A 144,179-nucleotide genomic window follows, 5' to 3' on the forward strand; every position below is an offset into this window, starting at 1 on the left:
ACACTCATGGTGAATTCCAGAAAGATGGGCATCATAGGGCAACAACAATTCAATTAATACTTCTTGACTAAAAGCAACACCTGCTTCCTGCTTCTGTTTTGTGTAGGATGGCATTTCAACACTTCCTCTGCTGGCTTTCTTCCCCAGAGTGATTATCACACAGTTTCTACTTGCTTTGAAATCATGAGTCCAATTTCCAGTGAAGGCACATCCTTTGGCTATGACGCAGAATCATACAGATATATAAGTTCATGCTAATTGCAGAGAGGCAAGAGCCCCATAAGGCACAGGGCTGCATATGTAGCATAGTGTAGACTAGAGTTCTCATTGGCTGTTATCACTTGAAGAGGAAACCCAGGTGTAGAGGCCCTGTACCCACAACTGCACAACTCCTCAGACCCCTTTGCAGTGAAATTTTGCAGTGGGGAGGCTTCTCACACAGGTGGGAACCTTGATCCTCCAGCACTTCTACTTATGTGAGGAGCCTTATGGATCACCACTACAAAAAGTAAACATGTGAAGGGGTTGGAGGGAGTCAGGCTAAAGGTTTATCCCTGTTCTATCCATGTTCCCTGTTCATGTGATGGCACCAGAAGAATGCTTAGGGTGGCCATGTATCATACATGTATCATATCATACATCAGACCTTCAGTTGTGACTTACTTGCCAAAAAGGTTGAATGTACTGTACTGATTTGACCCCAAACACAGTAAAATTGACTTAAGAAAACAAAGAACGGGGAGGAACACTCAGGACAACTGTTCCTCCAGTTAAAGAGATGTCTACAAAGACTAGCTTTGTCCTGAATGCGCAGGCTTTCACAAAAGGTATAAACAAGACTCAGATATCATAGATAAAATTGATTCCCCTTGGCATCCATCCTAGGTTTGAGGTCTTGACTATTTCCTTCTTCTGTAGGCACAACATTTAATGTGGGTTTTGCAGGACGATCTGAAATAGGAGAGAGTGTTGTTAAACAGAAACAGGTTCTTTCTTGCACGGTAACAAGAGTTAAAGCATGCAAGAGCTGCTGCTTTGTAAGTTTGTCTAAACTGAAGACTTAAACCCCCCTAAGCATTTAATTTAACATGTAAATGCTGCTTTGGGGAAACTGGCTAGGCCTGATTTTCACATGCTTAAAACCATAAGGTATAAATATTTGTGATGCTTAGTCCCTCGGATATACCTGTGCTCATATATACCCCGTGAAAAACTTCCAGCAAAAAGCTTAGGACTGATTATTGAGACCCCTGCTCCCGTAGCAGGTTTGGAACCAAGAACCCAAGTGTGGGCTTGTCCACACTTCTGTTTGGCCTGCTGTTTCCCCCTGGGGAAAACTTGCTCTTTACTTCTGAATCAGAGCAAATGCCAATTAGGTTTTCCACGGGCTGACATTTGCTCTGATCAGGCAATAGAGAGTGGGTTTTCCTGGGGGAAACAGCAGGGCAAATGGGAAACTGCTCTGACCCACATCTAGAAAGCACAGGACAAGCGGAAACCTCTTGCAACTTTGCTTTCTAGGCACAGGACAAGCGGAAGTATGGCCGAGCACTTAGCTCCCATGCTGCTTGACTCCTATAAGGGATTTATACTGAACACCTGCTTTGCTCTATCCGTCTTGGGACTGATCCCAAGACTCACTCTGCTACCACTTAAGAGCTTATAATGGGATGCGCCAGGCAGCATGCCAAATGTCACAAAACATGTAATGGCACACGGCAGAAATAGACAGTATATGTATGCCAGAAACACAGGCAAATATGTTGTCACAAATGTAGGAGGCAAGATTCTAAGCTTTAAATCTAGCATATGTTGCTGCTTAAATAACTTACTTGCTTCCCCCTCCGAAATTCCTACTTTCTCTCACAATATATACAGCAGCTACATTGTGTGATTGTTTGCTTAAAAGATGGACTCGGCCTTTCATATATGACATTTTAACTGGATTTTCATTTTTAAATGGTGCATTATATACCATAAGGTAAAGGTAAAGGTACCCCTGCCCGCACGGGCCAGTCGTGTCCGACTCTAGGGTTGTGCGCTCATCTCACTTAAGAGGCCGGGAACCAGCGCTGTCCAAAGACACTTCTGAAGACACTTATATACCATAGAGCATAGTAAAAAGAAAAACAGCATTATCCATATGTAGTCTCAAATAGATATTCTTACACATTCAAATTTTCTCCTTTCAATTTTTTTTAAACAATAATATCAAAATAACAATGAAACCATATTTTAACCAATGTTATAAATGACAAAGCCAAAGCATATAAAACAGCCGCAGAGGCAGTAAAAAACCATGCATTTCAGACTAAGTCCTAAACGGAAGACCTAGGGAAGTTTTTAATATCTGATGTTGTTGCTTTTTTATTATTGTTATTGGTGTTCTGTTGGGAGCCACCCAGAGTGGCTGTGGAAACCCAGCCAGATGGGCGGGGTATAAATAATAATAATAATAATAATAATAATAATAATAATAATAATAAGTTGTTGTTAGAGTTTGCTTGCCCCTGCCTCTTGCTGAAGGTTGGGCTAAATTTGCATCTATATACAAAAATTAGCATACACAAATTTTACGCCAAGTTGTGCTACAGTCCTGTTGCTAGGTATTGAGCAAAGCCCTGTGTGCAGAGCTGACCATTGATACCTTCTGGGCAGGAAGAAATATGAGGACTTCCTGTTTAGGTGGTGCTTTGGTCAACAAGGACTCCCTGAGCTCTAAGGTGCCTTGTATTCCTTGTTCTCTGGTCCTGTCTTTTGGTTTGCATTCCAGTCAAAGTTGCTATCTAGTCATGACTTTTGCCTTGTTCCCCAGTCCGGCTGCCTCATCCCTCTCCCATCTCTTGGGGTGAGTGAAGGAGCAAATTTGTTTGTGTATATATAAACACTACCCTTCAACAGGTTCTCAGGGTGCTTTACATAGTTAATTACAGTAAAAGAAGTTTACTTACAGGAGATATTACTGCACTGCGGTTAGGTCCATATGTTTTATATCAGGGGCAAAGGTAAAGGTAAAGGGACCCCTGACTGTTAAGTCCAGTCACGGATGACTCTAGGGTTGCGGCACTCATCGCACTTTACTGGCCAAGGGAGCCGGCATTTGTCCGCAGACAGCTTCCGGGTCATGTGGCCAGCATGACTAAGCCACTTCTGGCGAACCAGAACAGTGCACGGAAATGCCATTTACCTTCCCGCAGGAGTGGTACCTATTTATCTACTTGCACTTTGACGTGCTTTTGAACTGCTAGGTTGGCAGGAGCAGGGACCGAGCAACGGGAGCTCACCCCATCACAGGGATTCGAACCGCCGACCTTCTGATCGGCAAGTCCTAGGCTCTGTGCTTTAGACCTTTTTCACCCCAAGGGCCACATGCCAGTGGTAGGAGGGGCCAGGGGCAAAAAGTGGGTGGGCGAATGGATATGACTCCTCCTTTTGTAAATAGGCTATGTTATAACCAGGCAAAAAACAGAGGTTTACACACACACACCAACATCCAGGTAAGGAAGAGGATTCAAGGACACATTCCAACCAGGCAAAAGGACCTAAGAAGGGCATAGAGCAGGAGAGGTCAGAGGTGTCCCCCTCCTGTTTTATATTGCCTCACCTGTAGGTAAAAAACCTGCAACTAAAAAAACCTGTTTAAGAAACTTGTTTATAATGCTTTACCTGTAGTTTCAGTGTTTCCGTGCTCTCTGGTTTCCGTCACAGTGTTCCGTTGTGCCAGAAGCGGTTTAGTCATGCTGGCCACATGACCCGGAAACCTGTCTGTGGACAGACGGCAGTTCCCTTGGCCTGAAAGCGAGATGAGCGTCGCAACCCCATAGTTGCCTTTGACTGGACTTAAACGTCCAGGGGTCCTTTACCTTTTACCTTTACCTTAGTTTCATCTAAAAACCGGTTTAAGAAAAGCTGCCATGTGCTGTGTCATTCAATGGAACTGAACATATACACAACCCTTAGCATTACTCGTCTGAAAAGTTTTTCTCAACAAGAAACAGATGTAGGGTGACTGCTAAATATTTGTGATATGGATGAACAACCCCTTGAGTATGTCCATTTTTGTTGCTTCCTTCCACTCTCCCCCCACCCAAAGGCAGTGCTTAGGAAATTGTAATAAATTCGCTGCATCTCCCAGAAAGAGAACTCCAGCACTTTCTGTTTTCTTATCAATGAGTACAGATCTGGATCTATCTACCTATCAATATATATACATGAAAATGTGCCAGATAAGTAGATTTTACAGGCAATGATACCATGAACCAAATAAATATATGGGCACAAAGCTAATAGGCTTTTACATAATTAAGCTACAAATGCTACAATATTTGTTTAATAGTCTCTGAGTTACATTTATATGTACGGTAGAATACACTGATTTCAGTAAAGACAAAATATTTGTGTAACACCAGCTGTAAGGATAGAGAACACATGAGTGCGCTGTGTGAAATTATATGCCACTTGTAACCACCCTGTGTCTGTGTCATTTTTTTGATGATCAGGCTGCCACCTAGTTTGTGGTACAATTCAAATTAAAGGAGGTGAAAGAATCATAGAACCATAGTGCTGTAGAATCATAGAGTTGGAGGGGACCACAAGGATCATCTAGTTCAGTGTTTCCAAAACTTGGGTCTCCAGCTGTTTTTGGTCTACGATTCCCATCCCTGACCACTGGTCTTGCTAGCTAAGGATGGTAGGGGTTGTAGTCCAAAAACAGCTGGAAACCCAAGTTTCGGAAACACTGATTTAATCTTTTTGCCCAGTGTAGGGTTTGAACTCGTGACCCTGAAATTAAGAGTCTCATCTGTGGAGACTAGTTTACAATGATCCAGTTTGCATTACCAAAATCTGCAATAGTGGAAATGAACCCCGATGGCGGCAGCTGAAATGTTCTTGCATTGCACTAATGGATAGGAAAAGGTTTTAGCTTACAAACTAATTCAAATATGCAGTCCCATAAAATACCATCATAAGCTACCACAAAAAAATAGATAATCATAAATCAGTTTTATAATGGATCTTTTACGTAGTGGAGTTGGGAGTTTTTATCTATATATATTCCACTCAGAATATGAGGCATGAAAATATGTACTTTCATATAATAACTTCCAAAGAACTTTATTTCTCATTATAAAACCATCACAGGCTCCCTGGCATGGGCTTAGTAGCTTGATCTTGCAACAGGAACTTAAGTAGTAACTAAGGAAAGAAGAACTTCCCCTCAGGCCACAACATTTCACCACAGAGCCTTTACTATAATTTTAGGCAGAACACTTAGTGGTGCCTGTAGCTGAGATTATATGCCTTCATTTCCAGCTCTGACAGATTTGCCAAACTGTTTGGTTTCAGTTCTGCGGATGGAGCATTGGACATAAGCAGCATTTTTGCACTTTGGCTCTCCAGATACTGTTGGACTGCAACTCACATCATTCCTGACCTCTGGCCTTGTTGGCTGGGGCTGATGGGAGTTGGAGTCTAAGAACATCTGGCAGGTCACAAGTTTCCCATCCCCATGCTCTTCCTGGTCAGGCCTGTCCTCTTCTTCCCCTCCCCTCGCTCCTCTTCCTGGACTTTTCCTTCACAGCAGGGACTGAGCAACGGGAGCTCACCCCGTCGCAGGGATTCGAACCGCCGATCTTCTGATTGGCAAATCCTAGGCTCTGTGGTTTAACCCACAGCGCCACCCGCATCCCTGCAGGTAGCTTTAGTTGGGGGTTAAATAATTTGAAGGTCAATTTCCAAAAGATGAAGAATCCTTTCTCAGGCACCTGGAGTGAAACTGTATATTCACCGGACTTACTGTAATAAATTCCCATTATATTTAGTGGAATCCATCTTTTCGTTCCTTAGTGGCTGCTTTCATTTCCCCATATGACTCTTCTGAATAAATTCAGAAGAACAATGGTTGGGAAAGCTTAAATGTCACCCAGGCGGGGGGTGGGAGCAGGGAAGAGACGTCAGGCTACTCAGTTACATGAGTAGGTATCTGAATAGCTTCTGCACAGGCATTTGTCAGACAAGTAGTCTCAGCCTACAGAAATGTGTGGGCTAAAATAAACAGAGAGTGCTTGTGATTTGTCCAATTATGCTTGCGAGTGCGTAAAATTAAATGCATCCCAAACTGTTGCAGAATGGCTGTACAGTAGACTTATTGTATTAAAACAATATAAAGCTAAGATACACTTAGAATACAGTTGTGCCTTGGTTTTCAAACAGCTTAGTTCTCAAACATTTTTGCTCCCAAACACTGCAAATCCGAAAGTGACTGTTCTGGAACCTAGCAGTTCGAAAGTACGTCAAAGTGCAAGTAGATAAATAGGTACCACTCCAGCGGGAAGGTAAATGGCATTTCCATGCGCTGCTCTGGTTTGCCAGAAGCGGCTTAGTCATGCTGGCCACATGACCTGGAAGCTGTATGCCGGCTCCCTCGGCCAATAAAGCGAGATGAACGCCGCAAGCTCTACACACCGCAGAGGAGGAACATGATGTACCTTACCTCTTTGGTTTCCTGCCCCTACACCCCAACCCTCCAACCCCTATGCATGAAGCTGTGGTCTGTGTCTAAACTGTCATCTGTGCAATGGCTGTCTCAAACATACACCTCAGCTGAAGTGCAAAGTGAGTGTGGCTTAAGTTTTGGTTTTGGAAGCTGTTCTGTGTAAAAATGCATCAAACAGCAGTACAGTGTATCTTAAGAAATTACAGGCTAGCTCTGCACTGTGGGTAATTTTTGCTTTTGACCCATTTTCTGCAGTGTAATGGTATTTCATGACCTGCAGTGCTCTTCCTCCCAAACTCCATGATTTCCCATGTTTACAGATGTCAAAGGAAAACCAAATTCAGGCACCCTCAGAAAGTAATGCTGCCAGCTTTACCTCTTTCTAGCTAGTGGAATTCACTACAACAAGGTTTGCTGATGGCCATTAGTGTAGATGGCTTTCAATAATGCTCTTCATTGGCAATGTATTAGTCATGCTAGCTAAATGGAACTTCAGCTTTCAGAAGCAACATCCTTAGAAGCACCAAGTGCTTCTAGAACAGCAGAGGAAGGTGTATATTGATTTTCACTGGAGTTTCTAGTGTTCAGGTGCTCCATTCATACTGAATGAAAGCGCACAGAGCGTTATACTCTCATTTTATCATATACCAGTATTGTAAGAACTGTATTTTTCTTTTTGATGCTTACTGCTGGAAAATTCCAAACCTTTTTGATGTTTTATAAATATTGCTTCACTTCACATTCCAAATAATTGCACCAAGGACTCTTTACTGTAAAACAGTTTTACTATAAAAGTGGTATTTTAACATTCTCAGTTTAAAATTTGAAGTATGAAATCTATTATTTTATGCAATTGGACCTCAGAAGGCAACCAGCCACTAGTATTCAGAAGCACTGCTTCCTCCAATTGTGGAGGTAGAGCAGAGGTATACACCCAGACACAGATGTCTACATCTGTCATTAACAAAATAATGTTTTCCAAGATCTTGGGCTTATAGCAGCCTTCCCCAACCTTGGATCCCCAAATGTTGCTGGGGTACAATTAACACAGCTACCACTCTGGAAACTAATCAATATAATCATTTCCAAGAAGCTGCCTCCGGAACAAATGGGAGCCAGAAGTAAAATGATGGAGAGGCAGAGTAACAATTCAGTGGGCAAATTAATATGCAGCAGCATGGATACCTGAAATGAGATTGTGACATCACCTGTTCAAACATCTGTGGTATTAATTGTTTAGTAAGTGTGTAGAGAGGGAGAACAGTCTGCCAGAGCATGCTCCAATAGACTATGATACAGGACTTGAGAGTAGATTGATACCCAGTGATTAAAATGGTATTTAATGCAGTTTTGCAGTCCTGCTCCTTAATGTGTGGGAAATACGATGTGTCCTATATGTTGCGGGCGCTTGAAAAGAAAGAAAACTGTTTGGTGCATTGTGAGGGTTCTGGGTCAACTTTGATCCAAGTTATGGTCCAGCCAATGCTGGTGTCTGGCTATTTTGTGTCCTAGGCAAGGCTAAGTACTTGCACCGCCCCCCAGTTGCTAACTTCAATTTTCAAAAACAGATGTGTTGTAGAAAAAAGTGAACAGCATAAAACTTGAAACTGCTAAATTTATTTTAAATTGCCAACATAAGTAATACAACAATCTTTTATTATCATAAGAAATTATTTTAGCACACAAAGCATTCTGAACGATCTTGTTATGTTGAAATTTAAGTCTCTTCTCTTAAAAGTTTCAGTTTTAGGCACATCAAAATCTCACTTTATGTGCTATTTCTGTTGCAATTTTCCCCACCAATTCCTTCAGGTCAAGTGCTGATGCTTGGGCATGTTCAACTGATATAGCTGCCAAGCTAATTAGTCTCTTTTGCAACATTGTTGAGCATATGTTTTATAAGTTTGAGAACCTGCATTCATCACTTGCTACTGACAATGGAAGTGTGAGAAGGATCCTTAGGGCAACAGAAACATTAGACACATTATCTAGGAGTTTTTGCTGTAGTATGAAGAGATGTGGTGGCATAGACTTTGGAAGCCTTCAAGCTATAAGTTTACAGCATAGATATTCAGCATCAACATATTTGCTTCTATTGTGCATCAATGATTTTTCCAAATTCTTGCAGGCCTTATGTACATCTTCAGCAGATATTTTGTTCATACTGCATATATCATACAGGAAGCCAAATAGGGATATATGTTGCTGTAGCTGTTGGAAGCTCTCTCCAACATATTGAATGGCCATGTCTAAGCACAGCTGCCCAGAGTGGCTGGGGCAACCCAGCCAGGTGGGCAGGGTATAAATAATACAATTATTAGATTATTATTAGCAGTAGAAATCTGCTTTGAATTTCTGCTTTGGATCTTGTGGTGCCTCTTCTTGGGCTTCATACTCAAACTGCCATTATAGAAGCATTGCAAAAACTACATGTTAAATGTAAGAAGGGGAGCTGATATATCTGTGAGAGAAGACAGAGGTGGTTTGGGGAAGATGGTGAGCAGCTGCGCATTACTGTGGTCAAGGACTTTCAGACAGGAAGTGGCAAAACCATTCATGAACCATCCCATAAATACAAAGCCCTGCAGTCATGTAACCAACATATTTACATATTTACCAGATTTCTACAACACCCTGTAACAAATGTATTCCCAAGACAGTTAATACACAATAAAGCAATCAGAGAAGCATGTGTATATATAAAAATTATAAAACATGTTAATGAAATAATTCAGAAACAAAACAGCCATAAAAACACATTCCCAAATAAATCTCAAATGTTTCTGAACATTTGAGGCAGAACACAAATAAGACTCCTGAGAATCTATTCAGGAGTATATGCCACAGGTCTGAAGCTGCAGCTGAAAGGACTCTTCTCCTAATACATACTAATCTCAACTCCTGGGAAGGCGGCACTTAAGATTGGCAGTTCCAAAAGCCCCACTGGGCTCATAAGGGAGAAGGCATCTCTTCAGAATTTTGAATTAGCTTTGGAAACTGGTAACCAATGCAGATGGTTTGGTATCTGTTTGCACTAGAGCTGAACTACAAAGTTCTCATTGTGAGAAATGGGGAGGGATGATTCCCTACCCCCAACCTCATGAAGTCTATCCAATTTTTATGGACTGCAAATTCTGGTGGACGAAGTAACCCTTCCCCCCCTTTAAAAAAGTTTAAAAACTTGGGGAAGCAGCAAATGCAATCTTCGTGCTGCCTCCTGGAAGCTGCCATTCCCATCCCCACCCACAATGCTGCAGGCAGCCCACAACCGTAGTGGTCTTATATGCAAGAGCACATTTTCTCAGGACATTTTGGGGAACCCTCCACTAGTGGCTGCCCCCCTCAAACTGGTTCCAAATGCCCTGCATGAGAGTAGGGTTGTAAACTGGGTGTCATTTTGACGCAGCTCAAGTTCTTGCACCTGATACTTCATGGTGTTATATGTTTACCAGATTTTTTTCAATGAATCCAGGGACACTTTTTTTTTTTTTTTTAAAGTTGAGTAGCAACAGGGAGTCAGTTGTGGGGATGGTGAGGCAAAAGACCCTGGGCCCAAGCACACATGCATATTGTATAAAGGTGCAAAGCCCTTCTTTTGCACCCTGTGAAACATAAATGCGCAGTTTTTAAAAAACAGCAATGGCACCCGTGACTACTGAGCCTCCCCCGATCTCCTTCCCCCTTCCCCCTTTGTTTTGACTAATCGGGGGAGGCTTGGGAGTTGCTGGCGGGCGGCCGTTGCCCAGTTTTTTAAAAACTTTGCACATTTATGTTTCACAGGGTATGAAAGAAGGGCTTTGCACCTTGCCTGGCAGAGAAACTGTGTGCCTTGCGCCCCTCCTGGGCAATGGCCACCCACTTGTGACTCCCGAGCCTCCCCTGATCTGTCAAAACAAGGGAGGAAGGGGGCAGGAGATCTGTACAGCCAGACATCCCCGGTTCCCCTTTGGCAGTGGCGGCGGCAGCAAGCAGCTCCTGAAGCTAGCCAGAGCCAACTGCGCTACCTAGCTGGCTCCGGGCTGCTGAGACTGCCGCTGCCACATTTCCTGGGGACAGATTTGCAAATCTGCGGACATTCCAGGGATGGAATTTGTCCAGGGACGGAATTTTTCTGGGGACAGATTTGCAAATCCAGGGACTGTCCCTGGGATCCAGGGATGTCTGGTAACCCTATTATAGATGTGGGTAAAATTGATAAATGCTAGGATTTTCGTTATTTGTTGTATGAAGGGAGAATGCAAGCTGCAAATGAATTCATGGCTGGCTGGGAGAAGAGCAGACCTGTTAGCATTACAGAAAGGTGTTGATTCTTTGGCCTGGGGAGTCACATGTCACAAAAGTTGCCTTTGTGTTTGTGTTAACTGTGTGTTTGAGGGGATAGGAAAAGGGAGGTCTGGGCAGAAGGAGGACAAAGAGAGGTTGGGATCCATCTTGGGGAGAAGAGGGAAGATTGCCTGCAATACTTTGGGCAATGCCTTAACATCTGGACTTCTTTCACGCAGACAGTCTTCTATTCTCCAAAGGGACACAGACCATGTGTGTTTGTGTGCCTGTGGCCGCATGCACTCTTGCCGCTGCTTGGCAGAGAGAGGAGCAGGCACCAGGCTTTTGTAACAATACGTTAAAGAGGCAGCAGTAGCATTTTACACTATTGGCCCATTTTTCAAGGCAGCCCCACTTGAAATAAAGTAGGCCAATCTGGAGATCAACCACCAAGGTATGGATTACAGTAACCAGGTCTCTGTGTTCCTGCAACTGGTGCAATTGGAGACGTTGACGAAAGGCGTCCCAGGCTAGATACCATCTAAGATTCTGTAAGTCATAGTTCCAGGAAGGCTTAAGCCTTGGAGTGTTTGGGGGGAATAAAGCCATTCGCCCTACTCACATGGCTCCTTTGTGGCAAGATGTCTTAAGAGTTATGAGATCATGGTCTGCGGAAGTGGCTCCCAGACACCACCCATCACATAAGAATTAAGAATTGTGCCTCATTTTTTCACCTCCTACTTGGTAGATACAGGGGCAAGATTTAGATCACTGATGGGGGGAATCTGTGGTGCTCCAGATGTTGTTGGACTCGTTGTAGTCCACAAACATCTGAAGAGCCACTGGTTCCCCACCTCTACTCTAGAGAGCCTATGGTGCCGCACACATACAGACACAGCCTCCTCAGGGAACACCATACAGGCACACCATCATATTGAAGGAACCAGTTCAGCAGCTGCTTCACAAGCAACTCCAGGAAGTTAAAGTAAAAATATGAATGAAAGTAGTGTATACTAATACTAGTGTGAGTTTTTTTTTGTTTTCAATATGACTGACACTGTTTAATAATAAAAAAGTATGCATGGTGAAATCCTCATCTTCATTTCTTTATTCAAGAGTCGTCTTCTTCACCTTGCTCCTCTGTATTTCAGTGTTGTCGCTGCAGCTCTCCTCTTGTGACCGGGGCGGACCTACATTTGGGGAGCCCTGAAGTTTGAACTGCTATGGGGGCTCCTTTGCAACCAAAATTGAGGTTGGGTAGCCACTGTGATCTTCAATGGAGTTGTTTCATGACAGATTGCCACATTTTCTTTCTTTTTTTAAAGTTAGCTACTACATCTCAGTTTTTGATTAAAATTGCTGTACTGGATTGTCTCACATGTCAAAGTCACTGGTGTGAATAATTATTTCCTATACTTTATAGTTTTCAAGTTATTGGGTGTGTGGGTGTGTGAAAATTAGGGAAATGTCATATACATACATGAATAAAGTCGTTTCTTGGGCCTCAGTGGGATTAGGGTCCCTAAAGCTTCATTAATTTCATAGTAGATCTGCCCCTGCTTGCGACTCTGGGCTGCTTGAGAAGCATTTCAAAAATACGAAGACGCCGAAGAGCGGCTGTTCCGCCGGGCTGAGGAATGAAAGGCTCCACTTCGCGTTCAGGATATTACAGGGCCGAGTCCGACGGACTGGCAGGTCGCTCCCCGGCTCCCGGCAGTGATAATCGCATTCGGCTGAGATCTCTCAGCGTCTGGCTATCCAGAACGCCGCTCCTACCCGATCCGGCCAAATGCGCGTTCCGCGCGCTCTCCGCCGGGCGCGGCAAGACCCGCTTTGCCTTCAAGCGCAAACGCTAAGCAAGCCGGAATGCAAAAGCAGAGCAGCGGAGACCGCCCTACCACGCATGCGTGCTACCGGCCCTTTCACCGCCGCCGCCGCCGCCTCCTACTTCTCCCCGGCTGTGAAGCTAACGTTCCGCCCGCATGGAGATTTCACAGGAGCACCTCTCCCATTGGCTGCCTCCCTCCCAGCACGCGCGTCTACGCCACACCCACTTGGCTCCCTAGTTTCCCTTTGAGGCGTCGAGGGCCAATGCCTCGCGCTCCTCCTCCCCAGTCCGCGCGCGCCCTCGTTGCTCGTAGTTCCTCAGCTCGGATTACTTCTTCCCTTCCCTCCCTCCCTCCTTGCCTGCCTTCGGTGCGCGCGTGAGGGGAGCGCGTTTGCGCGCGCCGTTTCTCCCCCTCGGCCCCCCCCGGGCTCTGTCAGTGTCTCGCGCTCCTCCAGTCTGTTGGAGGCTCCGTTAAACGGCGGTGGGTTCCTGTTTCCGTCTTTTCATCACTCCCTTCCCCCGCCGCCGCCGCCGCTCCGTTTCCACCGCCGTCTCCCTCCGCCTCTTCTTCACAGCCGGCAACCTCAGGAGCGCCGGCGTTTGAGGAGCAGAGGTGACCAGGAACCCAGCCTGCGGGCGGGCGGCCGGGCAACACGGGCACCGAGGCGGGTAAGGCGAGGCCGTGGGGGCGCTCGGGGAACTTGAGGGATGCTGCTTCTCCCGCTCCAGCCCATCCTCCCTCGCGGGCCTGGCGCAGCAGCAGCAGCTGCGGTTACTGATGAGGAGGGAGGTGGCGGGCGAGCGAGGGGTGGCTGACTGGGAAGGGGAAGGAGTGATGGTGGGGGGAACGGGGACCTTCCGCCGAGGCCGCCTGGCTCTTGGGGTTCCTTCGCCTCGCCCGGGACAAAATCCTCAGGGAAGGAGGGAGGAGGAGGTGTCGTCCTGGCCGGGGCCTGCCTGCGTGCTCCGGGAAGGCGGCCGGGGGTGTTGGTAGGAGATGGTTCTCTTGTTGGGGCAGCAGCGTTGCTATGTGGGTGCTAGGAAAGAGGCGGCGGCGGCGGCAGAAGCAGCAGCAGCAAAAGCAATGCTGATACACCCGGGGGGGGGGGGAAGGACGTGCACAAGCCAAAGCCCCGAACATCGTGCGCGGAGGCGCCCGCGAGAGACGCGGCAAGCTGTACAAAATGCAGCACGAGCAGCCAGTGTGCAAGGAGCTGGGGGTGGGGTTGCCATCTGGGGAATAGGCGGGGGTGGAAAAGGAGGGGTAGGATGTGCTGAAAGCGGGCGCTGAAGAAGAAGAACTGCGGGAGTGGTCTTGCTTTTCTCGCACCCCCGCCCCTTGTGTAGAAGTGGTGGCTTTCAACTTTACTTCAGAGTCAGGAAGTACAGCTGGTAGCTAGCGAGGGTGCCCACTCCTTTTATTTCCTTAGATCTTGCTCTTTCGTGGGCCTCATTAACAAGCATGGGCGCTTGGCCGTCCGCCGTTCAGTGGCCTTGGCACTATCGTTTTTTCATGTATCTGTTTTAGTCAAATTGCTTACTAAAACAGGATGTTTTTGTGTTTTATGTAATTGGTGCTGTTTGCGCTTGGATACCTTTCACATTTAGTTCTTTGGACTTTTTAAAACTTGTGCTGTGTTGTGTGAGTGACTCAACATGTCAACTAGAGACTATTTCAATAAAAGTCGCTTTTACATCCTTTCCAAATGTTCATGGATGATCCCCATTGCAAAAAAATTCAGAAGACTTGAGAAACTATAGACAGGGAGATCATAACGACCTCTAGCATAAACTGCTACTCTTTCTTTCCTCTTTATATGCTCAAAACCTGTGGACATATCACCACTTACTTCAGAAGTGCATATGGTATTGTACAGCTTCCGTAACCTGTTCTTGACCTTAACTCTGCAAATATTTACACACATTCTAAATTTGATTATTGATAGTTTAACTTTTGGGAGTAGTCCTTTCAGTGGGGCTGTTGACACCAATAAAAATAGTGGTATGTGTTTGACGATCAGAACATAGCATTTTAAAGTACTTTAATGGTACAAAATTTATTTGCTTCCATATGGCTTGAGCTTGCATTTTTGCTCAGCAAGGAGTGCCAATATTGTTTCCAGTACTAATGTCTCAAATTTCCAATTATGTTAATACATATTTGGACAGTCCTCATCTTTTAAAAAATCCTAAAAGCTGAAAGAACTATAACAAATTATTCATCAGACTTATGCCTTCGAGTCTTTCCTTCATATTTCCCCAAAATTGTCCTCTTTCAAAGGATTAGAAAGTAAGGAACTTACACTTTAAAGTCTATGAAGTAGATACTTAAAATCAGTTGCTGGTAAGGGGTTTTGTAGAAAGATACCTGGTACAGTATGCCATTTCTTTATTAATGCAATTTTGCTTTGAGTAATGGCCTTGTTGATCATGCATCCTTTAGATATGGTACTCACTTGCATCCTGCAGATGTTCATTCTTTTGTAATAAAAAACAGAAGGAAAGCCTACTTGCAGCACAATCGTAGGTCTGTCTGCTTAGAAGTAAATCCAGTGGGATTTATTCCTAGGTAAGTGTATAGGATTGCAACCTTAGATTATATCTTCTGATAACTTTGTTATAGTTAACTGCACTGACTTGTTTCATACTTCATATCATGCAGCTACTTAGAATGTCCAAAGAGTTGAGCTGGGTGCTTAAGTTGTGTTAAAACAGTGTTTATTTCAGAAATGTAAGTTGCTAGAAGTAAGAAGTACTAATAGTTGATAAAAGCAGAGGCTTAATTTTGGGTAAGAATTCTCATAGAGTTTTTGTTTTAATTTGCTTAGACTATTTCTTCAGAGGAGTGAAGGGAAATACTGTACAGAAAGGTTATATGGTAGGCTACTTCACGCTACTCAGCAACCAAGTAGGCTATTTAATAACAGCTGTTCAATAATAATAAATTGTGTGGAGAATTCCTTGATTATAAAATTTCATTCTAAATAGGTTATGTTTGCATGTAAGTCTACCAACAAACAGGTTAGTATAGGTACAATAAAACTGAGTGTTTCTTCCATCTGAAAGCGGAGTGTTTACTGTTAAAACAAACTGTAATGAGTGTCAGTACTGTTCCAAATAGTACTATCTTGGCAATATGGACAATACAGACACCTTCCTTTAAAAAGTAGTTCTCGTCATTTTTAGAGACTCACTGCATATTATTTGAAATTTTGAGAGACAGTTTCAATCTCTGGCTTTTGTAGCTGTGTATTCCATAATGAAAAAAGTAATTACAGTGTTAAGTTGGTCTGGAGGGGGAGCTAGTGCTAAAGCAAAACAACATTTAAATTTATGTTAGAATCCTACAGACCTTGCAGGACTGTTTCCCATTTGATTGTGGTATGTTCTTATTACGGTTATAATTCCTTAAAATGCTTCAAGGGAAAAGAAAACTATTTTTGTTATGCTGTACTCTAATGCCCATTAATCCAAATATGTTCAAGAAGTTCATATAATAGTGTTTCTCACAAACAGTGCATAAAATGTTGGCTTGGAACATATGTCTGCAAACATATAAATCAATTATTTTGTTCTGAAAGTAATGACTCTGTTTCAGTGTAAAAATAGTTTTTAGTGTAGATGTACTCTTGTATTTCTTTTGCAACCTGGTTCATAACCAACTAAGTTATAGTACTTGGGTTTAACCTGAGTTGGACTGCAATCCTAAGCATACTTTCTAAGAAATAAGCCCATTTGAACCCAGTGAAACCATGCTTTTTAGTGTCATTGAACTCTTAAACTGCTTAAATCAAAGTACTTGCTGACTGGTCTTACAGTATAGTAACTTCTTAACCTACTTAACTGTTTATATATTTTTTGAAATATTAAGTGCTTTATAAATGCTTTTAAATAAATAAACCCAAGTTTAGTCCTTTATGCACTTACTTGGGAGTAAGCCCCAGTGAATATAGTGGGACTTACTTTTGAGTAAATAAGCATAGACTTGGAAGAGGTCCTGTTGGTACCTTGAAGGTAACATTTAGGCCTGAGCCAAAATTCCTCTTGGTTCATTTGCGTCCTTTTCTCATAGATAGGCTTCTTGTTTTGTTGGGGGCAAACACTGAAAAAAATGTGATATCATAATTATTTCTTTGTATTGATCAGTATTGGTGATTTGTGTGATTTGCTGTCTTGCTCTGTATGACATTGTTGCAGTGCTCAGTAACATCAGCACCTCTTGTCAAGTAGTGGTATAATTGCTACACTGGTGGCAGCTCTGGCTTTCATGTGTTTCAGTTCACTTCTATGTCACTTGTTCATGCCTAAGTTCAAAAATCATATCTGTATCTCAGATAAGGTCCTGTAATTAAGATAACTGTTCTGCACTTTGCTCTTTGTAGAAATCTTGGAACAGGGTTAAATAGTGTAAAGTGTGGGTTGTAGCTGGCTTGTCAAGGCATTTTCTCATGTGCTGTGTACAAATTTGTCCACTGTCAGCTTCTTCTGTGGTAAAAGCCTTAGCAGGCTGAGTGGTGGTATTGCATATTTTTGCTTTAAAAGAATGATTCTTCACTTATGATGTAATTCTTGTGATTAACTTCCAAGTAGGGACTTGTTTGTATTTTGTTAACCTGTATGCAGCTTTGCATGGCAGTGAGCCACATACCAAGCGGAAGTGTTACAGAAGTGTAGTAGAAATTACTGAAATACAAGTTGTTAAGGAAAGCAAATGACACAGTATATGGATCCTTGTTCCTGGGTGGATTAGATTGACTTTCAGCCACTTTTCTAGCCACCTTCTCTCCAAGCTTCCCTCCCCCTCTGCCTGTGATAGAAATCTGGGAGCTTGAAACAATAGTTTTTGTAACACATTCCCTCATGGTTTTAAAACGTGTTTCCAGGTGGAAGATGCTGCCTGCACAGTAGTCTTAAAAGGTTAGGTTCTGTACTCCTCTTTGCCCTGGGATGCCTGCTCAACAAATAAAGAGAGAGCATTCATCTTGGGTGTGCATATACTGATTGATATATCTGATATGGTATCACTCCATGTGTGTATAAAATGAAGGTGTGTAAAAAGGGGCAGTGGATGCATGCCACTGAAGTTGCATATCTCTTTGGCCCTACCGCAATGCATGGATGTCTGCACAGGTGGAGCCTATGTATGAATTCTTCCACATGAGCTGGAGTGCTATGCAATTAGATACAACTTCTGGGGAAGCCTATGCGCACAAGTTTCACCTAAGAAGAGTCTTCACTCAATGAATAGTCATGCAATATGTTGCCCCTTAGAATATTTAGAGCCCCTTCACACAGTTGATAATAGTTAGGAGCAGCATTTAGGAATAATTCTTTAAGAAAAAAAAGTTTGACTGTACTAACAACACTTCTAGGGGTTTCAAATGTCTATGCAAAAAACAGTAATATAATTACTGTTCTTGTTGTTTTAAAAAATGACCAGCAGAAGTCCTTTAGGTCTGGAGGGTGTGTGTGTCAAAATCCAGTTTCAGGAAATGCCTTTATTTGTATTTTCATTGTTGGATTATTATTTTTATATTTTTATTTGTAAGCTGCTGTAAAAAAAAAGGCTTAGTAAATACATTTCTATACTACTTTTCCAAAATAAAATTCTTCCCAAGATGGTTCAGATAATGTATCAAAGTACTGTACAACAGTAAAATACAGTAAACATAATTTAAAAGTGTCTTGTCATTTTAATACAGTATAACATAATTCTATATTGTTAAAAGTATTGACTAACATCTGTTCAGTGCTAAAAATGCAACATAGTTCAGTCACCAATATCAGATTCCAAACCATAATTTGTTACCTTAAGCGAAGGTAAAATATCCAGTGACAGGGCCTTCCTAATATCATTCAGGTGGACTTCTATTTGAGAGTTGTGAGACCACTGCTGAAAAACCCCTCGCCTGCATGTCTGCCAGTTTAACTTCTTTTGCTGGCAGGCATTTCAGCAGGGTTTCAGATGCAGATCTGCTATTTCAGCAGGGTTTCAGATGCAGATCTGCTTTGCTTTGAGCAGTGCCTTTGGAGGGGAAAATTAGGGTATAAGTTTTAAAAATAAATAAGAACGTACCAAAATTGTAAGCAGTCTTCCAAGTTCTATTGTAACTTAGTTTTCAAAATTTTGGCTGCCTTAGAGTTATGTGGAACCAGTCAGGGATTATGAACATGTGGCACTTAACTCCCATTAGTTTCAACTGATGTGGTCTGGGATGATGTAATTGGTGATTCAGCAAAGGCTGCAAGTTTCCTATCCTTGTTTTAAATTGTGGCCCCCAGCTGTTGTTGGACTACAACTCCTATCTTCCCTAGCAAGTTAATTTATTCCCAGTAATAAAGGAAGGCAGTTCTGATAGGACAGTGAAGATGAGTTTAAGCTTCAAAGCAAGGGTTTATCTCTTTCTTTGCCACTGGATTTGCTGAAAGCACCAAAGGGTGAGTAGTACGTAAGTATCTTATTCTGGTATTACTTCATCTTATCTTGCAGTGGTATGTATCCTGAGCCCTTGGGATGGGGATGGTTAAAATGTAATAAAATAAGCTTATTCTATTCCTGTTCTTCATGTTCTTGTTTCTTCTTCTGACCAGACGTAGTTGGCTGAAAGGTAATCTGAATCAATTTCCTTTACCATCAGAAGGGGAAATGCTACTTTCTTCACCACTTGACAATATATTTTAGAGAGAATAGTACTTTTTTGATGCTATGATGTTTATTAGTTCTCTCTTGCATCATGATGTGGAAATGATCATGATTATCTCTTCTATCAGCTTACACAGACCAGTGATGTGAGGGCACTTGCATTATCTCCTTGTTACTGGTTACCTTTTCCTCCCTTTCCTTGAAGACTAGAAGCTGATAAGAGAACCAAGTTCAGCACACCCCTATAAATAAACTGGAAAACAACTTTTTCTTCTCCAGCTATAAAGTAAATTTTGTCCCATCTGAGTATTTTTAAGGCTCCTGTTCTGTATGCTTTCTCTCTTCCGTGTTTCTGCAAAGTTATAAGGGAATTAGCAGTTTATTGCGCATTGTTGGCTCTCCAGGTTTTGCAGTTAAGCATTTGCTCATGTAGAGGTAGTATAGTGAAATGTGCTGGAGAGCTTCACTTTGATTTCTACTTGTTAAAGTTTGTATTGAACAAAATTTTTGCATATGTGGAATGACTTCTGCACATGCTGTGCAACTTTCCCTTCTTTCCCTTTTATTCTGCATGTCCTCTAAATCTGCTTTGAAGGGTTGGGGAAATGCACAGAGCAGGTGAAGGGGAGGAGAAGTTCCATTATGCTTATAGAAGTAATTCTGCATGTGCAGTTATTTAGTTGAACATGACCCTAAGACTACAGTCCTGTACACATTTTCCTGGGTATATGTTCCATTGGTCTTCTGAGTAAACAGGCCTAGGATCAGGTTGCACATAACTACCGGTATAAGTTGGAATGGACAAATTTGACAACAGTTGGAGATTTTTGTGGTGGCAGTGCATATATGGTCAGAGGTTTTCCAACATCACTGTCTGCCTTAATGAAGGATTCTTAGAAGAAGAAAAACGTCAGTGGAAGGCCTTTGTCTGTTCTTTTGAACCTGGTATTTTGATCAGGTGCAGTTTGCTTTTGTGGGGGAAACTTTTTCTTAAAGGCAGTTCACTTTTCTTGAAGTAAACAACATCTAAGGTTTAGAAGTGGGCACTATTCAATTTGATGCTCTGTTTCTGACTAGTTGTGGCTTGATTTCCAAAATATTGAGAGGCAGGAATGGGAGAGAAGGAATGAAACTACCCTGGGGTGGCGGTGCTGTTGTTAAATTTCTGTCCTTCCTATTGATGTAGAAAAAACCTGCTCCTTTTTCCTTATGGGGTATGCAAGAGCCCGTATAGAGTCCTTAAGTCGGTTCCCTATCTGTAGGAGAAAATAACAGAGGCCAACCAGAGAATATTGAGAAGCAAAGCAGCTAGTAAGCCTGATCTTTATTAAACTGCTGCAATAGAGTCCTCACTCACCACATGCAGGAGGGAGGAGGAACCCAGAACAATGGTGTGCAAGCCCTTATATAGACTTTTGAAATTGCCCCCCCACGCTGTAGCTTAAGACCACCCCCAAAAACACCATACATACACCACAGAAGGAGGTGGTCTACAACCAAAATCCTTTCTGCCAGGATACCTGACAATGGCCAGTGATTGCTTTACTTGGGCAGCCTGCCAATTCTTTTGTGATGGTAAATAGTTTAATTCCTGAATCCAGGTCACAGGTTCTCACCCTATTCATACACAAAGATGCCCTAAAGACAGGTAAGCAAAAGAAAATGGAGAGGCTTTCCCATTTCCTTCCTCCTTGCAGAGAAATATTTGAAGTCAATTTGGGAGAGTCAAAATGGTTTCAGGATTGCTCTCTTGTACTATTTCAGACATGTGGTTTATATGCTTATGTATGTGTTTGCTTTGTAAATTTATGAACATTTAATTTATATATTTGAGACCTTAAGTTCTTATAACACCTCCCAAATTTCCATCCTGCCCTGTCCTCCTCAAGACAACAAACAACAAAATAGCAAAAAAAGCAAACTTTTTTTTAAAAAAAGAAACCAATCAAATATTCTCACAGCTAAGGTTCAAGGTTGCTAGGAACAACATATTTCAGTCATCAAAGACCTGAGATTTGATGTTAGGTCTTTGGAATTGGAAATATGTATTGGACAATTTCCCGTAAAAGACTTTGAAGACTTCAGATGTGTTGTGTATCATCTAAATATTCAATGCAAGTATGTTAAGAGGATTATTATCTTTGACCTTAGTAATAGGTATGAAATGCACTGTAGTGTGTAAACCTCAGAGCAAAATGAAAATAAAACATAAGATGCATTAAAAGATAATTGTTTTGCAAAATGCAGCTACAGAAGCAAAGAGATCCTCATGCATCACTTCACATTATTTCATGTGCTCCGTTATCCATTCAATGCATAAATGAAACCAGAAGCTATGATCTACTTCACTTAAATTCAGTAACCAATAACAGGAGTTAAAATAAAGTCATGTGTTTCTAAATAGGAACCCCTTTTATAATCACGTGGTAAATAAACCTTAAATAATACTAACCTAGTAAAGGGCTGCATGATATGTGATGCAGACACTTTATGATGTCAGACACTCCTGACATAAAAATTTCAACCTTTGGATACTCTTGGATTTACTACTGTTCATCTGCAACTGTAGCTAGGAGCCAAACTCTACAGAGAAATCCTTTAGTTCAGGAACCCTTGGCCCTCCAGATGTTGCTGAACTACTGTTCCCATCAGCCCCTAAGAGCATGGCCAATGGTCAGTAATGATGGGAGCTGTAGTTCAGAATATCTATAGAGACAGAAAGCTTCTTCTCACTAATTCTAGAGAATGACTTATTCTACTCACTTTTAGTAAGAAAAGCTAAAAACTGCTAAGGTTACCAGTTTTCTGTGGGAAATAAAGTACTGGAAAATCTTCCCCACATCACTGATGATTAGCATGGCTGTTTGGCACTAGATTATCAGATTAGCAATATGTGCCTTAGGGCAGGAGGAAGAAGCATAGATGTTGCCCTTGCTACCAACTTCATTCTCTTTTAGGAACTTGAATGAAATTCTGCAGGTTGGCTCTTTGCTTTCCCATTCTTGACATACTCTATTGTATCTTCCCAATAAGAAAAGGTTAAAATGCTTAGTTGTTTTTTTTTAAAGTTTAGGAAAGAGGCAGCTAAGGGGATGACTTGGCTGAGATTTATAAAATTCTGTTATGGTGTGGAGAAAGGTGGATTTTTCTTTCTTTCACACAGTAGTAGAGCTTGGCCTCCCAGTAAACTTTATTGAAAACAAAATGAAGTACTTCTTTACATAATAAGTTATTAGGGAATTAGCTGCCCATGGATGGGGTGATGACCACTGACATACTTAAAATGGGTTTACACAAATTCATAAAATATGGGTATCAACACTCTGCATCTGTATTAGATATGTTATTAGATGTTATATCACTTGTGTGTTTGCTCCCCATGGCTCCTATGCGATGAAGAGTGAGATGCAAGTTTAATTAATAATGATGGTGATGGTAATGATAGTAGTAGTAGCTATTAGTTATCATGGCCAAATGAAGCTTTGTCTATGTGCTTAGGAATGCTATCTGCTGGGTGTGGAATCCATATGGGGAGGGTTCCTTTGTTCCTTGCTTGTGACTTCTTAAAAGCATCTGATTGATCTGTTGGAAACAGGATGATTGACTAAATGGATTTCTGGTCCAATCTAGCAGGTAACATCTGCAAACATATAATAAAATACATTAATCTTTTGTTATGAACATGCAGCTCACAAATGATCCTTAAGTGATTAATACCTGAGTGAAAATATATTCTTGATGATGCTCTGGTTTAGTTGGATGATAAGTCTTTAGAGTACAGTGGTACCTCGGGTTACATATGCTTCAGGTTACAGACTCCGCTAACCCAGAAATAGTACCTCGGGTTAAGAACTTTGCTTCAGGATGAGAACAGAAATTGTGCTCTGGCGGCGCGGCAGCAGCGGGAGGCCCCATTAGCTAAAGTGGTGCTTCAGGTTAAGAACCATTTCAGGTTAAGAACGGACCTCCAGAATGAATTAAGTTCTTAACCCAAAGTACCACTGTAATCAGGTTTCATTTTTTTTTATATTCTTTGACTGTTACAGTGTTAATAAGTAATTTAATACAGTGTTACTAAATAATCTAAAATTTTAAACAAGTTGAGATGTGTTAAATAACCTAGCTGTCCACACGGATATACATGCTTGCTGAATTGATCTTCTTGACCTAATTTTGTTAGCCCCTTTCTCAGTTTTGAAATTCACCATAGCTGAATTGAACTCTAGCCTTCTGGAGTTCTTAGAGTGTCAACAAGCATGTGAATAGGAACGAAGTGGTAGGGAATTGTATACTTGGCCTTTCAAAAAGCTTTTGATAGTCTATCACATAATGCTTCAGAGTAAACTTCACAGTCATGGCTCATCTTATTGATTGGCAACTGGTTAAAGAAAAAGAAGTAGAGTAGGAAGAAATGTACTGTTATCAGATGGAAGGAGTAAGAAGTGGGGTATTTCCAGACCCTTAAAGTGGGCAGTGTGTTCATTGTTTGCAAGATTATAACACTTTAAAAAAGAAAAGAAAAAGCCTAACTGCACATATACAGTAATGAGAAGCCGAACAGGAAAGGAATCTTAGGGTTGTGATATATTGTTGAATGAAAACACCAACTCGACGTCAGATTCAACTAAACAGTTATGCCAGTGGGACCAGGTCAATGAGTGTCACAAGCGCAACGAGGATTTCCCTCCCCAACCCAACCCACTACACATGCCCCCTCTACATTGGCTGTGCACTGACAGAATGATCATCTTAACACAACTTTGAATTCCACCCTTGGTGTGTGCCAGCTGTGATGAGGGCAAATCCAATGCTAGGAATCATTAAGCAATGCACTGAAAACAAAACTTCCAGTATTGTGATATCCTTATATAAATGTACGGCACAGTCACACTTGGAATACTGTGTATAGTTCTGTGTATAGTACCCATTTCTCCAGCAGTAAAAAAAAGTTTTAAAATACTGTAATAAATTTCAATAGGACTGGACTAGGGGATCCTTTTGAACCTCCATTTTGATTTTATTTCCCTTCGAATAAATTCGAACCAATCAGGAGTATCTCAGAAATGTATTGAAAATTTTATAACACTAGGACAGGACTATGAAGATACTTACTTGCTATGTGTGTTTAAACAAGATTGAGAGAGAATTACTGAATGAGCAAAGATCTAGGTTCCTGTTCACTGCTGAGGAAGCGTGACTTAACTGTGTGCACACTCATGAAAGCGAGCATACAACTAAAGCTCTGTTGGGTGCTAAGTATTAATAAAACAGCAAGGTTTGAGTGTTTGCTGTTTCTTTGCTGAAAAAGGAGGATAGGGAAAGAGCCAGAACTGGTGGAGGCCATGCAACTTTTCTCATATCAGAAAACTGGGACAGCTGTAAAATACTTTTCAGTTAGATATTTGCAAGGGAGCAGGTTGTGGAGAAAACTGGAAGTTGGCCACACGCCCTGTGACATCTTCCCAGGTCTAGTGGACACCAACTGCCACTGTTCCAGACTCTTACCTTGCTTTCTTTACTGGAGCAGGTAGGGGAAGAAAAAAGTTCCACAACCGGTAGTGCTAATGGACAACCCCTTACTTTAGCCTGCAAGGAGTGGGAAGGAAGATGGCTATATTTTCATCCTCCAAGGATGAGGAAGGATGAACCCTTCTTCAAGGGTTAAAAGCACTGGCCTAGAGGTTGAAGGCATGTGAAACCTGGTCACTAACGCTTTATGTCTGTGATCTATTGCCCCAACTACTTTCCTGAAAGAGAATTAGCTAGCTTCAGGTCAGGAACACATTGTGATTTGTTTGTTTGTTTTTAAAAAATGTTTTATTAAGATTTTCTTGCGTAACAATAGAACATACAAAGCCTCTGTTTTAAGTCATAGAATCATTCAAACAAATCAGTCATATTCAGGGTGAGACATTACTGTTCCAGGCAATATGGGGTTGTGGGAAATAAGTTTCAGAGAGAGATCTCTTCTTTTGGCTGAGATAGTTAGCTTGGTTGATGACCTCCATTGAGTGTGGTAGCTTGCAGTTTGGGAGAGTCTGCATAGTTTCCCTTCCCACTTAAAACAGGGTTCTTATTACCGTATTTTTCGCTCTATAAGATGCACCAAACCACAAGATGCACCTAGTTTTTGGAGGAGGAAAACAAGAAAAAAAATATTCTGAATCTCAGAAGCCAGAACAGCAAGAGGGATCGCTGCGCAGTGAAAGCAGCAATCCCTCTTACTGTTCTGGCTTCTGGGATAGCTGTGCAGCTTGCATTCGCTCCATAAGACGCACACACATTTCCCCTTACTTTTTAGGAGGGAAAAAGGGAGTCTTATAGAGCAAAAAATACGGTACTTCCAATCATTCACCATTGTGTGAACCAAATGCTGTCTCCTCTAGTCAGTATATTATAAAGATGATAATATAAAAAGCGCTCTCCATATGTGCAAACCAAACAAAGATATAAAGCAATCAAGGGAGCACGTGCTTTTAGGTCACCATAGGTTTGAATTTGGGACGTGGGTGGTGCTGTGGGTTAAATCACAGAGCCTAGGGCTTGCTGATCAGAAGGTCAGCGGTTTGAATCCCCATGACGGGGTGAGCTCCTATAGCTCGGTCCCTGCTCCTGCCAACCTAACAGTACAAAAGCACCTCAAAGTGCAAGTAGATAAATAGGTACCGCTCAGGGGGAAGGTAAACGGTGTTTCCGTGCACTGCTCTGGTTCGCCAGAAGTGGCTTAGTCATGCTGGCCACATGACCCGGAAGCTGTACGCCGGCTCCCTCGGCCAATAAAGCGAGATGAGCGCCACAACCCCAGAGTCGTCCGCAACTGGACCTAATGGGCAGGGGTCCCTTTACCTTTAGGTTTGAATTTATCTTTAGTACTGATACTGTTTTTCAAGCTCTGCTCTTCTGGATTAGCATTTTAACATGACACCTCTTGCAGGATATCAGACTGATGCTGTCATATATTACTATAGGTGATGGAAGCATGATTTCAGTCTGAACTGTACCCTCAGGAAGGTTTGCAACATAAAACACAAAAATCATCTTCAGAGGGAGCCCTATGTATAACGTGTTGCAGTAATCTACCCTAGAGGTTACCAGAGCATAGACAACAGTAGTTAGGCTATCCCTGTCCAGGTAGGGGTGCAGCTGGGCCACCAGCCAAAGCTGATGGAAGGCACTTCATGCCACTGAGTCCATCTGAGCCTCAAGCAACAGCAAAGGATATAGAAGTACCCCTTAGCTGCGAACCCATTCGTTTAGAGCAGGCATAGGCAAACTCGGCCCTCCAGATGTTTTGGGGCTGATGATGGGAGTTATAGTCCCAGAACATCTGGAGGGCCGAGTTTGCCTATGCCTGCTTTAAAGGGAGTGTAACCGCATCAAGAGCAGGCTATCTCCCAGCCATCTGATATAGGGAACCACCCACTAACAGTGCCTCAAACTTATCTGGATTGAGCTTCACATTGTTAGCTCTCATCCAGTCCATTACTGAGGCAAAACAATGATCCAGCACAGAAACTGCCACACCTGCAGATGTAAAGGAGAAGTAGAACTGTGTGTCATCAGCATATTGCTGACAATGTACCCCCAAACTCTGGAGGATCCCACTCAATGTTTCATGTAGATGTTAAACAGCATGTGGGTTAAAATCGAACTGCGAGTAACCCTGCATTGAAGGCTTCACGGATCTGAGCAACACTCTTCAAGCATCACTCTCTGAAAACAACCATCCAAGTAGGACTGGAACCACCACAAAGCAGTGCCACCCAAAAAAAACCCTCAGACAGCCACTACGGAATGTTATCCTGGTCGACTGAGAGTTCAAGGACAATTAACAGGAACACATACTCCCTGTCTCTCTCCCAACACAGGTCATTGTGCAGGGTGACCAAAGCAGCTCTTGTGCCGAAACTAGGCCTAAACTCTGATGGAAGTGGATCTAGAAAATCCTGCTTTTCTTATCTGAGAGTAAGGAATTTATTTTGCAATAGGGATGTCCTTCTCACCTAATCTCTGATACAATGGTACCTTGGTTCTCAAACTTAATCCGTTCTGAAAGTCTGTTCCAACACCAAAGCGTTCCAAAACCAAGGCGTACTTTCCCATAGAAAGTAATGCAAAACAGATTAATCCGTTCCAGACTTTTAAAAACAACCCCTAAAACAGCAATTTTACATGAATTTTACTATCTAACAAGACCCTTGATCCATAAAATGAAAGCAATAATCAATGTTCTGTACTATAAAATAAATAAGACAGTATTGTAGATGATAAAAATTAAAATTCTTTTCCCCCCTTACCTGCACTGATGATAGTCATTGTTTGGATGGGGGGCTTTTATCCATTTCTGCAGTCACAAAATCAATCAATCATAAAAATGAAAAACAAGCTAGAGTCACAAAAATGAAAAAGCCACAAAAATGCAAAAAATAGCAAGAACAAAAGCACCAAAACAAAGGCAGAAGCGGGAAGAAAATAGGCTTAATTATGATTGGGGGGACTGAAATTTGCTGCAGAACAGTAAAAACAGGAGCTCAGGAGCACGTTTGGCTTCCGGGACAAAGTTCGAAAACCGGAACACCTACTTCTGGGTTTGCAGCGTTCGAGTTCCGAGTTCGGGAACTAAGCTGTCTGAAAACCTAGGTACCATTGTACATGAATTTGTATCCTCCTATCACTCACATATGCCATTTCTCTCTACAGTGGTATCTCTAGATGCGAACAGATCCGTTCCGGAGCCCCTTTCGCATCTAGAAGCAAACGTAACCAGCGATGGCATGTCTGCGCACACGTGCGTCGCTTTTCGCCGCTTCTGCGCATGCGCGTGACATCATTTTGAGTGTCTGCGCAAGCGGTGAAACCCGGAAGTAACGTGCTCTGTTACTTCCGGGTTGCCACGGAGCACAACTCGAACGCGCTCATCCTGAAGCACATTCAACCCGAGGTATGACTGTACAGAACTTTTAAAATGCCCCTGCCACAGGGGACATGGTGGCAGTAACAGCGGCAGCCTGCAGGGCCTTGTGGATGCAGTGGTAGGTGATGGCAGTAGCGGCATCCTGCGAGGTCTTGTGGTGGCAATGAAAGATGGTGGCAATAGTAGTGGCAGCCTGTGAGGCCTTGTGATGACACAAGCATTGGGGTTTGCAAGGCCTCACTGTGGTGGCAAGAAGTGGCAGTGGCTTGCAAGTCGTCCTGGCAGCAGTGGGAGCTGGTGGTAGATCCTGTAGCATCTAACTTGCAGTCCACTTCTGCTTCTGTCACTTGTCTCCTGCTGTCACTGCAGGACCTTGCAGGCCGTCGCTACTGCTGCCACCACAACAAGGCCTTGAAGGCTGCTGCCACTGCCACAACTGCCCACTACCATGGCAAGGCTTTCCAGGCTGCTGATTATTGTGCTACTGCTGCCAGGCTGCTTCTGCCCCCCTCCCCCACCATTGTTGATTCTGCCACCACCAGGCTGCTGCCGCTTCTGCCACCTAAGAGGCTTGCTGGCAGTCCCAGATTATTTGTATTCGCTATGACTCATCACCGTACTTTGGATTGCCCTGAATACCACCATATGGTAGAAGTCTAATTTGGATGCATTTTGGCTTGCTGAAACTGACCATGAGGTGATTGGTAATATCATTTATCAGTTTTAGACCCTTAAGTAGTAGCATTGTCTTGTTTGCCTCTGTGTATTTCCTTCCTTATTTAAGATATTGTGATATATCAATATATCACTATATTTAGCTGGTGATATATCGCAATATTGAAAACCTGTTATCGCCCAGCCCAGCCCTACTGCCTATCTGCAACCCTTCTTTCAAAACTTAATTTCAGCAGGTAGCGTGGTAAGGGGAGGCAACCATGCGGATTCCAGGGAAGGCTTCTTCTTCAAGTGCATATATGTGCTTTAGAAAATGACTTTGGGCTGATAACTGGGTGAAGTGTTAGTAGATGAAAACATATTTCCTAAATGGTAATGGTTGGTTATGGAAAGAGCTTTGAAAGTAGAGCTTTTTAAAGTTTCGACTTCCTGAATATTGGCTGTACTAATTTCTTTTCCAGTGATGCAAGCTCTGTTGAAAGCATAATGTAGACTTGGGAGTAAGACTGCATCTTGCTGCCCTTCACTCAGGACTCAACTTAAAAAACAAAAACAGATTAGCAAAATTTGCTGGTGTTTATGGGTTACAGGGAGAGCTATATTGAGAGCTATAAAAAACAACAACAACAAAAAAGATTAGCAAAATTTTCTGGTGCTTATGGGTTACAGGGAAAGCTATACTGAAGTTCTAGTTTGAGGATCCTCCTATTATATTGGTCTCTGTAGGCCAATATAATAGACTGTTGTATCTCCTTCAATGCTTTTCAGAAGATTCTTCTCCATTTCTTGCTTTGATATGTGTGACTGCAGAAAGAAACACTGGAAGAACACTAAGAAGTAAACAACTCTGTTTTTCTTCTACATGCCTCCATAGGGAATTCTGAATAGATGGTACCTTTGAAAAGCTTATAACTTAGCAGGTAGCTACAAGTTCCTTTCCCAGGGGATGGGAGAGGACTTGGAGAGCTGGTATCAAGCTAATTCTTGGCCCCTTTGCAGTTTGTCCCACCACCAGCCAGGGAATACTTCCTTCACAGACTGAAGTTGGATACTCTCTTTCTTTTTGACACTTCCTGCCATTCTCAGTTTCTTATTAAGATGTGAAACCATGAACCGCCTGCCATACCTGGTATTTCTGCTCCCCCTCCCAACCATATATATGACCATTAACTCCTGGCTGTTTTACATTTCTCCAGGACTCTGGTGGTGCTTCCTCCATACTAAACCTTTGTGGTAAGCAGCCTCCCTTGTCTCTTGTTTAAAATATCATTCACTTATACTGAAAGAAGTGGTCATTGTTTATACATAAGATCTGATAAAATATTTTAATTGTCTCTCAATCAGTCTCAGTTTTCTTAAGATATTTGAATTTCATAACTTGAGAAATCAAATTTCAACGTTTTTTATTTAATTCATCCTTTCATTAGACTTTGTATGTGTGTCCCTCAGGAATAAGTATTATACAAAATTATTTCCTAAGGGCAAAATTAGAATGATCAAGTGCTAGTATAGTAATCAGTACAGAAAATATCAAATCCTGCCGTTTAGAATCCATCATATAAGTATGTACAGTGATGGGGAGCAAAAAGTCAGCTGTTGAGTGCTTGCTAGTTTTCCACTCCAGTGTTAAAGAATTGTGACGTTAGAGATGGTATGACCTTCTTCAGCAGTATTTGAGCACAAGTGCAGGGGATATTCAGCATGAACACATGATTATAATTCACTGTTGTGTTTTATCAGTCTCTGTTTTCTGGCATTTAAAAAAGTGATCGTTGTTTTTGACCACTTCCCCTCCTTAAGAAGACTGTTCTTCATAAGCACATCAAAATTTCAGTTTCAACATGAGTAGAACTGGAAGAACTCTTTTGACTCCGTTCATGGGTAAACTTTAAGTCTTCATATTGATGGAAATAAGTAGTCAGCAGAGGTGGAACAACTTGAGGGCATCCACTTTCAATTGTGCGTGTCTTGAATTGCACATCATTTCCAGTGAGATTGTTTCTTTGTGTAAACTAATAATACACCTAGAATTTTCTGCAATGATGTGGGGGACTGTGTGACTAAATGTTAACCTTAATGCAATATCCTTGCCTGTCCTGTGTAGCACACTAAAAAAATATATCAGCCAGCCATGCATGTAGAGCTAGAGTCTGGGGGCTTATGTAGTTACTTTTACTCAAGTGTCAGTGCCATAGTACACATAAATGTGTATCACATTGGATATGAATGAACACATGTATAAACTGTTTCCTTTTCGAATGAAAGCAAGCAGGAGCCAGATCTTCTTTTAGGGCTGTGGATGGACACCCTGTTACAATTTGCAGCTCCAATTTGTGAATCTAGATTGGGCACAATCTGGTTTTAACCATTCTAGGACCATTGTGAATCTGAATTTTGCAAATTGCCAGAAATCTCATTGACCTGTATAGTGAAAGGAAAATAACCATACCTTTCTTGTTTTTGACACAGGGGCATGAACTTTGGGGACATGGTAGCTCTTATAGAGGGGATTAATCCTGCCAAATTTTGGATCAATAGCGCTATGATTTTATCAGAGCCACCTTTAAATTTAGCTTTTTCCTAAAAAGATTTTTTAAAAGAATGGACTACGAGTGCTCAGTCACACCATTTCCCATGGATGTGTATTTGCCCCATTCCAGAATGCTGAGGTTTTTGTTTTAAAATAGGTTTGAGATATGAGGCACTGGTGTAAGGATCTGACTATTATAAGCAAGCAGCAGCATAGAGATAAAAATATACATAGGGACATGGAATTTGAAGATATCTTAGCTCCTATAGAAATGATTAACATGTTCAATTGGAGGTGGGTAGTTCCAGGGATCTTCATGTTTGCCATCTTTACAGTTTACTACCCCTCCTTTTTCTTAAAAAAGATCCTGCCATATTGAGGGCAGATTGCAAGCAGTAGCCATGAGTGAAGGGAAAATCAAAATACTATTTAATAATAATCACTGTGGGTAGCAACTGCAAGAGCAGTAGTAATTCTGAAGTCAGAATTCTGGCTAACATGCACATTAATTTTGGCTGACTGGTTAATAATACAAAAGTTTTGTGTAAACCCACTAGGTTACACCTCCCAAGCTGCTTAGCAATTGCAGCTGCTCCCCTACCCCTTACTCTTCTCCTCACTCTAGCATTCTCCTTGTATGGTGTTGGAGAGACACTGTCTGGTTTTCTGAGATATTCCTTTGAGCTATAAATCTGTAGAAATCTGTATGAACCTATTTGGGGGAAAACTGGATCCACGCTGTAATTTTACCTGCTTTTACCCAATCCAAACAGGATATAAATCTGCTTGGACAGGCCTGATTTGGTTCAGAATTTAGACAAATCCGGTGCACAGGCCTAATCTTTTTACAGTTGATGTTTATCAGTATTTTAGAGAGGAAAGTAGATATGTATGTATATATGTGCACTCTTTGTATCTATTCTGTGATTTTATTTTAATTTTTTTGCACCATGGGAATATGTGCTCTCCCTAACTTGGTTGGCAGGATAGGCACAACTAGTTTAATTTTGGATGTAATTTCAAACTATGGGTTACCACAAACTAGGACATGTTCAGAGCATGTGAGGGGAGGAAGGAGTGGAAGGATGAAATAAATGTGTAGAGACTGGAGTGTTTGAGCATGAAATACTGATCCATGATTTAGTTTTAAATGGTAACTGATACAAACTGAAGAAATTTTTTTAAATGTATGCAACTAATGGAGGGTGACCAGAATTTTTGACTTCTGCTTAGTGCATAAAAATAGTACAACCTGACTCTGAATATTGAAAGCACAGATTTTTATTTTATTTCACAATGGCAACATTTTATTTCACAATGGCAACTGCAAGGAGTTGCAGGCAGGAAAACTAGACCATTGCTGTTTGATGCTGCTTTTAATACTGACTATTAGAAGGAAAAAAGAATGTGTCAGTTTGGGTGGGATCATCACCTGTTGACTGCAAATTCAGTGTGCTCCTTGTTAGAGCCTTGTTATTTTTCTGATTATGCCAGGTGCTGCTGCTAGGGTGGAGTGGACCATATATGTCTGGCTGAGCAAAGTGAGGACTTTGGTTAAACTTGCCCTTTTGACATTCTTATATGAGATTCTATTTATTTTGTAATTTGATAACTCCCTTGGAGAATGAGATCTTGTATGACATTAGTATACAAGTTGAAGATGCTTAATGTCCAGTTAAGGTTTCAAACTGATTTTAACTCTTGAAAAAAAATGTGTAAACTGCTTTTAAAGATGAATTCTAATGCAGTGCATTTCATTTTGCACTCAGTGCCATCATCTTGTTATAACCAGAAGCTTTTGTTTGTTTCATTTTGCCTTATCAGCAGCTAGGTTTTCATTTTTTTAAAAAGCTTGATGGTGTAATTCAGCATATGCACAGTTTATATGAACTGTAATAGCACATGCAGTGCTGTGCTGCTTTCTGGCTGCTGACTTGAGCTCATTTTGTAGTTTGCTATTTTCTTAAAAGAAATCTGAAGTGCCTTTCAGTAACAATGCAAGTTAATAACTATAGCATCCATTAGAACCCTTTTCAGGAGGTTTTTTTCCTCAAGCAATTTACTAAACACTAGTTTTAAGTAGAGCATAAACTTGATCAAGTAAACATATCCTTTGTTGGCATTGTCTTCTGAAACTCAAACTCTTAACAGATTAGTTAAAGATATATAAAACTTATGGGATAGGTTGCATTTACCAGCCAATTTCTGTTTGTAGAAATTGCTCTGAATTATTTTCTGTCACAACTTCTTTATACAATAGTGAACAAGGATGTATGCATTGGATTAAAGAAGAAACCTGCTTTTGCTTTAAACATATAGCTGGTTTGGATTGTTTGTTTTCCCCTGGAGGGATTTGCTCTTTGAAAGGCTGCACACACTTTGGCTTTGTAAAACAAAGTGTGCATGAGCTTGCTGGTGGTGGGGATGTGATACTGAGTTTATACAACAGCCTCTATGTGGGCCAAAATGGATGAGATATCCCTTACTGTTTCTATTTTTAGCTAAGAGTAGTTGTTGCATCCCACACCCCCATTAGATTATGGCTGCAATATTGTGAAAGGTGGAGTTAACAATTTCCTTAATCTAAATCGCTCCCAGAGATTGCTATTTACCCCACTGGGGAAAGCCTACAGGCACTTGTGTTTCCTGTGTCTTGATCAGTTTTGCCTCTGTTTTGCAAAGGGAATTATAAACTGACCCTCTAAAAGAGAACATTATGTTGAGAGCAAAGTAACTGTTCCTTATAACAGTTAAGTGTGTCAAATACAGTGGAACCTCATGTTATGGACGGGATCCGTTCCGGAGGCCCGACCATAACACGGAACTGATGCAAGCCAAAGTGCTGCGTCTGTGCATGTGTGTGGTACGATTTAGAGCTTCTGCGCATGTGTGAGTGGCAAAACCTGGAAGTAACCCGTTCTGGTACTTCCGGGTTGCTGCGGGACGCAAGACAAAAACACGTAACCTGAAGCGGACGCAACATGATGTATGACTGTATCTGAAATGATTATACTAATATGAAGCATTATCATAAACATAATACAATACAATACTACAAACAGGGTGAAATTTCAAACTGAATACCTGCAGAATCATTCAGTCATACAAGTGGGGGGAAAGTACTTGCATGTGAGAATGCAAAACAACAACAACAAAACACCTGGAGAGAGAGAGAGGACATAACTAGGGTTGTTGTTTTGCTTGTTAGGTAAAATGAGCGCCATTCTTAAAATTATATTGAGTATAGTTGCACTGGCTGCCTGGTGGAAATCTAAGGCAGTATTAGCAGGCCCCTCTACCCAACTGGTGATATTGTATATAAAAAGGCTTTTGGGTGTTGAACTGCTGGAATGCATTGTTGTTATTGTTTATTAGATTTGTTAGTCACTTGGTTCCCAGAGGTAAACTTTACAATTTAGATTTGCACATTGTCCTTATATTCAGCAGAAGAGAGAATGTTCCAACTGTGGACAGCAGCTGCTCTAAGGACTTAACTCTGCAGTGTGCCAGTCAGGCTTCACATATGTTACTTCAACACTCTTGGACTCTGTCACTATGGGGGTGTCCTTGCATTAAGATCCTTATATTCCAGGGTCCTTTGAGCATTAGAGTAGAAAGCTGGGCAGTCTTGTTGGGAGCTGCAACATAGACTTTGAATCAATACAGAGTTCCTTTAAGTAATGGTGGTCACCACTTGCTTTGACTGAGTTTCTATTTTGGTGCATATTGTCCCTGGGAAAGCTGCTACCTATCCTTCACCTGTTGACTGATTTGTACAGAATTGTCAAAGGTTAAGTAGAAGAAAACAAGAAAAACACTATTAGATCAGCCCAAAGGCCCATCCAGTTCAACATTCAGTCCCCACAGCAGCCAACCAGATGCTTGCGGGAAGCCCACAAGAGCACATTAACCCAACAAGTAGTATATCCCCATAACAACTGGTAATCAGTGTTATACTGACACTGATATTAAAGAAAATATATATGCTATCATGACTCATAGCCACTGATAGCATTGATTATTAAAATTCCATTTTTCCATAAGAAAATGAATTTGTTTTCTTTTCATTAAAAGGATTTTCAAATGCTATTTGAATATTGGGCAAGAACTACAAAAGAAGAAGAAAAAGTTGTATTATAGGTTTGATTTGCTATGCTTATGTTTAAGCCTGTTTTTAATAGAGCCATTCAATAGAGCTTATATGTATGTTCATATATCACATTTTCCTATGGATATGCACACTAAATCCTATACAGTAAAATACTGAAGCTAGAAGTGTTTGCTGAATATTTCACACACAGTAGTGTTGGCCTGGACATTTTTGAAATACTTGATATTGTAGACCTGATTTAGAGCTATTCTGAGCCAGCACTGCAGCTTGGGTGATGGAAAACTGGTCACGGTGTGCCCATATAATGGCCCAAGTTGCAAATCATGGTACCATCAGTATTAGTTAGTCACTTTTCTTAAAAAGTAATCCAAAGCGACTTAAAACCATTTGAGAACAAAAGTAAAAGACAACAATACAAATTAAGAGGCTTAAAATACAGCTAAACAAAAGGCAGGGCAAAAAGTCCAGCCCCACCAGAAGAGGCCACAATACCACTTTCATAAGGACCAGAAGTCCAGGTAAAGAGAAAGTTATTTGCCTGGTGCCTAAAACTTGATAGAGATATCACCAGATGGCACCTGGGGAGAACATTCCACATTAAACAATAACTTAAGACAATTTGGTACACACTGTTTTGACGTTCCTGTGGCACTCCTATTTTATTCCTGCTGCTGCTGTGCTGCAAATGAATCAGGCCAGAGTCTGACTTGTCATGTTTAAATATGAGTTCATGGCTTGTTTCTCCCAAACAAGTTATGAGTGGTAAGCCAAGAACAAACTAGGGAGTAAGTTCTAGACTTTATTGACAAATTGAAAATGACAAATCACCAAGTCCAGATGGTACCCATCTTACAATTCTTAAAGAAATCTAATGTGAAATTGCTGATCTTCTAACAAAAATGCATAACATGCCACTGAGAACGGTCTCTTTCCCAGAGAACTGCAGCTAATTTGCCACCATTTTTTTAAAGTTCCCAGATCCCCACGTTGGGCAAAAAGATTATTGCATTGCAGGGGTTTGGACTGTATGACCCTTGTGGTCCCTTCCTACTGTACAATTCTTTCTCTCCTCCCCCCTTTAAAAGCCAATTATGTGAGTGTCTGTTCTTGGTAACTTGGTCGGACACATTATGAAAAGATAAAATTGTTGAGTATATAGAAGAACAAGTCTTGCTGGAAAAGAATTAACAGGGCAAAGTTAAATTCTGTCTCACTAAGCTTGTTTTTTTGAGTGTGTGAACAAGCACATGTATAGGTATAATCTGGTATTTACCTGGAGTTTCAAAAAAGTTATTACAACTTTTCAACAAAGGTTGCTGAGCAAACTTAGCAGTCATGGAATAAGATGAGACTTCCTTTTATGAGTTGGTAAAGAACAAGAAGGTGCAAGGAGGAATAAACAGACAGTTTTTTTAATGGAGGGATGTAACCTGTGTCAGAAACTCAGATATATAAACTAGGCATCAAATGGCTCCTTAAACCTTATGGTTACGGTCGCCACAACAGAATTTCTACTTGCCAGGGATTTGGGCTAAATGATCCCCAGGATTCCTTCCAATGTTACAATCCTATGATTCTATTAGCTCAACTACATTACTTGACTATATCTTGCTCTAACAGCAGTTCATTTGTCTCAGTATTCAAGAAGGAGAAGCACACAAAGTAGAAATGGAAATGATATTAATTATGGACTAAGGCAGAGGTTTTTTAACTGTACTTTGTGAGTTCCATTTGGGTGGCGTGTGGAAAGGCTGCAGCACAGACAACTATATATGTACTCATCCCTGTGCTTAATTTCCTTGATGTGATGATGGAGGATTGCATGCGAGTCAGCTGACTTGATGGAGAGGTCAGTCACCAATCTGGCACCCAGAAATCGTATAGTCGCAATTGGACCCACACCAATAGCAAAATGTGCTTGGCGCATGGGGAATTTCGAACACTGCATAAGATGTGGGATCTTCCTAGGAGGACTTGTATTAGAGCCAATGCTTTTTAACTGGCATAAATGGCCTAGAGTAAGGGGTAAGCAATGAGGTGGCCGGATTTGCTGATGTCAGAGTGATTTTGAGTGGTTAAAACAAAAAATGTTAGTGAATAACTCTGAAACAATCTCTCTAATCTGGATGACGGGACATAAGAATAAAGATGTTAAATCAAATTATTCCCTAGGACATTTTATTGGACATTAGTTAAATTTCTGATGCAAACTTAAATTGTCCAAAGCAGGTTACTCTTATTTGCATAGAAGATGGACATGAAATAAATGCTTAAGTAATGTTTTTTTGGAAAATGTATACCTTAACCCATGAAATATTAAATTTCCACCAAATCTGTGCCTATTCAGTATATGAGTTGCACAACAATTAGTTGTTGCTGTTCACAGAATTGACTCTAATTATCATATTATTAAGCTGTTAAATTCACAGCTGGATCAAAGAGAAGTAGTCCCTGCCCCACATATAATGTCACTTTCCTATTTTCAGGAAATAAGTAAGAGAATTTTAAAGTGCACTGATTTAGTTTTAATTTCAGCAGAATTAATTATAACTTTGTGATTATTACCTATACGGCATTCTTACTAAAACTAATGACTGACAAGGCTTTCTATATTTATGAAGTTTAGAATATTGCTCACATGGTCATCTAAAATTCTTGCAGAGTAGATATTATTTGTATTAGGCTATGCTTGGCTGTACCCTTTTTCTTGTTATTTCTATCTCCTGCCCTGTATACCTGAAGGAGGACCTCTACCCACATCGTTTAGCCCAGACACTGAGGTTCAGCACTGAGGGTCTTTTGGAGGTTCTCTCACTATGAGAAGTGAGGTTATAGGGAACCAGACAGAAGGCCTTCTCAGTAGTGGAAATATGATAAAATGGTTTTTTTGGGCTTTTTTGTAATTACTTTCATGACGTCTTGAATTGCAAATGTCCATATCTTGGATTTCAACAGTACTAAATGTTGCTCTGGAAAGTTTGCCTAGTTCAGAGAGAACAAGAAAACTTAAGCAGGCCATTGTTCTGTTCTTTGCATGGCTTGAATTGTTCGGTGCTGGCTATTAAGTAAACTTCATTGACATAAGTGAATGGTTAAAATGCCATTCACTTAAAATGACATAAGTGAATGGTTAAGTGAATGGTTAAAATGCCGCATTTTCATACTCTTCTTGCCCCCGCCCCCTGTAGTAGGAGCATGCGGGATTATAGATGAGACCTGCGGGTATAGGGTGATATATAAATTTAATAAATAAATAACAATAACAATAACATGAAAGCAAATGAAGTGGATCATTTCTGAGCATTTCTGTCAGTACCTTGGATATTGGAATCAATTACTTTCTTAACAGTTATAAAGATGAATATAGACAAATAGAATCCTTGATTGTGAGCCGCTGTGGAGAGGGGTTAGCATTTAGAAGAATTGACATAACCCCCTCTGAGCCCATGGGATAGAATGGAAATATATAAATTAAATAAATAATAAAGCCACATGTATAAATGCTCTCTGAGGAAAGTATTTTTTGCATGTAGAAAGCCCGCAAGTTTGAGAGAAGGGTTATAGGCTAGCTTTCTCAGTTGTATATGCATGCAGGGAGTAGTTTCTCTCCCCCTTGCCTCCTATAAGCATTCAGGCATTCAGACTAGTCCAAGTGGCATAATCCAAGAAAATGCACACTGCTTGATCTGTATGCGTAGATTAGCTTTTACTCCTCCTTGCATTTATTAACAAGAACTTTTCCCCCCCTCCAAGGAGCTCAGAGCAGCTTGTGAGACTCGTGAGAACTATATAAAATATTAACATAGTAAGTGCGGAATAGAGAGAGTCTTGTTCCACAAAGATGAACTGCATATCTGAGCAGGAGTTTGAACACAGGTCTAGTCTCACTTGCTTCTGGGAGAATTCCATTTGTGTCTGGGCGGATCTCTGTGGAAGGGATTACAAAACAAGGGTATAGAGGCAGATAACACCACTCTGTTAATTGTGCCTTGAAGGAGCATGTCAAGGCTTTGCTTGGTTGCCTATAGAGATAGTGCTGATATGTATGAAGAGTTGGTCTCCTAAGAGCCCAAATTATTTAGCTTGTATTGTGCCTGAGAAGTAAAAGGGTGGGTAGGTTGCCATCTCAGGAATAGTAACTACAGAAATTAATAAATTGCCATGTAGGGAGTGGGGCGTTTGGTTACAGGCTTTGGCTGGATGATGAAGTAAAACACTGGCACGAAAGCTTTGAATAAATAAGCACGTGACATCATTCTCTTGCTGCATCTTATGCTAGGATGGGTGGTGATGGGGGAGGCACCCAGCTGAATGTGTGGTATCACAGTGTCCCCAAGTGGCCATGCAGGAAAACTGCAAACTGAATCTGACATTGTAGGTTGGTTTGACATACTGATATAGGTAGTAGCTATTGTTGCTTTGTCCAGTATGACATCACTTGTATAAGGGTTTCCTGTCAACTATTTTAATGATTTTATACAAGTGTGTGTAATATCATTTTAATTATGATTTTGTGTTTGTAGCATGCTGCTCAATGCTTAATTCTTAATGCTGGAATGAATACATTTTATGTTCTAGATTCTTCCTTGTTTAAATTACTTCAAATTCGAAGTGGAAAGTTTTATGCTTTGCTTCGATTTTAAAGCACCAAATAATTTTGCAACAGGATATCATGGATACAATATGGATTTTTTATCATAGAATTTTGAATTCTAAGAGAACATTCACCAACTGTTCTCCAAAGCAACTATATATTTATGTCCTAATAAGAGCTTGTGGTTTTAGTAAGAAAGTAGATCTCAAAATAAAAACACAGGAGTTTTGAATTACTTGGTGTGAGTTCCGAGCCCCAGGTCTTACAAAATTGCACTGTGGTGGCAACCTCGGAGGCAGCAAATGTTTTGCTGTAGTTGCTTGACACATGGATTCATTCTGGCTACATCTTTTTTAAAATTTTGCAAAGTTGTTACTGAAAGCAAGTATAATGCTTTCATTTACTTTTAAACATTAATGTTTTTGTTTTTGTTTGTTTATTAAATTAAATTTGTATCTGCCCTTCCTCTGTCGATCTCAGGGTAGTTCACAGCATAAAAATGCAAGATAATAACAGTAGTGGTGTGCTTTCAGAACTAAAGAAAGATTGTAATTCTGAAATGCTATGTTTTTAGTCGATTAACATTTTATTGTATCAAGAAAAAATGATTTCTCCTTTTTAGTGTGATCTGTTGCTTACGTCTGTTTTCTGGGGTTATAGCCAGCTTAGTGACCTAAGTACGTCTTGCTAAGCATTAACCACCTTCCTTTATCTGTTTAGACTTCCATTCCAAAAATGGTAAGTAGAAGGAAAAAAGCTGCTACTATTCCATGACTGCCTGTGTAAGGGGCTAGTGAAAGCTCACACAGTGCCAAAAAGCATTGGGAGTTAAACTACAGGAGGTGAAATATAAGGTAGACAAAGAAGTGGGAAGTTACTACATACTTAACACATCGAGACTCTGATTTAATACTGTGTATGCGTGTATGACTAGAGTGAGGCTGTGAAATACATAGTGCAGATTGTCTATTTTAAGATTCTGGCTGATGTAGTGGGCCTCTCAACTGAGGATGTAATGGAACATGGAGGCCATTATTGTCCTGCATGTGAATTATATGGATAGTGCTGCAGAAAAACAATGAAGGATAGTCAATCAGAATTACAACACAGACTACTGCTGTAATGCCATAGTGCTAGGCATTTGAATGCAGGACTTTTAACAGAGAACTCCTGCAAATGATTGTGCATACTGGTTCAAAGTTGCATGATAACTGGGTCTAGAGGGTCCTTCTTTTTCAGGCCCTGGTTATTGATTACCCTTGGTTTTGGTTTTTGCAGGGGGTGTGGGTAGTTAATTATACCAGTTGTTATGCTTCTGTGAATCACAGCTCTTGTGGAAGTGGAAGAAAATCTTTGGAATGGATGTCACCTTTATCTTGCTCTTTTACCCTGATTTTTACAAGGGCTCTTCTGCAATAAGATGATGTTATTGACTTGGTTCATTTTCAAAATAAACTATGGTTTAATGTGAATGAGGACAAACTGTGGCTTCTGTTTATGAATGGTTTGGAGTGAAGCAAGCCCCTAGCCTCAGTTCAAATGCCTCAAAAAGCCAATGCGTGGCTTCTTTTGTTAGCAGCATGGCAGAAGCAAGGCATCAAGACCAGTATAAGAGAACTTAAACTTCTGAAGTTGCTAGCAAGTTTGCTCAAAGAGAAGAAAATATATTATGTGCTATAAGTACTATCCATTCCACTTACAAGTGTATTGTCTTGCAAGAAAGAATAAATCCAAATCTGCTGCATAAGGTCTCTTACGATTTAGTTGCAGTTTTCTAAAGTTCAAAACAGCACTGTGTAAACAAATGTGCTACTTTTTAGTGTTTTTTGTCATTTCTATACATGCAGTTGCTTCGAGACTATTCCTTTGCAAGTTGCTGAAACATTATAATGCTATTAACTGACTTGAAATTCAACACCAACTCATTTAAGCTTTACTTCAATATATGTTACTAGCTTTAAATCACAAAATGTAACTTCATTTTGTTTCTTTTCCCACAGACTATAAAAACAAAACATCTGTGACATTAGAACTTGGATTGTGCATCTTCAGTGATAATTGTTTTAAAGTTTTACTGTTGGAGCAATGCTGTGAGAAGCACAATGTGGTGAATCAAAGACACAGAAACCTTGGAATCTTTGTACTGATTGAGGAGTTACAATGTTTGCTTTGTGAACAAAAACTATTTGGTAGTGGATAGAACTTCTGAAAATGCGGCCATGGACTGGCTCCTGGCGTTGGATTATGCTCATCCTTTTTGCTTGGGGGACCTTGCTGTTTTACATAGGCGGACACTTAGTACGAGACAATGAACACCCAGACCATTCTAGTCGTGAACTATCAAAGATATTAGCAAAACTTGAACGATTAAAACAGCAAAATGAAGACTTACGACGAATGGCAGAGTCTCTCAGGTAAGTTGATAAAAACTTTCTCAATGTTGGTATACTGTACCGAAGTTGCATTTTCTCTGTGTTAATGTAAAGGACAAAATACTTTTTTGTCCTGGCATGTGTCTTTTCTGAGGTTGAAGGAGACATCAGGGTGCTATGTTTGTGTGGTGGTATAGTAGTTGGCTGTTTGTACTATATTTGTGGAAGCTGATGGTGAAAGTTTGGGGATAGTGCAAATTTAATGTTCCTTTTAAGATCCAGTAATCTCAGGTAAAAACTGTAACCCATAATTCTAACTTTCTCCAGCACTTAGGGCCAGGCCCATGGAGAGGAGGGGCACAGCTGGGTACACTTGCACTGGGCCTCGGAGGGCTAAGCACTGGCTACTTTTTTGCTTGAGTTTATAACTTTATTCTAACAAGAGTCCTGCCCTGGGCTTCAGATAAGCTCTGAATAGGCATCCTTGGGGCTTTATCTCCCTCTAATCAACAATTTATGATAGTCTGTATTCCCCAGCATACTTGCTTACCTTCCTTTTACTTGAAGAAATAGTTCTGTTAGATTATCTTCCAGTTATTATGGCTTGGAGACTCAGTACAGGTTTTTGCCCCCACCCCAGCTTAACGTTTGAATCATCCTGAGCGATACTGATTTTTCAGTACCAAGGTCCTTTCCTTAAGCCAGTACAGAAGGGTAAGAGACTGGGATATAAGAGACACCTGGTTTTATTCCCCATACCTGCTAGATACAAATGTTGGACTCTTTAGAAGTGGGAAATGCCATGTTTAGTAGTCATTGTCTCATGGTCATGTACTTGGCTAACATATGGAACAGAAAGGGTAGTAATAAATAACTTTTTTACTCTGCCTACTTAGTCCATCAGGACCTGTAAAAGAACCTGAACATGTTAATAAATGGAATTGAAATATATATAGTTGAGGTAGCCCAACCTCAACTATATGAGGTAGCCCAACATGCAATGAACAATGATTTTTTCATGTTGGTAAAATAGTAAGCAGGTTGTGAAGAACTTCAAATGTCCACTCCAAAATGGATATCCATAGAAATGGGATCTATTGTAAGGATTTGTAAATGTGTAGACACTTGGGTTTTATAAGTAAAAAGGGAATGGTAGTTTTTCTGAGGGTCCCCGAAGACATTTAGTATCCTGGCAAGAAAAACAACCCTGCAGCATAAAGTGTTGCATGATTGCTTTTCTCAAATGAGGATGATTCCTGTCAGTTGAAGGTTGCACGCAGATGATAGTATTCTGCTGGGGGCTGAATTGTGTTGCAACAGAAGACTGAACAGTCTGATACTTCTCTCACTTTCTAGTTAAATATTAGATTTTTAGCTCAGTTTTGATGGTAGGGCTCATCTTCAGCTGAACCCAGCTGTGGACTGAGTTTCAGAGTGTATCTGTGGAAAGGAGAAAATTTTCCCAAGAATTTTCAGTGAGTGGTGGCTTGCTTTAGATTTAAAAAAGAAAGTGTTGGGGAGAGGGGACTGCATTTTTTAAAAGCATCATAGCTGTCCTCAGGACCCTGCTATGCAGGAGATGGATTGGATCACCTTTAAAATGAAATGACTGGGAGTTGCAGCAGTAGTCTCCATGTGGCTATGATGCTACTATATGCTGCTTTCCTCTGCCCCTCACCCAGGCATCTTGGAGATTAGAGCACCTCAGTGGTAAAAACTACTCAACTCCTGCATTTAGCTATCCAGGCACTGCCACTGACTACTGCTTCAGTTCAGCCACAGACTCAGCTGGCAATATTCAGCATTTAGTTTCCATGAGACCATTTTTTCTTGTTGTCATATATGACATACCTCACTGCCCAAAGCAGGGTTTGCAACAGGAATTTCCCCACAAAAGAGGTGTTTTTGGGGATAGCACTACTTAGAATATATTGCCACACCCCCCATCAGCCCTGATGGTATATTACTAGTACTATGAGTCTGAGTAAGAGCAGGACTAGATTTCTAGTTCATGGTTCTTGTCCCCAAGGGCAGTGTCCTGGGGAAAATAGCTGCAGGTGTCTTAAATGAGCAGAGGAATGGGGGGGGAGGGGCTACTCCATGCCATCTTTTCCATCCATTAGTCTGTTCAAAGTCCTTCCCTGTTTGTCTGCAGCTGCTTTCACTGGTAACAGAAAAGCCATATAGCTGTACATAACATGTACCTTAGCCCTAATATCTTAGACGTGATGGGGGACAGGAATAGAGATGTAAAAAGTGTGTGTGTGTGTGTGTGTGTGTGTGTGTTCGTAGTTTCTGTTTTCCCCCAAGAATGCTTTTAATTCAGTGGGGCACCACTGAAGGAAATGTGAAAAACTTTTTGAAATTAGTGATTTATTTATTTTTATAAAAAAGGAAAGCTATTCTCCACTCCATATGTGGTGGAAATACTTTATGTAAGACAATGCCATATAGCATTAGAGAATGACGGTTCCTATGTATATACTTCAGACCTAATGCACCACTCAGATCTAAGATTCATTTCTGCAGAGGGTACTGCCATCTTCATGAGAGTGCCAAACTAGGTATTCATTGCTTGGGGCTAGGGCGACATTTGATTTAATTTGGAACTGCTTAAAAGCAAGTAGCTCTGTACATTTTATAAATATGTAAAATATTAGTTACAAATGATGTTTTTATGAATCTAAAGCAATAATGTTGTTTGGCTTTGATAAGAAAGTCAAATCTAAAAGGCTCCCCCCCCATAAAAAGTGAAAAGTGATATATTTTCATAGCTTTAAAATTTATGGAAATCTTGTATCTCTATGCAGAGAAGGAATAAAGTTTTTCTTCAAGTGCTTACAAAAGAGACAAATTAATTTAACATTTCTGTACTAGCCACTACCCAGTGATATTTTTCCACATGAAGAAACACTCTTTAATTCAAGAGTAGCTTTCTGCATAACACACGTAATCTGTACAAGATTTTAGAAAATCAGGATAATTATAGAGAAAGTTCTGCATGCAAATGTTTCATGCCACTAATTTGGCATATAGCTTTTACATGACTAGCTTGCACAAGCAGTAGTTTTTCCTCTGCCATTTAGCTTTCTGCATTGTGCCCATTATATGTTAAATCTAGTGTTACATTTAGATATTTTTACAATATGATCGAAAAGATCATGCTTTTAAATATGTATTCTCTTGATTTTAATGCTTGTGGCTTCATTTTATTGCATTTTATCCTGTCCTTTCTCCAAGGAGTTCAGAGCAGTATTCTTCCCCTCCTTCAGGTTATCTTTAAACAATACTATGAGCTGGTTTTCCTGAGCATCAAGCATATCAACCCAAGACGCGCTAATACCAAAGGAACGTAGAGATATTGCCTATTTAAACAATCAAATGCTTTGACTGTGTTCAGCATCAGGAGAACAGTAGGTTCTGGATGTGATTGACTCCAAAAATTGTATTGAGAACCCTTCTATAATAGGGAAGGCCTGTGGATCTTTGCCTTATGAATCCATAGTTGGGTAAAATTTTTGAAAGCCTACTGGCCAATATGCCTGTAAATAATTAAGCATCCACATTTATCAATGAAATAGTTTAAGGAATTTGGCCTCTATTCTGTATGTCAATAAACAATTTCAGAAGGGAAGGCTAATGAATCTGCTGGGACCAGAATCATTGTGGAGCTTCATATTTTTGATCCCATTTTGGATTTCTGCTAGAGTAAAAGATTGATCTAATGAATCCTGGTGAGTCTGGTTAAATCTTGGAATTATCTTTTTTCCCTAGGAGTTTTGTGAAGATTTGGGAATCCAATGGTTCAATGTCATAGAGTTTTGTATATATATATATTTAATTCCTCCAAAATGTCTTTTTGTCTATAGGTCCCCCCCCCCACCTTTCGCCTTTTAACAGTGCATTACTCATTTTGCTTGCTATATGTACTTGTTTCACCAGGAGGGCAGAATTTTTGTTGTTGAATTCTTAATAATATGGCTTTATCTTCTGAAGGGAATAAGTACCTGTGGGATTTAAGGAGATCTAGGTTCTGCTCTTTTTTAAAAAAGTTTTCTGTACACTCTGGTTGCGAACGTGATCTGTGCCCACAGCGTTTGCAGCCTGAAGCACTGCATCTGCGCACATGCGTGATGCGATTCGTGGCTTCTGCGCTTGCGCATGATGTCATTTTGTGCTTCTGCGCATGCGCGAGTGCCAAAACCTGGAAGTAACCTGCTCTGGTACTTCCGGGTTTGGCGCAGTCCACAACCTGAAAACGCGCAACCCACAGCATTCGTAACCCGAGGTATGACTGTACCATTAAACTTAAAAAAATCAGGAATCCCTTTAAGGCAGAGGTTTTCAACTTTTTTTGAGCCATGGCTCCCTTGACCCCTGTGGGGAAATGTGCTCTGAGCCCCAGCAGCTCAGTTATGTCCTTGCCTGCAGAGCCGCAAACCCTCAACCCTTTTCAAAAACCCCTCCCTTGTGGAGTGTTCCATTTTTTCTCTCCTTGGAAGTCCTCCAGACAGCAGCTGCGCCTCCCTCCCCAAAGAGAGGTGCCTTCTCACACTGCTCCACAGTGGCCTGGAAAGAGGATACCCCCAGCCTTAGTGGCCCAATGGAGAATGTCCAAGGGTGAACGCAAGTCCAGCAGCTTGCTGACCTTGGGAAGCAGCAGTGGCAGCAGTGGGTGCTGCCAGGCCTGCATGGCGGAAAAGCTCCCTTTCAGCGCTGGGCACTCAGCTCCCAGGCAAGCTTTTCACACAGCAAGCACAAGAAAGGCCAGTGTGGCACCTGCTGGCCTGCCCGCCCGCCCAACCTCTCACTTGTGTCCATCCATTCCCAACAGCAAGGGCTGGTGGACTGGCTTGCTGGACTCCCTCACCCACATGCATGCTTACTCTGAGGCTGCCTCAGATCCTGGCAACCAGCACCCCTTGGTCAGCCCTAGAGGCACCATTCATCTGGGGAGTTTGTAGCCAGAGCTGCTGCAACAAACAACCATGCAAGCCTTTGGGAGGCAGAGACACAAGAGGGCATCAGAGGAGGGAAGGAAGGAAAGAGGGATGGAGGCCAGTTTTGCCTGCAGCACCCTTGACAATTATTCAAGGCACCCCAGGGTTCCATGGCACACTGGTTGAAAATCTCTGCTTGAAGAAGTTTCTCTCTAGTAAATACACACACACACACACACACACACACACACACACACACACGGGTCTAATTTCCCACATAAGGTTTTAGGTCTGTGCACTCCCCATTGAATTCTGGTGATAACAGGGTATGGTCTGAGATATTAAGAAGACCAATCTCATGAGTTACGAACCTGAGATAAATAATCCAATCTGGCATAATTTAGTATCTTGCTGACATATGCGTATAGTTTCTTAGTTCTGGATTGGCTATGTGCAAAGCATCAAAGTAATTGGGTTTATGTAATATGTAGGATATTTTTAAAAAGACTGTTTACATGGGTTTTGTGATAGGTGAGATGTTCTGCTTTTATCAAAATAATCATTGAATACAAGATTTAAATCACTATCTATCACCACTTCACCTCAGTGTGTAAATGAGTGCAGCAGCAATGTAAAAAGTTTCATCCAGAAATTGTTCTTGTTGGGTATTACGCACATAAATAGAGCATAATATCAGCCAAGAGTTAGCCAACAGACTTTGAGGAAGATAAATCTTACATTCGGGTCACTTAGTATATCTTTTAATTGAAAATCAAGTATGGGAGAAATCCAGATTCCTGACCCCCTACTTTTGGAAGTACCTTGTGAGATGTACAATGTCCACCTCTACTTTTGAGGAAGGATTTTGCATCAGTATTGTATTTCTTTTTTTAAAAAAACACACGAAAAACTTGTGAAGGAAAAAAAAAGGTCTGGGGTATCTCGCTTTAAAGCAGACCTTACCCATATTCTTCTTTTGGTTGGTGCACCCAGGCAATTCCAAGTTACAGCAGTTAACTGTGGCAGTATAAGGTTAATTTAAAATTGTACAGCATATACCAGGCAACAGATCTGCAGTCATGGGAAAAAGAAAGTGCACCCTATTTGAATTTTGTGTTTCACATATGAAGACATAACAGCAATCATCTGTTCCTTAGTAGGTCTTAAAATTAGGGAAATACAACCTCAGATGAACAACAACGCATAACATACTACACTGTGTCATGATTTATTTAACAACCAACCTTCCAAACAGAATAATCTCTACACCTATGATTGAGAGCAGAATAGTCCCATCTCTTCCTTCCTGAGCCAAATGCTCATAAGCTGAAATTGGGGTTGTTACTCAACTAAGTTTCACTCAGAGCAGACCCACTAAAATTAATAAACATGATTAAGTTAGGCTCATTAATTTCAGTGGGTTTACTCTGAGTATAACATAGGTTTTTTATATTTTTGTTTAAGTTTTGTAACAAAAGACAAAGCCACTCACAACACAAAACTACACATTTTTTCTAGTCCATTATCAAGAATATCCTTTCAAAAAGCATGTAACACTAATCAAACTTATTTGATGCATTCTTTCAATTTTGCTGTAGGATACCAGAAGGTCCTATTGATCAGGGCCCTGCTGCAGGAAGAGTTCATGCTTTAGAAGAACAGCTAATAAAGGCCAAAGAACAGATAGAAAACTATAAGCAACAAACAGGAGATGGTTTGTATATAACTATTTTGTTCATAATTCTACAAATGCATTTTCTGTCTAGAGGAAAACTAATGTTGACAATTCTGTACCTTTTCCTTTTTTTTTAGTGGGCTTAGGAAAAGATCATGAAATATTGAGGAGGCGGATTGAAAATGGAGCCAAGGAGCTTTGGTTTTTTCTCCAGAGCGAATTGAAGAAACTTAAAATATTGGAAGGAAGTGAACTCCAAAGGCATATTGATGAACTTGTATCTGACTTGGGTAATCATGAAAGGTACTAATAACAACTACTGCTGAGTTTTGCTGTGCTATTATTATTTAATTTGTATACCACCCTTCATCCATAGATCTCAGGAATCTGAAGATAGCAGGAGGTGCCAGACCGACTGGTCTCCCTTGGAGCTGGTTCCCTCTGGTTGGCTGTCTGTCTTCCCTTTTGGCTCCCTTTCTCCTCTTCATTCCTGCTGATGGCCTTGGCACCTTGCAATAACTGTGATGTACCCTCTCTCTTTCCGTGTGCTGCTCTGGTTTGCCAGAAGCGGCTTAGTCATGCTGGCCACATGACCCGGAAGCTGTACGCCGGCTCCCTCGGCCAATAAAGCGAGATGAGCGCCGCAACCCCAGAGGGGTCCCTTTACCTTTTACCCTCTCTCTGCTCTGGCTGCTTTGCGTGATTCACCTCAGCCAGCTGTCAGGCACTTAACTGCCCAGCGCCTTCTTTTCCTCCTTGTGCCCCACTTTCCTTGCTTAGTTGACCAGCTGCTTTTTCGCCTTGGTTGCCCCTGCTCCTTTGACCATATGCCCATCTTTACCCCTATCCCTGAGATCTCCAAGGCTGCCTGCTCCTTTGCCCACAAGCCCATTTCCATTCCGCCACCCCAGAGATCTCCAAGGCTGCCCACTCCTTCCCTCGTATGCCCCATCTCCACCGCACCACCCCCAAGATCTCCAAGGCTGTCTGCTCCTTCTCTCATTTGCCCCATCTCTACCCTCGACCTGCGGATCTCCATAGCTGCTCTTCTCCCCACCACCAGCGCAATCTTAAAGTCCACCTTTCATGTTTTAGACATTGTGATATATCACTATATTGCAATGTTTAGCTGGTGATATATCACGATGTTGAAAATCAGATATCACCGATGTTGAAAATCAGATGTTGCCCAGCCCTAGTGGTTAACATTGTCCTTCACAGGCAACATGGAAATTGACTGTAGACACTCAGTGGGTTTCATAGTAGAAGCAGGTTGGCTCAAGGGTACTCACTGTGAATTATACCCCATGGATGTAGATGGGTCCCTTGAACAATGAAATCAGATTTTTGGGAGGTACAGGGGGCTTCAGTGGGAAGGAGAAGGCAAGTGTCCTGTGTGATTGTCTGGAGGCAGTTGGAGGATGGATGGCAGCTAACGGATTGAAGTTGAATCCTCACAAAACAGAAGTTCTGTTTCTGCGGGACGTGGGTGGGGTTGGTGTGGGGGAATACCTGGTCCTGAATGAAGTAACTGTGCCCCTGAAGGACTAGGTGCACAGCCTGGGAGTCATCTTGGATTCACACCTGTCGATAAAGGTGCAGGTTAATTCTGTGTCCAGGGTGACTGTCTACCAGCTCCATCTGGTATGCTGGCTGAGACCCTACCAGCCTGCTCAGTCTTGCCAGAGTGGTACATGCCCTGGTTAAGTCTTAATTGGACTGCACTTCAATGTGCTCAGTGTGGGGCTACCTTTGAAGGTGACTTGGAAACTACAACTAATCAACAAGACTGGTGACTGGGAGCAGCCGCCGGGATCGTATAAAATCAGTCCTGAAATAGCTACATTGGCTCCCATTAAGAGCACAATACAAAGTGTTGGTGCTGACCTTTAAAGACCTATATAGCCTTGGCCCTGTATACCTGAAGGACCATCTCCACCCCCATCATTCAGCTCGGACACTGAGATCCAGCACCAAAGGCCTTCACTGTGAGAAGTGAAGTTACAGAGAAGCAGGCAGAGGGGCCTTCTTGGTAGTGGTGCCCACCTCAGATATGAATGAGATAAGTATACAACCTTTAGGAGACATCTGAAGGCAGCCCTGTATAGGGAAGTTTTTTTTAAAAAATTATATATGCTGGAAGCTGCCCAGAGTGGCTAGGGCAACCCAGTGATATGGGTGGGGTACAAATAATAATATTATTTTATTATTATTTTTTTATTAAGTGTCCTCTGCAAGCAGGATACTGCTTGCTCTTGTTAGGATTCAAGTCATTGTTTCAGACCTTTAGTTGACAGCACCCAGGTTTTTCTGTGTGTGTGACACAAAACTTTCTCAAACCCTTTCTACAAAAGTCATACTATAAAATACCATATTGCCAGCCATGAATGCAGAAACTCTAAATGTAAAAAATAAAGAGAAACTAGAGCATAAAGTTGTGATGGTGTCTCTTCTTTCTTTCAGCATCTATTTTTAAAAGTATTGCCCCATGTAGTGTCTTCCTTACTACTACTACTATTATTATTACTACCCGCTCTTCACCAGTAAGCCCTAGGGCAAATGTTTGTAATCAGAAGCATCCAAACCATTCCATTAGCTGATTTTAAGAACCAAGGTATGGGATTAAATAGAGCTGAACTCTGAATTAAGGGAGCAGTTCTAAACTGTCTGAGAGGGCATCTGGGGCATTCTTGGATATTTGTGACTTTCTCTCTCAGCCTATGGGAGGGATGCCCCCCTGAGGCCCCTGTGCATGATGAAAAGCTATGCTGCCATTGCTCCTTCACTGTTGATGTTCCAGGTAGGAGAACGAAAGTGGCATGCTGGAAGGCTGTTATGGGGGGACACTGGATCCTTGGGATCTAAAGTCCTATTGTTCCCTCAGCATTCCCCTGACAAGCAAGGGAAACCTCACAGCCCTGTAGTTTTGCAATGGGAGGTAAAAAAATTTAAAAGCAAAATGGAGGAGAAAATAGATACTCTCCCACCTTCTGCCCTTGCCAGTGCAAGTCTTGCAAATATGTGCTTTTGTCTTTAGTTATGATCCATGGGACGTAACCGCCACATAAGTTGCAAGCTTACTATAGTGGGTGTTTAGGATTGTGTTTTAGCATACCATTCTGTACTGCAAAATTCAGTAAATGTCTGTTGAGGATTATTGTCATCCCTCCAAGCAGTGTGCCTCCATAGACAGTGGAGAGATATGTTTTCATTGTGAGCTCCTCGACTGAGGCATTGTCCACCAGACCAGTTTGTTGTTGTTGTTGTTATGAAGGGGTTACTATAGGGATGCTTTTATTTTTTGAATATATGGGCTTTGCTTAGAATCTTGCATATTAGATGTCTTAATCAGCCGTGACTCTGAAGGTCATACTCCTTTTTTTGGAACCACATGTTCCTCAACTTTGTATGTTTCCTCTAATATTGGTGGCTTGGGCACCTATATTTTCATTTAGCAATCTTTATATATATGACTGGTTCTGGAACATAGAGAGAATAATAGAAAATGATATTTGCAATTAAACTTGAGAACTTAATTTTACATAACAAAAATTTTGGTAGCCTCATGAGACTACACTAAGGAATTTCCTCTTTGGCCTGTTAAAAGTTATACAAAATAAAGCTATATAATTTGTTGCCTTATACTAAATTGATTTCTTTGGATATGTTTACTGTTAAAGAGGTGGTCTGTATGGGTGTATATTTCATCATGAGAATAACTGCCAAGGTGCAAAAATCTCATAAGCTATAAAACCAAATCTAAGTCGGCTGTAATACTGAAAATGATATATTTTTTGCCAGTCTTGCGTTCTAACTGGATTAATTTGTTTACCTGAATGTTCAGTAACTGTACACTTACCTTGACAACAAGAACATATTAAATTTGCCTGATCTAGATCTGGCATTAAAGTTAATAGCATGTGGATCATTATTTACAACCCTGGTCATTTCTGTAAAGCTGATACTTCTATGATGTTTTGCAGATGTATGTGATTGGCTCCAGATGCAGATTGGATTTCTGAGTTGGTGAAAATACTTGCTACCGATGTTGATGACCTTAATGTTATATGTTATATATATTAAACACAATAATCCCTGCTTTTACTAAAGATTTATTTGTTTCATTCAGTATAAAGTGAAAGCAAGTACAGCTAAACGCTTATTTGCAGTGCAAATGTTTAGATGTCAAACCTGTTCTAAATTTTGTAGACTAAGGTGCAATTTATCTCCACTTACTTTCACTTACACACTAACACATATTTAACACCCCCCTGGGCATATCTAAATAATGGCCTGGCACATTGAGATCATTGGAAACTGTCTCATACCATGTCAGACCATGTCCATCTACCCAGTTTAATCTTAACTTCTGGTCGTTGCCTAGTATTTCTGGCAGAGTACATTTCCATCCCTCCTACCCGTCACTTGTTATCTGATTCTTTTAATTGGTGGTGCCAGGCATTGAATATGAGACCTTTTGAATACAAAGTATGTGCGCTACCATTGAACTATAGTTCTGTCTCCTGAGGTTTGCATTTACTAAGGCAACCAGAGCCCTAAGCCCAGTGCCATTCTCTGCATGCAAAAGGCTTGCTGAACCTGAGATGGATCATGCATTAAGATTATAGCAGACAAATTTGGGGGGGGGGCAGGTACTATTTAGTCCTAAAATAACTTGAGATTCTCTAATAATTGAACAGACCAATTGCATCTAATTTGTTTACCTAATGTGATTTTAAAAATACCCTATAATGAAGATTATGCGGCTGCTTGAGTAGATTATGTAAGTCCATGAAAGCTGATACTGACCATGAATTCCTATTCAGTTGCACTCAGGGTCTTATGGTTTATTGAGCCTTTGACATGCTGATTTTACCTTATAACTGTATTTATTGGGCAATTATTGATCCTCCACTAAAATAGTGATAGGGAACATTGTGCCCTGTTCGTATTTTGGATTTGATACAATATACTATGAGATGTTGGGAATGCAGTTGCAGGATATGGCAAAGATTTGTGGGAGTCCTGTTGAGTAATTCTGGATATTGTTAGCCAGGAAAGTTTAGAGAACATTGTTGCTGCCATCACCATAGGACCTCTGTGTGTCACTTTAAGCTTTGATTCTGTTTTTCCTTCCTCTGCCATTCTCCTTCAGGATGTATTCTTTGCATTCTGGGATTTGGCAATATTAGTCTGTTGACAATTCACAGCTATCTCTTGAATCCCAGGCAGCTGCCCTGCTGAGTTTTCGTGCAAGCCTAGTTGAATCTGTCCTTAACCCATTGAGAGTGTTTGTCCTGGGCTTAGCTCAGGTGAAGTTCACATCAGGCATTCTCCGACATGCACTCCAATGCCATTCATGTTGGTACATGGCAAGTAGCACATAGACATATTGTGCTCAAAGTTATTCTCAGCACTGCACAGCCCAGCCTATCATGATGATAGAGAATTTCACTGAGATTTTTTTTGAGGGAGTGGATGTTGATTTGACCAGCTGCCAGTAATTTATTTATTTATGCAAGGGCAGGAAAAGTATACAATCACTGGAGATATTTTCCTGTTACTTATCTGTAACAAACATGAATTTGTCTGGAACAAATAGGTAATAAATATAGCCAGGTCTGTATCCACACCTTTACCCCTTCTTTGCATTCTGTAAGAATGGGAGAGCCATGAATAATCCCTAAGTAAAGGCAAAGAAGGCACCCTCTGAAACTGCTTAGGGGGGAAAGGGCGAGGCTTTAGATATAATTTTGTGGTCTTTGGGGTCTATTACTAGTTGGCTAAGGTCTAGCACAGGTGTGAGGAACCTGTGGCCTTTCAGGTGTTGCCGAACTACACTTCCTATACTCCCTAGCAATTGGCCTTGCTTGCTAGGGCAGAATGGAGTTGTACTTCAACATCTGGAGGGCCAAAGGTTCCCAGTCCTATCTTAGCCCAAATAGTAAGAACCTGCAGCACTTCTAAAATGTGTTCAGAATTTGTAAGCCTGCTGAGAAGGAACTTTCATTACGGTGGAGCAGCCATTCTAACTGTTCATTTATCATACAGATTGTATGCATCTTCAGTGCTTTTTTGGTTGTTCTTGAAACAAATGTATGGATACTAGTTAGGGTACAATTTCTTGTGTGACGATCAAGTAGTTTTTAACTAAGCTATGAACTCTGGGTATAATTATACACAACCATAGTTTTTTGTCTGTCACCTCCCCCCCAAAATGGATTGAGTGGTTTGAGTTGGTTACTGCTCAGAACTAAATTTATTAGTATGCACTGATGGTTTGTGTCTTTTTCAACAATATTGAGTTAGTCTGCTGATTACCTAACTGCCTATAATTTCCACCATGAACCTATACTTTCTTCTCTTTTGCTGACACCTTTCCGTGATATTCTCAATGGACCAGAGTACTGGTTTTTAGTCCACCTCTGCCTGCTATCTGTAAACTGAAAACTTTTCATAATACTTTAAACAGCAGGGAGATTGTGTATTAAACCTATATGCATATTTTCTTAATGTTTGATGGTAGCAACTCATTTTGGCTTTCAAGAGAGATGATTATGTTGCTCTACCTGCACCAAAAGATTTGTTTTATTATGAATATTGTTTTTGGTGCTTAGGGGAAATCAATTCCAATTCTGTCTGTGCGTGTGTGTGAGCTTGGTTTTCTCATCCCTAAACTGTTCAAATATTTTGCTTAAATCAATTTGAGATTGCTAAATTTATTGAAGGTGAATACATGTGCACATACAGATATTTGGCTCTGGAAGTGGAGGGAAATCGATTTTTTAAAATTCCTATTTTAAGATCTTATAATCCTCATTTACTTTTCATTTTGCCAGTGATTCTTCTGATTAGTTAAGTTAGCCACTAAGGTTGTTTGTTTGCTTTTTTAAAAAACAGGTCAATAATGACAGATTTGTACTACCTCAGTCAAACAGATGGAGCAGGTGATTGGCGAGAAAAAGAAGCCAAAGATTTGACAGAGCTGGTACAGAGGAGAATAACTTACCTTCAGGTAAGAATTATGGAGAAAGTGTCCTTGAATAGAAAGAAATTAAAGTAGGATTTCCTGAAGGAACATTTAATTCACGCTAATATAGAGCAGTGTGAGAGTACATAAGGCACCAGAAAAATATATGTATTTATCAGGGTTAAAGCAACTTTAGTCATTAAAATAATGAAATTAGTTTATTTAATATGTGTTTGGACATTAAGTAAGAGAGCATTTGGTAAGTTTTATAGATCAAATTTATTTGCTGTTTGTGTTCAATTTCTGTTGAAGTGCATTTCCAGTCACTTAGCTATGAGAAATTGCTATACCTTTCATCAATATACTTTCTGGTTTTATCATTTTTTACTAAATTAAAAAGAAGAAAATCTCTTTGGCTGTTCAGTATTATGTCTAGATAACATTTTTTCTCAGACTTTGAGGGAAATTTGTAAGATATGTTCTTTTGGATTGAATCACATATGCAAATTCCATAAGTCCATGGCCCATCAGTCACTACCTTTATGGTTAAAAGGTCATAGTGACCATAGTATCCAGGCTGTTATGCTTGGTTGTCCCATGGCAAATACTTTTCTGGTGACATCTTTGAAAATCATGGTACTACTGCAAGAGAGAAGGAAGTGCCCTTTCAAACATGACCTTAGAGACACTTCATGTAGTACTTTTTCTGACATCGAGATTAGTTCTAATCAGAAAAAGTATGTAGAATTATTTTAAGAAGAGGTATGTTTGTGTGTGTGCCTTGGTACACATATTGAGAAGCAAATTAATGTAGAGGTGCAGAACCCATGGCCTTCTAGAGGTTGTTGGACTCCCAACTCACCATCAGCACCAGCCATCATAGCCAATGGCCAGGTATGATGGGAGTTGTACTCCAGTAACATCTGGAGGACCTTAGGTTTTTTCATGTTGAAGAACATTTTAAGGAAGGCTTTTATGTTTAAGACTAAAACAGTGGGCAAGATGATCTCCTGAGGGAGCATGATTTTCCAAATGAGGCTGCTCTATGCATGTGCATGGGACGCAGGTGACGCTGTGGGTTAAACCACAGAGCCTAGGACTTGCTGATCAGAAGGTCGGCAGTTCGAATCCCCGCGATGGGGTGAGCTCCCGTTGCTCGGTCCCTGCTCCTGCCCCCCTAGCAGTTCGAAAGCACGTCAAAGTGCAAGTAGATAAATAGGTACCGCTCCAGCAGGAAGGTAAATGGCGTTTCCGTGCGCTGCTCTGGTTTGCCAGAAGTGGCTTTGTCATGCTGGCCACATGATCTGGAAGCTGTATGCCGGCTCCCTCGGCCAATAAAGGGAGATGAGCGCCGCAACCCCAGAGTCGGCCACGACTGGACCTAATGGTCAAGGGATCCCTTTACCTTTACCTTTATACATGTGCATATTTAAATAATTCTGGAATGATATAGCTAAAGTGGCAAACTTATACCTGCTGACCTCAGAATAAGCCCCAGTGAACTCAATGGATCTTCTGAGTAGAACTATTGTAATTGCATTTTTAGGAAACATGCTTTAGGACTTAAAGTGAGAGCAGCCACGGTCCAGAGGACTGAGAAGCTAGGGGTCCAGTGAGGTAGGCTGGGGTGTGGAGGTCTTTACACAGGACTTGTCGACATGAAAAACTGTCTGTTGCTAATGCTTAAGTCATAAAAAATCAGTAATGCTAAGAATTTGCCAAATAATTGTCCGCAAATCATTAGCAAATGTATGCTTTAATAGACATATCTGCTTTATATTAACATGTTTTACAATTGGCACCTCATTTTAAAATTTAAAGTAAACAATTGAAAAAAAATTGAACTTTATTATATTCTTGGGAATATTTTGCATATTTCTTAAGGAAGTTTGTTGGTAGTATCATTTCAGTTTGCATCTTGATAGAAATGGTTACAAATCAGCAGTTAAGCTGTATAATATGCAAGCAATTTGAACTTGGTTTTGCCACGTTTGTGGTAATTTAAATCTTATCTCTAAAATTCTGCCTCATGATTCTAAACAAAGCAGTCAGTACTATGGAATTGTGACCATGTAAAAATTTGAAGTGCATTAGTTTTCAAAAGACACTAGACAACTCATGTAATACATTTTCCTTAAAAGTATTTAGATAAGTTAAAAGCCATTGAAAAATGCTACCATTCCAATTTTAATATGCATATAGAGCAGTGCTCTCTAGGGATGATTGCTTGAAAAAAAATGGAATTCTTACTGTGAATTCTTGTTTCTGGATTGGGCTGAAGGACATTCCTCTGATAGGGGTGACATCTCCTGGTGGTGGTATCCTAGAAAGTCTACTGCCTCCTCTCCAGGGGAGATCTATGAATGAAGGACAGTATACAAATTTAGTCAATAATAATCCCATTCACCAGAGCGATTCTTTCTATTGCCACTGCTGGTTGGGTCTGACTTGCTCTCTTCAGAGGCTTGTTTTCTTGACTTGTTTTTTTGGTTAAATATATTGCCAGCCTGAGCCGGCATAAAAGTTAATTGCAACTTGATTTCATATTTTGCTAGGATTGTGACCATTCCATTTGCTCAATTTTACTTCAATATCAATTCATTATGGGTGGAATCCATTTGGTATTCTTGTGCTCATGGAAGGGCTTGGGCCAAAGCAATCAAACAATGCAAGTGAGGCATCAGGTAATGGAAGAAGAAAGGTTATTTTTGCCATTTCCTCCTGCTGTCTCCAGTGCCCCTGACAATCAGCTCCAGAGAGTCGGGGAACCTTCCTGAACAATGTAGAAGATGGCATGGAATTCCCTCCTCTTCCCTTCCATTAGCAGATGCCACCACTGGTTCACTTATATTGTTTGTATGGCACGAGCAGTGTCAGATACAATTTAATAGTCTTCTTTTTCTCTTCATTAAGCTGAGTTCCTGCAAAACTGAAGTATCATAATGTACGTTCTCTGCAGAATTTTGAATTTGTAGTTTCCAGTGCCTTAAACAAATGGTTATTAGGGTGTATTTGTTTCATTTATATTCAGTAAATAAAATTGAACCTATACATGTTAATGTTCATGTTGTATAAAGATCTGAAAAGTTCTTTCAGTAGCACTTGAGCAGAAAATTTTGATTAGAAAATATTAGAAAAACGTTCAAGTCTGCTTACTTGAACAACATTCATATAATCTAAAAGCTTTAGTTGAATTTTTTTTAAAAAATTAGAATACATGTGAATACCTTAAAACACGTTGAAAACTAGATACAGTCTGAGCTGGATCGTGGGTTCCCTCAATCCTGCTGTGCCACTTCAGCAGCTGGCCAGAGCCTGCCCAGCTGTCAGTCACCTGATGTTACTATGACAAAAGGCAACCCAGTTTTCCTTTGTAGCATAGCAAATTATGCAGCAAAAGAAAAGCCAAGGATTGAAGTAACAATGGGGAACTTGGTAGCGAAGCTGATTCCAACAGGCTTTCTCTCACTGCTGATCAGCTCATCAGCACTGACAGCAAGCCTGCCTTGCAAATGCACAGTTTGGAGTGTTTTTTAATGCTCCTGATTGTGCACTGGCAGCTGTGTCTTCACCTGTGCCCCCCGCCCCACGTCATATCACATCTGATGTCAGATGTGGGACAGTTAGACATGCTTTGTGGGAAACAGGCTTGTGAACAAAGTTGGCATCTTTGCCAGGCTTAATTAGGTCTGTAGGCCAGAGCTTTCCTGTTGCTGTTATAATACATGATCATTCAAAAACATGCATTTCTCTTAAATTGTTTAAAGGGGGAGAAAGCATTCTGTATAAACTTAGCATTTCAATGAGTAGTGTTAGATATCTGATATCTAAAAGATATCTAAAATAGATAGATATCTAAAAGAAGTTAACCTGAAAAAGAAGTTATCTTTGAAGTGCTGCAGTTGGTATTTATTTTATTATAGAATAATCATATCCCATTTATTCACCACTCAGGGCAGCTAGCGACATTTAAAATCAGTAAGAAATAGAATAATTTTTTTTAGAAATAATAATTAAAAAGTTGAATCCAGCATTGCCCAAATGGAGATCTGCTTGGATAATGGGACTTCTTCCTCTCCTCTCCCCATACAGCACCACGTGCTTCCGCAGAATTGCTGTGGAGGGTCCCCCACCTTCTAAAACATGTGGGAGGCTGCAGGGAGGAGGACAGGAAGTGGAAGTCCTATTGTCAAAGTGGAACTCAGTTTGGATGCAAACCATAGACAAGCAGCAGCAGCTAAAACATAGCTAATACATGCTAATTACTGTCAGAGCCCGTAGTGTTGATGACCAACACCAACCTCATACTTCACTGATCTACAAGACCACCTACAGGGTAACATCAAGGTCAGTAGTGAACACTATTTCCTGGGATATGACTTCTGGACATAGCTCAGCATCTGGTGGTCCAGATCTAGATCTGGCCCTGATTTGCTTTGGAGTGATCTAGTAATCCAAATATTGTACAGTGGTACCTTGGGTTATATATGCTTCAGGTTACATACGCTTCAGGTTACAGACTCCGCCAACCCAGAAATAGTACCTCGGGTTAAGAACTTTGCTTCAGGATGAGAACAGAAATCATGCTCTGGCGGCGCGGCAGCAGTGGGAGGCCCCATTAGCTAAAGTGGTGCTTCAGGTTAAGAACAGTTTCAGGTTAAGAACTGACCTCTGGAACGAATTAAGTACTTAACCCAAGGTACCACTGTAGTCCCATTCTCTTGCGTTGGGAAACCAAACCAGACACAACTATTAGGTTTTTACACATGAGTGCATCAAATTAGAAGAAAAGATAGCCCCCAAAAGAGTGGATTAACCCTGCTAAATTTCAGATAGGTAGGTCCAGGGGATTTTATGCTAGGGGATTTATTTTTCAATAAAGAAAGTATTTTAAAAATACTGTACTACATTGGTGTATATATTTCACTGGTATGTGCTTGTACACTGATTCTGGTATGTGCAAAGAATCATGAAATGTCACGGGAAGGTTATTAACATGTTTCTTTGAGTCATGAAAATTGTGTTTGATTGTGTGGCTATGCATTTAAAACTTTTAATTTTCTAAAACTGGCACTTTGCCAATACAGTGGTACCTCGGGTTAAGTACTTAATTCGTTCCGGAGGTCCGTACTTAACCTGAAACTGTTCTTAACCTGAAGCACTTTAGCTAATGTGGCCTCCTGCTACTGCCGCGCCGCCAGAGCACGATTTCTGTTCTCATCCTGAAGCAAAGTTCTTAACCTGAAGCACTATTTCTGGGTTAGCGGAGTCTCTAACTTGAAGCGTATGTAACCTGAAGCGTATGTAACCCGAGGTACCACTGTAGTACCCAAAGTAATATGGAACAAAATAAATAGAAGCAATACAGTATTGATAAACAACCTCACTAAAACCTAACACAAACAATTAATGCAAAGCAGACAGCAAAAGGAATCCCATCTCTTCTCTACCTGAGATGCAACCTTCTTGTATGCAAAGTATGCACCATGCTATGTGAAGTATGGCTCCCTAAAATAGTCATGTTGGTAATAATCCAACTCGGTTCATTTTTGTAGGAAGTGAAAAACATGTCTCTGACCTGGTACAAATTTCCATGGGGGTGGGTATAATGTGCAATAGAAAGTGGTATTGCAAAGACACAGTACAGTGGTACCTCCAGTTACGAACTTAATTTGTTCCGGAGGTCCGTTCTTATCCTGAAACCGTTTTTAACATGAGGTGCACTTTCGCTAATGGGGTCTTCCACTGCACGTGCGCCTCCGGCATGCGACTTCCGCTTGCACCCCAGGGCAAAGTTTGCTACCAGGAGCACCTACTTCCGGTTTAGCGGAGCTTGTTACCTGAAGCGTTTGCAAGGAGGACGGTACGTAACACGAGGTTCCACTGTACCTTGTGCCTTAGAGGAGAACAGACTGTAGACAAGAGGATAGGTGGTGCAGGAAAGGCAGATAAATGTTAAATGAACAGTTGGATTTTAAAGTGTCACCCAGGAAGAACTGGAAAGGACAAGAAGTCCATGACTACAGCCGAATCAATCAGACTTCCTTTTCTTAATTGCTGCCTATATTTGTTTTGATTTTAACTTGATTTATTTAATACCCCATTTGTATTGCCTTCCCCAGAAAACTGTTATTCAATTTTATTCTCATAGCAGTGTTTTAGACCAGGTTAGGCTGAAAGATGGTAACTTGCTCAAGGTCAAGCATTGAGCCTTATATTTGCATGGTAATTCTAACCCATTCACAAATGGTGGATTTTGGCAATTGCAAGGGGGAGACCTTCAAAATTTTAGGGAGCACATAACTCGTGGCAAGAGTAGTACTTCCCTCTCATTTTCGCTGCTGGCCACTTTACACCCCGCTACCTGATGCTATCAAATGATGCAGTTTCCAAGCATTCTGGGTAAAATATTGGCACCAGTGGCTTCTGAGAAGATCTCTGTTTCCATAAATAACAACACTAAAATAATGGGGGAAGGGAGAGATCACAAAATGACCCCAGTTCAGGAGTTTTGCGCTCTCAAATTTAAGTCAAAAGTTCTTTTCAGAGAACTTTGATCTCAGCACTGTTGGATTGGGATTTTGAGCTTGGGTCTCCTTGATCCAACTCCAGCTTTGAGTAAACCAATTCTCACTTCATGTTGTACCACAAACTCAAATAATCCCCTCCATTATACATCAGATCCTTAACGTCCTTTTTGAAAACTATGATGTGCCTGTGTGTGTGTGTGCGCGCGCGCATCTGCATTTGTGCATGTGTGTGAGAGAATGTTAGTATGTGCATGTAAGTTTTACTACTCTCCTGGACCTTCCATTGTAATAGTCTCCAGAGAGGGTAGCATCCAGGTCTGTATCTGCTGAACAGATTCTTGAGACTCCTTAAGAACCAACAAATTTCAAGCTTATGCCACAATAAATGTGTTAGTCTTTAAGCCACAAAGCTCTTTGTTCTCCTGGACTTGTCTTTTTATTCATACATCTGTTTCTTTGTCCTTGATATACAAAAATTAACATACAAACAATTAACATTTGTTTAGTGTTAACAATACAGGCAGAATTGCAGTAGGATGGGTGGGTGGTTATATAAGCATGTTCACTGAAGCAAGCTAAGAAATTTGGAAAGTAGCCATCTGCAATGGGGAACATTCCACTTTCAAAGCAGTATTGGTGGCACGTGAGCATTGAGACCAAAAGTTATAATTCTGATGAATTCAGAAATAAAACAGTAATTTAAAATCATAAAATCATTTTGTTTTATATTAGCTTAGTGAAGAATGTGCATAAAATTTTGACGGAGCAGAAGTCTATTACTGTATCTGCATATGAATTATGATAATTGCTATATAATTTATGATAGTTCTCATTTGCTCTGAAAAAATTATTTCTTTTGTGTCTATAATGTCTTCATGTCTACTTTCTCATTTGTAGAACCCTAAGGATTGTAGCAAAGCCAAGAAACTAGTTTGTAATATCAACAAAGGCTGTGGTTATGGTTGCCAACTTCATCATGTAGTCTACTGCTTCATGATTGCATATGGTACTCAAAGGACGCTAATTTTGGAATCTCAGAACTGGCGATATGCTACCGGAGGCTGGGAGACTGTTTTTAGGCCAGTGAGTGAGACATGCACAGACAGATCAGGAAGTACTACTGGGCACTGGTCAGGTAAGTCCCATTTCATTACAGCTATTTTTCTTTCTTGCATAAGGGGCATGTTAAGAGAAATCTGATAACATTTCAGTCCCAGTTACCATTTGGGACCCAGTCTGCCTTTCCATTGTAGAGGAAAGATAATTTATGTTAGGAAATAAAGAAAAGCAATGGAAAGAAGAAAAATGAATATTATCAGGTGGTTCAAGAATTTCCTCAGATTGCCCCATGCTTAATTGGCTGTTCTGATGTTTTTATCAATTGCTCAGACACAGAAAGTTGTATTCAACAGTGTGTGAATGGACTTCTCTGCCTGCGAAACAAATCTTTTCTTCTTCTCCCCGCACACCCCAAATCTGTTTCAGAGGTTTGGGGAGCCCCTTCAGTCAGATTTGGAGGGCACAGAGGAGGAGAGGAAGGGGGAGTGTTCTATTGAACAAGCAAAAGTCTGCTTATTTAGCGTTTGACCTTCTACTCTGGGTAGTATTCTTCTCATAGCAATTCAGATAATCTACTGGTCAAAAGAGTAGAGAATGGAGAGATTTTTTTAATGATCTAAGGTACTGTTTCATGAAGCTAACCCTTGTGATATAAGACTGAAGTCCAATGCTCTAACTCTGGTTCATCAGATGAACTTGGGAAGCTCACAGATGAGCATACAAGAGATATCCCTTGTTTTGGTCACATTATTTGAAAAGAAGATCTGTACCGTCAGTGAATGTTATGTCGTCTGGTTTTTTTTTAAAAAAAATTAACTTTGGCTGGTAGCCAGTCATGTTATCAACAGTATCTAGGCTAGCCTTCAACCGTTATTCTCTTTCTAATTGAATAGCTATATTAGGCATGTTGGCTGGAATCCAAAAGGCAATGGCGAGAGCCTTTCTGTATTCATTTGTATCAAAATAAGGGTCACTTATTGCACCAAAGAAATACATTGCTGAGAGCTGTTTATATATAAACAGTTTAAGAGATATGGGTAGGAATCTCAGCCTAGTATGGCATGGCAAATATTTAAAAGCATATTAGATATACCAGGCGTAAACATCTTGGTTGTCTGATCTTTGTTTGGATCTGATTTTATTGTGCTTCCTCTATACTTTATAGTTTTACTTCTGCAGAGATTGATGTTGTTGATAAAAAGCTGTGATGAAATTTCTCCTCTTGGAATTTTGTTCAAAAAGTAGCTCTGGATTATCATCTGAACTACCAGGTGTTTGGTTGAAAATCAGTTACACTGAATACTTTATCTGGCGTATATAAGAGTTCCAGTTTGACCTATGTTTTAGTTAGATGACTTGTAGCTTTTTGTTTCTCCTTAACAAATGTTCCAGTCCTAGAATCCTGGCTTCTTCCTTCTTTCATATTTAGGGCCACACTTCAAAGTGATATTAGCCACATAGTTCAATCCATAATTGAAGGGAGTCTTTTTGTTTTTGTTTTGACCAGTAGCCAGTGTGGAGGCTTAAATCAGATTGGGATCCTGGTAGAGAAAATAGGGGCTCTAACTCCCTCCTCCTCTCACAAATACATACTGCGGCCTGATCTAGATCAAGGTCACCATACCTGAAGTTTGCATTTCCCAAAAGAGGTGGTTTTTGGTTATACAAACTGTGGGTGCAGGGACCCTGATCTGTATCAGCCCACAGTGGGGAGGGCAAAAGGATTAAAGCCACATTCTTTGCACATTAGGGTCCTGGTCTGGTTCAGGTCTCATGCTATTTGCTCTCAAACTCTTTGCATTTAATTTTTAATTTATTAAATTTCTATATCACCCTTCATCTGAAGGCCATAGGGTGGTTTACAATATAAAAATACAAAAATATATAGCATAATTTTTGGATTGGATAGCCATCTGTCATGGATGCTTTAGCTGAGATTCCTGCATTGCAGGGGCTTGGACTAGATGACCCTTGAATCCCTTCCAACTCTAAGATTCGATGATTCTATAAATAACAAACAAAAACAATACCCTCGGTTTAAAAGACCATTGATTTGTTTTAGAGCAGATATACACGACTAAGGGGTCATCCAAACTTACCTTTGTTCTGCACTTTCTAGTCATAAGTCTGCACTTTCCAGGTCGGTGATGGAATGGTTTGCTTGTTTTTGTCCCAGCGCTTTTACTACTGAATTGTTACAAACAGCAATCTGAGGGGAAAGCCCATTGCTGTTTGCTCCAATTCAGTGGTAAAATGTGGGGTTTCCTGGGGAAAGTGCTGGGACAAAAAAAATAAAAAATAAAATAAAATCAGACAGACTTGGAAAGCCCAGACCTTTTGCCTAGACACATGGCACAAAAGGAAGTGTGGATGAGCCTGAACATTGCATGTAATTTGGCCCAAAGTTGCAGGAAGTCTTTCAGAAACACCTTTTTACACTACTTGAGTACTTGATAATGAACTACTTACTTTGAGCCAGTTACTGGTTTGTTTCAAGAAGTTCAATATGAGTCAAGGAATCTGAGATACTTTAGAGTTGGATTTAGCTGCTTCTCTGAAACAACGCTCTCTGAACCGGTTTCCAGGTTCGGTTTCAGGTTCGATTCGACTCTCTGAATTAGACTGCAGGATCCTCCAACTGCGAAACATCAGTACATGTAAGGTTATAAACACGTGTGTGTGTGTGTGTGTGTGTGTGTGTGTGAGAGAGAGAGAGAGAGAGAGAGAGAGAGAGAGAGACTCATTTTGAAGATGATTTGGAGTGAGTGAACAACATGCAACTTGTATTGAATTCATAATTTCAGACTGATAACATTTCCCTCTAGTTTGTGATTTGCTTGTTAGTGACTTGGGTTAGTGCCAGTTGGAAAGAGGCTTCTGTTCTCACCAGGGCTAATGGAGAGCAAATGGTGGCTTGAGCTTGTGTTGGCAGCTGACAAATGATCACATGTAAAATTATGCATTAGCATACTTATGGAGTTCTTGGCCTCTCAATCCCATGAGAACAGGTAATCTTTCACTGAGGGCAGCCAGTGGTACACTCAGGTTTGCTTCGTCTGTGCAATTATAGTGAATCCGTTCATTGTCCATTCATCTGTTGATTGAAGTTCCAGGACTATGAAGTTCCAGGGCACATGCAGAGTGTCATCTGCACAGAGTGCCTTATTGTCATAGTGAATCTTACTCTCTTATTTTGGGCTGAATGAACTGCTGGACAATTCAAACAAGAACACAAATAGAAAGCAGTTCTTTACTAGACTGCTCCCCTAACCATACAGGTGATTAAATTATATGGCAGGGTTTGTAACAGTCTTAAGATGGAATGTGGGAATTGTTAAAAGGCCTTGTTTCGCTGTCCTTGGTACAAAAAGGCACCAAAAACATCAGGGGCAGAGAAGCTTAGGCGTTCTCCCTCTGAAAAGAGTAGAACCTAGCAGTTAGTTCGGTTTTGTATTCTTCAATCCCTGTGGTGCAACCTGAGCAACATTTTATTTTTTGCACCAAAAATGGCCTTAACAGGAACATAACCTTATAAGGACCCATAGCTGAAGATCTTCCTTTGCACAACTAAGAAACTCTAGCATGAATTAATGGTGACAGGAAGATGCCCCAGTTATGTTGAGTACTTGTGTTTGGAGTTCTGAAGCAGGGTAGCTTGAAACGTTAAACTTGAGAAGTGTTTTCAGTGTGCTCAAGTTTCTCTGTGTTCTGAGCCAAGACTTTTGTGGGAAATGCCAAAGCTTCCATCACCAGAGCCTCAAGTATACCCAACTGGAAAGAGATAGTCTTGTGCTGTGTGCACTGTCATTTCAAGCTTCCTGTCTGGAGTTTATAGACAGGTGTTGATGTGATTGAGTTTAGGTGTAAGGTTAGGGTCATCCCCAATCTCTTATTCTGCAATGTGCCCAGCAGTGCAGGGGGCATGTTTAAAGTGTGTTTTTCTTCTCCATTGAATTGAGTGGGAGATATTTTCCTCTCGTCAGCTCTTGTCACTCAAAATCTATTTTGCAAGGAAAACTTCAAAACATGGGGGTGGGCGGGATTGTGTTTTGCTGCTCTCTGAAAGCAAAGTATTCATATTCAAATATATTAACTTCTTTCTTCCTGTTTCTTTGAAGTAATAAAACTTTGCAACTTAACTTGTGCACACAATAAATAGTTATAACGATCTATGCCAATGCACATTCAATTAGTTTTCCTTTTGCTGTTTCTATGTAGACAAGAGCAGTGTGAGTTCAGAGGCAGTGAGCCCGGCTTCACTGGGGTCCAAAAGTGTGCAATTACCAATAAAGACAGGGCAACAGTTTGGGATTAAAATGGCCACAACTTTATTGGTTACAAGATGTAAGAAGGCTTTTGGAAATAGGCACTTGATATGTATCCTGAATCAGCCTAGCCTGATTGCTTGCTGATTGCCCGTCATGGTCGATCCTGGGTTAAAGGATCCCCCCATGACGCAGATCAAATGGAGAAGACCTGCTAGGCTGCCATTTGGGAAGTTTTATGGCCTGTTAGTCCATGTCTGGGCCTCCGGACAAAACTTTTCCCATGGTCCATTGCCGAGTGCATTGCCCACTCACAGTATAGCAGGTATGTAAGGTGTGGAAGTGGACCTGAGTGAAGACAGGCTCCCCCAAGTCTTCCTCCAAACCCATTCCCCCTAGACTGGCCATGATTGGCCGATTTGAATTTAAGTTTTGGTGGGACTTCCCAGAGCACCCTGCAGCTGGCCAAGATTGTTAACAGTGCCGGCAGCCACATGGGTAAGGACACCTGGCTCCCCTGAGTCTGCACCAGTCTTCAATGACTGCCATTGATGATATGGTAAGTGGTCCTTCTAATAAGTATGCAAAGGGACAAAAATTAAGAACTCCTTTAAAATTTGTTTTAGTATTTATATTCCTTATGCAGTGCTCTTTCATTGTGTTAACTTGCAGTCAGTGACATTAAACAGCAGTTACTAAATTGTTTGTTCCTATCAAGCAGAGTGTAGTGCATTTATCTTCATACTAATGAACTGAACTGTCCCTGTTGGAAAATTTTAATTAATTTTGATTAGTAATTATTTAAATATGTTCAAAGCCTGGAATGGATGAAACAATTTATATAGTTACCTAGTGTGAAAATAATTAAGCGGTTTATCTGTGTATTAAGAGGATTTTTATTTTTAAGTGCCATTGTTGATGTCTTTTCTATTTATGTACACTAGTCATTTGTGTGTATTCCAGTGGCTAATTAAATCACTTCTAGTATTAAGGGAAATAGCATGAATTCTAATAGGGTATTTGACTGTAATCCTTCAGCATTTAATGAGGTAGCACCCCCCACCCCACTTTGTAGTCTTCTGGCAAAGAATCTTGAGATTTTTCCTATGAAGTTCAAGCTGGGTATTTCTAGAGAGTTGAAAAGACAACAGTTATGGTTAGATCTGTTGATCAACTTTAAGTGATAAAACAGCCAGAAAGACAAGTATATTTATATGGGAGTCCATCAACGTTTCTAAAGTAAAACATTTCACCTGCCATTCCCAGTGGGCTTCAGGTGTGGACAGAGGGTTGACCAGCCTGGATGGAGGCAGGACCTCCTCTGCATCAGCATGCCGACACAAAGCATGCCAAAACCAGGGGCAGAGTCAGCAAAGTTATGCAAACATGCACAGTCCTCTTTGGATTTTCATCACTTCTCTTGGGTCACACTGTAGAGCTAGTTGGTTTCTGAGGAACTGAGTCTTATCATCATCATCATCATCATCATCATCATCATCATCATCATCACAACCGATTAGTTATAGTTGGCAGGTTTTTTTCACTTCCTCTGTACTACACACAGTGGAATGTTGCAACTAGTGCAGAAGTGCCTTCTTAAACAGTTGGCAAGTTGGTTCTTTGTACAATTTTGAGCCACTAACGTGCCATTTTACTATCTAAATTCTGATCCTAGTACAGTGGTGCCTCGCAAGACGAAATTAATTCGTTCCGCAAGTTTTTTCTTCTTGCGAGTTTTTCGTCTTGCGAAGCACGGTTTCCCATAGGAATGCATTGAAAATCAATTAATGCGTTCCTATGGAGACTGCTTGCCAGGCTGGCGGTGCGGAGAAGGGCTTTTCTCCCCACCGCAAGCCTTCAGGACAGGTCGGGGAACAGAGGGGAAGGTGCGCAGCGCTTCTCCTCTGTTCCCGGGGCTTGCGGTGGGAGGAGGGTTTTTCCTCCCCACCGCCAACATTCAGAACAGCATTCTGAATGTTGGCGGTGGGAAGGAAAACCCTCCTCCCACCGCAAGTCTTCAGGACAGCCATCCAAAGGCTGGCGCGGGGAGGAGGTCTCTCCGCCCCACCGCCAGCCTTCGGGGGAGCCTTCCGAAGGCTGGCGCGGGGAGGAGGTCTCTCCGCCCCACCGCCAGCCTTCGGGGGAGCCTTCCGAAGGCTGGCGCGGGGAGGAGGTCTCTCCGCCCCACCGCCAGCCTTCGCAAGGCTGCTCGGAAGGCTGGCGGCGGGGCGGAGAGACCTCCTCCCGCCGCCAGCCTTCCGAGCAGCCTTGCGAAGGCTGGCGGTGGGGCGGAGAGACCTCCTCCCGCCGCCAGCCTTCCGAGCAGCCTTCCGAAGGCTGGCGGCGGGAGGAGGTCTCTCCGCCCCACCGCCAGCCTTCGGAGGAGCCTTCCGAAGGCTGGCGGCGGGAGGAGGTCTCTCCGCCCCACCGCCAGCCTTCGGAGGAGGTCCGAGGATAGTGGGGAAGACGCGCTGCACTTCCCCGCTGTCCTGGAGATTTCCCTATGGGCTTTCGTCTTGCGAAGGAAGCCCATAGGGAAATTCGTCTTGCGAAGCGCATCGAAAAACGGAAAACCCTTTCGTCTAGCGGGTTTTTCGTCTTGCGAGGCGTTCGTCTTGCGGGGCACCACTGTAGATAGTTTATGTAATCCAGGCCAGCCCTCGTGATGTATGGCTTTTTCATTGCTTATGTTTAGGAGGCCAGTTAAACTTCTTATAAGTCTTTAAGGTCTCTAAGCTATTGTAGCGTGCTGTGAGTTTGGTGGTACTTTGTTTTTCAGTTTGTATTGCATGCTGTACTGATATCCTTGGGGAGGAAGAACAGGATATATTGTAAATTATTTGAAATAAACAAACTGGTAGGTTAGAATCTGATTGCTAGAGTAAAAGGATTGTATAGATGGAGGTGCTGAACCCTCCTTATACCTGCAGCTTACCTCCCAGCAGACTGTTCCCACACTCTGCTCCTCTGCATCTGAATTCAAATACATTACTGGATATTAGCTCAATTCAGAGATTTTGGGAATTTTGCCCTCTTCTGCTTTAGTTTTTCAGATTTTCCTTTTGTCTTACATTTGCTGGTTTTAAATTTTGCTTGGGTTGTGTAAATGAGTTTTAGTCACATCACACTGGAATCTTTTTATAAATAGTGGTTAAAATATTGTAAATAAAGGGAATGTATAGAGTAAAATCTTGACTGTCTGCTAATGGAATGAGAAATGAAGGAGGAACAGATGTTATCAGCCCCATGGAGCAGAAAATGGAAAAATACAAGAATACTCCTATACAAATTAATGCATCTTTACCCTTAACTGTGGTGGGGTCCAGATATGCTGTAAAATATGCTGTAAAAGTTTATGATGAATTGCAGCAAGAAAGTTCAGGGATTTTGAACTTACCCATTCAAGTAAAAGGAGTAAAGGTTCCAGTTGCCTATAGGGCCAGCTAATTTTGAAGAGTGATGTACAAAATATTGTCACATGATCTAGGTGATTTGAAAAGCTAATTTAAAAGCTAATTTCAGAATGTTGACCTTCCAAGCTCTTCTCACAAAAATAAAGGTATTATTCTAATGTGGAATGCCTGTTAACCTACAATGCGAAGTAATACATGCTGTGATCACACACAGCCCTCCAATTTTCCTAACCTGTATGCTAGAAACAAACCAAAATGACTTACGGCTTTATCTCTGATCTTTTCACTTATGTCATTATGTGTTGGGCTGAACTTTTTGAACATGAAATGTCAGATAGGCTCAGTGGCGTAGCGTGGGGGGTGCAGGGGGTGCCAGCCGCACCAGGCGCAACATCTGGGGGTTAGGGTTAGGGGGCGCAAATCCACAGGTTAGGGGGCGCAAATCCATGGGTTAGGGGGCGCAAATTGCTTACCTTGCCCTGGGTGCTGACAACCCACGCTACGCCACTGGATAGGCTTACCTGTATCTGGTACTAGATGTCAAGTACTCTTCACATTGATGATAATTAGAGGAAACACCTAATGAATATCAAGCTCTCGAAGTGTTTCATGTAGATCGATTGTAGGGAATATAGCCAACAAGCCTAATTGGGCCCGCCAAGCCTCTGAATGTGTCCTGCTAGGTCATTTTGGACAATCCATATCTTACAGCCCACAGTTGTCACCTGACATGATATCAGATCTGTTATCGCCAATCTAAGCATTATGATCGGGGTAAATAATTGATTATCTTTAATCTTAATGCTATGTGATTAATTCAAAAATTGGAGAGAAGGCTGTGTCTCCTCTTTAAAAGGCAGCAGGCACAGACTTTTCTCAGAACTTAGCTCTGTGGTACCATAGTGCTAAAAGCAGATATAACAGAAATGCTGCCTGTTTTTTGACAATAAAAAGAAATTCTTTCTTTGTATTCCTGGCTTGAGTTCAAGCTGCAGTTTGAACTTTGAAGCACCTGACATTATATGAAAGGCATCAGGTGATTGACTCATTTGTCAAAATTGCCCATGGATCTTCCCCTTATGTGTGTTGATACAATGGTACACTTTGGATTATTTACTTTTGACATTCTAATAGCAATGGAGAAGGGGAGACTTGCCGTGTTGGTTTTGGAGCTCCTATGCTCCCTTTGTAGATTGAAGTCAACTTTTGGTTTTGCTCATTGGGGCAGTTGTCCTTGTAAATCAGAGGAGAGTGCATGTGCAGCAGTGACTGATGACTTGGAATATTTTTCCCCTTTATCTCTCATCCTAAAATTAAGTAATACATCGCAACATAGGTACAAAACATCACTACTGTTAGCTGTCTTGGGTACCTCCCATAACAATGCTTATAAACAATCAGATTGCCTAAGAGCTATCTGTGATGTGACATAACCTGATTTCCAATACTGGAAGCAGGCAATAGAGTGTTTTGAAGATTGAAGGGCACTTCATGGGCACTTCCTTTCATGTAGTATATATGCTCTTTTATTTTGCCCCAACTGTTGCTTTTTGCAGCAGGTTTGTAATTGTTTGAAGCATCTAAAAACCTGAAAAATGGTTTTACTACAGACTATTGTGGTATGAATGTGCATGCCACCAGAAATAATGCTTGTATTATACCACATCACCTTTGACTTTTTGAGAAACTTGCCTATCTTCAGGCGAAGGCACAAGAGGATAGAATTTAGATATTTCTGTTCTGCAGTAGTGGTGCTCTGAACTGAAATTTAAGGATATGTCGAGAATCCATTCTTAATCTGCAACATTAAGTCAAAGCCATTCCTTTGAAAGGATAGGGCCAGTAATATAAGAATTGAATATTATGGATGAATGCTTGGAGCAAATGCATTTTTGCTGAAAAAAACAATAAATGTTTAGAACAGTCTACTAGGCAGGAATAATGAAGCAAAGAATTTAGTGCATTTCAAAAACAATTATATTATATTCCAGTAGAAATAATATGTTATAAGTCTTGGTAGAGCATTTTCTTGCTTTTGTGTGCTGGTGTTTTCAAGAACAGTCTAGAGAATATACCATGCCTTCCAATTCAAATAGTAATGTACTGTACTTTGAGAATTGGATTATAGCAACAAAACTGAGATTATTTTAATGGTAAGTGGACTGTAAATGAAACCTGCTTTTGAGACTATGACCGGCTTGCAAAACAATAATAATTTCAAAGGGAGGTTTCATTTACAGTCCACTTACAATTAAGATAATCTCGGTTTTGTTGCTATAATTTAAAAGCTATGGAAGATCGGGTTGTAGATAATTTTATAAACCACTAAGACAATGTAATTTTTCCAGTGGACAAGTGGCTGCCTTTTAGCAAAAATGAACAAAAACTTATGTCTGTGTCACAGGAGGTGAAATTTTTACACATAGGATTGAATTTGATACGGTTAAAAAGATGAACTTGAGCACTATTTATGTACATCTTTTTTTGGTTTTTAACAAATGAATGATATAGAACAAGGGATGTATGACCTGATAGTTCTTTCATGGTTACTTGTGGCTGTTATATGCTCTAATGTGAATTCTTCAATATAGTGTTAGAATATTGAAAATTCCAATAAAAATAGTTTTGTTTTGGGGTTGTTTTTTTAAAAAGAAGCATAATGTTATAATGGAAGTACACCAGTGTTCTGAAGGATTGCATAAAAAGATAGGAATTGAGTGTCATATGGGGGTTCCCAATTTGAAAATAACACACCATCTAAACGTAGACTGCCTTCACATGCTGAGATTAATGAACCGTCAGGAGCCCCACTTTGGGAAACTAGCTTCAAGGAACTCACAGAGGAGGAGAGGCACCACAGCAATTTCTCCCCTGAAATCTCCAACTACAAAAGGATGGGTGGGAACCCTGAAAAGGTACCTTCCGTAGATCATGAAGTCCAATTTTGCAATAACTCACCCAAAAGTCTATAGCAGCAATACAAGATCCTGTAACTCAATGCAACAAATAAAGATAAGCCAAATTAGAATTTTAAGAACATTTGAATCTCAGTACAGGCACACACCAAGAAAATAATAATTAGCTTAGGCTAGAATACTTATTTCCACCACTTTCCAGGCCCCCCAGTGAGAAGTGGCTTGACAAAACTGGTCTTGACACACAGCTTCAGGAAATCAGGCAAGGAGAAATAGCCAGCAGAAATAACTCAAGCAATAACTTCACAGCAGCAGGAGGGCTAATGGCTGGCAGGGGGCAAGAAATCTATGAGGGAGAGATATTTTATACCAGTTCTCACAGAGACAGCACAACCTGCCCTCAACTAATCCCAGAGTTTTATTGAAATTTCCAGAACTAGTCAGAAGATGAACCCCATGACAGGCCCAACTGCAAGATGTTCCTCTACTGATTTTGGAATGCAAGGGGGTGTTCTTGAGTTTTTGGTACCAGACTCAAGAGATAAGGGACCGTAAATTAGCAATTACTACATCAGAACACTAAGTTCCTAGGGAACCTGGGTCAACCCAGTAGCTCTAGCTGCCAGTGAACTGAAGTTGGCTTAAACGGCCCCGATTTGCGCAGTTATAAAACATACCAATTCCGATTAGTAATAATCACATCACAAGATTCACCCAAACCTTACACTGAACACTGATGTATTCCTGTTACTTGTGGCACCAGTATAAGTACTGTGGATGATCAAATCAAAATGTAAAAAACAGAGGGGGACATAGATATTAGTGTCATTGATCCTTTATAGCAGGCTTCCTCAACCTCGGCCTACAACTCCCATGATCCCTAGCTAGCAGGACCAGTGGTCAGGGATGATGGGAATTGTAGTCTCAAAAACATCTGGAGGGCCGAGGTTGAGGAAGCCTGTTTTAGAGGAAACTGTTTTTGGCCTACAACTCCCATGATCCCTAGCTAGCAGGACCAGTGGTCAGGGATGATGGGAATTGTAGTCTCAAAAACATCTGGAGGGCCGAGGTTGAGGAAGCCTGTTTTAGAGGAAACTGCTGTGGACTTTTTGACTGATCCTTCTTTCCTCCAACAAAGCCATGTAGAGGAATGGAAATGCTGAGTGTGTGTGTGCCTTCATGGCTTGAAGCTCACTGGAATTTTCCACTCCATTATGTGTCACTTACCTGAAATCTTGTTTGCCATTTTGTTGCCATTTCACTTAATTTGGAGAGAGTATCTTGGAGCGATTCAGTTTACTTGACTTTTTGCGATCCTGAATAATTTGGTGTCATCTTCATACTTACTGCTCACCCTGACTAGTTTATTTATATACGGTACAAGTTAAATGTATGTACTAAATGAATTTCTAATCAGCATTTCAGGGCACATTGCTCTTACAAGGCAGGTTGCAAAAAGATCTTAAACACACAGACACCATAACAAACCAATATATACAAAAAAACCAAAACAAAACACACTTTCAAAACCATTAATTAAAACTAGCAGCAGCTAAAGTTTTTTCCCCCAAGCATGACACATCAACCAAGTGTGGACTGGAATAATGCTAGTCCTAAAACAAAACCTTAGTGAAAGACCTACACTGGCTCCCAGTATGTTTCCGAGCACAATTCAAAGTGTTGGTGCTGACCTTTAAAGCCCTAAACGGCCTCGGTCCAGTATACCTGAAGGAGCATCTCCACCTCCATCGTTCTGCCCGGACACTGAGGTCCAGCGCCGAGGGCCTTCTGGCGGTTCTCTTGCTGCGAAAAGCCAAGTTACAGGGAACCAGGCAGAGGGCCCTCTTGGTAGCGGCACCTGCCCTATGGAACACCCTCCCATCAGATGTCAAAGAGAAAAATAACTTCCAAACTTTTAGAAGACATCTGAAGGCAGCCTTGTTTAGGGAAGCTTTTAATGTTTAATAGTTACAGAAAGGTAGCCGTGTTGGTCTGCCATAGTCAAAACAAAAAAAATTTTTTCTTTCCAGTAGCACCTTAAAGACCAACTAAGTTAGGTAATACCAAGAACTAACTTAGTTGGTCTTTAAGGTGCTACTGGAAAGAAAAAAATTTTTTTGTTTTGACTATGGCAGACCAACACGGCTACCTTTCTGTAACTGGAACTATGGAAGGCACCACATTGAGCCGCATGAAATGGAAGTCCATCAACCTCACCATACCAAGAACTAACTTAGTTGGTCTTTAAGGTGCTACTGGAAAGAAAAAAATGTTTAATAGGTTATCGTATTTTAGTGTTTTATTGGAAGCCGCCCAGAGTGGCTGGGGAAACCCAGCCAGATGGGTGGGGTATAAATAATAAATTATTATTATTATTACTTAGTAGACTTCATTGTTTTTTTCCACTGATAACTGAAAACTATTCATAAACCTGTTCTCTCTATATTTTAGCTAGCTGCTGATCAGTTACCAGTCCATAAGACAATCCAGTCTATTATAGCATTACCGCTAGGAGCATTTGGTGAGTGCCTTTCGAATGTCCCAGTACATAGAGTCTACCATATGACCACTATATACCTGTTTGCTTTAAGCTCTAGGTGTGTAAGCTGAGTTCTGAGGTTACTGAGGTAAAACTTTCCTTCACACAAGTGAAGTTAACTTCATCGTAAGAGGCATTTAAATTATTTTACTTGACCAGTTCCTATGATGCTTATGAACTACAGTTTGCTCATTAGAAATGATGGCAGAATAAAGCTTACATATAAGTTGAGAAAATAAAAACCCTAAAAGACTTTATTCAAACTTTCTGTGTAGGATTTTTTCATTTATTTTCTCACCAGTATTGCCATCAAAGACTTTGAAAAATGTGTGGTGTAGGAAAGATTCCACCCCGCCCCCAGCTTTTCATTATGTGAATCATGGTGATAGGAATCAGGGGCCCTGCTTCTGGTCTTCCCATAGAATACAGTGAGAGCAGCATGCTGGACTAAATGGATCTTCAGTCTGATCCAGCAGGGACCTTCTTATGGTCTTAATTATTGTGTACATGGAATAAATGCCGAAAGCTTTTTCTTCTGCACCTCTGAAGCTATTTGCGATCGTGTTAAATCATTCACATTAGTTTATCCTTTTCATCTGTTCTTTAAAGAACAAGCATTCGGTGTTAGTGTTAATAGTGTAAAGCTGCTGGTGGGGCGTCTCCAACTGAAAAGGTTAACAAAAGGGAAGCGTCTCCTAATTTGACTGAAGTTCTGTGCTCTGCAATGATAATTCTTAGCATGAAGGTTGTGTCTGCAATTCCTGTTCTTCCTATGTCAGTGTGGCAGGAGGAAGCAGTAGAAGAGTTCTCGCTGTCTTACATAAAGTATAAATCAGGTATGATATGTATAAAGATCTTGTGCAGATAGACAGCAGCACACGCTTGCAATGCTGCCATTATTTTAAAGATCAATCAGAAAATCAGCATTGGAACACTTTAAATCATAATCCTATACACAGATTTCCTGGGAGCAAGCCCCAGGAACCATTATGAAGCTTGCTTCTGAGTCGACATATATAGGATTGTGCTGTGAGCCTGTAAGCATGCAGTTACGATTTGATTAAATCTCCAGTAGCTTGTAAATACTAAAAATTCATGAGAAAAAGTTTACATCATGACTGAATAGCATTAAGAAAGAAGATTTAAGCTTCATACTTCTAGCAGTAGGAAGTGCATTAATGTTGTTGTTAAAATATTCCAAAGAGAACTTACTGCAATAGTAAGATGTGATAATTACAATTAAGTTTGAAGAGGAATGAAACACTTTTCCATTAGTGCTCAATAATAGTGGTCTAATTGTTCCATGGAAAAACTAAAACTTGTTCCATGACAGTTAATGGATATTAAGTGAGTGGATAATTGACTAGATTGTATTTTTCAGCTACTGTTCAGGATGCATATAACTTTTTTTTTTAAAAAAAATACTCACTGCAGAAGCATGTACAGTGGTACCTCTAGATATGAATGGGATCTGTTCTGGAGCCCCATTCGCATCTAGAAGCAAACGTAACTAGCGATGGCACGTCTGCACACGCGTGCGTTGCTTTTCGCCGCTTCTGACATCATTTTGAGCGTCTGCGCATGGGCAAGTGGCAAAACCCGGAAGTAACGCACTCCGTTACTTCCGGGTTGCCGCGGAGCGCAATTTGAACGTGCTCAACTCGAAGCGTATTCAACCCGAGGGATGACTGTACTCCCAACCTGTTTATCTGAACCCTAGAAGGAGTAACCTTCAATTTCCTGATTTCTTAAAATCATCCTAATTTTTTAATTTTGTTTACCTGAATGCAATTGCATGCATGTTTTGTCAGGACTATGTGGGGCTTCAGCTATTGCCAAGCGCAAAGCCAACCCTGTCTAATCATTTCGCCACCAGCTCATAGGTCCTTACACTGCAGCATGAGCTGAGAGAAGGCTCCTAGCTCAAGGCCTCCAGCTGCGCTTTATTTAATGGGCAGCCAGGACCAAAACAGGCAGAGGGGGAAATTGGACAGTTCTAAAAGATTTGTGTAGTTCCAAAGTTCATGTCATTCAAAAGTTGCATTTTGCTAGGTGATGTAAAAGTGACTGTCAACATGAAAAGTAAATTACATGGTCCTGACTCTCCAAGAACCCCAGACTCTGACCAAGCAAATTTATTTCTCCCCTTGCTCCCAAATACAGTGGTATGTGGGGCTTACAAACTCCGCTAACCCGGAAGTAGTACCTTGGGTTACAAACTTTGCCCTGGGATGCAAACAGAAGTTGCACAGCAGCAGCGGGAGGCCCCATTAGCAAAAGCACACCTAAGGTTAAGAATGGTTTCGGGTTAAGAATGGACCTCTGGAATGAATTAAGTTCGTAACCCGAAGTACCACTGTACTCTGTGCAGACTCCACTGCTATTCTCCACAGGATATTCACCAATATTTATAGTTTGAAGGATAAAACTACTGAATTTGAGCTTCAAAAAGAAGGAAATCTATCTAGATTTATCACTATAATGAGAGTCAACCACATTTTGACCCCAAAAATGCACTTGGGAAGTATTCTGCAGTGTAAGGACCTATGAGCTGGTGGCAAAACTATTAGACAGGGTTGGCTCTGAAGATCCCTCTTCACTCTAAATGGAAACAAGCTCTTCTTACCAATCAAGTATCAGCCCACAACCACCACCACTGCCACACACGTTCCAAGTTCTGAGGATTTTCTCCCACTGTGTGTAGGCTATTAAATGTCATGAAATGTGCCCCTGAGCAAGAAAACCTTTATGTGCACATAAGGGCAGGTGCCAAAGTGGTATGTGCTTTGTACACAAATCGTAATTGCATCTACTGGCCAGTTCTAAATTTTCCTGGCTTCCTGTAGTGCTCTGCCAGCCCAGGTGTTAATGTTAGGTTAGTTTGATTTGGAAGTTTAAAGACTGTGGCTTAATGTCAGTTTACTAATCAGGATCTCAAACCAAATTTGGATTTAATGGCAAGCTGAAGTTTAATTAAACCAGAATAATTATAAGAGGAAGAGAGGGGCATCTCACTTGTTCCCAACTCCCAACATCCACTGACTAATGGTTAGGTTGGCTGAGGTTGATAGAAGTTGTGGTCTTACAATGTATGGAGGGCCACAGTTTCACCAGCCTTACTTAAACATGGTTTAGTGTGATGGACAAACAAGATCAGTTACCTGGATAACTTCATTCTGGAATTCATTTATGTGATATCAGATGCTATTTAGCCCCCAGTCCAAAGAAGTTTAAAAAATGTGAGGAATTTCACATTTAACACTTTTCAAAGTGAGAGAACATTGTGGATTCCTTGTTGTCCATAGTGTAGATTTGTCCTTCCTGGAGGAAGATGAACACTGGTTCTAAAAATGTGTGTGTGTGGCTGCTGCAGCAGCTGTCTATCTGCCATTCTGCATGGCATCACTTGTGCCAAGCAGTACATCGCTATTCTCCCCCATCACCCCATACCGATATACCTAGAACCATTTTGCAGTTGTTTGAATAAGGTCAGTAAGTTCATACATGCCACTCAGCTGCCCTTCTTTTTTCAATAACACTGTCTCCCCAAGCCATTTTGCACTGACAAGGTGTTGCACTGGAGCTAGGGTTTTATGTATTTTATTTTTAGAGCAAGCAAGTACATCTAATGTATTTCAGAATTAATGAATTTTACCCCTTTGGTCTGCTTCTGGGCTGTAGATTGAGGTCTAGCCCACGCCTTAGCAGTGTTGTTCCCACGTTTTCTCGCATCTTGTCTTGGAGTTGATAGGGCTGGGAAGGAATTTCACTTTGCATTCACACAGCTTGGTGCTGTAGCATTTTTGCCTGTCCAATAGCAGTGTCTTTCTTGGTTATTTGGTTATGTTGTCCTATAATTTTGCAAGCATTATACTCCATGTTTATTATAATTATTTTATTATTAAGGTACTACCTTATGAGATATTGGGTGTCAGTTCAAGAGCCATCTCAGAGGGGACTAGCATGCCTACCACATCCATGTTTTTAGTGATGGCATATGCCCTATTGCAGACCTGGACTCGCCTTCCACCCATTTATGTTTTCCCCAGCAAGTGAATTGGTGATTTTGTCAGTAAGCAGCTTGGCTGTCAGTGATCCTTGCCCTATGCCATGTCAAACTTTGTAAGTTGTAACCAATAAAGTAGCTGTTTTAACCCATTTTCTGTCTTGATATAATTCTTTCTCTTCCATTCCACCCTGCTTCATGTTGTGGAGCAATTATTTGCAAATACTTTTTGAGTTTTCAGTTTCTATCTTAATTATTTTCAACAGTAGGCATGGTGAGAAATATACTAAAGTTAAATTGTTTCTTTCAGAACATCCAATTGGGAATGTGTCTCATTAGACCAGTCCATCTCTGTATTAAATCAATTATTTTGATATTTACAAAGTATGATAAATTATTTCTAGCATCTTCTGTTTAAGATTTAATTTTCTTTTTCATCTTAATGTGGTATAATGAATATGTGTTATTTCTGAAAGGCCAGTGTTTTTTTCATTTTCATTTTTCACTATATGCCCAAGAATAAATGATTCTGGGAGTATGCTATTTTTCAGATAATCATTTACAGTGTCTGCTAAGTGAAGAAATCTCAGTAATAGTTGTCAGGCAGTAAATCACCCCTTCAAATGAGTACTTTTATATTGGCATTTTTTAAAGATGTGGTAATTTATGTGTTTCCTTTGTGTAGTAGTCAGTTATTATTTTGGTGCTAGTAGAAGTTTCACATGCAGCTCTTGGGGGCTCCTACAATATACTTATTGTACTTAATCTCCAGTGAAGCAGCTCAGGCCTTCAGCATCCATAAGGATGTTGGACAGATCAGTTGAAAACAGCCTTTCAAATGGATTTCCTTCTGTCCGTCCCCCCGTCCCCCCAGTTGATCCCCATCACGGTACAGTGGTGCCTCGCAAGACGAAATTAATTCGTTCCGCGAGTCTTTTCATCTTGCGCGGTTTTCCGTCTTGCGAAGCACGGTCAGTCGCAACTGCACCTCTTCAAGCGGTTTTAAGAAAAAAGGAAACAAACTCGCAAGACGTTTTCGTCTTGCGAAGCAAGCCCATAGGGAAAATCGTCTTGCGAAGCAACTCAAAAAACGAAAAACTCTTTTGTCTTGCGAGTTTTTCGTCTTCCGAGGCATTCGTCTTGCAAGGTACCACTGTATGGATTCTTCTTAGGGGTGCTTTTAACCGTAGTTGTCTACAACAAAAATATTTTTTTAAAAAAATATGCACACATTATGTGTATGCATATTGATTTGCCATGTACATTTAGATGTTCACTGATGCATAATTGCCACTGTCCCAATGGGTGCCTCATTGTTTTTCTTTTTTTCTGAAGTATTTAATTGTGTAAATTGTTTGTTCCTAGACACCACCTATATGCACTAAGGCCGAAATCCTAACCATGTCTAATCAGAACTCAGTTGGACTTGTTTCTTTGGGGTTAGAATTGCAGCCTTAATCTGCTTCCTACAATGAATTTTAAAAACCAGTGGGATGCATTGTTCATTATTGTTTTCACCTTTTTTGTTACCTGTAGACTTTATCTGTGTTCCTCAGTTAAAAGTCCAAGCCTCTTTGTCAAAATGAGTGGAACCACCAAGATTTGACTGCTCGTTTTGAACAACCACCTGCCCTTTAAACATTTGTTTTATTTTATTTTTTTCATTTAATAGCATCCAAACCAACGAAACACATAATTCATTGTTGTTCTTTTTCACATGGCAAGAATACATTGGCACTAAAAAGGATTTAAAGCTGCCAAACAGGAATTAGCTTGAGCATTATGCTTCTGCATACCCATACAGTGGTACCTTGGTTCTCAAACTTAATCCGTTGTGGAAGTCCATTCCAAAACCAAAGCATTCCAAAACCAAGGTGCACTTTCCCATAGAAAGTGATGCAAAATGGATTAATCCATTCCTGACTTTAAAAAATAACCCTAAAACAGCAATTTAACATGAATTTTACTATCTAACAAGACCATTGATCCATAAAATGAAAGCAGTAGACAATGTACTGCAGTCACACAATCAGTCCATCAGTAGCTGAACTGGGTTCCACACAGTCACAAAAACAAGAGCCGCAAAAACAAAAATGCAAAATAAATAGCAAAAACAGACCTCAGCGTAACACTCAAAATGGAAGTGTGACACTCAAATTGGAAGTGTAACACGAAAAAATGGAGTGTGTTTGGCTTCTGAAAAAAGTTTGCAAACTGGAAAACTTATTTCCAGGTTTGCAGTGTTTGGGTTCCAAGTTGTTTGAGTACCAAGGCATTTGAAAACCAAGGTACCACTGTATATGACTATTTTCTGTATAAAATACAAATTTATGAAATAAGATGTTGCAATAAATAGAACTTGTATGTATAAGAGAGACTGCAACTCTAATTCCACTTACCTGGGAGTAAGCCCCGTTGAACTGAATGGTACTTCCTTCTCAATATACTTGGATAGAATTGCAGCCATAGGTGGCTTTGTGATGTGTCATTAGCCAGTTCATTAACTTTGCCTCCTTTGTAGCAAAATCCACTATTCTTGTAGCACCTTAGCTGCACCTAACTGATTTTCTTACAAAGGAGGGCTACCACCTCTGGAAAGTCACTAACTTTGAAAGATAACACACAGGGAAAGTAATTGATTTGTAAATATATTTTGACTGCCGAGAGTTGCGTGTTTCCTGTGTGCTATGATATATATGAAAAAAATATGTATATTTCTACACCAGAGGATGACAAAACAGAAGAAAGACTTGTGCAAAATAAACCAATTGCCATGGAATGGAAAATACCAGATCAAAGTGTGAATGAACGTTGGAATGGATTGAGGCATGTTCATACATCTCTGCTTGTACACCAAACTTAGCTTTATACTGTTGCTGAAAATATGGCATGATGTCCCCAGCTCTGCCTACTGTCAAGCGTCCTCTGCTGCTGGTATGTCTTGTGTTTTTGTCCTCAAGACGCTTGCACACCCATGAAGTTCTCATACTGTGAGAAATTGAATCAATATGTTTGGCTGCCTCAACGTTAAGTCGCTAAATAGCACTTAAGGACCTCTGAAGCCAATTATTTCCGTACTTGAGACCAAAGTCCAAAGAGACAGATGAAGACGGAGGAGTGCTCTGACTTTACAGTGATTCAGAAACTCTTTGGAGGATTGCAGTGTGTAGCAGTTATCCCACTGTATGCAAAATTTGGAAGGTTTTTGTTTTGATTACATCAAAAGAAGGCTTGAGAGAAAACCTTAACTGTGTAGATATAGCCTTAATCCATAGGGTTTGTTTTTTTTTGCAGAATAAGCAAATTTATCTTACATTCAGAGAGTGGTAACATTTTGATTTTTGAATTACCAGTTTTATTTTACTTTAAGAGAACCTTCCTAAGAAATCAGTTGTTGAGACCAGAGTTAAATAACCATCTACTGAAATAACTGATCTTTTAGAATTAGATTTTTACACACACACACACACACACACACACACACACACACACACAGTGTATAATCAATCAAATGGAGTGTTAATGCATTGAATTTTGTTGTTAGGGAATGTTCAGTTCATTCTTTACAATTTCTTCTTGCACACTACTATTAGCATCACTTCTCTCATGTAATTATTTCCATTCTTCTTTTCATGTGAGAATTCCAAATCTAATTATTCTTCATTAAATTTAATTTTTTGTGTGTGTCTACACACACACACACACTGCATCATTCTGTCTCACTTATAAATTAGGTCCTTTCTCCCCAAATCTCTAATAGAGGTGCTTTCACATGCTTTTCAACTAAATTGATTATATTTTTCTTTAATCAATATTTTGTTGATATTACAGCAGCAGCTAGTGAAGACAGACTTCTAATTTTGCAGCAATTGTCATTGGATCTTTTCCAATTGTTTTCACCATCTAGGTGCAATATTCACTTTTAAATTGTGTCTACAAACTACCAACTATACATGTGTCGGAATCGGATCCACCATCAAAATGTCTATAAAGTGTGTGTGTGGGGGGGGGGTGTTTCAAAATAGGGTAAGCTGGAGAAATGCCAAACCTTCCCCTGCCAGTGCTTTGTCTCCACTTACCTCTCACTTGCTTCTCTTTTGTGGACCCAAAGTAACTCTTGCAGAGAATAAAACTGCTGGCGGTATGTTTTAGGGGGAGAAAGCTTTGACACATAATAGAATCATAAAATTGTAGAGTTGGAAAAGATCCAAAGAGTCATCTAGTTCTTGCAGTGCAGAAATCCCAACTAAAGCTTCCATGACAGATGGACGTCCAGCCTCTGCTTCAAAACCTCCAATGAAGGACAGTCCAATGAAGGAGGGAGTTTGTTTTGCTGTTGAACAGCTCTTACCATCAGAATCCCCCCCCCCCCAGTTGTTTACTTGGAATCTCCTTTCTTGTAACTTGAAGCCATTGGTTTTGGTCCTTCCCTCCAGAGGAGGAGAAAGCAAGCTTGTGCCATCTTCCATGTGACACCCTTTAGATATTTAAAGATGGCTATCATATCTCCTCTCAGTCTCCTCTTATCCAGGCTAAACATGCCTTTCCTCATGCACCATATATAATGCCATCTATTAAAAGTTCTAAGTTTTAGGCTTGTGGGGTTTACCTGTCTCCCAGCTCCCATTAGATATTATCATGTTGATCAGCAAGCTCTAAATGAATCTGCTAACTACCATTGCCAGATATATACAACATTTTACATAAGTTCTTGAACAGTGGGCACAGACGAACTGGTGAAATGGTGATTTAGTTTGCAACCAATCTAGAATATTTATTGTGTTCTCAAATATATCTGATGTTGCTGCTGAATCTTTTGCCAGAACTCTGAAATATTGCAGGTGCCACATGCAAGATATTAATTAGAATGGGTGCTTGGGAGTGGGTGGTTTTCAGCTGGGAACTCTGAGGGCAACAATAAGTTCTAAATTTTGTGATCCAGCCTTTCTTCAGTAATAGTTGATAGTGCGGTCAGGCAAGTCACTTGGAATCTTCTGTTTTAGTATGCCCATACCAACATGCGACTCAAGCCTCAGAAACCTTTAGGGACTGAGCACGCAAGCCAGCAGAGAGAAGAACTCTGTCCGCCCTCCTGTTGCAAAGAGTTCTTATCTCTGCTGGCTTGCGTGCTCAGTCCCTAAAGGTTTCTGAGGCATGAGTCGCAGTTTTGATGCTGTTTCGAGAACCGGAGTTCGCCCAGCTGCTGACCAGTGGGCTGGAGCCAGCTGGGGGCCTGCCGGTGGCCCACGTCTCCCAGGACGCATCCCAACAGTCATAAACTCAGACTTGTTCAGATACTGTAAATTGAATTATGGAACCTGCTCTTTCTTTGGCACCTCTGCCAGGTTTATGAAAGTTGTCTAAACTCCAATAAACTTCTACCAGGGATGAGTCTGATTTTGTTCTGCAAAATAATATTGGTAGTGCTTTTCTGTCACATTTTTGTGCATATATATTCTTACATACTTTATTTCTTTGATTCTTAATCTGGTGATTTATCAAACATGAAAACATTGTATGTTAGGTATAAATGATCTCCCATTTAGTTGTATGGAAAGCTATGTATCTGTTTTTGAAGTATTTAACCCATACTGTATCTTTTATAGGTGAGGCAAATGATAAAGAGGTTCAAGTAATAGAGCTACCCATAGTTGACAGTCTACACCCGCGACCTCCATATTTGCCATTGGCTGTCCCAGAAGACTTGGCTGACAGGCTGATTCGTGTCCATGGGGATCCTGCAGTGTGGTGGGTCTCACAGTTTGTCAAATACCTGATCCGTCCACAGCCTTGGTTAGAAAAGGAAATAGAAGAAGCTACAAGGAAACTTGGCTTTAAACATCCAGTTATTGGGTAAGGTATTTTAATGCGCTACAACTACAATCTTAGACGTATCCCTAGTCTATTTTTTTTCAATGAATCCAGGGACACTTTTCAACTTCAATGGATTTTGTATGGGGACAGATTTGTAAATCCGGGGACTGTTCCCGGGAAACAGGGACGTCTGGTAACCTTACCCTATTCATGCTTATTCCTATATTGAAATTAGTAGGACTTCAGAGTGAACAAGAACATTTCACCTTCTTTAGCATTCTTTTTCACACAGAAGGCTCTGAAACACTTCTTGGAAAGTCAGAACTCAAAATGTATTGAGAATAAAGGATGTTGTCCTAAACCTATTTTGCTACTTTATTGTTTTAATGCATGAAGGCAGCAGCCTTGCTGTGTTCGTTATCAGAACCTAGTACTCTGAGATAAACTGCCTCTGAATGTGGGTGCTCTGTTTGCCCATTGATAGCCCTGTCCTTCATGAGTTTGTCTAATCCTTTTAAAGAACTTCCTAAGAGAGAGAACTCCCACCACCACCATTTATAACAGTGGTGGAGAACTTCTGGCCTGCAGGCCTAATTAGGCCCACCAGTCCTCCTGAGTTGACTGTTTTTGCCAAGCCATGGCCATCTAACCTACCCCTGACATTTTGTGCAGGGCAGGTAAAGCTGTGGTTGAGCTGAAAGGCTTTTCATCTGCAAAGCCCCATGAATAGTGCTTTGGAAGTGCCAACAATCAGCTGATCCTCCAGGTTTCTGTGTATAGTACTATGCAAAAAATGGGTCCCCTAGCATCACTGTAATGGCAGTTACATATTTTGTTGTAGAAATGTAGACTCCTGCCCACCCTTGCTTGGTTTAGATATGAAAAGAGAAGGCATACTTAATACTTTTATAAGATTTCTGTGACTTATGCTTACATCCAGTTGAAGACTAAATTAAAATCACAGTAATTAAATTAAAATCACAATAGAAATCAATAAAGTAAACAACAAAGAAGACATGAAGCATTAAAAAAAAAGATGAAGTCCTCAATGCAGATCCTTATCTAAAGTGATGCAGCAAAGCCTGTTGGTAGAGAAAGCTTTCACTGACCCGCAGAAAATGGCAAAAGAGGGTGCTACTTGAACCTCAAGGGATAAAGTGTTTCATAATCTAGGTGCAGCCACAGAAAAGGTTCTGAATAAGCATTTTCCTGTCCCTGTCATATCTAATTTTGCACTAATGGTCTTAATAATACTTGGATACAGTGCACCAAGAATTCAGTGTATAGAATTGTTCTCAGTTTTTACTATAAAAATTAGTGTAATTTTTGTTCCACCTTTTTACATACTAATATTATTAGCTATCTGCAATAGCCCCTTGGGTTTCAGAACTCAGCCACTTGCATAATATTGGTTATATATTTGAAAATAACTTAGTAACATACTAAAAATAAGACACTTCTAGTTTGAATCTATTCCTATCATTCAGTCATCAGTTTTGTGGGGAAATGAACAAGATCTTAAAGAAAATTGAAGCTTAATAGGGGACTTTTCAGTAAATATTTCTTCTTGTTTGTTTTTATATCCCACCCTTCAATTTTGAGGTGGATGACAGCACCAGCTAGTTCAGTGGTGTCCAAACTTTTTCAAAGAGGGCCAGATTTGATGAAGTGAAATGCCGTGGGGGCTGACCAAAGTTTGTTGAGCTTTTTTTAGGGTTGGAGTTGTTGAGGGTTTTTTAGGATTTTGCCACAGGGGCCAGATTAAACCGACCGGTGGGCTGGATTAGGCCCCCAAAACGGACTTTAGACATGACTGAGTTAGTTAAAACAAGACAGGGCACAATTAAAGCCATAATTGAAACCACAGAATCACAATCAAATTAGCACCAGTAAGTAACTATAGTACTACCGTAATAAAAGACAGCTTCCTTTCCAGAAACCCTGGAGAAAATTAATTTTACTCCAGTGTTTTAGTTCAGCAGGCATGTTTTAGTATGGATAAAACTGTAGAGAAGTGATAAAAATGCCCTAAGAACCCTCTTGACAAATACACATTTATGATACATGCAATGTCTTTTCACACAAGGTTAAATTCTGTGAGCTGGTGACTATATTTAAACCTACTGGTTATGTGTGTAAAAGGAGGCCATGCTGACCGTGTGGCGCATTAGTACCTTGAAGGTATTTGCAAAATCATAATGCTGTGATTCTACTGTGACATGTGTAAAATATATTGGCATTTGGCCTCCAACCATCTATTTGGTTTTCAAGCACTGAATAGTAATCTTTACTTCTCTCCACCCACCCTCAGCCATGTAACTAATCCAAGCCCTTGCTCTGTAGTTTTTGACAAATTTGTTCTGAAAATAATACATATTCTAATGCCAATTTATTTTACAGTCCGTTCTAATGAAAGTAAAGGACAAACGAACAAAAAACAAACAAATCCTGATCAAGAGAAATTTGTGTTTGCTTTTCATTGCAGTATTCATGTCCGAAGAACAGACAAAGTGGGAACTGAAGCAGCATTTCATCCCATTGAAGAATATATGGTACATGTTGAAGAACGTTTCCAACTTCTCTCCCGCAGAATGCATATTGACAAAAAACGAGTCTATTTGGCTACAGATGATCCTTCATTATTGCAAGAGGCAAAATCCAAGTAAGACCATCTTTGTACATAAGTGATTTTACATGAAGTGTGGCTATTTAAACAAACAGCATATTTACTTTTAATGCCTATATGAATACCTGTGTTTGAAACTATTTGCAAATAGCTATAACCTCTGAGTTTTATATACATGCTTCCAAAACAGGTATGGTAGAACAAGGCTCCGCTAATAGTAATCAGATACAGCTGAAAGCTTCTGATTTGTTCTTGAATTTGCTGGTCAGTTATGACACACATGAGTCATGGGTTTCTGTTTACAAGAAGTGGATAAAAATCCTGCAAAATTTAATTTCTCATTAGGGCTACAAGCTATGAAGGCATAGCAAACTGCTAAGAGGTGAAAAAATTGTTTAATTTCAGAGTGTGGTATCCAATTAACGAGTCCTGTCAGTGCAAGAATTTCCACTTGCGCAGCAAGGCTTCTCCCCCCCCCCACCCACCCACCCCTAGAACAGATTTAGAAGATACTTGAGGGGAGGCGGAAGTTCCATTGCACAAACAAAAATCCTTGCACTGGTGGGATGTACTACTTTGGGTGCAACCTCCAAAACTGAATGCTGATATTTGTGATGCATTTCCCCCTCAGGTATCCAAATTATGAGTTTATTAGTGACAACTCCATTTCGTGGTCAGCTGGTCTCCATAATCGGTACACAGAAAACTCTCTACGGGGTGTTATTCTGGATATACACTTTTTGTCTCAGGCAGACTTCCTTGTCTGCACATTTTCTTCACAGGTAAGGTGGTGCACATTATAAATTTCTGTATATCAATACTCCAGTAGCACAATATAAACCTGAATGGCTATAGTACTCAGTGGTTTCCTATAACCAATAGTAGTACTATGAAATACTTGAAATGTACAAGCATTAATAATTCCTCTAAAAATTATTTTCTTTCATAACATGCAGAAAATCAGTGCAAATCTACTATTTAAAAAAGGGAACCACAGCAATATGTAGCTCTGCTTGTTACATCTCAGAAATAATGAGCTGCATTCAGACATGCCCTTTGACATACAGGAGGAGGAAGAGGAAGCAATTTTAGCTGATCCCCAATGTTCTGGAAAGTCCCCACCTTTCCAGAGCAGCTTGCGAGGATTGGAGGAAGAGTCAGCAAAAAAATAATTTCCCCCCTCTTCCTGTAAGTGTGTCACATTAGTGGAACTAGTTTTCATAATTACTCTGGATCCAATCCATGGTATGGCTCATGAAAATATACTAAGTTTAAGAGAAGTGATTGGAAGTTAAAACTCTGCCCCTTTGAAAAAGATGACCATGGGGAGCAATGGTAGAGAGATTTGTTGGCATCTGTCTGTCTTGAGAGGCAATGGAGGAGTGCGCCTTTGTGGGGGTGAAGTCAAATTGTTGGATGGTTGCAGCACCTGCTGTGGCTGTAGAGCCAAATATGAGAGATACATCAAAAGAAATGTAAATGATAAACAATGTGAACAGTTGGTAGAAAACAGTATTATGTCAGAACATTGGGACTCAGTGGATCTCTCGCTGCAATTGATTTTCTATTAGTTTAGGACAAACAAAAGGGAATCCTTTTTGAAACAACTTGGTTATTAACTGGAAGACTACATTGCCAGATGTGGTGATGGCTGCTAATTAACCCTAAAGGGTTAATCACATTCATGAAGAGGATACTGTTGTGGATCATTATTATTATTTGTAGATCATCTGTCTTCAGAGGTATATTGCCTCAGCGGACAAACATTAGGAGATGGTTCTCTCAGTCACATAGTGTTTGAGAACTTGCTAGTGACATCTTAATGTCACTAATGGAGACCACTAACTAGCCTAAATGAATCAATCTAGCAGTTCTTTTCCTGTATTCTTCTAAGAAGTCTACCTTGAAGAGGGAACATCAAACCAAGTGCTGTATTCCTTTCTTGAGCCGTTAAATACCAGTGATAGATCATTTTAAAACAATTTACAAAGTCTCCCTGCAATATTTAAGGGTCTGTATTTTAATTATGTTTTTATTTGCACATATAACAAGGGGGGGGTGGAGAGAGAAAGAGATGAAATAACATTAAAGAACAAAATGAAGAAAAAGATGGCCTATCACTATTAGTAATATTTGTAAATTATTATTGACCCAAATTTAAGACTTTCTTTAATATAGGATTTCTCCGTCAGCATGTGCATTATTGCCAATAAAAATATTTTCATAGCGGTCCTTGCTATTTTAAGTGCTTTTGAGTTTTATTCCCCAGCTTTTCCTATTTCCTTAGTTCCTTGTTTCCAGGGCCACTTTTTATTTATTTATTAGATCTATGTAGATTTATATTCTTTCCTTAAGCTTTGTTTCCCTTTTACTTTCTTTCAGATTCTTCCTCACTCTGTTGCCTATTCTGTATCCTCCCTTCAGCCTCTTTCCTGTGGCCGCCCCATGTTAGGTTTTTACTCTCTTCCAAACTGACAGGTTCCCTTTCTGTCAGAAGGTGGACTGCAGACTATTTTATTTTTTCCATGCAACAAAACATTCTTTTTCACCATTTTAGTATCAGAGGATTAATTCCCATGACAGCAATGCAATATATATTTTAAACTTCCTTAGTAGTTTTACGGTGTTCCCCATCTACTGCAGTACCTGGCACAATGTGGATTAGCTCCCTGCATTGATGGTTTTTAAATTGCCCTTTTCTGCGGAGAATTTGCCTTGATGGTTAAGCATGATGGAAGAGATTATAGGATTATAAAAGATTACAAGCCTTTTCAGGTATGCTGTTCAAGTATATGCTGAAGAGTTGTACTTTTTATAATCAAGAAGCGAACAATATGCACTACAAAGCATTAAATTGTTTTTAAAGACTGACATTTTGACAAACCATTTCTTAACTTCATTCAAGGCAAAAATGTAATAAATGCCTCTTTCACTGTGAACATTTCATGGTTAGCCTTTTAATTATGGACCCAGAATGTATTCTGTTGCACATAAATCATTTTTGCTACAGTATTCATTTCTTCAGGTTTGGAACTATAAAGTACTGTTACTTTACCATTCATATCTTTCATTTGTATATTTTGTAACATTTCCATTAAGAGAAAAAAGTATCTGATCAATTCTTCATGGTATTCAGAAATCCTCTTAAATGCTGTAGCTTTTTATATTTTTCATTGTCTTGTATTGTGTACTACCTTGGAGGTCAGAAGTTGGGATGTAATTCAAATTAAAATATTAGATTTTGAAAGTAGAAATAGGTGGGGTTTTTTAAAACTATCTCCAGTTGCCTTTATTGCTGCAAAGTTTTTCCACACATAAGCTGAGGTTCTCAAATGCCAGTAGTGTGGGGATAGATGCGGATAGCAGACCAGCATTTGGTGATGTGCAACAATTTTACCAGTTTAGAACATGAGTTTAAATCTTGAACCTCACTCTACACTGTGCCTCATAGTATAATAGGATAAAAAATAAATATATATTAATTTCCCTATGAACAAGGAGATTCCAGAAGTGAAATAAACAAATGAAGATTACACTCGATACGTCTACTTTCTACCTTAGTGTTGACTTGCTTTTCAACACAAATAGCAACTTAGTATGAGAACAGATAATCAAATATGAGGTGGCACCAGTTGTTGTGAACTGTAGTGACTTTGTATTGGTGAAGAAAACCTACCTTTATTCATAGCTAGGCAAACACTGAATTTTGTTAATAATTAAACCGTTCGAATTTTGGTTTTGTTGCTTACTTTAGTACCGATTGTATTGTTTTTTCAGTTGATGATTGACCAGATTTGCTAATGAGGCAAGGCTTTTTAATGTTTATCGATTTGAAATAAACTTGGTTAAAAAGAGAAAAGTATGTTATAGAATCGTAGAATTGGAATCATCATGAAAGTTGTAGCGGTCGAGAAAGCCAGCCAGCAATACCATTCTGTACTTGCATGCAAAAAATATAGTTGAGCATCATAGAAATCTGCATATATGTGAGTCTTAAGGCTGTTTTCCACATATCACTTTAGCAGCAGCATAACATGTGACTAAGGAAACTTAGAGTGTGGCTGCAGCCCTTTCCCCAATCATTAGAGTTTCAGACTGTTATCTAATAATTCATTCCCAGATACTTTGCGATTGGGTTAGAGGTGTAGAAGGTCAGTATCAAATTATGGATGAGTGAGCCATTCTTCCTAGAGTATGACAGTGCCGTCCAACTTGGGCTGGGCGACATCTGGTTTTCAACATCACGATTTCTATCTGTGGTGGCGGAGGGCTTTGTTGGGCCTCCCTGCGGGGGCAGAGGCTCGCTCCACATCTCCCTGCAGCAGCAGAGGGTACGCCGTGCTTCCCTGCAGCAGCCGAGGGCCTTGACGAGGCTCCTTGCGGCAGTGGAGAGCCTTAAAATGTAAGGAAGTAGTACATTTAATAAAAATATTAAATAAGCCTCCATATATTATATTTAATATATTTTCAACTAATTTAAGAGTAGTTTAAGTGATTTCTTATTCAAGTTACATCTGCTTTCGCACTGAGAGGTCTAAGTGGAATCTGTGCATGCATAAGCCCCACTGAGTTCAACTAAACTTTCTTCTGCTTTCCTGAGAGTAAGCCTCATTGAATTCAGTAGGGCTTGCTTGTGAGTAGACACACATTTGCTTTCACTGCTTACCAAAAAACACCCTCCCCATCATTCTCACATAGTACCCAACCTCCCATTTCAGCATGAGGCAGCCAGCTAAATCTTCTTCCCTCCATTCTCCCCCCCCCCACAGAAGCCCACCCCCCACCCCCCACCCCTCATCCCAAACACCCTTCCTTTTTAATGTGGAGGAAAGCTATTTAGGGGGAACCAACAACATAAACACCCCCAGAAAATCAAAAATAAAAACTCTTCCCCCTCTTTTTTTCACTGGTGAGGGAAGAAAGACGTGATTTCCAGTTCTTTGTTTACTTTGCCTCTTTGATTGTCTAGGCATGGGGGTCCCTCTTAAGATTGTTAGCAGGCTCTGCATAATTAGCTGAGCTCTAAGTGGAAAGATCAGGTGAAGCTGAAAGAGTTTTCTGGTTTGTGTGAGGGCTTATCTTCATTTCTTATTGTTAGGAGGGTGGAGGGAGAGAGCACAGCCCTACTCCCAACTAGATTGGATAATGCAGAATTTAAGCTATAGTAATGTATCCAGGTCTGTGTCCCTTGTCACTGAATATGTTGCTTATTTTGTCTAGAATTGGTCACAGACAAAGCAAAAATTTGCTGAAGTGTGGAAAAACATGCCTGCTTTCTTGTGCAATTCCTATTTTTTTCAATGGGCCTTGTGTTCACAAGTGGATCATGCCCATATTTTGTGAATTTGAGGACAAGTTCTTCCATTTTAAATATATCTGAAAGTAAACAGTGTGCTTTCAAAAGTCCTTTTCCTGTGTACAAGATTTTTTAAATTTATGAAATAGATGTTTTAAAAAGCTACAAGAAATTTAAATACCATTCATCTTAATCTCAATGAGACCTAATAATATCAGGAAAGATAATGGTTTTGCTTCTTCCTTGTAAATAAAAATGAGCAGAAATGGCTTAAGTAATAGATAAGGCTGCAGTGTTTGTTTTTGAGGGGGGGAAAGTTACCCACTTCTAATTTTAGAGTGTCAAACCTCTCTTGATTATAATGAGACACCTGTTATACCAAAAAGAGATACTAGCCTTCAGCCTTAATGGTAACATATTTGGTAATTGTTGTGGCCACAGAACTGCGGTTTCAGAGTGAAGCAGTCAGAAATAGTGTTTAATAAATCATATATGCACTAAAGTGTTATAAAATATTAACAGTTATTACTGTTTTTGTTAGGAATAGATGATGAGGGAATGTGTAAATCTGAGATTTTGATAAATTGCTGTGCTTTAAGTTTATTAAAAGGGATACATGTTTGATCACTCTAGATTTGAATTTATTTTGTTTACCTACTATCCATCTACCTCTTTTATTAAAACATTTATCACCACTCCTGACCACCTTCTACAGCATACAAAGGAAATAAAAAATTGGTGATTGGCCCAATTTTTCTTTCCGTGTTCTCTGGCACTTGTATACTATTCATTTTTCATTTCCTTTTTCCTTTTGCTACTCTGCTTTGGACTTGATATTCATATTCCATTTAATCGATTTAGTGGCAACTCTGAAAACCAAGAGGGTTTCACATTGCTCTGAAGGTCATGAGATTATAAGTCATTCTAATATTCTCCAATTATCCAGAGCCTTGGGCCTGTTGCCAAGACATTCCTATCTCCGGTTCTAAGAGGGCTTGTACTTAAGCCTGACAGCTTTGGAGTTGCTGAAGGATATCACTGCCAAGCCAGATCATAGTCAGAGGGTTGTCTAGATGCCTTGGGCCAATTCTAAGGAGGTTCCACAGAGTAGTACTAAGAATTTGAATTTGATCCAGTGAAGACCCAATGTAGTAAATGTCCTTTGGGCTTCTAGTAGGTTCTGAAGTTTCTTACAGAGGATGAGTTACTTTTTTATTTAATTGAAACTTTTTTAAGGTTCAGCAAGTCAGGCTTGGGGCTTATAATATAAACTGCTGTGGTGTGAGTTGCTCAGTGGTAGAGCTCATGCTTTGCATGCAAAAAGACCCAGGTTCAAGCCAACAAAGTAGGTGCATCCAGTTAAGTTATACTCAGAATAGGCCCATTGAGATTAATCATGTCTACTAATTTCATTGGGTCTGAGTATCATTAACATTGGATACAACCCAAAATGCCTTTGTCTCATTCTCCAGATGTAAGCAAATTAAAATTACTTTAAATTGAATGTTTTAAAAGGCTTCTGTAAAACATTATACAAGGATTAACATTGTTGCATTCTGTTGCTAATTGCTTAAAGTTGAAGTAATATGCTTTATGAATGATTGGAGAAGAAAGAAAGTTGGACAAGATACACTTCTGTAAGGAATACTTAACTGATGTACTGTCATGCTGTTTGCTAATTAATGCTTTTTGTTACTACTTTCCCTAGGTTTGTCGAGTTGCCTATGAAATCATGCAGACATTGCATCCAGATGCATCAGCCTTTTTTCACTCTTTAGATGATATCTATTATTTTGGGGGACAAAATGCTCATAACCAGATTGCCATTTATGCTCATCATCCCCGAACTGCTGACGAAATTCCTATGGAACCTGGAGATATAATTGGTGTTGCTGGAAACCACTGGGATGGTTACTCCAAAGGCGTCAATAGAAAATTAGGAAAAACAGGCTTATACCCCTCCTACAAAGTAAAAGAGAAAATTGAGACAGTCAAGTACCCCACATATCCAGAGGCTGACAAATAAAGACAAGCAGGACAGCTCGCCGTAACACTCACTTTGAAGCTATTTCAACCAACCATACTGTTGGCTTTTGTGGGATATGAATTTGCATTTTAACATACAGTTAAAATGAAAGCCTTTTATCATTCGGACTGGATATACAGCTTGGAACAATTCAACGGGCCATGGTTTGGACTTCTTTTGTTACATGCACTTGCACTCATGCACACTGATACACATTCAACAGGGAACCTGTTGTTTTATACTGTTTGTCTCTTTGAGGACATGTCCCTCCCATGAGTCATATATGAGCCTTGGGCTCAGTTCTTTGCCATTAATAGACTATAATAAGACTTTTAACACTGCTGCATTGTGTAATTTGAGTGACATGAGCATATTTTGTATGTGCAGAATTTAAAACGTGGTGCCTCTCTTTGAAAGATCCAGTGACCTTTTGGAAGAGCCATGCCTAGTTCTGTCGATGGGTAAGAGTTGTACTTGCCTTTAACTGATGATGTTGTTATGACCACTGAATATGCTCCAACCAACAGATTCAAAACTCAGTCTAGACCTTTCTTTATAGGAGTTTTGTTAGCAATTTCATTGATTAGTTCATCTCATCATTAATAAAGAGTACATCCAACAATAAAATAATTGTCTGGTAGGAACTTTTGTAAAACAATGCCATGAACAGATTATTTGGTACTATTGCTGGACATTGTCTTTGATAACAAAAAATAAATTCAAAAAAGAAGTAGCTGGAGTTATACAAGTAATTTGATTTTAAAATTTGGAAGAACCAACAAAGGTCTATCTTTCCAGATCCTTGATCTCTTTATTTGGAAAATGATCTGTGATGAAATTTGATAACATTTCGGATTTTTTCTGGTGTTCTCAATCAGCAGGAAACTGCCAGTCAAGACTGTTTATTTCTTTCTTGACCAAGTGACAAGACTGCAGCCTGTTGGCCTCTGAATAATAAAAAAAATTAAGTGAGTGCACATGCACACAAACACTCTCTCTTACCTCTCCTGTAGTATTTCTTTCCAATTGTTCTTTATGGCCACAACACAAAATCAGCCATGGGTGAAACTACTGTTGGTATAAGTCTTTGTGAAATGCTTTTGCTGTTTATTATAATTAGTGTTGTATGTGTATGTGTGTGTGTGTGTGTGTGTGTGTGTGTGTGTGTATATATATATATATATATATATATATATATGTATTGCAATAGATCACTTGAGATTGAGATAGCACAAAACATATATATATATATATATATATATATATATATATATATATATATATATATGTATCGAAATAGATCACTTGAGATTGAGATAGCACAAAACATTATGGCATAGTATTAATCTGAGCCTGCAAAGGAAGGGCTGTTGCTTAGGGTACAGCACACATTTTGCATAAAAAAGGTCACAGGTTCAATCCCTGGTGCCTTCAGGTAGGGCTGGGTAAGACTCCTGCATGAAACCAAGGTAAGCTGCTAGCAGTCTATGCCATCAATACTGAATGAGGTGGGCCAATGGTCTGATTTTGTGTACGGACACTTCCTGTGTTGCAGGAGGTTGGACTAGATGATCCTCTGGGTCCCTTCCAGCTCTATGGTTCTATGATTTTCCTGCCCAGGAATTTGTTTTCTCAAGGGTTGTTACATGTTTATATCACACTAGCCTTGCTTTTTAAATGTTTCTTGCTAGAAATTTTGTCATACTGAACAACTTGACACAATTTTTTTCCAGTGAACTGATAAGAGCTTCTAGTAGTTAATGAAATACAAAAACTTAAGCACATAAGCAAACAATTCATTTCTGTGGGATAGTAGGAGTGAAACATTTGAGTACTAAAATGAACATATTTGTTATAAAAATGCTTATTTGTTAATGGCCAGTAATCTGTCTGTTGACAGATACATGGTGTATCCATAGCCATACCTCTTTTCTTTTCAAGCTGACATAGAACCGACCTTGAAAATTTTATAGTGCTGGTAATAGTTCAGTGTCATCTATATAACCTTGTTCTTTTCTCCCTTAAATCACAATGATGTCCAGAACCTGAATATATATTTTATGTTCTTTCTTTTAAGCTGAGTTACACAAGCTGCTACTTTTCTATTCCTGGTTCTGGTTTGTGCAGTTGGCCACTGTGTAGCAACCTGCTCAACTTCATTCCTAATAATGTGAAATGGCACAATGGAATCCTAGGTCTTAACTCAAATAACTCAAGACAACTGTTGCATATGGTTAAAGCTTGGGCCAGACTTGACATTTCTGTGGAAACAGCAGGGCTAATGGAAAAGGAGATAGTCAATTCTAACATATTTTCCTATGAAGATATGAATAACTTTTAACAGCAGTTGCTCCAGCGTGTTTTCATTCCAATATAAACTATTTGGCCAAGAGTATTATAGAAATATCCTGTCTTATCAGTCAGGATATTTATGAGATGTCCTTTGGTGTGAACTACATATAGTAGTGTAAAAGCATCAGTTTGTTTGTGTAAATATTTCTTCTGAATGGTGGTAGAAGTCTATTTTGAACATTATCTGGATGATTGCCCCCCCCCCCGAGTTAACTGTTAGAAGTTAAAAGTAATTAGAAAAGCCTAAGACAAAGAAGTTGCTACATGATCATCAGTTCAAATATCCTTGGTGAGACCATAACCAACCTTTGTTATAGAGAGGCTACTCCTGAGATACTCTAACATAATATTTTAAGAGCAAATAAAAAGTAAAGGTAAAGGGGCCCCAGACCATTAGGTCCAGTCGTGACCGACTCTGGGGTTGCGGCACTCATCTCACTTTATTGGCCGAGGGAGCCAGCGTACAGCTTCCGGGTCATGTGGCCAGCATGACTAAGCCACTTCTGGCGAACCAAAGCAGTGCACGGAAACGCTGTTTGCCTTCCCGCTGGAGCGGTACCTATTTATCTACTTGCACTTTGACGTGCTTTCGAACTGCTAGGTTGGCAGGATTAAGAGCAAATGGAAACTATGAAAAAAGCTTGCTAACTTAAAGGCTATGAGTGAATTCAGAAATGCTTGCTATTTAGTCTTAGGCCTATTCTATATGCTACAACTTAGTGAGAGTAGCATATTTTAATGATCACAAGTATATGACAGGTATGTAGTACATAAACAATCTAGGGAACTGAGCCAGTTACAGTTTTCTCCACCCCACATTTTATGATGTATCTCCCTTGGATATTACAGCATACATTTGCTGTGCTCCTTATCTCTGCAACAAGTGAAAGGGCCTCAAATCTCTTGATCAGTTCTGGTGGCAACCAGGGCAATCCTATGCATGCCTACTGAGAAGTAAAACACACACAGTCCAGTGTGCCTTACTTCTAGGTAAATGGGTATGCAATTGCAACTTGTGTCACTCCTTTCCCATTAGAGGGGTATATCTCATAAGAGCCACTCTGGGATCTGATCAGAGGCCTAACTAGGCTAGCATCCTGTTTCCCCCAGTGGCCAGCAAGATTCTTATGGGAAGCTCACAAGCAGCACATGAGCGTAAAACCCTTTCTGCTATTGTTCGCCAGCAATCTCAGCACTTCAGCACTGTGGGGTCACTAAAAAAGAAAAGTGGTTCACACTTTATTTTCTTCAGCTGGTGCAGTCTTTCTTAAAGCACAAATTTCCACTTCCAGTCACATCATGTTCACTTTGCTCTATGCCTCTACTTTAATTTTAATTTAATTTTATTGCATAGCTTCCTGCATTAGCATGTCTTGGCAGATGGTCAAATGTAACCCGTTTTCCTATTCAAAAGGAAGAAATATTATCTATTCGCCAGGCCAACAAGAAGAAAAATAAGACAGTCTTTGGTTATTCAATAGTAGTGAGAAATCTTTCTTGGCTCCCTGTAATACATGCTTTGGACCTTATTGCTACTCTCCTACTCGGATAAAGTGGCAACATTTTTATATATGAATTATTTAGCTCCACTCTACTGAAAAACAGCATCTCTCTCAAAAGCTGGCAGAAAATGGATTCTGCTCAAATAATAATTAGCTTGTAGGGAAGGCAGAGAACCTTTTGGCTTCTGTCTTATAGTCCATTTCATTAAGCTCTTCCATTTAAACGTCTTGGAAAATTGTGATAAAAGATATACATGTTTCTAAATGTAATCAGGCTTACCACTAAAATCTTAAATGAAAAACATACTCGTAAAGGTGATCTTAGGCTTTGCATTTTGCTTCCACAGTTGAATTACTTAAATAAAGGAGACTGGGAAAACTAGTCCCCCGCCCCCATAACATTTATATCCTGCTTTTCCTCTTTCATTAAACCCAAAGTGCTGTGCGTATCCAGCTAGGCATGGACCAGATCCAGGCCTGCTTAGCTTCAGCAAGGTATAAGGCTCATATCAAAAAGCCAAACCCTGGGACTTTGTAATTACATATAAGCTTTATATATTTTGTATCTGTTTTATAAGGTTCTCTCAAATAGGGAAATGTAGAATTTTGTGAGTTTGGATTTATTCAACTCTGTATAGTGTATGTGGCAACATAATGTTTAGAAAGGATTCAGCGAGGATCAATGATTGCTGATCACCTTGGTGGATACAGTCTATCTTTGTAGTTGCTATTTTGATCTGAGCTAAGAGGCTACAGAAATTCTCATTACTACCACAAGATATACAAAAGAGACATTCAACATTTCTGCTTGTAGCGCAGTTGATAACTTTTGGGTTTTATGTAGGACAACTCCTCTTAGCCATGGGACCCACTTAATCACCTTGGTCTCTCTTTCAGCCAAACTTGTCATAACAAAGATGCTCTGTGAGGATAACAAGATGAGAGTTGTGAAATACTTTGGACACTATGAAGTAGTACAGTACGGTGGCTAATAGCATGAGCTTTGAAGTCACCACTTCAGATCTCACATCAGTGATTAACCTGCAGGGTTGTCTTACAAAATCAACTGTTCCTTACCTTCAGACAGACACTTGCAATACTGGAATAATAATTAGCATTGAGTGGCTTTGCCCTGGCTTAATATAGAATGGGCTAGTGATTGTGAACAAAAGTACAGCACACAAAGGGATTTTATTGGAATTCTTCTTCAACTGCCATATCTCTGAGACCTCAGGGTCCTGTACCTTGTGCTAGGGTGGAAGCCCCCCCAAAAAATAGTTGATTGGACAGAGGTTCTCCCTACTCACCCCTTTCTTCTGTGGTTGACTAGGAGGAATATTGCTTTTCTACCCTATTCTCCTCTTGCAGCTGGAATGAAGCTACAGCACTGAGAGGTATACTTTTCCTGACACCTGGCAGCCATACCAACAGGTGCTCTTTGAAAATGACGTACCTGATGGCTCCTGGATGTCATTCGCAAAAGAAAGAGAAAACCAGGTAGAGAAAGGAAAAAAGCGTGGGATAGGTATCTCAATCACTGCTGCTACCTGGCTGTTGCTGTGTTGGTGAGAGGGAAGGAGAATTCCCGCCCCCTCTGATTCAGATTCAAACCTCTACCTACTTGTGAGTTCTGAAGAGAAATGGTTCTGCACATTCTTAGCATAGTGCATTTTGAACTGGGGAGAACAGCTATTCTGAGTGCCTTGAAAACTTATTTTCCCTTGAGTAGTGATTTGCAGAAGTGAGTCTCTGCTATACCTCATTCTAAAGGAAACATGAACCTTGGGTAAGTGCCTGAAACGCCTGGAATCTCATACCACTTGGAGATTGTGGTGGCGTACAATAATAACTTTGCTAGTTCAATGGAAAAATCCTCATCTTACACTGACGATAAAAATGATGACTAAAGTATCCCTTTCAATGGCAGCATTAATGTAGTAATGGGATGGTGTTCACCATCACATTTTGTACCCTTATGAAAGGCTTTGGTTATGTAACACTCAAAGGCTTCATATCAGTTATTTGTCCTGTTCCCATCTGTATCCAGCCATGCTATGTTTGTGCCTCTCAGCATTGTCAAAGGAAACATTAATAGGAAAAGTTGTGTGGAAGGACAGCCTGACCTGCAAATTCTGTTTGGCTTCTTAGTTTTTTATATTAAAAAAACTGCAAAGAGCAATCTCAGATTTATTGAGAATTATGAGTGGTGTGTGTGCGTGTGTGTGTGAGAGAGAGCACAATTTTCAGAATTTGGACACAATGCCTTACAAAACTTTAGCCTTAAGGTGTTCAAAATAATGCATGAGAGCTCATATTGGGAATGGATGTTGTTGTTGTTGTTGTTGTTGTTGTTGAGTCGTTTAGTCGTGTCCGACTCTTCGTGACCCCATGGACCAAAGCACGCCAAGCACTTCTGTCTTCCACTGCCTCCTGCAGTTTAGTCAAACTCTTGCTGGTAGCTTCGAGAACACTGCCCAACCATCTTGTCCTCTGTCGTCCCCTTCTCCTTGTGCCCTCCATCTTTCCCAACATCAGGGTCTTTTCCAGGGAGTCTTCTCTTCTCATGAGGTGGCCAAAGTATTGGAGCCTCAGCTTCACAGTCTGTCCTTCCAGTGAGCACTCAGGGCTGATTTCCTTAAGAATGGATATGTTTGATCTTCTTGCAGTCCATGGGACTCTCAAGAATCTCCTCCAGTACCATAATTCAAAAGCATCAATTCTTCGGCGATCAGCCTTCTTTATGGTCCAGCTCTCACTTCCATATATCACTACTGGGAAAACCATAGCTTTAACTATACGGACCTTTGTTGGCAATTGGGACTGGATAGAAGTGGATAATTTGTCTAATTTGGTTTCTTTTAGTTTCTCATTTTTCGGGTCTTAAATTCAGTTGGCCACATTTCCACATCAGTTTGTGGGGTGTGTGTGTGTTTCCTCACAAAGAATGGTAAGGATTTTAGTGTGTATTTTTCTTAACATATACAATATTGTATGCACAGGGATGTTAGCCCCAAGGCCAATTCACACCTGTCCTTCCTCTGTAAGCCCTCAAATGCTGTCCTGGAAGGCTGACAAGGATCCAACAAAAGTGAGTCTTTAGGGTGTAGAGTGAGGGTTGAGATGGGGGGTAAATGCTCACAAAAATCTTCAAATCCCTTGTAAAGCTTGATGTTCAATGTTTGAGTCACAATTTGACATTTAGCATTCAGAGCTGTGACATACTTGACTTAAAATGAATGATAATTAGCATTTGTTTATTATTGGGACTCAATATCATATTTGGTACTTGATTGTTTATACTATTTTATGAGATAAATAACCAAAACCCAAACAAATACACAACAGTGCAATAGAGATTTGAGAGATCTCTAGCAAGACCAAAGCATTCAAATTTTGAATTCAAAATCTGAATTCCTCCAAAATGTTAATTTTAGTTTTGGCATAGGGACCATATTTGTGTTCTTAGAGAGCAAATGTGAAAACTCAAGGAGTACTGTGTGGTGAGGCAGGCCAAAAGAGAAATGACTGGGATCTGTGCTGTGGGGAGAGAGGGATTTAATCCTCTGCCACACCCTTCTGCTGATGACAATACTCCCCCAAGGCTGCCATTTACCCCATTAGGAAGACTTGTGTGTGACCAATGGATCAAATAGCAAATGAATTGGGGAAAAGGAGTGAACATTTGTCTCCCACTGCTGCAGTCTTGATCCTAGTTCAGTTCAGTTCAGTTTGATTTATTGTGTTTAGCGAGCAGCCATTTCACACACAATAATAACAAGAATACTGCTAATAATAGTAGTTTACATTTCTGCTCCCCCACCAATACAGAATAAATCATTTCCCATTCCTCCTTTAAGTGTTACTACACAAATTTGTAAAGCCTTGGTAAGAAATCTGGATGTTCTAATAGGATATACACCTCTACAACAGACAACAAAAAACAGGTCTTTGCAAGAGACGTCTTTCCCTAATTGGAGGATTCCATAGTTCTGAAATCACAGATCTCAATTAACTTGCCTAGTCTGGAAAGTAAAAAAAATCAATAAATAAAGGACATGCTTCTTAAGAGTTATTTTTTTACTTAAATAGTTATAAAGAACCTGTTCCTGTTTTAGTGGAAGAAATACGTGAACTGCAACGTAACTGGAAATGTTGAACAATTCACACAATGGTTTAAATTTGCACTACAGCTAGCCCCTAAAATGGAAAAGAGCTGATTAGGCTACCACAACTTGCTGGTGGTTACAACAGAAGCTTGCCTTTTGCCCTTTAGAAAGCTGAATCTTCTGCAGCTTTTCGTGCCCTTTAGGGAGGAAGAGACTGTTCAAGAAAACAAATCTAAATGCCTCTTGAGCTCGTATTCCTTGCTTGGTGTTTCTTTGGACCCTGGGCATTGTCCCAAGTGCACGCACTGATGTGTGACAGCCCTTTCCAGAGGGATCCAGCAGAGAAGGCCACAGAAAAAGAGAAGACAGTGCCTAAATTTCCTGTAGGCATAGCAGGGATAGAATAAGAGTGGCTTCCAGGCCAGGAACCTCTTAGTAGTAGATGTGGGCTTTGAAGGGAGGAAGTGTCTGTGACTTGATGGCACAGGTCAGTGGTAAGAATACATACCTTGCATGCAGAAAGGCAATGGTTTGATCCCTGGTACCTCCAATTGAGAGACAGTTGAGAAGTAGGTGATGGGGAAAGGTTCTGCCTGAGATCCTAGACAGCCATTGGCCACCCAGAAAGCAGGTAATACTGGTTATGAGGAACCTCTCATTCTGTGTAAGGCAGCGTTGTACGCAAAGACTAGAAGAGAGAGATTTTCCATGCACAGGCAGTAGGGATGTGGTAGGCAAATCCTTTGTACTTACTGATTTATCACACAACGGTTTAAACAAGCATCAATCAATTATATAAACAATATAAAACAATGGAGACAAACAGCATTGCAAAGTGCCTTTTGAAAGCTCAGTGTCTTCACTCCTCAAGGCAAGATGGTTCTTGAGGAGCCCTCTGGTGGCAGTTTGAGAGAGGCTGTGTTTTCTGCTGTTTGCTATTATTAAATAATAGGGCCCTGGTCATATCATCTTAGATCTGAATGTTTTCTAAAGGTTAGCATGGCTGGCAGTTTGAAATGTTACATTCCTGCAATTCAAATCAGAGAAAATCTTCCTCCTCCTCTTCCAGATTTTTATGACAACAATCATCAGTGTTCATTTTGGTTGTATCAAAGTCCTACTTAGAGTAAACCCATTGAATTTAATGAGCATTCGTTTCAGTGGGTCTTCTCTGAGCATGGCTAAATTTCGATTCAACTCCTTGGCAAGACTTTCCTTTCAAGCATACTTTTGCATAAAAAATGAAAGATAAGTGCTGCACACAAAGATCATTATGGAATATGGATCTTTCTTTGGGCTCTGAGAAATCTTTCTGAATATGTTTCACTTCTGGAACATTATTTCACAATGTACAAAACATGAGACCATGTATTTCTTCGTCATGAAATGGTGATAGTAAGATGCGTTCTGATACACTGTTCTGAGGATATATTAAGCCATAAATTTAATAAGGTCATCAAAAATGTGACTAGCATTTCCCATCTTCAGATCTGTGTCTTGCTAACTCAGTGCTAGCTTACTAATGTTAGATCATTGCTGATGTAATATCACCTCAGGAAAATGAACTTTTCACTATATAATGACTTAATTCCAATTAACCAACGCATTGAGTGTACTGTGGATGATTTTGAAGGGTGGTGTTTATAAAACATTGATCTGTCTTCAAGGCAAGTCTCATGCTCTTTATACTGAGAATGACCCAAAGCCATTGCTGTCAGTTTTCAGCAAAAGGCATCCCCCTCCCTGCCCCACCCCCCAGGTCAAGATGCATGGAAACCCAAGACCACTAAAGTTATTTTGGCACCTGAGAAGGAAAGTCACCCAAGCTCATCTTCCTGGAAGTAAAAATACAACAATTAATGAAATAACAATTTGACAGGGAAGTGGGCTGCCTCAGACGGTTGATTTTAGGTGTCATAAAACAACAGCAAAATGTTCGGTTTTTTCTGTTGTTTTAGGACACCCAAAATCAACAGTCTGAGGTGGCCATTTTCCTGTCAAACCATAGGGTGGGCCATGGCCTCTGTTTCAAAGAAGTAGACATGGAAGAAGTGATTGGCCATCTCACATTATTTCTAGTACATAAGAGAGAGAGACAGAGACAGGCTGCGTTTGGATAACCCATTATGGCAGAAGAAATGGCTTACCATGAACGAGGAATGTGTTGGTGCTCCTCTTGCACTTCTTCCTTACTGCAACCTTCACATGTTTGCTGCTTATGGATGTGATATGAATTGTGTGAAATGAATTAATGCACAGCTTAAAAAAATTAAAAAGCAGTGGAAGAATCCCCTGGAAAGTACTAGCAGCTTGGTGCATAAGGAGAGGTATTAACCGTGGGGGCAAAACTCCCATTGGCATCTTGAGGAATCTTCTTTCCCAGAAGTAAGTGTGCTTACAATAGGTGCAGGGGGTTAACTTCACCTTCCCATATGCAGTAGTCCCAATCCTACTTCAATTCATCAGCAGACACTATATTGTTCAAAAGTGCACATTAATTGTCTTCCTGCAGCTAGCTTCATGCCTTGTCTGGCTGTTAAGAAATGCTTTGCGGCACCAGGCTTGAATCTAGATCAGAGGTGTTGGTTTTAGAGGTTAATCTATTTCAGCCAAGAAGACAAGGATTCCTGAGGCACCGTGCAGGCAAAAGTCACACCATAGGCAAAGCTGGAACATTTTGTTTACCTTTCAGTGATTTAAATGGGAGAGGGTTAAGGATCTTTATGATTCTTCCATTAAAGACCAATGAGGCTTAAAAGTGTTTGGCTGTAGTCCAGCACAGAATCAAGCATGGTTTAGCCCACAGATTTCAGTAGGCTTTGCAGTGCAATTCTAACAGTGCGTACTCAGAAGTAAACCCCTCTAAGTTTAATGGGAGCTTACACTTTAGTAAGTGGGTTAAGGTTGGCATTTTTTAGCATGCTGTGCTACAATTGTGCCCCCCCCCCCGCCTTTGGTTGGATTGTGCTCAGTTGGTTAGAGTGTGGTGCTGATGACGTGAAGGTTGCAGGTTCAATCCCTGAATGCGGCAGCTGCATTTCAGGGGGCTGGACTAGATGGTCCTTAGGGTCCCTTCTACAATTCTATGATTCTAGAATTTTAGTGTGATAATCTGTCAATAGGTGCTTGGTCTTAAGGTACTTCAGGGGCTGCTCCAGATGGTCTTTTCACTGATCATCCTGATTTGCTTGCAGAAAGCTTGTGCAGAGGTAATACCATGCCTACACATTAACAAGGATTTCTGTTCTGATTTGTTTGCATGGAGGTTATAGTCTTCCCATCAATCTTATCCTACAGCCTAACAACAAAAAGTATCCCTTTTTTCATTAAAGTGAACTTGCTGCCCCAGAGTGTTTTAATCAACTATAATCGCACAAACCTAAATTTCTGACCGAATCCTATTTGCAAAAAGGTGAGAGGCTGGAGGAGACCCAAAACTCTACTTCAGAAGTCCTGGTAAGAACACAGGTAGATCAGCAGTGAGTGCTTGGAGCCACATTTCACCTTTCACATTCTCTAATCTAAACACAGATGCTAATTCTGTGGTCGATCCCATGTATATCATTTCAAGAACAATACAAATAATTGTGAACTGCCTTTAGCAATTTGTGAACAATTGGAGATGAGTTCCTGGGGAATAAAGTAGCCAAATCTGACAACTACTTAAGCAAAGCTGTTGAATCGCTTCCATGAATTAGCCATATAAATTGCTGCTTCAGTGATTCACCTGTCCCAAATTAACCCTAAAACAAAAGTGTATCTGTCTATATCCACTTACCAATATGGTGTTCTGACTGCTAACAGGGAGCCATTCATACAGTAAACACATTCATAAGCAAAATTATGCCCCGTATGGCAATTTTGTTTATAAACTTCCAGGCTCACAAAGAACTTAAGTAATACATTGCATTCAGCAGGGGCTGGCAATTGGTAACTCACAGCTGAATAGATTAAATGCTAATCCCTTTCAAAAGCTAGCGACTATATTATGCACAGCATACAAATGAATGAATATGGTTAACACACTTTATTAACAATAGCATAGCCCAAAGATTTGGGGGAGAATCTCAAAAAATGTTTCCCCCCCCCAAACTTGATACTAATTTTGTTTGCCATTTTTTTGTAAGTAGAATAAAAGTGTCCTCCCATTTTCTCCATCCTTCTACATTTCTGAGTTTTAGTCTAAAGCTCTTTGCTAAAGCTGATGAGCTGACATTTTTGAGGAACAATTCATCACTTGTCATAAATACCTGATTGGCTTGGGGTTGTGTTGAAGTTTTGATGTGGGCCAACCAGAGAATGCTGGTTATGGTGCAGCATAGCAACGTAATATGTAGTTAGTTATTTGTATCCCACCTTTTAGCCAGGGAGCTCAAGGTGGCATGCATGGCATCCCCATTTTATCCACGCAAGAACTGTATGAGGTACTTCTCATGCTCCCTTATGACTGCTGCTGGAGCCAGTCGCCCCAGAGACAGATGCAGGCAGAAACTGAAGATCCATTCCAGCTTTTTTATTCTGCCTGCCTCTGCATCCGTCTCATAGCTCTGTCTCTGTCTGAACTCTGATCTGGCTGGCTGGCTGCAGAGGGGTGGTGGGAGGCACCAGCTGGGGAACTCCCAAGGGAGGAAGGTTCAGAACTTGGGAATTGGTGGTGGGATGATGATGAGTGGTCAGAAAGAGCAGACTAGGAGGAGGAGGTGTCAGAAGCTGGAGAGGTAATAGGGCTTAGTGAGCAGGAAGAGACTATGGCAAAGACCTGGACTATGCAGAATTAAACTAACAGGAAGGATTCGAAACCTGCGGGACCAGAGATTCTCAGAAGACTGGAGTAAATTTACGGACTATTTGAAAAGTAATTGTGATGGACAGATTATGCTAGTAGGTTTGCAAGAAGTTTTGTGAGGTGAATTATTTGAAATATTGCAAAAAAGACAATGAGGAGAATTATTAGTTAAAGATAATTAAAGATAACATGAAATTAAGAAATGCATAATAAGGAATAAGAACGGAAAATCATCAGAGGCGTTGACGGAAGTCCAAAAAATATTGTATAAGATGTGAAGTTCTGTTGGATGAATGTTAATTAATATGTTAAAAACTAATAAAAATGTATTTTATTTTATTTTCTAAAAGAGAGTCTATGGCCAAGACCAGTCCAGAATCAGAGGTAGAAGCAAAGGCTGGAAAAAAGGAGGACTAAGTGGCAGATATGAGTCAGGCTGCTAAAGAAGCCAGGGCGTCTCCCCCTTCTGCTGCAACCAGCTCCCCTCCCCTCTTGGTCTCCCAGAACCTGCAGAGGTATGAAGAGAGCAGAGCAAAGACAGACAAGGCGAGGAAGTCTCAATGGGAGGTCCCAGGGGAAGAGGAGACTTAGGGAGTTGTAGGAAGGTGAGGACCTTCAGTCCGCACAACTGCCTCATTGGGGCAAGACCTACTGGGAAGAGTTGCTGTGCTCACTAGCCCTGTTTTGTTTCTTTGAATCAATTTGACTTCATGGATGCCTCGTGAGATATTGCAGACCTGCTCTTGCCTCCTGCCTTGACACTGGCTCACCACCTATGGTGAAGATCTGTACTGGTGAGGGACTGCTTTTGTAGCATGGAAGCAGGGAGGAGGAGGAAGAGTCCAGTCCTCAGCCCTCCAGATCTGCCCTGCATCTGGTCAGCTTGGCACAGGCCTTTTTCTCTGCATGGCCGCTTTTGTGGTTGTTTTGTTAGCTTTTTGCCTCTTCCTTGTCCTTATTTGTTTGCTTTTCATTCCCTCCACTTCTTCCTTTGTTGAAATAAATAAATAAATTCCCTGAATGCACATTGTAATGAAATATGCAGCACATGCCTGTGATAGAAATGGCTACTTGGACCACCTTTTTTTTTTGTCTCTAATGTCTGAACAAACCTTAATCATGAAACAAAACAAAGTAAAAGACCCATCGCAATGCCAGGCATGTACCCTCCATCTCCAAGATATCCTTTGCTAGCAACAATTAGAACGCCAACTTTCAACATCCTTCTAAAATCTGGACCAATGATAAAATGAGAAGAGACTAGTAAAAGCCACATTCAAGGGTGAGACTTGAAGGGAACAGGAGAACAATCTCTTTACATAGCTATATCATGTATTCTCATTGATGTTTCAACTAGGAGATCCTCACAGGGCAAAGCCTTGGAGACACTGGCAATAGAAAGACTTGCATGTGCAAAAAACAACAACCCCCGAATAAGAACGAATCTTTAAATTCAAGTGTGGCTGGAGCTTCATCTTTATGTGTGTGTATAATTACAATCACTTTCAGGGAGGCATGCTAATTTACTTTAGAGGAGTGAGTTTCCTACTTTTGATGCTTCCTATATCTTGCATGGCTATACAGCATGCAGCTTTGACTTTCTGGATCCTTGTCCCCTAGGCATATTGAAGCTAATTATTTCCAAAACATGAGTGTTCAGTAGAGTGTAGAGAGCGCATCACTGCCGTAAAAGACAAACAATTATCGACACCTGATGCACCGTTATACTCCCTGATCTACTCAGCCTCTTGGTTTATCCCAAAGTCAATGGGAAATTGCCAAAGACGCGGCAGGCGAAATAGCAAAAGGCTTCATGTCATTTCCATTAGGGTGCATTTGAGAATACCACTTCTAATGGATGTGCATTGCAAAGTGCTCGTGTCAGTTTGTCTTTGACCTTGCCTAATGCACTGGAAATACCTTGCGTGTATGTAACTTTTAAGTATATTTGTTGCTTCTTTTCTCTTTTACACTTGAGTGTTTTTTCAACCCTGCCCATACCTGAGCACTTCACTGATCATAGCTGACAAAATATTGTACCATGAGTACTGTGTGTGTCTCTGTGTCAAAGAAGCCTTTAAGTAATCGGTTCTCCACTTCCTCAATTCTTTTGATAATCTCTATCTTCTGATTTTAGTTTTGACTCCAACACATTAATTGGGATGGTACAATCCTTTTCTCAGTTTCCTGTCTCCCTGTTCTTTCTTTATTTTTTTTATAATATGTTTATTAGGATTTTACAAAAAGCAAAAATTAACAGAATAAAAAGAAGACAAGAAAAAGAAAAAATACCAAAAATACAAAAATACATAAAAAAAGAAAATACAAAATACAAAAAAGAAGTAAGTAGAAAAGGTTAAAAACAAATCCATTTTTTTTCATATCTTTAAGCTCGTTTGCTTGTTTCCTTGACCTCCTCACGCCTCCCTTTTTTGTATTCCAGTTTGCATAGTTAATTCAGCAAATCCTTACCCTCTTTGTTTTTATCTTAACTCTGTATCTTAACATATTGAACTTCATATTTTCATCTAATTATCAATCCTTTTTTACATATTCTTTTAACTTTGTTACTAAAGCCATCTCATTTCAATCCTACATCATTTTAACATTCATTAATTTTACAATGTTTCTGCAAATAGTCTTTAAATTTCTTCCAATCTTCTTCCACCAACTCTTCTCCCTGGTCTCGGATTCTGCCAGTCATTTCCGCCAATTCCATATAGTCTATCACTTTCATCTGCCATTCTTCCAAGGTGGGTAAATCTTGTGTCTTCCAATACTTCGCGATAAGTATTCTTGCTGCTGTTGTTGCATTGTTCTTTCCTTCTGCCATCTTCTGCTTCTGGTATATGTGTGTGTGTGTATCCCTTTCATCAGGGTGAAAAACAACTGAGCCAACATTTAACAGAAGACTTTTTTCCTAAGAAAATGTCTGAGGTTTTTCTCCTCTTTCCCCTTCCCACTAGAAAAAGAGTGTAGAATTGTCTCCAAATATTCTCCACATGGCAATAAATATATAATTTTCTCTGAAGAATTCAAGACATTTTGCCTGAGGGCTTGAAATATGCTGTGTAATACCTGTTCTAAGCCCTCGTATGTTGCTGTTTTGTACTACAATGTAGCTTTATAGTATTTAAAGAGCAGTCTCAGATCATCTCCCCTTCTAGAGCAACAGGGAGGTGGACAGGGGCCTCTCAACAAGTTTTATTGCCCTGGTTCACAATCACAGGAATGGAATGGGTCTTACTGCACAATGCTCTGGCCACAACAGCTGCCCATCAGGTAATGTGTGATTCTTTATGACTAGAATGCTATCATGGTATCTAACCATTTGCTGGATTGTATGATAACATGCCCTGTTGACTGCTGGGCCCAAGAAGCTGCAATGCATTTTTCGCAAGGAACAGCTGGTGGCACACTCAAATTGGAGGGCCCTCTGAGAATACAGCCTCATATAACCCAAATGCTCAAGTCTAATTAATGCACGAAGGGGTTAATGCCATAGAGTAAGCTGTCCTGCCAGACTTAGCTAGGTCACTCCCCTTCTCCTTAGGAGGAAGGTAGTCTAGTCCTGTTGTTCCCTCAGTCCACCATGTGAACTCCGGTGTGTGAAGAGGTCTCAGCTGGTTGCTCCAGGCTCAGACTGCATGGCCTTTTTACAAAGCCATCATTACGTTCCTATATAAATAGGAACTTTCACCACTTGGGAACTAACCTAAGTTTTGCTGCCTGTGTTTTCTGAATGCTGTATGGAAAAGCACATGAATCTGACCTTCAAAGATCTTGTAAGTAAACCATTTTTAACTTTCCAAATGTGTGATGCTTTTCTATGCTAGAGGGAGTGAGAAGCTTTGGCGGGAACTTGGAAGAGCATCTTTTAAAGGTCTAACAGCCTATATTTCCATGCTTTGCTGCATGTTTTGTGATTTTAAATCTCTGCAGGGGTTCTCTTACTAAAGAGTACCTGCCCCAAACCTGGAGCTTGGCATCCAAGAATTCTCCTTTTTATATACCTATTTCCAACCAAAAAATACCTTGTCCAAGGACTCTCTAAACCTGAGCTGGCATTGCAGCACTCCATCAGTTTCATCATCTTGCTTCCGTGTGGCAGGCAAGAGTTACTACTATGGTCTAGAAAATAGCTGCCTTGTGATGATGTCCATGCTTATAAGCCAAGCCTTGGTATGAGTTCAGATTTCCTACTTCTATATGCCATGTGTTAAAAAAATAATAATCAAACCAGCTGTAGAAACTAGCTGGCTACTTTGCTTTGCATTAATGTCTCTAATTGTGATGTGCTAATGAAGCTAGTCTTCTCAGGAAAAGTGCTGAGATAACACTAAGATTGCTCGGCACCCAAAGCCAGTGAGCAGAGGGTAATAAAATGTTATTTCATGCTCAAGAGTTGTGGAACCTGCTGAAGGGTACCTGCTGAATAGCCTGGGGCAGCTGGGAGGTGGAACCCAACAGCACCTGGAAGGCTACAGGATCCCTGCACCTTTTCGTTAGCAAGCCTGTAGTTTTAACAGACAGTGAAGGTGCTGACATGGTGGTTTATTTTGTGTTAGTGCAAACTCTGCATAACAAAGGAAATTCTTTGGGGAAGGAGAGATGGGCAAATTAGGTAGCTGGCAGATGGTTTCTTCATGTACCCCAGATTGCGATATCAAAGCATTAGAAGCTGCTTTTTCAGCCTTGGTGTTGGGAACTAATTGTTTCATTATGCATATCACCGGAATAGAAGAGGGACCCAAAGGTCTTGCCCTAAGGCTGGTGACGGTAGCACACGTTGCAAGATCCTTGCTTTTTGCTTCACAGCTGCCCTCATAAGGCGGTGCTTAGAGATACTTTGCCGCCCATTTGCATTTCCTGAAGGGTTTGCAGCCAGCTTCTTCCAAGCTTGCATTTTATTATTGATGCATAAATTATCCCTCCAGCTTGATTAGGCTGCCTAAAAACTAATGATATGAAACCTGCAATGATCTGCTGGGAATATCCTTTGCAGTTCAATATCTCCTTCAAGATTGTCAGGTGAAGGGTGAGGCTGACCAACTGGCTCCCCTTGTGTGCCATTAATGTCTTCAGATTCTTCTGGATGCAGGTCAGTCCTTCCTGGGAGTTACAGACATCACTGAACACGTTGGGACTTAGTACAAGGGCATAGAATGGCCTTGTGTATGTATTTACAACAGTGATGGAGTTCTGTTATTCCATAGTGGATGATTGGACTATTCTGGGACACATGTCTCTAAACAGGTCCAAACAGATAACAGACTACTTCTCCATGTTCATGGAATAAGCATTTCTGGAAGATGAATGATTTGAGATGTTCTTGGAATACAACTCTTATCATCCCTGCCCAACTGTCTCGGGCTGACTGGAGTCCAGGAACATCTGGAGGACTACAGCTTCTGTATCCTTGCTCCAGAGCCAGGTTGATATGAAGCACAAACCTACTCATGTTCACTCAGATGCAAGCTCTGCTGTGTTCAGTGGGGCATTCTCGCAAGTAAGTGTGCATAGCATTGCAGCTTTAATCTCATTCCTGCTGTGCGTATCTATTCACTCAGTGGACCCTTTGGTGATCTAACCATGTCAGTACAAGCCATTGGAATGTAGCTGGGGAGAGTTGGGCCTTGTAGAAACACCAGTTGTGTTTCCTCTCTTCTCTCTGCACCCCACCCTTTTCTGCTCTGCAGCAGAGTTAGACATCAGAAACAATAATTACTACAAGAGGAAGCAGCATGGGGTTGACATTTGCTCTCCAGCAGGATTATTTTGGCATTTGTTCTGTGCCTACAAGAAATGATAAGCTTACCTGCAGAGAAAACCGAAAAAGTAGTCATAAACAAAGAAAGAGACTAGATTTGACATAACAGGAGAAGAGTTGAGCTTGAAATTGGGCTGTTCTTAAAGAGAGAGAAAAGCTGCACAGTTTATGCCACATCTGTCACTGAGTTTGACTATGAATTTTAGAGGTCCTCCATTTAAAACAACATATTTCCTTCTATTGGATTGACTTCCTGAAGGTATCTTCCAAATGTGGCTTGTTCTTATTGAATGATATAGTTCTCAGTCGTATCCCTCTGAAAGATAAGTTACATCCACAGCACTTCCCTGATCCACCAAGCTTGAAACTCTATCAAAAAAATAAATAAGATTAGTATGGCATGACTTGTTTTTGAGAAACCCATGTTGGCTCTTAATAATCACAGCATCCTTTTCTAAGCCTTTGCAGACCAACTGTTTAATTATATGTTCTAGGATTTTTCCTGGTATTGATGGTAAGTTGACCAGCCAGAAGTTGCCTGGGCCCTATATTTTCCCATTTGTGAAGAAGATGGGGACAACATTTGCCTGCCTCCAGTCTGTAGGGACCTCACCTGTTCTCCAAGAACTGTCAAATATGATTTTCTTTTTTTCCCCTGGAACAGAGTGTAAGCCAGCCTTGGCCAACCTGATGCCTCCAGATGTTGCTGGCTTCCAACTCTCAAAGCACCTGTGATCCTGGTCTGGAGGACAGAAGGTTGAGGAAGGCTGCTGTAAGCAGTATTGGGAACAGGTGGACTGGGTGACATTTGGTTCCCAGCAGAGTGACTAACTAAGTTTGTTCTAGGTATAAGCTTTCGTGCGCATGCACACTTCTTCAGATACCTGGGTGCATGCACACGAAAGCTTATACCAAGAACAAACTTAGTTGGTCTCTAAGGTGTTACTGGACTATTTTTTAATTTTTTATTTCGACTGCGTCAGACCAACATGGCTACCTACCTGAATCTAGCAGAGTGACTGTAAAGAAAGCAGCTGGATAATTGGCATTCATCAGTTGTGTGTCCCCCGGTTATTAGGATTCACAGACCTGCACAATTGCACACAAACATACACACAAGTGAGACAGTCTCTCTGTCCCCTTCCCACTCAGCAGATAAATGATTTGGAAGCTTTGAGAATCCACTGCAGCCTCTTGTTGTGAAGTGGTGCATCTGAACAGCAGCAGCCTATCCCTTGTTCATCAAGCTGCTGTTGCATTCATTTCTTGGCAGGTGGTCTCTGAGCTACATGTGTTCAGTGCAATCCGGCCCTGGCACTTTGGAGATTTCAACAAGGTAAAGACTGCTGTTTTTAATTACTAGCCTATTGGGAGGTGTGACAAGAGAATTCATCCAGCTCTCACTCCCCCCACCCCCTTCCGATATGCATCTCCAGCACTGGCACATAATGCAATTAATCTATTTTGGGGTGTTTTGTTCTTTACCGGTTCAGTTCAGAATAGGCTGGGGGCTTGGCTCAAAGTATATTTGTGCTGGATTTCTCTTTGCTGTCTTGCTTGGGTTTGGTTAAAATATAGTATGAGCATGTAATCCTATGTGTATTTACTTATAAATAAGCCTCTTTGTGCCAATGAAGTTCTAGGGAGAGATGTTTAGGATTGTAACCAGTGCTTTTTTTCCTAAAAAAATGTTTAGGGGAACTCTCATTTTCCTTCTCATATTGAAATATTGCCCCTCAATGAGGCCAAACTTAGATTCACAAAATGTTTAGGGGTATGTGTACCCCTGCGTCCTCCGAGAAAAAAGCACTGATTGTAACCATGGTGTATCTTTCATCCTGGGGATCCAAAAGCATTTGCTGAGGGCCTTCTCGGCAGTGGCACCCTCTCTGTGGAATGCCCTCCCAACCAATGTCAAGGAGATAAAGAACTACATAGCTTTTAGAAGACATCTGAAGGCAGCCCTGTATTGGGAAGTTTTTAATGTTTGATGTTTTATTGTGTTTTGGAAGCCACCCACAGTGGCTGGGGCAGCCCAGCCTTACAGGTGGGGTAAAAAGGTAAAGGTACCCCTGCCCGTATGGGTCAGTCTTGACAGACTCTAGGGTTGTGCGCTCATCTCACTCTAGAGGCCGGGAGCCAGCGCTGTCCGCAGACACTTCTGGGTCATGTGGCCAGCGTGACGAAGCTACTCTGGTGAGCCAGCGCCGCACACGGAAACGCCGTTTACCTTCCCGCTAGTAAGCGGTCCCTATTTATCTACTTGCACCCGGGGGTGCTTTCAAACTGCTAGGTTGGCAGGTGCTGGGACCGAGCAACAGGAGCACACCCCGCCGCGGGGATTCGAACCACCGACCATGCGATTGGCAAGTCCTAGGGGCTGAGGTTTTACCCACAGCGCCACCCGCGTCCCAATATAGGTGGGGTAGAAATAATAATATTGTTGTGGTGGTGGTTACTATTATTATTTATTATTATTTAATGCCTACAAATCACTGATTTCAAACTGATTTCAAATCACTGATTTCACCGGTTTCAAATTTCCACATGCTCATGAAGCTTACTGGATGACTGAGCAAAGACCACATGGACTCTTTAACTTTTAAAATGATATCTTGGGATTGTTTGTCTTTCATGAGGATGTCTACTGAACCTTCTACTTTTTTCTTTAATTTTGTGCACGATGTGGCAAACCTGAGTTTGCTGCTACATAATGGTTGTTTTAGGATGTTACATTAAACTATGGTTTCGCCTTACATAAATGCCCACCCTGTGGAATGTCCCTCCCATCAGATGTCAAATAGATAAATAACTACAGTATACAACTTTTAGAAGACATCCGAAGGCAGCCCTACGGTATATAGGGAAGTTTTCAATGTTTGATGTTTTATTGTGTTTTGGGAGCCACCCATAGTGGCTGGGGCCACCCAGACAGATGGGCAGGGCACAAATAATACAATTATTGCTGTTTTTATTCCATAAATGAGCCTTGAGAGGGTGGAGCTGATGATCCCCCTTTCTCCTGCAGTGCATCCACAAGAAAGAAAATAGACACTTTCACTTCAAGTTATGGTTTATGATGTTTTGCTAAAGTATATACAGTGGTACCTTGGTTTAAGAACAGTCCGGTTTAAGAACGATTTGGTTTACAAACTCCACAAAACCGGAAATAGTGTCTTGGTTTAAGAACTTTACCTCAGTCCAAGAATGGAATCCGAATGGTGGAAGGGCACCAGCGGCAGGAGGCCTCATTAGGGAAAGCACACCTTGATTTAAGAACGGTTTTGGTTTAAGAATGGACTTCCAGAATGGATTAAGTTTGTAAACCGAGGTACCACTGTACATTGAACACACCATTCATGAGATTACCAATTTTGTGTTCAGATGTAATGCTAAACTGTGATTAATTAAACATGGAAATGAAAGTGCTTGATCTTCTCATGGCTGCACCCAGTGCCTTTCTTATAGAAAAAATGGTGCCAGAATGCCCCCGCCTCCTAATTTGGTTGTAAGTTGCTTGGGGCTGCCCTGGGCAAAAGAATGCTGGTGTGTCATGAAGTTCCTAAGTGATGGAGGATGTTCCTCACACATCCCAGGTCAATCAATATGGCCCAGAGCAACTTCATTCAAAATATTGCTAGCCTAGTCCTCTAGATTCTAAATCCACAAAATTGCTTTCCCTTGTTGTTCTCATGTGGCAGGAAAGTGAGATTGTGAATGAACTCCTAATGGTATATTTGTTACTTACCACATTCCTGAAACCGCAAGGATTTTCTTTTAATGCCCCAAATTGCCAAATTGACCTAACCCTTTGAAGTTACTATACCTAACTCAAAAGGTATATGACGGGGTAGAGTGGATGCTTATCAAATCTACAAATACCACAAAGCTGGGATGTATAGCTAATACTATAGAAGGCAGACTTGCAACTGAAAAAGATCTCAACAGGCTGGACGCTGGGCCAAAATCAACAGGTTAAATTCAACATAGATAAATGCAAAGTCCTGCATTTAGATACATTTTTTTTTAAAAAAAGAATCAAAGCCTCATGTATGGAATGGGGAAGTCATAGCTGAATGTTATCTAAATGTCTTTGTGGGTCAGACTGAACAGTAGTGGAATGTAACTGCTAAAAAATGTTAATATGTCACTTCTTGGCCTTTTGGCTAAGATCAAGTGTAGTGTAAAAAAGTTAATGCAAATAATATTTTTACCATGCTAATGCAAATATTAAAAATACACGGAACCTTATGATGAGGTTCCATAGTGGTGGCATATGCATTCCCCATTTTTAATACATTTATATCCCATTTTTCTTTCAAGAAGCTCAAGGCGCCACACATGGCTCTCTTTCCCTCCCATTTGTCCTCCCCACAACCTTGCAAAGTAGGTTAGGCTAAGATAGGCATCCCCAACTTTCGGCCCTCCAGATGTTTTTGACTACAATTCCCATCATCCCTGACCACTGGTCCTGTTAGCTAGGGATCATGGGAGTTGTAGGCCAAAACATCTGGAGGGCTGCAGGTTGGGGATGCCTGGGCTAAGAGATGGTGATTGGCCAAAGGCTCAGTGGCTATGTGTGTGGAGATTTAGATGGGAGTATGACAGTCTTGCACTGGTTATTGGACTCAAATCTTTTTATATTCAACAGTGGGGTGTGGTTTTTTTTGCATGTACAAAAGTATACCTTTATTATTATTACCACAAAACTCCTTTTAAAAAGTTCTCTAAACTATTTCATGGTAATTAGATTCAGTTCTACTATTTTCTAAAAGCAGAGCCATCAACTAGAAGTAAATTTTCTGGTGTACTGAGCACATTTGATGTTGAGTTTTTGAGACACCAGAAACATGTAAGCCCTTTGAGATATATTTAGAGTTGTATTTTATATGAAAGATGCTTCACACAAAAAAGGGAGGGAGAAAAGGTTACATTGTCAAGACGGAGATGTGCATGGAAGACCAGGGAGTTAAATAGCAAGGATTACCTAAGGTCAGTGTTAAATCAAATGTAAAAACAAAACCCTTGTTCCAATGGCTTTGCTAAAGCAAACATGGATACTCATGGTAAGAACTAGGGATGTTATGCTAGCATAAGCTTGCATTGCCATTGCAGCATGAAGTTAATTCTTGCTTACTCTTTCCCCCCAGGATTATCCCCCACCCCCCCGGGTAAAATTTTGTGTTCCTTGGACTATGTTTTTAAAATAGTTTTCTGGATGGAGAAATCTAAATTGATACAATTTAGGTGAATTTGGTTGGTTCCTTTTCTGGCTATGAGGTAAATGTCTGCGTGGAATTGCATGCCCCTTTCCGTTAGAGTCATGTAGCTATGTTTTGCATAGCTGTCAACTTTTCCCTTTTCTTGCGAGGAATCCTATTCGGAATAAGGGATTTTCCGTTTAAAAAAGGGAAACGTATGATGTTTTTGGGGTGAATGTTTCCATTCATCCCAACACTTTGTTTTTCAACACTCTTTGGATAAAGTTCTGTGATACATTGACATTGCCCTTGCTCTTAGTTGCCCTGACTTGTCCTCTGTTGTATTATCACATAGCCATATCTGACTGGCTACACGGTATTGTGATGGCATCACCTTATTTTGCTGCCTGTCTCTGTTTGGGATAGATCACCCATGTGATTTATCCAAGAAGAATGATGAAGAAGCCAGGGGAGGGTGGGGAGGGTGGTGTGATGCTGCTGCACCAATAGCCACGAGGAAAAAGCTACAGTGGGGCGATTTGAAAAAAGAGAATAAATATTTGCACAATGTAAGTATTTTTTTCCTCTTGTACCTGGGTAAGGCCAACCATATATATATATGAAAGACCACCACCCTTGGAGTTGTATGGACAGGTCAAAGGTAAGGCAGCTATATCTTCTTTATATATATATATAAATTTTTATTAGGTTTTACAATTTAATATTCAACATATTAAACACGAAGAAGAAGAAGAAGAAGAAGAAGAAGAAGAAGAAGAAGAAGAAGAAGAAGAAGTGCAAATTCCCTCCACCCCATGACTTCCCTCAGCTTCCCCTTCTGGTTCTTTAAATATATACTACTTCTGCTTAATTTTATCTTACTTTCTATATTGTTGTTTTTACTAAATGCTCTTATATTCTTCTCATTTTTGTGCCAAATTTTCTTTCAAATAACATCTTACACCTAATTAATTTCCATATTGTTGTTTCTTAACCGTGCACTTATTTTCTTAATTGTAAGCGTTCACTCAAACCCTACTAGTGAGTCCAATTCTTTACACTGTTTCTGTAGATACAATATAAATGGTTCCCAGTCTTTTTTAAAATCTCTATTGTCATTGTCTCTAAGTCTTCCTGTAAGTCTTGCCATTTCTGCGTATTCCATAAGTTTGAGTTGCCATTCTTCCTTCATTGGTTTCTTGTCATCCTTCCATAGCAGCTTAAAATATATGTGACCAGATTCAAAACAAAAAAGGGAACACAAGAAGCTGCCTCATACCAGGTTGGTTCCTCTCACCTCATGTTAATCTGGACCCTGCTAGACCTGCAGAACCATCAACTATATGAAGTATGAGCAAGCAGCAGAAGAACTATGATAGACAAAATGGATGAAAACTTCAGCTCCGCACCAACTTTATGCAAGCAGCTTGGAACTTTTGTTGACTTTTCAGTAGCAACCATGTTAGATGTTGGAAGATGATAAGATTGAAAGCAACATGTTTTCAGCAGAAATCAGGTGATTTTGCCTTTTCCAAAGATGCCTCCTGTATCCTCCACCCTGCAATTTATTGACAAGAACTGGTTTTATGCACATATGTTAACTCAGGGTGTTGCAAAGAATATGAAAAGTGTGTGGGAAGAAACAGAGGGCAATGTAAACAGCCTTGAGCTCTTGGGAGGAAAAGCAAGATACAAATATAATGTAGTGTTCACAGATCATAGAGAGAGGGAGAAATAAATATGCACAAAGTCAGGAAAGCAGGCTCCATACTTGAACTGAAACACTATGATGTCCCGATATTTTATAGCAAAAAAGCACTCTCCCCAAAAACAAAACCATTTGCCAACTCTGATAAACAAACTCTGAGCATATGCCTTACTCTCTCTGCAAAGATTTCACATTCTGCATTTAGGGAGGAGGGATTCTTTAACACCCACCCACACTTATTGTACTGTACACAGAATAAGTATCGGCACAGAAAAAGATACATCCTATTTAAATTAGTATTAAATTGTGGTAATTGGATGTAAATTCGTTTGTTTTTTTGAAAACTAATAAATATCAATTGGCAGAAAAGAGAGAGAAATATACATCCTGGTTGCTAAGAAGACAAGAAGGGCAAATTGTGGAGATTCCAAGGACAAAATAATGAGACAGAATTAGGAAAGACAAGAGCACCAAAGCAGAAGGGGAAACAGCAGCTCTTTAGAACCTTCTGGATTCCTATTGCCTCATGTGCAAACTACTCCAGTCACAGCTCTGGCTTCTCTCATTGGCTAAAAATATTGAAAGGTGGGGGCAACCAGGTTGGCTTATATCTCAGAAATCATCCAGTTTTGCTTCATAACTCTCTTTCCAGATGAAATAGAGACAACTGCTCCCCCTGTTACCTCAGTACCCTCTGTAGCTGCCTCTTGAAGGCCCTGGGGCTTCTCATTGTTGCTGATGCAGAAGGAGGGCATCACATCCCAGGAGTGAGAGGAATACTGGCCTCTTTCTCCCTGTACTATTGTCTCAACCGCACACAGGTCTGGTCTGGTAGCACCTGAGTTCTCTGAGCCTTCCTGCCTTCCTAATAGTTCTGAGTGAACACTTAGCTTGTGGGGCCTGTATTCTCTTCTCTCTTAATTGCTTGCATTCAATGCCACAATCAACCTAGCACTGTTTATTTTTAAACCAACCTTTTCATCATTGTTATTGGTGATAACCACAGCAGCAGCAGCAGCCTCTGCCTGCCTGCAGCTCTTGGTCGGAAAGCCTTTGCTGTCAGGCATCTTTTCCCGGAGGGGATGAGCCACTCATGGAGGCCGGCTGTGTTTGCACACTGACAGCTTCTTGCTGCAGGGGATCTTGAGCTCTGTGGCACATTTGCCTCAGGTGTGCCGTAACAACAATTCTGCCACTTCAGCTATTTGGGTGACCTGACATGGGAAGAAAGAAATTCCAAGTAGAGCATACAAAAATGGGATCCGACAGCGTGGCTCAACAGGCAATGAGCAGAGTGCTGCGAGATGTGTGGCTTTTGCTCTGCCAACTGCCGCAAACAGGCCATGCCACCGTGAGGGAGCAAAACAGCACACCAGTCTGTGCTAGAGTCTCCATCTGCCCACAGGTTAAAACCGAAAAGAGAGATCTGAGCTGCTTCCCAGCCTCTGCCCAGCCTCATACATACACAGCAGTGTGTTGATGCCACCCTAGAGTTAGTTTGACCTGCTGTGGGTATATCAAGGGTGAGGATATTGAAATCAGTTGTTAACTGTCTATGTCAATATTGTTTTTGCCATGTGTTCTGTTTTCATATGTTATGTGTACAGTAGAATTCAGGAAAGGGTAAAGCTACAAAAGTTTGTTTTTGCTAGTAGCTGGTAAGAAGTGTTGCACATGATGAAGGAATGGCTCAATAGATTTCAGACCAAATGGTATTTCCTTCAATTCTCTCTCATTGCAGCAGTTGGGCTCTGGCAGGAGAGCCTTCTGAATGTTTGGACCACTGGGGTCCTACAGCAAACAACATACCCTAGGCTTGTTTTCTTTACCTCTAATTAAAAGTTATGGTCTAGGCAGCCTTGCTGTGTCTTCTTACAGACTCCCATCTATTGCTAAGGTATCCGTGTCTTACCAAAAGGTGTTTTCCTCCACGTCAGCATAATTCTTAGTATTTTCTCATTTTTCATCTACAGGATAGCTTCATTGCTTTGAACTTTGTTCCATAAAATTTTCATCTTCGCAGTCACCATGACTTTTGGATCAAGACCCACATCTGTACACCTGTAATCATTGATGCATGAAGATGTGGACCCATAGTAAATAAAGAGGATCATCTCCCTTTTTGCAAATGGGGGAGGGCTGGGATAGAGAGAGAGAGAGAGAGAGAGAGAGAGAGAGAGAGAGAGAGAGAGAGATTGGCTTGCCTACATTTCCAGAGAAGTAACTGTTTTTTTCTCTTGCAGTAAAAGCAGCCAAGAGTCAAGGCAACACCTTAAAGATTAGCAAATCTGTTATCACATAAGCATTTGTGAACTCAAGACTACTTCAGTAGATGCCTACAGCTCTCTGGGAGTTCATGGTGGAGGTGAGATTTAAACAGGGGATTTCCTGATTTGTAGCTTAGTCTGGGAGTAGGGATGTTTGAGAATTCTGCTGAAAATGGAAGTTGAAATTGCCAGTGTTCATTTATTCGTCCTTTGTCTAGAGCAGGAATCAATCCAGTGAAGATGATCAGAATTTACTGTTGTTGCTTTTAGTTTACATAATTGACTGCCAAGCCCTTCTGATTCGCATTGTGTTTCTTTTGTGCTGAAATTAATGGAGTGGAATCACGTAATGGCAATGCAACTTATGTAATTACATAATTTTGCCACAGTGTACAGTAAGAGAGTTTGGGGAAGAAGATGGCCTGTGCTGGAACAAAAACACAGCTGCAGGTGACAACAACAGGGCAGAACAGAAAATGACGCCGTCTTATATTGCAACCTGGGAATAACCCTCATTGGTCTCAATGGGCATTTACTTTTGTCTGAATAGACCTGTGAAGGGTTGCATTCTTAGCCCCTGCACTACACCATACATCAACATGTTCATTTTCAAGTATTACTATCGACTTGCCTGTGTTAGCAGAATTTGACCTTCCTCCTTCTGACTGTGTGGCTTAAGTAAATACCATCTTCTGTTCTTGCTCTGATGAAAGCACTTCATTCAGCTCAAGCAGTCTCTGCTGAGACTTTGTAACTGCTAATTAGGAATGCCCCATGCTTGGGATGCAGAGCTCTTAGCTGAGCTGATAAAATGTTACAATTAATATTGTATTAATTAAAGGCTAGTTAAAATTCTTCATCAAATATGCCCTTGAGGAAGCAACAGGTTGCAACTGTTCTTTCATATGGTATGTCGTTGCAGGTGGGGGGAAATCTCTCTATTAATTAGGCTTAGGAATTATTCAGATTTTGGTAATGAATTAGGAAAAAAACCCGTTACTTTTCTCCTTAAAGAAACGATCGCTGCAACAATTGCCCTCAGATTTGAATGTTACCTCAGCTGGCATCTCCCAGAAGTCCCTATTTATGCAAAACTTGGTTAACTTTGGAGCTGCTTCAAGCTTTTTCTTTGCATCTTCAGGCACCAAGTCTTGATAAATGCAAAGCAGTTACGCAATTGACTGAGGGCTGGGAGTAGTTACCTTGGCTACACTTCTTTATCAGTGTAAGCAACCTTATACAGTGGTACCTCAGGTTACAAACACCTCGGGTTACAAACACTTTGGGTTACAAACTCCACTAACCCAGAAGTAGTACCTCAGGTTAAGAACTTTACCTCAGGATGAGAACAGAAATCGCGTGGCGGCAGTACAGTGGCAGCGGGACGCCCCATTAGCTAAAGTGGTACCTCAGGTTAAGAACGGTTTCAGGTTAAGAATGGACCTCCGGAACGAATTAAGTTCTTAACCAGAGGGACCACTGAATACCTCCTCCCCTCCTGTATACCACACATCTGATCACAAATGGCATCACTCTTTCTGCTCTTCACCCCCACCTCTCCCCCCCCACCCTTATTTCTTCATTTTCTGGGGCTTCTCATTGCTTATAAAAGTGCCAAATAGCTTTAAAATACCAAGTGGTATCCCAACACCTCTTGCACATCCATGGTGCCAAACTGCTTCATAAAAGATTTAATTGCTCTTGCATTCATTCGTATGTCCAGGCTTTACCCGGGAGCTCCGAATCCTGCAGAGGAAGAAGAATAGCTACAATTGCAGGAGCCACAGCCTGCTGAGGATGAGACAGAATAGATGTTTGCTAATGGATTGTGTCAGGGAGGCCTGAGTGCTGTGGGATGGCTTTCAGTGCCCTGGATGCCCAACTGCAGCTAGGAATAGTAGGTTTAAAGGCTTCGGCATGACTCTGAGCTGCAGTTCAGAAAAACGAATATAGCACTTACAAAAATCTTTCCGTAAACTTCAAAGTAGGACGGAGCTTAACGGTGGGGGGTGGTGCATGAATATTTCCCAGCACCAAAAACTATTCCCTCCCTTCTGGCAAATCTGCAGTGATTGCTTTAAAACTGCAGTCCAAGTGGTTTGCTCTCACTCCGAATTAACTCAATTTACTCTCTCTCATGTCAGTGCTTAGCTAAATCTGATTGGCTTCATAGCATCAAGGTATTTTGTTCACTGACTGGTCACATGGGTGGCCCCCACCAATTGAGAATCAATCAAGAAGGCACTGTCATCCCCTTCAGCAAGCTTTGTTTGCTCTGTGTATATTATCTCAGTGACCAAATCTGATCGGCTATTTAGTCATCATGACATCCTTCCACTATGCAGTTCCCACCTGGCTGGGATTGCCATTGAGACTAACAAATAAGCTAAATGGAAACAGGAGAATATGCTGTGTGACCCTCCCTCCAAGCCACCCTATCCCATAATAAAGGTAAAGGACCCCTGGATGGTTAAGTCCAGTCAAAGGCGACTATGGGGTTGAGGCGCTCATCTCGCTTTTGGGCTGAGGGAGCCGGTGTTTGTCCACAGACAGCTTTCCAGGGCATGTGGCCAGCATGACTAAACCGATTCTGGCGCAACGGAACACGGTGACAGAAACCAGAGCACATGGAAACACCGTATACCTTCCTGCCACAGCAGTACCTATTTATCTACTTGCACTGGTGTGCTTTCGAACTGCTAGGTTGGCAGAAGCTGGGACAGAGCAACAGGAGCTTACTCCGTTGCAGGGATTCTAATCACTGACCTTCCGATTGACAAGCCCAAGAGGCTCAGTGGTTTAGACCACAGGGTCATAGAACATGTGGGAATACAGGGATTTAGAGGAGAACGTCATGTGGTCAACAGAAAATTAATGAAGCTACAGGAAGACTACCATCTACATTAAACAACTCTATGGATGAGCTCCAATATTAACCCACTTTCATTGGGGGTATAAATGAACAAACAAAAGGAAAGAAAACTTAGGTTATCATATATGCCCCCTTTTTGAATCCCATTTGACACCATTGTTCTCAGCTGTTTTTTCATCCTGGATTAGGTGAGGTTACCCAGTCTTGCATCACACAGTGTGTGGAAGACATTACAATGTTGACCTAGCCAATTGGATCAGGTTACATGCTAAACATGCTAAACTTTGACCAAACTGCGGGAGGCAGTGGAAGACAGGAGTGCCTGGCGTGCTCTGGTCCATGGGGTCACGAAGAGTCGGACACGACTAAACGACTAAACAACAACAACACATGCTAATATCAGTGAGAGCAACAGGGGCCCTGTTAAAGATTATGCAAACAGTTCCTCAGGGTACTGGAAAATTGCCACAGAAGAGAGGCATTTTGTGGCATTGCCAAAATGTTTGCCAAAAGAAAAGGTGAGTCGTTTGTGGTTAGCTTTATAGTTGTATTCTCATGGTGTGCTGAAAGTAACAATGGGGAGGAAAGAGAGAAAAATTGCAGACAGGAGCCTCTTCCCCTTTATTGACACATTTCCAGACTTTAAACTTGGAAGACTGGGAGGACTTGCTAGCAGTCTCCTTTAATGTAAGCTACATGATTAAAGACTCCTTCTAGAAACCCAGGAAGAAGTCAATTAAGTAAGGAGTAGATGACCAAAACCTGTGGTAGATCAGGTAACCTTTATTAAGCTAAGGTATCTTTGCTCACATCTGCCAGCTGGTCTCGAATGTGTTGCCAGGGAGGGTAGCTGTAAAACTCTCATTGATTTTCACCCAGGTAGCTTTGAAACTTTAAAGGTCAGGCCACACTTGAATCAAAGTTCTCTGAAGCTATTAAACATATCCTTTAAATATATCCACTTACTTGGATGCCTCACACTCTCATCTTTAGGAGCTGTGTGTACGGTGGTGGTTGTTATTGTGATATTTTTTAAAATTAGGAGTCTGTAGTTACAGCTAGAGTGGCATTCAGCTAAGTTTTACTCAGAGTAGACCCAATGAAATTAATGAACCTAACTTAGTCATGTTAATTAATCTCAAAATGTCTACTCCTGGTAAAACTTAGCTGAAGGTCATCCTTAATTTATAGTCCACTAAATTGAAATAAATGTGCATGCCACATTTATTCTTAGGATATTGAAAGACAGGGGGCACCATCTCTGCAGGGCCGTGGGAGCCGAAGCCCCCCCCCCATTTTGAATGAGGGGACTGACCCCCCCCAATATTCCACAGCCCACACAGTGAAAGGAGGCCCGAAAGGGCACGTTGCACCCTCTGAAAGGCCCGAGGGGGGCCTGCTGTGACTGGAATGGGCTCCATCGGGTCCTCCTGCTGCAGTGGCAGGCTCTGTTGGGCAGCCATGGGAGGACCCAACAGAACCTGTCTCTTAATCAGGAGGGCCCAATGGAGCCCACTGCAGTCACAGCTGGCCCCCTTAGGCCTTTCAGAGAGTGCAACAGGCCCCGTTGGCTTCCACCCGCTGTGTGACGTCACATGTGTGACGCACGTACATCACACACGCCAGGCACCCACAACGTTGGGCGAAGCCTGGCACACCGGTTGAAAGAAGTACATAGCTTCTCAAGTTGGAGATGACAAAACCTTGGCCCTACAGATGTTGTTAGACTCAAATCCCACCAGACCCAGCCAGCATTGCCAGTCGTCAGAGATGATAGGAGGTGTACTTCAGGAACATCGGGGTGAGGAGTGGGGCTACAGGTTCCCCACCTGTGTGCTAAGTGCGGGTTAGCCTGCCATCAGATAAGCAGAAAATTACTACCTGTCTGAAAGGAAACCTATCTTCAATCTTTTCCCTTTTATTCACTTTGGGAATCAGGGAAAATTCTACATTCCAATGTCAGTACTGCACCAAGGTCTTTCAGAAAAGGAAAAGTTCAAATTGCATTAAGATTACGAAAGAGATAAATTGACATTGGCTACAGTCCTAGGTAGCCATATGTACACAAGCTGGGAAGAAAGATCCACACAGACAGAGGTGTTCTGAAGATCTTATCTGTGTTTCCGTTTAGAAATGGCATATCTGTTCAGCCAGGTGATTTGAGTGCAATAAAAAAACCCTTTAAAACACCTCTGACTGTGAGCACATCTCCTCCACCTGCACGTATACTTGTGCAAGATTGCAGCCATTGATTTTGGCTGAACACTGTTGGTTTTAGTCACACACGGCTCTGATTGCTAGAGGGGAAGCCACAGAGGCTTTGCCCTGGAATTGAAAAATGGCTGTGAGCTTTGCATACAAACTGGAAGGGAACATCATCTTTCAGTTTCCTCCTTTAAACAAAGTTTGCCGTACTGAGTTGGGAGAGATCAAGTGCATCTCTGTAGTTTGCTTTGCACAGAAGTTTGCACCACAATGTCAACCTCACCAATTAAACATAATTTGCACTTGAAGCTTTAATGGATTGACCAATGTGGTAATTATGTACCCACTTACCTCAGAGTAAAGCCCTATGGAACTCAATGACACAAACTTCAAAGTAAACACATAGAGGATTGCAATTAATTTGATAAATTTGTTCAGATCTTTTGAAAAGAAAACCAAATAGAACCACATGCTAAAGCCACACCCAATAACCAATCAAGGTGAGAAAATATATACTAGGTAGTTTCTAAAAGATTGGAAGATGCTACCATCAGTGATTCTTTTGATTCTTGAGAACTTGAGGGAGCTCAATGTGAAGTTTACTGACATTTGGTGCTGTTGATGTCCTCCTCATTTGTCCTTTGAATTACCGTACTCTTCTGTGTATAAGACGATGTTTTTTTTTAACTTAAAACAAAGCTTAAAAATTGGGGTCGTCTTATACATGGGTAGTGCAGAGGGGGGACAGTGGAAATGATTTCTGTCTTGAGTGGTAGATTGTCACTGGTGTTATTGTGGGTGATAGGCTGCCGAAGCAATGTCCGCTTGCGATTGGACGCTACTGCGACAATGTCCACTTGCGACTGGGCGTGGCTGCGACAATGTCCGTTTGTGATTGGGCGTCGCTGCAGCAATTTCCGCTTGTAATTGGTCGCTGTGTGACAATGTCCACTGGTGATTGGTTGCTGCTGCAGCAATGGCTGCTGGTGATTGGGCTCTGCTGCTGCAATTGGGTGTGTGATTGGCGGCTGCTGGTGTCAATCGCAAATAGATAGGAGGCTTCTGTGTTGTGTTCGATTGCAAGTGTTTGGAATTTGGGTGAGCTTTTTTTTGGCATTCCTCCCATTCTAGACAATCTCCCCCCCCCCTTTTCTTAATACTGAGTCCCCAAAATTAGGGGCGTCTTATCCATGGGGGCATCTTATAGATGGAAAAGTACGGTACATACCTTCACAGTGGCTGGTTTTTGTTTTAAATCTAATTTTGGATTGTTTAGTTTGATTTCCTATAGTGCAGCCTTTGCCAACCTGGTGCCCTTCAGATGTTTTGGACTACAATTCCCAGCATTGGCTACACTTTCCAGTGCATTTCTCCATTATTTCCCAAATCACAAGAAGCCTGATCTTTTGGGGAAGCAGGTTTCTTGTGCAAATTCCAATCAACTATAATTGTGCACCTGAACCTGCGATTGAATCCCATCCAAAAATAAGGGCAGTCTGGGAGGGTCTTTAGTTGAGCTGGGGAGTGAATAGGAAAGTTTACACTACTACTAAGAACTGTCCAGCAATATACCACTTGAGGGAAGCTTCCAGTTTCTGAACTATGGATGACTGGTTTATTTAGAGAAATAATAATAATAATAATAATAATAATAATAATAATAATAATTAATACTCCACCCATCTGGCTGCGTTTCCCTACAGGGTTGCATCCAACATAGTGCTAAAGATTCTCCTGCATGATGGAACATCCCCCCCTAAATCTATTCTAGGAGTTTCCCCCCACTCCCTGGAGCAGATTTCGGAAGGTGACATGGCACTCATGAAGGGAGAAGAAGGGGAAGGTCCCATTGCTGAAGCAGAAATCCTTGACCTGATGGGACTTGTTAGTTGAATACTAATCAGCCATTGATTGGATTATATGTTTGCTGCTTTTCTACAAATTTGTCTCCAAAGCATCAAAAGAATACCAATTAAATATAAAAAGCATTGGGAACAGTTACAAATAATCATAATATCCATAAGTGCTTTTTTCCTTTAAAAATGTTTAGGGGTACTCTCATTTTGACTCAAGAAAACCATCATTTTATAGTTCAAATCGGGAAAAATAAATACAGTAAATGGAGAAAAGTACAAAGTTTCACAAAATGTTTAGGGGTATGTGTACTCCTGCTTACACCCAGAAAAAAGCACTGAGTAAATGCATCATAAAAACAGTCCTTACAACCTTGTGTAGCATAGAAATAAAACCAACCTTACAACTGGACAGGAGAGAATAAAGCTCAACACAGAATAAAATCATTGCAATCCATGAAACCTGCGGGTATAGGGCAATCTACTACTACTACTACTAATATTAAAAGCCATGCCAGAGGGCACTAACTCAGTTGTTAGCATGACAGTGAGGAAGGTGAGTAGGTATGCCTGCAGTGTCCCCAGCAGACTAGGTGACTATGACCCAATGACAACATTGGGCCAGCGTGGACTAGCCTCCTTGCTCCTCTCTACTGCTTGTGGCAGTGCCCTCAACATGGGCTAGGTGTCCACTGTTGGATATGCCAGGCTGTCACCATGTGGGCCCTCTATGCTGCAAGTATGGCTAACCTACATACAAATGCAGCTGGTGACCTAGGCCCCTGGGTGCTCACGGAGGTGAAATGGCGAGGGCTCTTTCCTTGCCGAGACAGAATCATAAATCACTAGCAGTATTGATTGCCTTGCCCCATCAACGTCATTTATGACTGAAACCAGTAAACTTTAATTAATTTGTGCTTTATTTCAAGGACTGTTGACTTTTCCAAAATGTTAATGGGGACTTAAAAAAGGATGAATAAAATGCGACGATAATCAATGTGTGCACAGGTGCTCCTGCATTAAAGATATATATCCATCAGTGATTCAAGTAAAAACCTATATGAATTATTCCATGTCTGAAATAAAAATTATGCTGTGCTGTAATGCGAAGGGCTTCTCAAATGCCCCTTTCTGCTTTACCTCTTGATTGCAGTTCCAATAAGTAATTTGCATTTATTTTATTGTTTTAGGTAATGGTGAGTCCATTTCTAAGTAATGCCTAAGAGGAGGAAATAATATTTCAACGGGTGATGCAGTGCAGCAGTATTTTATTTTCCAATGGAGAATCCCATATGCTCTGTGTGTTTGAAACTACTGACAGTCATGAGTTTATCCTATAGGACAGTGGTTTTCAACCAATGTGCTGTGGCACCCTGGGGTGCCTTGAATGATGGCCAGGGGTGCCGCAGGCAACATTGGCCTCTGTCCCTCTTTCCTTCCTTCCCTCCTCTGATGCCCTCTCATGTCTCTGCCTCCCAAAGGCTTGCACAGCTGTTTGTTGCAGCAGATCTCGCTACAAGCTCCTCAGGCGTATGGTGCCTCTGGGGCTGGCCAGGATGTGCTTCCCAGGCCCCTGTGGGGCACTGTGAGGAGGCACCTCTCTTTGGGGGGGCAGCTCAGAGACCAGGGGTGGCAGCAGTGGCTGCCCAGGACTCCCAAGAAGAGGGGAGTGGAGAGGAGGCTGAGGGAATGCTCCACGAGGGGGGTGTCTGAAAAAGGGTGAGAGGCTTCCAGCTCTGCAGGCAAGGGGAGACATAACTGACTTCCTGAGCCTCACAGGAGTGCCACAGAAAGAATGCAGTTGGTCAAGGGAGCCGTGGACCCAAAAAGGTTGAAAACCTCTGCTATAGGATAATGTGTGGGCTGTGGAAGTTAGGTAAGTAGCAGGTGTTACTGTGGGAACAGAATACATTTCCTGAGAGATGTGCCATAAATATCAGCACTCCTTTTCCCGTTAATTGCCACCATACAACTAGATTGCTTGTTTGGGAAAGTTAAATGTGGGCGGCTCACTGAGAAAGGGATTTCAATTTGCATTGAGGAGATCCATTAACTGGCCATTTCAGGGCACTGGCAAAGGGAAGCTCCTTGGCTCAAAGCACTGGGAGACCAACTGACAACAACACATTAAAGGGACTTAGCTGGCAACCAGCACCCATTCACAACCGCCAGGGTTAGAAACCTCCATCCAAATTATGCCTATGCAACTCCCTACATGTTACACCTGGCACTCATGGTGGGAATACTTTGATCCTACTAGCAACTTGAATGCTTCTGCTTCTCCTTTTGACCTAGGAAAACTTGACCCTTGACTAACCAACCCCTTAAGAAGGGATCCACATGTGAGTGAGATATAGTCAAACAATAGAAACTAAATCATAATAAACCTAGACAATGTGTCCTATGCATAAAAGTAAGAAGGGTGAGCAGAGGGGGGGGGGTGTGTTTTAAATTTCTCCTTCCAGCATTGAATTGTTAGACACTTAGCCACCAAGAGCGCCCTTACAAACCAGTTCAATTGCCCCTCTGTAAAATCTCAAGGGCGTATCCAAAACCATATGCACAAAGCTGTGGCTGTGAATCTAGCACAAGACCAAATCATGTGGCAGAGCATTGCATGTGAGACATTACAACACCAGCACCTGTCAGCACAAGTTAATTTTTTTCTTGAAGGGATAGTGTGGAGTCCAATGAACTCTGAAAATAACGTTTTGTTGCATCAAGCGCAGTTCAATATATGCGGAAATATATATTGTCCTGACAGAGGACAATGTTTTGTTTCATCTTTGAATATGAACTGGATGCTCTACTTCACCACTCCACTCTGAGTGCCTTTAGATCTGGTTTAAAACTAGTCTAGGTTTGGTAAAGACATATATCACTTGTTTAGGGTTTTGATTAAGAACTCTTAAGTCCCCCAACAATGCAGGTAGTGCTTCAGGGCCAAATTTGATAACATATGTATGTTTTAATTGGCGATCTAGCTCTTTCAGCTGATGGGAGGGAGTGTGCTTCACTCAGGTTAGAAAAAGGGAGAATTTCATCATTTTTCTCCAGTCAGTTAATTTAAGGCAAACACACCTGCACCATCCCATTTCTCCCCAAAAGTACCCACCAATTCTGGCCTAGGGTTAAACCCGGCAGCCTGTTTATATTATTATCATTATTATTTATTACATTTTTATACCGCCCTTCATCTGAAGATCACAGGGTGGTTCACAACATAAAAATACAAAAAAGAGAACAAAAAATACATAATAAAACAAAAACAAAGCCCCTCTCCCACAAACACATTTAAAAGACCATGGGATGTTAATCAGCCAAAGGCCTGGTTATGGATATTATTGTTTATTAAATTACATCTTGTGCATATGGATCAAACCCTAATTTTTGTGTCAGCCTGTTCCAGGTCTTATCAGTGCTGCCACAGTCATCACCACTGGCTTTTCCCAAACACGACATCTAGTAAATAGCTTTACATGGTTCTCTAAAGCACCTGAGGTTTGGGCTTTATTGGCCACCGGCAATCAATTCGGTAGGCTTTGGCTCAGCCAAATTTTTCATTTCCTTGCCAATGCACAGAATCATAGAGCTGGAAGACACCACAAAGGTCATCTAGTCCAACCACTGAAACGCAAGTATCTTTTTGCCCAACATGGGGCTCAAACCCATTGCCCTCAGATTAGGAGTCTCACGCTTTTCCACCTGAGCTATGCAATTGGGGGCACACCTTAAGCCTCCCAATAATGCACTGACAGTCACATCTCTACCTTGTATCTCATATGATGTGGGGTAGGTGGGTGTGGTTTGGGGGGAACGGCCTCACAGACCAAATTTGAAGCCCTGTTGGGCCAGGTTTGGCCCAAAGACCAGAGGTTCCCCACCCCTGCTCTAGAATGGGGATGGGGAGCCTGTGGTCATCTTGGCTGAGTCCAACAACATTTGGAGGGCCTGAGATGCCCTATCCAGAAGGCAGACACTGAGTCTGGGTTTAAATTTAATAAGATATCCAACAGAGTATAGCAGCATGTAGATTGGGGATAAGGAGAAGATTAGCTGGGCAATGAGAAGTGGTGTGAACTAATTTAGCTTTCTGGCTGCCATGCAGATTACAAAACCAGGAGGGAGTATCAGGCCTACAGTCTGATTTCTCTGCTGCCTCCCTTTGATCTATTCCAGGATCCGTCCCCTGAAGAATTGCAGTGCTGAGCAGCCCCTAAGTAACATCCTCTGCTGTTAGAAGGGAAAAGGCAAGGTTCAGAAGCCTGTGCCTGGCAAGTAAGGAGTTTCCCTTTTAAATACTGATCAGAAAGCAGAATAATATAATCTTCTTTTCTTAAGCGAAGTGCGGAAGGGAGGAAATGGTGCATCTCAGAAGAGATCATTAGAAAAAGAAAGAAATAGGCATCTAAATTGCACAAACATCTCCCCGGGCAACGTCAGAAGATAAATTCACAAATACTGTCAGATCAATATCAGAACTGTGTAATGCAGACAAAGAAAAATGAACCAAGGGCAGCAGTGGGCGGGACAAAAGAAAACAAAGCTACCAAATACTAACTTACATATGCCAATGCAAGGCAGGGGAAAACCTTTCCCCTTTTCTCCTTTAATGCAGGAGTTGAGAAATGGAGGAGGGAGAAGAGCTGGGCTTCCTATGCAGCCTCACTTAAACTTGGGTCTTTTTTGGGGGAGGGGAGGTATTTCAGTGTTGAAACAAATGCAGTCCCAAGGGGTCTGTGCATGTTAAACCGTATGTTGCATTAAATCGTTCCCTTGTAGCAGCTGGTGACCTGCAGACAGCTCTCCATCTGTAGCAGCTCGCTATGTGGATTTCTATAGATTTCCTTCAAAGGGCTGCACTGGCCTGACAAAGCCACCCCCCCCACCACCTCTGTGCAGCACTGCAGCACTACAGAGTTGTGACAGAGAAAGCTGGGCATGCAGAGGCAGCTACCATGGACAGCAACTGAGATCAGCAGCTTCATGTCTAGTGGCCCAAGGGAGAAAAGCAAAGCACAGCTCAGAGCCCGTTACCTGCTCCTTAAAATGTCACCAGAGTGGGGTACAGCCTAGCCTTTAAGCGCCCTTTCAGAAGTACCCACAGTTAAGCAAGAGTCCCTTTTCTGTGAAGCTGATGTCATGCAACTGAGGGTTGCTTGCAACGGAATGTCACAACCACCTGGGTGGGGCTTTCTCGTGCCATGTGATTTCGGGGCAAGCTTACACTATTGGCCTCGCCCATGAGTGTCATTTAGATGCAACCCCCAGCTACGTGTAATTGTTTTATGCAAAAGTGTCTCCCACATGGCTGCAGATATCCCCCTCCTCCCCCAAAAAGGCACCTTAAACTCTTGCCTTTCTGCCAAACCCAACAGCCAATAAATAATGCCATGGTCGTGCCTGAGTCTTGTTATCTCAGTACTTAGTCATCTTATTTAATCCATTTGCCCTGGGTGACGCTCACTATATCTGGTTGCCTGGTAAGAGGGGAGAAATGACTCTTTCAAGGTGGCTGGGAGAGATTAGAGAGTATTTATTTAAAGCAAAGTTGTAGGTCACTGGGAAAGCGTAGCTATTCCCTTCTAAATTTGCTTCCAAGCTCACATTGCCATCTGGTTACACCCCCCCCCCCTTTAAGGCAACATTTATCTGCAAATTCTGCCCTTCCTGAGATACTGTAGTAATTAATAATGCTGTATCAAATGCTACATGTGCTTATGAACTTTGCCATTCTATAGATTGTCCATTTGCTGCAGAAGAGCTGCGTGGAATCTTAAATAAACCCTCACTGTTTCATTAGACCTAGCAAAATTATGTTAACATGCATATCACCCTCTTCCACCCTAGGTTAGGTTTCTGCATTACACCAGCGAACAAATACATTTTATTCCCATTCTGTAAGGGAAGAAAATGAGAATGATGAAAATTAAATGTCTTGCCATGGGCCACACAGGAATTCATTAGCAGGGCCGGCAACAGGAGCCAGCTGCCAAGCCTCCTTCCCATGCTTCATCAGTCCAATTTAGCATTAGTGCCAAATCAATTGGAAGCTATTTTGACCTTATTTGCTCAGGACTGCATAGCAGTTTTAGCTGGAGGCCACAGCCATAGTAGAAACAATAAAACAAAAAAGGTAAACCCCTAAACCCATGTATGCATATGAGAATCACTCTTGCCAAAAGAAGCACATGACACGTTTTTGAGAAGTTCTACTCCATTTAAGAATCTCCCCCCCCCAAAAAAAAACTTCAAACAACCTTGGATATTTCCTAAGATTTGAGAGTAGGAACCTGCCTTGGGGAGGGGGAGATTTTTCATTATTTGTTTAATTTCGCAAGATTTATATACTGCTTGGTTGCGATAAAACTTCAAAGTGGGTTACAAAAAGAATAACACTATCCAGGGCTCTTCCACACTTCTGCTCCCCCTGCCACTTCTCCCTGGGGAAACTCACTGTTTGGTGCTGAATCAAAGCAAATGTCAATTGGATTTTCTTTGGATTGATGGTTGCTCCGATTTAGCGCTAAAGAGCAGGTTTTCTGGGGCAAAGTGGGGGGGGGGGCAAAGGCAAAACCACTCAGACGTGCTTTCTAGGCATGGGACAAATTGAAATGTGGAAGAGCCCAAAATTATCAGAAAAAAGGCAGTGCAACACAACTCTTTAAAACAATCAAAAAAATACTAATTAAAACCAACAATAAGCTAAAAACCAGATTAAGATACACACCAACATTCTACATGTCAGAATAGGCTTGCCTAAACAAAAATGTTATTCACAGTTGCCAAAAATAGTACAGTGGTACCTCGGGTTAAGAACTTAATTCGTTCTGGAGGTCTGTTCTTAACCTGAAACTGTTCTTAACCTGAAGCACCACTTTAGCTAATAGGGCCTCCCTCTGCTGCCGCGCCGCTGGAGCACGATTTCGGTTCTTATCCTGAAGCAAAGTTCTTAACCGGAGGTACTATTTCTGGGTTAGTGGAGTCTGTAACCTGAAGCGTCTGTAACCTGAAGCGCATGTAATCCGAGGTACCACTGTACAGTGAAGGCACCTAGCAGATGTCAAAAGGAAGGGAGTTGCAAAGTGCGGGTGCTGCCACATTAAAAGACTGATTTCTTACAAAGGTGGAATGAGTATGATGTGGTTCCTGCAGCAGTTCTGCAGACTGAAGTGGTCCAGTGGGCATATATGGAGGAAGGTGCTCTCACTTAACTAGCACTGAAAAGTGCTATGTGGACAGGTCACTGGTTGCGCTGAGTGAAAAAATCATTATAATAGATGTACAGGTGGTGTTTAGATGGTGGGTGGATTCCTGGATGAATTGAAGTGGAGATAATCCCACTGGAGGATGAGTCTATTGGTTTCAGTAAAACCCTTTATATCATCCTAAATTTTGCTGCGGGTGCCATAAAACAGAGCAGATCCTGAGAAATCATTTGTAAAACTGAAATGAACCAAAATCACAACCCTGCCATGCTCACCTTCTTCACTAAGAATTTGCTTGCATGTTGTATTTTAGTTCAAGGTAACAGGTGATATATTGGTTTAGCCCCTTACAAAACTCCGTGGTTAATCTCTGTGATCATAAAGAGCCCTGTATATCTGGCAATGGCTTAAATCATGAACCCAGCTACAGATGTTAAGCATGAACTCTCCTGACAAAGTACAAGGCCTCTTTGCAAATAAATATACTTGTTTCTATGCTGGCTGCAGTCTAAGCCCTGAGGGGCTGTATTTACCCATTAGTTATGTGTTGTGGTCATGATATATTCACTGCTCTCGCAACCAATTTTTATTCCTGTCATCTTAAGTTCTCGCCATGTTGACAGTTTATCCTCCACTGTATTTCAGCCCATGTGTATCCATGCATACCTCTTTCTCTGGTAATTTTATGCATCTAATAAAGTAGGCTATTGCCTATGAAAGCTCATGCCACAGTGAATCAGTCCCTTAAGGGGCAGCATCACTTTTTGTCATCGTGGTCTTACGAAAATGGTCTTACGAAAATACGAAAATGCATCTTTATGAAAATGTGTAATGTAGCCTACTAAAGATGGTAGTCTAACACAATATCATATAGGATACAGTTTGGTACAAACCATGCACAATGAAGCGGTGAAAATAAATTCATGGTAACAATCTCAAAGGTTTACCTATAGGATCTGTGTGTCCCTTGGTGTCTAAAGTAATTGTCATCATCTTGTTCCCCTCTAGAAATCCCACTGGGGAATAATCCATATGAAAAATATTGGAAAATCCATAATTCTGTTGCAGATCTTGGCATGTGCCTGGGTCCCCTTCAAACACCAGTAGTGTAAAGGCAGGATCATACAACTACTGAAAAATGCAACTTTGTCTCTTGCCCTGCCCCCAGCACTGGGCATCCTGCTGGCATGTGAAGAGGCCTGTGTGTATGCAGCTTCCACACAATCAGGATAGGGAAGGGCCGTAAATCAGAGGAAGAGCATCTGCTTTGCATTCAGAAGGTCTCAGGTTCATTTCCAGGTAGGGGTGGTGATGTCCTCTGTCTGAACTGCTGCCAGTTATTGTGAATTCATTGGATAAATGTTGGAGGGTATGGAATAGGATGTCCTTATTTTCACTGAAGAAAAGTTGGAGGGTATGACTAATACTGAGGGAGATAGATCAACGGTCTGGTTCTGTATAAGGCAGCTTCCTGTGTACTTTCAAAGAAGGACTTAACTTTGCAGAAGCCATGCTCAACAAGACTTGTTCTTCTGTATCCAGGCTGAGGAACCTGTATCTTTGAGCCAGCGAGCCAGCTGGCATGTAATTTCCTGGATCCCCTGGCTGGTGTTTCTGATATGGAGATCAAACTTAGGCACACAATGCTTTCGTTGCTTTTGTTCAGCAATTTCACATTTGAATTCCTTATGAACTATCAGATGGATACCATCTAGATCAGTGATAACAAACCTGGTGCTAGGGTTGGATGAGCCCCCCCCCCCATAGCTGTATCATGTTGGATGGACATGTTATGCAGCAACTTCTACTTCTTGGGTCACCATGAACAGAGGCATGTAGTTTGGCCACTAAAGAGCTAGTTATGTAAGCACCAACTTCTGCAGCTAATGTTTGCTCCAAACACTCCAAAAACAGGATGACAAGACAAATTAACAGGAAGGATCCGGAATCGACGCGACCAGAGATTCACAGAAGACTGGATTAAATTTACAGAATATATGCAAAAATAATGTGATGATCAGACAACGTTTGTAGGTTTTCAGGAAGTTTTGTGAGAATATACCGGTAATTTAGAAATATTGTTAAAAAAATAAGGTAAAAAGAAAAAGATTATTGTAGTGCAATATCAATATAAGAAATGTGGAGGAAGTAATTAACACGGAGGATTGTCAGACAGACTGAGGGAAGTCAAAAAAGAGAATGTCGGTGATAAATAAGATGTTTTGATTGTATAATTTTATATTGGAAAATGAATAAAAATTATAATAATTAAAAAAAAGAACAGGATGACAAATATACTTTGCTTTCCTCAGACAGGACATTGCCATAGTCAGGTCAGCTGATGCTCCTCTTTTGGAACAGGCTCCAGCTGTGTGTATTTGCATTGCTTTGATCCTGTACTGTTTGTATTGTAATGCATGGAATTGATTTTAATTGACCATGGTTTATAGTTTACGGGGTAAACTTTCTGCACTAGGACAAGGATTAGGACTAGTGCAAGGTGATTTCTTCCCCTCTCTTCTCCCATGCCGCCCCCAAATCTGTTCTAGAGGGTTGAGGGAAAACTCTAGAACAGATTTATCCCATAGCCTTTCAGTGGACTGTCTTCTTTAATGACTGAACAAATAATAAGGGAGACACAAGCTTAACATTAGCTCTGTTAAGGTGCAAAGCAGCCACCTTACAGTTTGAGTTCACTTGTGCATGTGAAGAACTGAATGCAAGCCAAACACAACTGCCATTTTGAATTTGCAGCAACTTTTAATTTACCACAGTTGATTAGGCTTCTATTTCCTTGAGTGCCAAACACATCAAGCCCTTGAAAAAGAACCAAAACCTTGCTCTTTCCTGAACAAATGAAGCTGCCTTGGCGGTGCTCTGTGGTCTCCATGTTAGTGCTAATGACTCAAGGACTGGCTCACCGCAGTCCATTCACTACTTAAAACAGTCCCAGTATGGATACTGCAAATTAACAAGTGACCTCAGTCCAGGTAGCCGCAAAGAAGCTGCTTGTCATTGAAGCTGCTTATTAACGTGTGTGTGTGTGTGTGTGTGTGTGAGAGAGAGAGAGAGAGAGAGAGAGAAAGAGAGAGAGAGAGAGAGAGAGAGAGAGCTATCAGTCACCATGACAACTGCCATGCTATCAACTAGAGTTGCTTCAGAAAGAAATTAGAAAAGCGCATATTTACAGATTTTGAATTAAGAAAATAATGTAGTGACACCCAAACTCTCCACGCTTAGGACTTTGCTTTTTCCAGGGCTGCTAAGAAAGCAATTATCTGCTAGTGATGGTGGGAGTTGTAGCCCAACATCTGGAGCTCACACTGTGGTATTTGGTATTACAGAGATGTTGGATGGTTTGCAATCAATTTAGGGCACAGGGTTAAAAACAAAGTCCCAGCTTTTTTCATATCCTATGTCTGCCTCACTCATTTGTTGCTTTGGATGGCCATGCTGCCCTGTGCTACATGCAAGAGCTAGGCAGGATGGAAAAATATAGTAAGGAACTATTCCAACAGGCGTTTCAGCAACTATTTCAAGAGCTAGCATGCTCCCAAACCTGTTGTCCTCTCAGCTATGTGGTGGATGATAAATCCAGTCATGAATTTTAAAAGGCCAGAAGGATAAAGAAAATACCTTCATAATGGGCAAAACCTCAAGCCTGAAGAGTACATTTCTTTATCATTAAGCCTCTAAAATGTCAAACCCTGCAGTTCTTATTATTAAAGTGAGATGCCTGCTGAATTAGTGGAGAAAGAAAGGGTTACAGCAGATGCCACAATCCTTTGTGCACACACCTGGTGGAAATCCTAGTGAAATCAGCAGGATTACTTCCAAGGAAACACAGAACTGGCCTTGCACATCGATCACTTAATGGGATTTCCTTACGAGTAGACTTGTAAAGTGTAGGACTGTGCTGTGTGTTTCAGGTATCTGTACTTTTTTCTCCAGCCATGGCTCTCTCCCTGCCTTTTACAGCCCGAAATCTTTTTTCTCTCTAGGTCACATCACAGCCAAAATACAACTCTAAAATTAGACTTTGTCATCCAAACTATCTAAGAACTGGAGGAGAGACCCCACCCATTTGCCATCTGGCACAGAGCCCCCCGCTCCTGGCTCTCTGCTAGCTTATTACATTTCCTTTATTTTCTTAATGGCTCATCTCCCAGGCGATTACCCCATGAGCAGGTGTGCAAGCTTGCCCCTGCGATTGAAGGGGCCAGCATCGTGTGCCATGCTCATGTCATGTGTGCATGCTGTGCAACCTGCTGCTGTGTTGCACGCATGCTGTGTGGCTTGCATATGTGACGTGAGCCCAGCGTGCTGTGTGCACATGTTGCCATGGGATATTGGAGGAGCCCAGCTGCCTCCTTGAATATTTTTTTGGGGGGGGGACCAAGGTCCCTCAGCTCCCCCAGCTAGCACCCCTGTTCATGAGGAAGCTAGCCTGGCTTATATTTTAACACTTGCTGGGTCCAGGGGTCAGAAAGGTCCGACACCCAGTTTAACCATCCATGCCCTGATTAAATTCTAACACTTACTGTATTCAGGAATTTAGGGCAGTCTAGCATCTGCAAACTCATAACAATAGGCCATTTGTCTTTGAATATAAGTTGTTGGGAACCACAAGTGAGGGAAGTGCTGTTGCACTCAGGTCCTCCTTTGCACAAGTTTCTGGAACACAATTTGGACTCACACTGATTCTGTGTTTGTTCCTGGGTTCTTGAGACCATGCTACATTTTGAACCCCACTCTTTTAAGTAAGTGTTTTTGTAAAAGGCCTTTACCTCCTTGGACTGAGTCCTAGTCCATGAGGGCACTCCCTGGAGCAAAACAGTTGAGTTCTCATTGACTGCCAAATTGATATTATAATGGATCACCAGTAAAATATTCACCACCTGACTTTTAATTGGTTAATCAAATTGTGATCACATTATGAAAACTGCAATACGTACAGGTGTCTTTCTGAGGGTGCTAAAGGAAATGTGAGATAATATAATTTAAAGAGTAACAGATTCTGCTCAGACAAAGGAGGACAGTTAGATGGCTAACAAAGGCTCTATTTAATATTTTCTTTTCCATTCACAATTGCAGTAATATACCAGTGCCAGGAGGCTTAAAACACACACACACACACACACACACACACACCAATGCTGCTAGGTTTGAGCCTCACTGATTAAAATTTGCCCCTGCAGACTATCCTTTAGTTGGTGCACTAGTAAAATTGATGTGTGACTTGCTGTACTGTAGCTGCACATAAGACATAGTCTAAGACACACAGTGCTAATAAAGACTGAACATAGATAAAATTGAATGAAGACATTAGTTTGAAGCCAATGATCTCGGTGCATGCAGTGCCTGGAATGGGATCATAGTGAGGCCAGACTCAGTTATGTCCACCTGAAAAGACATGGGATAGTATCCCAGTTCATGCACTGTTTCTGCGTTGCCAACCTCTCCCCATTCTTTAAATTCTGGGCTAGTCTTTTTGGGTGTGTGATGACTCTAGCTGGCCTAGAAGAAGGCTTGCATAAGAGCAAGGAGTTGTAGTCAACATAGCACTAAGACAAATGCAAAAACATCTCCTTGTGCAACAGAACATCCTCCCTGTTCCCACTCCTCCTGCCCTTTAAATCTGTACTAAACTGCCCTTCTAGCCCTCTGGAGCAGATATGAGGACCACATGAGCCATACACAAAGGAACTAGAGGAGTGGGGATCCTGTTGTGCTAGTGCTAATTTTTGCAGTAGGAAAACTCTTTAGTTCAGGCATCCCCAAACTCAGCCCTCCAGCAGTTTTGGGACTATAACTCCCATCATCCCTAGCTAACAGGACCAGTGGTCAAG

At 41.0% G+C, this 144,179-nt stretch overlaps 1 protein-coding gene across 2 annotated transcripts; it reads left to right on the forward strand.

The window, feature by feature from the left end:
- The first annotated feature begins 12,716 nt into the window (after positions 1–12,716).
- Positions 12,717–97,233, forward strand: FUT8 (fucosyltransferase 8). Of its 2 annotated transcripts, XM_083604723.1 has the most exons (11): positions 12,813–13,256; positions 42,055–42,468; positions 48,965–49,080; positions 49,179–49,344; positions 55,942–56,056; positions 63,439–63,676; positions 66,186–66,257; positions 86,345–86,591; positions 89,038–89,214; positions 89,810–89,960; positions 96,183–97,233. In XM_083604723.1, exons 2-11 carry the CDS (start codon positions 42,266–42,268, stop codon positions 96,498–96,500), a joined length of 1,803 nt encoding a protein of 600 aa, XP_083460849.1. In that variant the 5' UTR covers positions 12,813–13,256; positions 42,055–42,265; the 3' UTR covers positions 96,501–97,233. The 2 variants fall into 2 exon arrangements, with proteins under 2 accessions (XP_083460850.1, XP_083460849.1); XM_083604724.1 differs by lacking the exon at positions 66,186–66,257 and having other exon boundaries at positions 12,717–13,256.
- Positions 97,234–144,179: the final 46,946 nt, after the last annotated feature.

This window comes from Podarcis filfolensis, assembly GCF_964270895.1.
Source record: "Podarcis filfolensis genome assembly, chromosome: 1".
Taxonomy (NCBI): Eukaryota; Metazoa; Chordata; class Lepidosauria; order Squamata; family Lacertidae; genus Podarcis; species Podarcis filfolensis.

Bases quoted from the DNA above. Each gene is read 5' to 3' on its own strand.
- FUT8 (XM_083604723.1), top strand. From the start codon at position 42,266: ATGCGGCCATGGACTGGCTCCTGGCGTTGGATTATGCTCATCCTTTTT. The intron at 49,081-49,178 runs GTTTGTATATAA...CTTTTTTTTTAG, and splicing joins TAAGCAACAAACAGGAGATG to TGGGCTTAGGAAAAGATCAT. The intron at 56,057-63,438 runs GTAAGAATTATG...TCTCATTTGTAG, and splicing joins GGAGAATAACTTACCTTCAG to AACCCTAAGGATTGTAGCAA.